The sequence below is a fragment of the Corvus hawaiiensis genome, chromosome 5 (genome assembly GCF_020740725.1).
Source record: "Corvus hawaiiensis isolate bCorHaw1 chromosome 5, bCorHaw1.pri.cur, whole genome shotgun sequence".
In the NCBI taxonomy this organism is placed as follows: domain Eukaryota; kingdom Metazoa; phylum Chordata; class Aves; order Passeriformes; family Corvidae; genus Corvus; species Corvus hawaiiensis.
In genome coordinates, this window is record NC_063217.1 from 69,606,794 (window position 1) to 69,750,972 (window position 144,179).

The 144,179-nt window shown below is 39.1% G+C and overlaps 1 long non-coding RNA gene across 1 annotated transcript; it reads left to right on the forward strand.

The window, feature by feature from the left end:
• Positions 1–14,558: 14,558 nt before the first annotated feature.
• LOC125326535 lies at positions 14,559–101,275 on the forward strand. Its single transcript, XR_007203877.1, has 14 exons — positions 14,559–19,084; positions 20,819–20,917; positions 23,404–23,488; positions 25,097–25,240; positions 53,936–54,134; positions 54,455–54,605; positions 60,559–60,705; positions 78,716–78,883; positions 80,930–81,194; positions 92,790–92,934; positions 93,771–93,886; positions 95,142–95,375; positions 100,330–100,397; positions 101,141–101,275. It is a non-coding gene; the product is annotated as an uncharacterized LOC125326535 (long non-coding RNA).
• Positions 101,276–144,179: the final 42,904 nt, after the last annotated feature.

Here is a 144,179-nt window from a genome sequence, read left to right on the forward strand (position 1 = left end):
CCTGGAGGAGGTTGTCTGCCTCTGCCTTCAGCTGCCTGGCTGATCTCTCCTCAGATGGCTCCATGTGTTACTGAACATCCCAGATATTCCTGCTGTCAGCTGAAGGTAGAACAATGTCTGCATTGTCTGGGTGCAAGCTGAAAAGTTGTTGAGTGAAAGCAAGCTAGAGTCATGGATTTCAGCTGTTTTGAAAATTTGCATGTGAGGTTTCATTTTAGAATATTGCCTGTATTGAGAAGGGACATATTTTCCAGGAACGTTGGTGTCCTAGTAATTTTTTTCTGTTTAATAGTTTAATAGTTAAAGCAAGTTAATAATTAAAGACAAGATTAATTTCCAGATGGGGCTTCTATCCTGTTCAGCATAGCAATGACGCAGGGAGATGATTTGAGAGCTCCAGCTCTCTGAGGTGGTGGAGATAGTTCATGTGTCACAAAGTCCCAAAAGAATCTTCAAAAATAATTATGAACATTTAGTATGACTGGAAATGAGAACTATGTCTGAACCAATGGGAGGTGAGGAGGAAGAAAACCTCACCTGAGCACAGATTTTTTTTTTTTTTTTAGTGGATGACTAAAAAAAAGATTTCTTGAAGCAGGGCCCCGAATTCTAACACTTTTGGGGATTTGAATGGTCCCTTTTAGCTGCTTCTCATAGAATTTATGGATAAAGAAAATTACTGACAACGCAGGAGCACTTTTACAGGAGGTGACAGTGGGTAACTGTGAATAACTTCATGGATCCTTTTTCCTGACATTCTGTGAATAAAAGATTTTCTGAAAGGAGACTGTAATAAAGTATAAACCAATTTCTACTTTCTGCAGAATTCTAACACTTAAATAGTGAAAAAGAAAAGATAATTTAAGGCACAGAAAGAGCTTATTTTTAGCACTTTGAGGCACCTGTCAAAGTCAAACGGAAATTGCACAGAACCTCAAAAAAGCAAACCCAAACTACCCTAAAGTAGCCAATAAAAGCTGAAGGAATTATTAAAATGTTGATCTTAACACTTAATGAGTAAACCCCTTTTTCTCCCCTACTTGCACACAGCTATTTTGAGTACACTCAGCACACACTTTATACTCCAGGCCTTCATTCCCAAATGGGACAGGACACTCTTAGTTGCCTTCCCAGTCAGAGCTTTGGTCTTGAGCTTTTCTGTTTTCACTGGAGTCAGCTTAGGCTGTATTAAGCCAAAGTGCACAGTGTATTGGACAGGTGAAAACTGGCAATTTGAAAGTATTATGCCTTTTCCAGAGACTGGATCTATCCTTATCCTAGGCAATTATTTTGGCAGTGCAGTTTCCATTTTCCAAGCAGCAACACTGCCAAAGATTTCAGTCAGTCAGGTGCAAAAAATTCTGCTTATTTACTTAAAGCTAAACCAGCAGCATGTTTAAATCAATAGGTGGATGTGGAAGAGTAAACACAGAACAGCAGAAATGTATCTGCTACATCTTCCCTTGATTTTGTTCTTTTGGTGCAAATACCTGCTGTGCCTGTGCAGATTCAATAGTGATAGTTTAAAAGGCCAATACCTTGTCTGTGCCTGCAGTTACCTGCAGCCTGATGCACGTGTTGTCATTAAGTAGCCTCTTGTAAAGACCTTTGCAGCTGACCAGCATTTTTCTGAATGAGTTAAAGAACTCATTATGTTGCATATTTACTGAATTTTCTGATACTGAAACTTTTCTCTCAGAGCAAAAATTATTCACTCAAGGAACCTCCTAAACCCAATCTGTGTGTCCAGGCTTCCTTAATGTGGAAACCAGGGTGTGGGAAGGGTGGAAAGGGGGCATGTGAGGCTTCCTGTTTCAAAGTTAGGGCAGTGCCAGGATGTGCATCTGAAGCCAAGGATGCTCCTGGATGCCATAATATGGTTTTAGTTACAATTGACCCTGGTGGGGGTCATGCCCGAGCTATCCGTGCTCTTTCTTCAGGAATAATTTTCACAGTGATTTTATGATTGGTTCACTCTCTGAAACAGCTATTCTAGGCTCTCTGAGGAACAATTTATTTGTGCTTTTATATAAAGAAAATATTTGAAAACCTAGGCACAGCTTGGTCTTGCTTTTCCCCAACTGGAAGAAATATTCCTGCTTTTAAACAATTTTAGCAGCTGCAAGAAAGCCATGGTCATATTTGATCTGTCAGTGAAATTAGTTCTCGTTGTTAATAAAACCTGATCTCTTGGACTAGATGTTTAAGAAATTACTGCGCAGCAAATGTAACCATCAGTGTGGGAACAGGAGTCGGCATTAAACTTCTGTGTTTATCAGAACAGATACAGAACCTAAACACGTGGAGAAAAAGATGACTATATTGGTAGGAATGTGGGCACTTCAAGGATTAGAGATGAGTTTTGTGGATGTCTCTGTGATCCATTTTATTGTCTTGTTTTAGGCTGTACTTCACGGAATTCATGTTTCTCTCTGATGTCCCTGGGACTGTTTACTTGGGTTATTCATGCCCTTAAATGTATTAAGAAGGAGTCCTCAGGGAGGTGTTTCAATAGCAGAGTAAAATAGATTTAAAATAAGACTAATTAATTAAGAATTCTGATTTTCATTACATTGTACTGATGTAAATCAGATACTGGACAGATACAAAGTGATAGAGGTGGTGGCATTTCCTGTAAGACTTCTGGTATGGTGCTTGTTGTCAAACAAGGAGGATCAGAACTTTGGCATGGCTAAGTAGACATTTTAATATTCCAAAGACAATTCCAGAAAAATATGCAGAGGAAAAAAGAGATAACAGCTTAAATAAGGAACCTTCCCAGTACTGCATCCAAAGAGAAAATCTAGCAGAGTGTTGTATTTGGGAAGTAAAAGATCCATTCTGATTTTTCAAAGTTATATAGTACTTAACCTGGTATTTCCAGAAGAATAAGAGTGCTTTTATTTAGACAGTGGAATCTCAGCATGGCAGAATTTGGGTTTGAGTCCTGACTCTTAAATATGTAAAAATTAGGCTCAAGGATGCTCCTAGCATTTTGTTCATTTTACTGGAAAAATAGGATCCTAAAAAATACAAAAAGGCCAAGTATTTAGGTGTTGTGATTAATCTGGGCCAGGGAGCTGTGCTCCATCCAGCCTTCCTGGGAACACGGGTCTCGGAGAAAGAGCCTTAATTGCACGGGAGAAAACAAAACAGAATTAGGAATTTGGCTGGATCATAATTGGGGTAACTAATAATAATAATTCAGATCTACTGAATGCAGGTGTGCTTTTATTTGTCATGGGAAGCTTTGGTGATGCTTGCACCCTTGATCTTGTCTCCTCAGGAGACACCTGTATTAACTTGTTTTCCATGTCCAGTTGGTCTGACTGCAGAGAGGTGAAGCTGGACACGGGCACAATAAGATGGTTTTTTTGAGTCCAGGATAAATCACCTCCAATAAAATAAAGAGGGGAAATGTGGCATGCAGAAAATGCCTACTCTTGGACTGATAAATATAAGAAACTGAGTGTGCATGTTAATTGATGTGTGTTTTTTTTGGAGTTCTTAGTGATGTAATCCTCTTAGTAAAATGACATTACTTTAAAGATCATCTTTGCATTCTTTAATAAATATGTAAGTGTTAAAAGTAGGAGCCTCTACATTGGTAATGACATGACAACGTTCATCCCCCAATAATACTGAAATACAGATCTTTCCTCTATGCTTATGAAGTTTAGGCTAGCATTATATTCTTGGGTTGTTCATACTTGTTTTTTAAAGAAATCCTGACTGTGGTTGTTCATCACACATTTTTAGTTGTCTGCAGTGTGAATTGAAGATGCATTTCTTTGTTGGAAATGCTTTATTTGTCTATTTTCAACTCTTTTTTTTTTTTTTTAAAACAAACACTCATTTACTTCAACTCCACTATTTAAAAACAAAACAAACTACAAAAAACCCCAGCCACCCCACAAACTGTGAAAGGCTGATTAAAAGCTTGTTCACTCTACTTGTCTGTGTGATCTTATCAGACTGGCCTTTTCCTTTCCAGATGTCACAGTTTTATGTGGTGTAAATGACACTCTCATTACCCAGATGGTCTAAGAAGGCAACAGCTTCTGGGAGGTAAATGCTGTTTAATTCTCTACATCCAGGGTCTATAAAAAGAGAAACTGGTCAGTAAAGTGTCTGAATATTGCAGTATTCATTTGGGAACTGAAGCCTTGAACCTACTGACTGCACACTTGACCAGATGTGGCCTCATCTTTACAGACAGCAACCAGACCGCCAATAAAATTATTCAAAATAATACTCAGGAGTGGCAATCACAGGGCTGCTATTCTCATCATAATGAGTTCAGTTGTGCACAAACAGTGAGGGTTTAGTTCTCATGTACACTAAAATATGAAGGGTTTGAAGGGAGGAGGTTTTTTCTATCTTTTTAAAATTTTTTTGTAGGTTTTTGTTTGTTTTGTTTATGTATTTGTTTGTTTGTTTTTCCTAGAGAAGTATCTGACAGTGAATTTGGTCCTAATTTTATGTATGGATATAGCATATTTTTGGGAAGAAGAGAGGTAATTCAGCACAGCTTATGAGAACCAGTAATTGGGCACAAAGGGCTTAATTAATTTTGTTCTTGGATAATGGTGTACAGCATAGGAATCTCACTGAAATTAAAATCACATATCTGAGGGCAGAGCTGACCCATATAAAGTAAGCGTGGCCTCCCTCCTAAATGCCAGAAGCTATTGGACAGCTTTCAGAATGTCTCCTTGGAAATTATTCCAAGCCAGCAAATAACCAGACAGAGAAGTATTTCAAATTACCTTGTTTTTGTAAATGCTGTGTTAGTTTTTCTGGAGACAGATCTGCATGCAACAAAATTTGCTATCCAGCTGAATTAAGTTAAAAATAGACTAAGCTAAGGTAAGCAGGTGCCATCCCAGTGGTATTCTTGAAATAACACCAAAGTATTCTAATTCTGGGGCTTTGACTGCCCCCAGTGTGGGTCCCCAGATCTTTTGGTATAAAGCTCTGCCAGAGTTTGCTGCCTCAAAGGGTTGTAGGTGATGGAAATGTGCTTGTCTGCCCAGGGCAGTCCCCAGTCCCACAAGATCCCCCAGAGTGGGGGATCTGGGGAGAAGATCCCTGTACAGCTGATTGCTTTTTTCCGATTCTCATTTGGGAAAAATACAAAAAAAATCTTTTTAAGGTGAACTATCAAAAAAAAGAAACAAGGTCTTTGGGTTTTGGGGTGGGGCTCTTGAGTATCAAAAATCATTAAAGTTGACATTGAGGCCTTACTGATACTGAATTCTAGTGCTTCTTATGTTTTTGATTTTTCTAGTAATCTACTCTCCAGCTGACCTTTCAAACCTCTAGCCTCTGGAATATTTCCCTGCTCACCATCTCTGGTTTTTTAAGTGTAAAAGTGTGAGAAAAATTGCCAAGAACTGAACCACAGTAACATGAAGCTGAAATTTTATTTGGGTTGCTAATCAGAGCAAGAGGCTTTAATGCTGTTAAGGAAATAGAAACACTAGCAAGGTGTAACTTGAAGATACACACATTTGAAGGAAACAGTTAATGTTACAGCACAATTGAACAAAAATCCTTTAAAAGCTGTGGAAGAGGCTGTTGTTGATGCTGATACAGGTTGATAGCCAAGCCTGAAACTAATAAGAGAGTCTAGCAAGGGAAGGCTTCTAAATTACTGAGGAGACAGAAGATGAACAGAGAGAAGAAAGTACTTTTAAAAATCAGCTGATCTGCTTTAAAGCCAACCTGAGTACAGATGGTAGGAACTGAAAGTAGGAATGTGAAAGTGTTAGCTAAAGTGTTCTGGACAAGTGTAAGTGGGGTTTGGTTGGGTTAGGTCACAACTGAGAGTGGAAGGAGCTGAGTCTCTGATGAAAGGTCAGGGCATTAGCAGACAGTCCAAACTAGGTTTTGTGGTTATCCTGTGCAGAGCCAGGACTCGGACTCAATGATCCTTATGGGTCCCTTCCAACTCAGGATATTCTGTGGTTTTTTGGGTAAAATGTCCATGGGTGGTGAAGGAGCTGGGAATACTTGGAGAGTGCTGGAAGGCCTGAAATTTTGGGAATAGTGTAGTGCACTGGTAGAAGTAATTGTCATTCACCTCACTCTGATTATCTTCTATGAGGCAAGTGAGATGCATAGTCATCTATGCAGCTGTAACTTGTCCAGCAGCTGTGGGCAAAGAGAAAAAGGTACTGCCAGAAAAATAGAAAGCTGCATAGAGAAAGCCTGAAACTCAGATAAATTCACTTCAGAGAGGTTTTTACCTTCAGATTCACTCTCACATTCCCCATCACAGTGCATTTTGTTTTCCCCTGGTTTCTAGTGGTGCAGTGGTGTCCCCATTGCTGGCTAGGAAGATCTCTGAAAAAAACTCAGCTATTGCCCTCCCTCTGGCTGTTTTCAGTGTTCTCTGGTGAAGATCATATTGTACCCAAAGGTTATCTTCCCCCTTGTAATTCAGTGACAGAACTGTAGTCTTCAAGGAAAGATACCACTTTTTCACTATGGCAAACTAGAATATCTGCCTCAAGACCATTGTTTAACTTATTGATGGAGATATTTATGTATTATTTTCATTTATGTACCTGTTTTGCCTTATTGCAGTATTTAAGTATACTTCTTCATAATTACTCAGTATTATTTAACCACTAAAAGTAAAGCACAATGCCTTTATTAACTCTTTTTGTAATTGCATAAGCTTTGGAATGTGATAGACATAACATAGGTTAAAAATTCTAAAATTAAGATTTTTATGTATTACCCTTACTTTTGACTGAATCTGCCTGTTATGATGTTGGGAGCTGGAGATCTCATTGGAACTGATAAGCATGAGAGGTCAGTTAGCAAAATGTCAGAAGCACTTTATCCTGCTATTACTTAGGCAGCCTCTGCCTAGTCTGCAAATGCCCAGAGCACCCATGAATGCTGGATTCTGAAGTTTTCCCTTGGGTCTGAGAACATGCAGGGAATATTTCTAGTGGAGGAGTATGTGTGTACAAGAAAGAGTCAGAAAGTGAGTACAAAAAGAGAACTTCAAGGCAGTGCACAGAGGGGCCCATGTTGCAGCTGAAACCAAGCCAAAAGAATGCTTAGAATTGATTCTTCCTTCAGAGGAGAACTAATACACATGAGAGAGATGATCAGAGACTGAGAGCATGCAGGGGCAGCATTTGGGGTAGAAGATCTGATGCAAAGAGTCTTGGAAATATAAGCAGACACTCCCTATCTCTTCCTGATGGATCTGTGCAGGGCTGAGGGAAGACAGGACTTAGTGCACACTGGTTGTAACTTAAGTGGGATCGCATCAAAGAGGAGCCTGATGCCATTGCCAGCTTCACCTCCTAATGCAAACAGCATGAAACTCTGCAGATATCGTGGCTTGGTCCTGGAGCAGTTTTTCAATTTGTATAGTTCAAAATTAAATACAAGTGAGGAAAGTACGGCTCACATAAGAGCTGTGTATTTTCCTTTGCTGTTGGGGAATCTTGCTGTAGCCCACTGTGTTTTGAATTCCATTCTCAAAAATCTACCAGTTTTCATGCTGCAGAGCTAATATTCCTCTTTTCAGCCTAATGTTCCCTAGCTGCCTTTTTTTTCCCCTTTTCTCCTGATCAACCTACTAAATATAGTGGGCTTTTTTGCTTTAGAGATAATAGTTCTTTAAAATACTAATTTATTTTTCCAACCATAAATACACCACAGTACTAGAAGGTGCCAAGTCATAATAAAAAAGCATATTGCAGCCGGAACTGATATTTCGTGCAATAATTAGATTCTTCCTCTGATCTTATGACTACGTAACTGAACCATAAAAGAAACAACACTGCTTTAGCTCAACTAAATATACATCAGCTACTCATCAAGGAGGGACTTTAAAACTCTTATTTTCAATTCTAGGCTCCAACAATAAAAGTAAATGCAACAGAGAGCTTGGAGTGGTTAGATAGTGCTGTTTATTGCTGGTGGGCTCATGCAGGGGGGGCACTGAACAAGCCTTTAAAATATTAACTTGAGCAACAGTAGAGGCCCTGCTGTCCCCAACAAGCATTTAACAAAGCTGCTTGGGTAAGAGATACGGGAGAGAGATAGAGAAAGAGTTCTCTCCAAGTATGAAGTGAATGAGAAACAATAATACCGACCGAGAAATTGGAGGGATGCAATGGAAGATAAAAAATAAGTGAAACCAATAGCAAACAGTAAATAAAAAGGACAGAAGAGAGGGGTCAGGGCAGATGAAAAGCATTTGGGGAGTGCAAAGCTTGGTTACAACACCATGGTGTAACCCAGCTGTATTTTGTAGGTTTCCTCATGGGCAGCACTTATCATAGCAAGTGGATGTGTCAATGTGCAGCTGATGACTCTGCAGGAAAAGGCAGGAATTGAGATCAAAACCTGTCTCTTGGCAAACACCTGCTTGCCTAGCACCTGATTCAGGAGACCTGTTTAAATTTTAATAATCTATTTAGGAAATAGATATTTTAATTTTAATAGTTTGCTTTTTAGTCTAGTATCTTAAGAAGATAAATCTTTGCTCACTTTGGCTTGGGTTTTTTTTTTTGGTTACTTACTGTCTGTTTGTAGGTCTCCCACAAAAACAAATATGTAAGAATGCTCTCCCTCCTAGACTTTTAAACCAATTATCCACTCTTGGCAGAGAATTAGGGATCTAGAGATATTATTATACAAAACAAAAGATATCTGGGCCCAAATATAGCAAAGATATTGTACTAATGCCCCCCTTGAGGGGAGAAATCGGGAGCCGTTCATCTAGGCATCCCAGAATGAGTGTGAAGGAATAAGCACAAAATGAAATCTTATCCACAGAAAAACTATTTGTGAGCTATGGCCTGTTAGACAGCAGAGAATCCATTCTGGATTCCTTCACGTCTAATGAGCAAACTCAACTTTCCTGCAGTGCAATCACAGAAACAGAGGATTGAAGAACAGACTTCTAAGGAAAACCTGCCAGAAGCCTGCACCCTCTTAGTTACACCTCACTGCATGCATGAGCTTAACTGTGGCACACGTCCCAGTGCCCACTTTGTGTGTGAGGCTGAGCTCCCAAATGGGCTGTTCCTGCAGGTCAGGTCTCTGAAAGGCTCTGATCAGTAAGTACTTTTAATAATACCTCAGGTGTTTTTTCCCTAGAAAATTCAGTTGTATAAATTTCTGTTCGGGTTTTACCACTAAGTCTTGAATTCTCCATCTGAAGACAGAAGAATTAAAGGAATGATCTCCCTACCTATGGAGCCATGGAGAAAGGTACCTTCCTTGTAGAGACAGAAAAAAATAAGAGAATCATCCAAGGGATTAAAGAAGGGATTGGCTCTGTAACCTGTTGTTTAATAAGCTGCCAACTGTTAACATGAGAGTTGCCTGTAGTTGTAGAAGGATTTTCTATTGCTGCTGTTGGAGAGCCAGTAGGAGATGGTATAATCGAAGCATAAGGACCTGATCCCTAAAGTAAAACTTGAAAAAAAGAGTAAGATATGTTTTGTTTGTGTAAGCAGGACCTGGGATCTGTCTTCATCATTAATGCTATGCAGATGGTGCCATCCTAGGAAAGAAGACCCTTGAACCACGTGTGTCCTAATGTATCTTTTAACTCAGTAAAAGCCATCATTACTTACTCTGTGTGCCATACTTCCATATTACTGGCTGCCAAGTCCTGTTATGACTAATTGATTTACTGTGTACAGATGTAGTGAACTGTTTCATGTCATTGGGCCAGATGTTTCTGGACCAGAGGTCAGCTGTGGGACTTGGTGTATCAGTCTGGTTTTGTGTAGCAGTACAATAAATCAGCGTTGCTGAAGTGTGAGGCACCAGGAATTTGAATAAACTCTCTAATGTTGGAGAGGAAGAAAATCTCTACCAGTTGTCCCATTTGTTGTGTTTTTCCTTCAGACAAACTATGCATCAGGACAGGTTGAGGACCTCGAGTTGTTCAGGTGCCTTTGAAATGGAGGAAAAGGTAAACTGGAGTCTGGCATTGCTATCAGCAGCACTTCTCTGAGGACTGACCGCTGAGGAAATTCTCTTGCGCTGGTTTCAGAGGCAAAATGTCCTCAGCCTTGTTGGAATACACTGATCTTGTGAGCAGAAAGAGAGTAGATTCAATGTAAGTGCTCCATTTCTAATGATGCTCATTTCAGGCAGAAAAAAGAATGGAAATCAGTTGTAAGTCCACAGGGTGACATTTTGCATTTGCAAGGTTCAATGGAAATGTGTCTTCAACTTGTCAGTGAAAATCATTTGTTCAAGTCTTCTTGAGGCTGTTTGAACGAGGAGTGTTAATATTCTGAGAATGTTCTGAAGCTTGTCAGTGATATCAAAGGACTGAAGTCTAAAAAGACTTTAAAGATTTAGGATTTAGGAGAAGAAGATAAACTGATATGAATTGGCAGTTTCAGAACCAGGAAAATGCAAAGCTCAAGGTGTACCTTGTGCTGACCATCTCGTTTCAAATCTGGTATTAACAGAAGTCAGCTTATCGCTTTCCTACATGCGATAACTTTAGGAGTAAGTCATTATTGAATGAAGTAAAGTTGGTTCTTTCATAAATCACGTGATCTAGCTAAATTAGAAAATAAAGTCTTGATGAAGAAATCACTTGGTGAGGGTCTGTACAGGAAGTTATGTGTTAATTATTATGCAGGAAATCAGACTAGATAATCAAAATGGTAGTTCTGGCCTCAAAATGTACGAATCTGTCCAAAGAACATTTTTTGGCCATGTTTGAGGTAACTGGTGGCTCCTTTGAGCTCCCTCAGACTGAGTAGGTCCTAGCTGTGTTTAAATCAAATGAGAATCACTCTTTATATATATGACATAAACAAATTTTTGTGTTTAAGAGCAAATAAACACGTATCCATTTACTTTAAATTTTTCAATGCAATATTTACAATCTTTTTTTTAACTTCAGTGAAATATAGTGCTAGAAGAACATGTAACATTTATAGAACATAAAACTTCTTTTTCCCTTTGTGTGCATGTACAGTAATATAGATCAAAAAGGGTTTAGGGATAAAAATGACTATAATTTTTAAAAAAGATTATGGCATCTCCAGATAAATCCTGAAGTGAATAATTATGTCCATTTATGTAATTATTGTTCAGCACAACCAGGCCACTTGTCCAAGATCATAGTCATCATAAACAAGATCATAAGACTTCAGGTACGATTTGACTCATTCATTTTCCTTCTGGGACTGAATCCAGTTAGCCTGAAATAAAGCTACTCAGGAACTGGCCTGCTTTATGTATACACAGGAATCAAATGGAAGCTGGAGCACTACATTTGTGGTCTTGAAATGGTAACTTATTGTTGGTGACCAAAAGAAGGAAAGAAAAATCAGGAGACAATAAAGGTTTTACATTTCTAAAATATTTTATATTAGATATTAAGCAAGATTCTCAGGACTTGAAGCATTTTTGATCTTAGTTATTTTGCTGTTGCAGATACTAACTGAAGCAAAATAATTGTCCTCCTTTAAAAAACGTCTTTTTTTTTCTTGAAATATGTACTTTTGCATTTGATTTAAAGATATGCATATTAGCTTTGTTTAAGGCTTTGAACAGAACAATAAACATTGAAATATATAATTGAATCTTTCTTTGTGATTTGTCCTAAAAAAATATAGATCTGTAGATTTCAGCAAACTTAGCCAAGAGCTAAGCCAGCTGAGAAATGCTGCTATTTTAGAATTGAGGAGCTCACTGGCCACCTTAATCTTTTTTGGGTGAATGTAAACTACCTATAAAAAAAGAGTATGGATAACACACAAATTATTAAATCCACATTCCTTTTATCTAGCTCTTTCCATTTGGGATTAGAGCTCAAAGAGCTGTGGAAATGCTTTCTAATGAGATTTTGAAATTCTTGCAGCAGGGAAATCCTTTTAGCTCCACAGGGAACTCTTCTCTGGGAATTTGCTGGGGTATAACTCTTTTTTGATTTCAAATAATTCTTTAGAAACATTAGGGATCCTAATACCAGTTCAAGAAGTAGTATTCTCAAATCTGGCAGTAAAATTGAACAGTAATTTTATCTGTGGTAGCATGTGTTTCCAAAGTAAAAGTTTTTTTGCAAATATCAGCATTTCTTATGATGTCATTAGGAATTCCATCAGACTGAATTGTGTTATCAACTTTAAGTTTTATGCGCAGAGGTGTAATGTGCTGATAACAAACAGTATTTTTGCCACTGAAGTTAGTACTGACAGTTGTGTGTCAAATCCAGTATTTGTAATTACCTGTAAAATGTTTGAAAACATAACCACCTGGAACACCAGCAGTTTAGAATTTAGAATTTGTGTGCAATTATTTGCTTAATTTACATGTGGATATTACACCTCCTGCAGTACTTCCCGAACTGCTGTGCTTTCTTCAAATTTGGCTCCTCTGACATAAATTCAAGGAGGAGAGGAGGAGGAGTTGCCTCAGCTTCCTGAGCAGAGTCCCCTCCAGCCCTGGGCTTCAGGAAACTTTTACTCTTAGAAATTCAATTAGGAAATTAATTATGAAGGTCACTACACAGAGGTGAATTAGTGATCATCTCCATGCAGTATAAGCTTATGGAAGGTTGTAAGTTTGAAATGGCCACACCATGTAAGTCGTTCACGTTTCAGTAAGTGGCTGTCTTTAGAGGGGAAAGGAAGAGTTGTTCATGGATCATTTGTACTCTGGATTTTTTGGTTCAATAAATAATGGCAATGTGAACCATTTTGTTTACTGCTTTTACAGCAGTTGTGTTGCAATGTAATGTCATAACCTAACAGATTGCACAACTCCCTCCCAAATTTCATCCATCCCTTTTCTCTTGCTGGCTAATGACATGGTTTATGGATGTAATAAAAGGAAAGCTCGCTCCCATCAGACAGACAAGGTGGGGAAGAAAGCCACTCCTCTGTGACTGTGGTATCTGCATTAATCATTCTGTTGATTTTGTCAGACCCTGTGGAAACCCCCACTCTCATTCCACAGCCCCTGTGGGGTGGTGATGGGTTCACGTGTCCTCAGACCTGACGCTGTTCTATCCCAGAGCTGGCTTTCTCAGGTCTCCTAAATATCACCTGCATTTAGGAAAGAGGAAACAGTGCTTCATGATTTCCTGCATGGATTTGATCTTGTCGCATACTATTTGCCACAGGCACATACGTACTATCAATTCTCTTCGGGTTGCCTCTAAAAATCTGCTAAGTAGTGCAATCAAGGGCAATTACTGCATCATTTGCTTGTGTTTATAACATATTAGAGCTTTCTGGGCTTGAGCACTGCAATCCATCCTGATTGCTACCAAGTAATCCTTTGCAGACTTGTAAATCAAAACTGTGGCTGATTTTCAGCAGTACGATTGCCATGTTTTGAAACTTTGCTAATTAAAACTTTATGAGCATGCAATTAAAGAGCACAGAGTTTTCCCTGCCTAACAAACGAAAATAAGCCATAGTAGTCTTGGAAAAAATGAACTTCCTTTATATTTACTTTTCTTAAAAACCTGACATTTGGTGGTTTCAGGCTTTCCAAACCATTTACCACATTTGTCTTTGAAGCTCTCTCTTCTGGTTGACTTAGCAACCTGAACTTAACAAATCAAGACTGCTTAGCTAGACCTTCTGACTGTGCTGCAGCTTCAGGTGCAAACTGTGTCAGTGATTTTGTGTGCTTAGTGAAAGGGTTTTAAATAGAAAACTTAGTGTTCTGAGGTATAAAGTACAGCTTAAAAAAGGTTTCTGGGATCAAAACACCAGCTAACATTACTCAGATTTGTGAAGGCAAGGTTTCTAGAAGTCTGTAATGAAACTCAGGATAAGAAAAATTAAAGTGAATGGAATTAATATGGTTTGTTAACTCTTAGAATATGTCCCCCTGGCAAGTTTCTTTAAACAATATGAAAAGAAAAAAAAAGTAAGGGTTCCTATAGAAGCCATCAGGCTGAGCTTGTATTTTGGGTCACTTGATAAACTCTACAGATAATGACTGCTCTTGATTAACTTTCAGATCAGGTCATTTGTAAAATGCCAACAGTTACTAATTTTTAGTGATGACAAATAATTACTTTCACTTTAATTTCACAAAGAACTCCAAGGCAAAAATTTAATCACTTTGAAGTGCTCCATTCAATGTCAATAAAGATATCAACATAATGCATAGAAAAATAGATTAAGCAGCATAGTTCCTCTTTCACTGCAGTTTTCATTTAAGCAATCATATTTCTGAAAATAGGATCTGGAATGAGAAGAAAATAAAAGGACTTATTGAAGAGGTCTGGTTCTCTGGAATGTGCAGGATTATGTAACAATCTTGTATGTGATGTGATCAGTGTGTAATGCCTACCATAATGAGAGTCCCTGTGCATAGTGGAATACATATTCCTCTAAAAATTCCAAATTGAGTAAAATGAATGAATTTTTTATGACTTTTCCAGATGACTACTGTGGTTGGTATCATGCAGGAAGTGTGTATACGGAAAAATGTAAATTTGATCGCAAAAAAAAGGTGGAAACCAAATCAGAGCAGAAGGTATGCTTTGACATTTATTAACATGCAAATTAAAGATATCATTGCACAGAAGGGATAGTGCCAGAATGCCAAGTGGCAATTTCCCAATATATGTTATGGGATAGCACTAATAATTATCTGCTTGTTCAGTGGGAACCAACCAGTCTGGAACCACACTGATTTGTAGCTCTTTGGGAAATGTGTGTGCATTGCTAAAAAGTGCATTACCCTAGCTATGCCCTTTGGTAGGTATTGAAAGACAGGCTTCATTTCCTAATTTCTCTTGCTTTTGCATATTTAATATCTATGTAATTCTTTCGTTGTAGTTTCAAAGGTTTTTAAAAGGTTACAAAAGAGGGAAGGATGAGGGGTTAAAGCAAGCAGTATGAGCACCCTACGTAAGTCACTGGCAGGCTTTAAAGTTTAGGTTCCTGTGTCACCTTGAATCCCACAGGAGCAAAATGCTAATCGGTGGGTGTTTTTTTTTAAGTGTACCTGCCACTAGAGGGGAATGGAAGCACATGTTTTGCCCCCAGAAAAGTGATGTCCCGATTGTAGCCTTGGGTCTTGGAAGTGCCTGTTCTCCCACAGTTCTCTCTGTTCCTTCTCTTTCCAGCCCATGTATTCTCCCCAGCTTTGGTCTCCACTTCTGTCCCAAAGTCTCTCCTATTCTTCTATTGCTTCTTCCCACAAACTGTCCTGTTAAGTCATCTGTGATACCCTTCCTTTTGTGTCAGTTTGTTTTTCCTTCCATTTCCGCCCTTCTGTCCTCAAAGCCTGGTTCTGCGCTCTTCCCTGCCTTGTGCTCCCAAAGTCATTCTGTACTGCATGACCTTCCCCTTCCCGTTCCCTTACCCTTACCCCTTCCCTTTCCCCTTCCCTTTCCCCTTCCCCTTCCCACATAAGAGGTCTAAAATGGAGAGATATGAAAAAACTCGTAACTTTTTTCAGGGTAATAGATATATGTAATTTTTTTTTAAATTAATGAACTGTGTCTGATATTTCACCATGAGGTGGATAGATATCCAAAACTTTCAGCCCAGTGACCCCATGTTTGCTAAACTGATAAGCAAGACCTTAATTTCTGTAGTTCTGTAAACAGGAGTTAGAATTTTCACAACCTAACACATGCTGTTCACTGTTTGTGGGAAAGAAGTTGCTGGATAATTAATGAAGACAAGTAAGTAAGGCTGAAAAGGTATTTGTTAAAGTTTCCTTTGAGTTAAGAAGTTCAACATTTGTTAAGACAGAAATGATGGTAAAGAGAGTGACAGGATCAGCAGTTATTAATTGCCTAATGCAGGAATGGTGCCACTATTTACAAATATTTAAATGAGTTTTCAGGACACACCTGTCAGGCTGAGATTGCCATCTGGTCAACTTGCATGAACTTAGAAACTGAAACAAGCCTTGTGTTGTATGTGTGTGCTTGATGATTAACAAGTGAGTGATGCTGAGCTGTGTGCTACCCTGAGCATATGCCAGAAAACCCAGGGAAATCAATATTACAATCCAGCCATTCATCTCCTCCATAGAAATTCTCCCAGTGATGCAGTGAGGGATGAGGAATGAAAGACTTTTATTATAATGACTGTCTGCAAAAACATTAATTACCTCTATCATGTATAAATAGACCTGTATTTTTCATTTTTCGTGACCAAAGTGATTGACCTAAAACCACTTGATCCCAATTAAGAGTGACGAGAAGGAAGTGAGTAATATTTTTCTGTGGCTCACATGGTCTACTGTGCTTTATCCTGAAAAAAATGCAACACTCCAAATAAACCTCAGACATTCTCACACCACGGCTACAAAATAGCTGGTTAAGAGTGATTAATCCCACTGATACCCCACAATGATAAAAGAATATATTTTATAGCTGCTGAGACCTTACTGAAGTCATTTCTCTAAAGAATAAAATGATGGACTGTATAGATACATTACAGTTAAAAAGAATAACTTTTGCTAAAATCCTAAGTGAAATGAAAGGAAAAGTATCAGAATGCTTTTGTGCATTTAAAAGGTTGCAAAATATTTCTTAGAGATTAAAATGAAAAAATATTCTAAATGTCTAAGCTGTGTAAATACCTTGAAAAATAAAAATGTGACAAGGACTTTAAGTTAATCAGAGCCATCTTTTAAAGTGGTCTTTAAAGTGGTCTTTAAAGTAGGACAGATATATTTATTTTTTATATGATTGTTTTCTCTTTAACAAGTTAAAATATAAAGAAGGATGAATTCTTCCTAGTACTGTGTCCATAAAAGGTTAGGTAACACACATTAATTAGAAATTGCCATCTGTTCTGTCCAAAATCTGCATTTGCAGGGCTGACATGAGCAGAATTTTGTAACTTAAAACTAGTGAGAAAGGCACCAGGTATGAAATGAGGTTTCAAGTGTTGTATACACGCCTTAATAGATGGGCCATTGTTAAAGCAAATTACGTAGGGCAGCAGGTTCAACGCTTCCATGGACTTTTGTCTGCAAAAAATTCAATTTTACCTGCCCTCAGAAATATGTAATGCTTTTATGTGCCAAAGCTTTCTAGGAAAGTCCCAGCAGTATCTCTGTTTCTGTTCCTAGATGCGTTCTCAGCCACCTAGGTTGAAGGCAGCTGCCTCTAATTCCTGCCTAAGTCGTACAGGCCTCTCAGTTCGGTACTTCACACACCTCACCTTCAGGAGTTCATCTGGCAGCCATGCACAGAGCATGACTGAATTGCATACAAAGTTTGTATTTTGGCATTTTGGAAGAGCTGCATGGAAGGAGGAGACCCCTGTTGCAGCTCCCAGCTGAAACCTGATCTCTCCCCTTCTAGGAGGGTGCTATAACCATTACAGTATGTGTGTTCTAAGATTGCACTCAATTAGAGTCCTCTACCCAAAAAATGAATGTGCAGTGAGAAGCAGTGTGAATTTGCAGCACCCTTGCCACTCCAAGCCAGCTTCCCACATGGGAATTAATTTGCACATTTCATTTTTGGTAAGGTGCCTTTTAGAGAGGCGCTTGCATTGCGCACTCTTGCTACACAGAGCCTCTGCTGGCATCGGATCTTGAGCTGTAATTTACTGACCAACATATTCAACTCTGCCTCCCCTGACATTGCCCTTTGAGCCAGAGGAAAGCCAGCTAGCACTGATGAACTTGTGATTCCTCTGTCCTTCAGGTTAGGCAGTAGTAGATGAAAAAATTGTAAACATACAGAAATACGGGTGTGGAAGTTGGTAATTAAGAGGAAGAGAGGTAATAGCTTGTAAAGCTGCCTTTTTGTTTGAAGTGGTCACCTGTGGTTTAAGCAGACCATTTTGACTTCGCACAGAAAAAGACTGAGAGTTTGCTGAGAGACCTTTTCCAAAGCCAGAACAGTACAGCGGGGATGAAGTGTTTGAGTTCTTCTACCCTCTTTCACTGCAAGGTCAAGTAGCACAATCTGAGTGCATTAAAACATAATATTTGAATCTTGTGGAATGATTTTATTTTTCCTGAGTGAAACTGGAAAAATCAACATTTTGCCATGATATAGCCAATATGGAAATTTCAATAGAAAAAATACATCTTATCTGATCATGTTGTGCAAAATCTAAGGCTTGGTTATTTTGCAAGTCATTCATTTGTGAATGTAGATATAAGAGCCATCTGTTAAGCATTCAGCCTTCTAATACATTTTGACTTTAAAGTGCTGTATGCTGCTGTGAGAAATTAAAATGTTTTAATTATCCCCTTATGCCTAATCATTGTGCTTTCAATGAAGCTCCTAAGAATTTTAGCACCTTTTAGGACAGGTAAGTATGGATCTACACTCCCACTCAGGTATAATCAATATTGTTAACCAATATTGTGAAATTGTAACGAAGATATAGAATATAGTTGCATCACGGTGTGCAGTTTTGGGACCATTGCCATGCATAGTTTTTAATGTTGCTCAGGTAGCTTGCTTGCCTGTTATTCAGCCAGTCACAGTTTTACTGTCTCTTGCCTTTCCTCTCTTTCTTTTCACACACACTCACATTTTTCTTATAAATGCATCTGCAGAAGAATGGATGTGTAGTGTCCCACATGTCTCAGTGGGAGCCCAACACAATTCAAGGAATTAGCAGTTAAGGTTGCCATACTTAACGCAGAAACTACAAGCAGCTTCCTATTTTTACTCAGGCCTGAACACATTAGGCCCACTCTAACATGGCAGAATACCCTGCTGATCTCTGCTATGTGTTCAACAAGGTTAAGTGGTCTAATATCTGTTTAAATCTTATGTTTTATGATAGAGAGGATATGTGCTTGTTTTCTCATCTGTTTTTCATGTTTTTCCCTTGGAGGGGACGGGTAACCATGAAGAAGTCGGAAATCTCTTTCTTAGAACCAATATTGCAGTCACTGGTGAGGCTGCACCTGGAGTGCTGTGCTCAGTTTTGGGCCCCTCACTTCCAAAAGGACACTGAGGTGCTGGAGCCTGTCTCATGAAGGGCAGTGACGGTTGTGAAGAGTTTAGAAAATATGTCTGATGAGCGGCTGAGGGAGCTGCAGGTGTTCATCTGGAGAAAAGGAACCGTGGGGAGACTTTATGGCTCTCTACCTAAAAGGAGGATCTAGCCAGGTGAGACTTGGTCTTGTTTGCCATGTCTCAAGGGAAAGGATGAGTGCTCAGGGCCAGTCCTCAGAAGGAATCCAGAAAGGACCTTGTGGGGTTTGGCAGAAGGTACAGAGACCTGTGAACCCTCCTGAGGAGTTGTCCTTGTGTGCTTAAATTGGACTGAAGGGTTTGGATATTTCCCAGTCTGGGTTACAGAGGAGGGAAAAGGAGTCCTTTATTTGTATTATCTCATAGTCTGTGGAAAATACATGGTTAAGTAAGAACTGTGGCCTTCTGTTCACATTCAACTATTTCAGTGCCCTTGTCATCCTTTCTTCTATTGTCAGAATTAATGTGGGATGTGATGATTTAGGAAATGGCAGCAAATACTGTGGCTAAAATGTTTCTAGACTTCAGTATAGGCTCTGCAACAGATCATAAATATCATGATCGCAAATCGAGTATTCTAAAATAGCAGATTATTTTAGGATATAATATCAGATCATGCATTTGGAGATCAGTGCTTGCCCAGAAGGAAAAAAACCCCACAGTTATGGCTGACCCTCCAAATTTTCAGATGTAAATATCATATGAGTAATGTTCTTCACATGGATAATCTCAAGGATGACTCCTCCATTGTAATTGGCTGCCACACAGTAATGACAAAATTTATAGTTTAAACTGGGACTCTTTTTGCAGTTAAGCTGAGTTAGCCCCTAGCTCTGCATCGCCCCATCTGGCTCCTGATAGGATTTGTGCCTTGACATCCCCCAGAACTGGAGATCTCCAGGGACCCTGGGGAGGAGGCTGGGCCCAGCAGGGTCGCATTGCCCCACACAGGCTCCTGAAACTCTGATGAATGTGGCCAGCAAAGGCAAATTAAGGGAGAGGAGAATTTTGCCCACGGCTATGGAAGAGGAGAATTAGGTCTTGTTGATTTAGCTTTGTGGGAAGCCACAGTGGTACATACAACATGTTAATGGTGTTTTATTGTATCACTCCCTCATGCTGTGTTCATTTGTAGGGACAACATGACTTCCATAACATTTATTTTAGGGTCATTTTATTACTTTAATAATGCAGATTTAGATTGTAATTAAAGCCTGTATGATTTGTTTTAATAGCTTGCAGCTTTGTTCAGCATATGTTAAGATATTATAAAAGTGCTTCAATAGACAATGAATTCATTTGTCCCTTTCCCTTATTAAGATGCATGTGCACTTCATCAGGTTTATTCTTTGTGAATTTTGAGTGTGGAATTTAATCATAAAGTCACATAGAGACACATGCCAAATTTGGGACTTCATGGATTATGACTGCCCTTGTGAAAGAAAGAACTAAAAAACCAAGAAAATGTAATTGTATTTAATATTAAAATAATAAAATTTAGTCTATTTAGCCACATCTTAGCAATTATCCTACTACTCACTTACATGGCATTGTTAAATATGTTTCTGACTAGAATAAATTTATATGTTATTATGGATTTCACGCTTTTTTCTTACTAGTCTAATAGATTAAATTCTTTCCTTTAAAACTGCACCTTTCAATTAAATTTGATTCTTCCTTTTTTTTCTTCATTATTTGGCATTCTTTGTCTTCTGACACAATCCTTAGCACACTTTATACAAAGAAGCAGCTTTGGTTCCCTTTTGTTAATTTCCAGTACTTTCTGACAATGGGCTTATGTTGTCCACATCATCTGCTACAAAGATTATTTTCACTTCCAGTTCCTTGAAACTGTTTCTCTTGTAACAGGACCCAGGCCCATGAGGTGTTGAACATTTCTGATGAGGAATCAGGTACCTTCAACATTATTTGGCAGAGTGTATTCCAAAGCAGCTGGAACAATATTTGGTGAGGATTTAACAGACTTTTTTTGTGACACCTAAATGTCATACACTGACCCAAAGCCCCCTTCATCAGTTTTGTTTTCCATCGATATATTACAGGGAAGAGAACTGGAAAAACATTGAACCAAGGGGTTTTTCTTTTTGTCTTCCTCTCTATTCCTATTTCCCATCTTTTGGGTTGTTGGTTGTTTTTTTTTTTTTGTTTGGGTTTTTTTTTTTTTTTTTTTTGGTGTGGTTTGATTTTTATTTTCATTTTTTTCATCAGAGAAAGAATAAGGGAATCATATCTCATTCTTATTTTGTTTCAGTAATAATCATTCTACCACACTATTTTGTATTCCAATATGAACAGCATGAGAAACATGAACAGCCACCAACTACTTTTCTTGCTCTAGAACATCTTACATGATCTTACATATCAAAATATCTCATGAAATAAACAGGTAATTACCATGACCTTCAAAACTGAGAGTGTAGATATTTGGAAGCAATATCTGCTTATTGGTTGAAAATCCTAGATCAAATTATCTGGAATTTTGGGACTGGTAAAATCAGAATCCTAGTTTGAGTCTTATACAGTCAATACTTTTATCCATTGCTTATGCTGCCCCCTAGATTTCTTTTTATAGTAAGTGTAGCGGGTTGGGTTTGTTCCGGGCAGAACACCAATTTAGTGTAGTGGTTTGGTCCAAAATACTCATTACTGTTTATCTTCTGTGAGATAAGAATTAGGAGAAATGCAAAGCAGGCACCAAACTTGCAAGAATATAAAGAAGCTTATTAACAGACCTAAAAGAGGGAAAAAAATCATACCACACCTTCAGAACTCTCCTTCCCCCCCGACCTTTCTCCCTTCTCCAAGTGACAATGTAAAAAGACAACCCTTAAGATGTTCAGTCTGTTTACCACTTCCATAATAACCTTGTTCAGTCCATTTAGGAAGAGGAGTCTCTCTTGCCCATGCTATGAACACATGATCACAACGAGCCAGCCGCCCACTTCCAAATAACTTTGCTCAGTCCATTTAGGAAGAGGTGTCTCTGCTCACATGTGAGTCCCTTCCCCCAACTTGCAGCTGTTCCCACAACTCCTTTCGAGGGTCCACTCTTGAAGGTTTTTGGGGTACAATTTTAAGGTTGAGCTGTTCAGAAACAAAAGTTTTCTTCACCCGTCTCTGGGAGCATTTCATCTCTAAGAAATCTTTGGGAGCATCTCTAGGAACTGAGGTTTTCTCCTTTCCCATTTGGAGCAAAAGTCCTCATCACTTCCATCTCTCCCTGTTCAAACTTCTCATGAAATTACAGCTGCTTCAGCATCTGCCTATCTCAGCGCAGGTGCTTTTGCTCACAAGTACAAGTTGAATGCTCCACCCCCCATGCCTTCATGAAATTACAACGGGTACTCTGATACATCATAGCTTCACAACAGAATTTCAGCTTTAAGCATCTCCTCTTTCTCTTCCCTCAGGTTTTCAGCTCTTCACAGCAATAAAAGGGTTAATCTCACCTAGGCCTTGCAGGTGGAATGTGGCTTATTGTTGTTGGTCACCTGACCTCTGCTGGACAGCAGTGCCGATTTTACTGAAATCTTGGCCTCACTGGAGAGGGGGGGGAGCCAAGCTGCTCCGGCTGCCCACAGCAGGGCTGTAGGGGGGTTCTGCAGGTGGAACGGGGCCCATCGGCTCCAGGATGGCCGTGGCCCGGCCCGGCCTGGCCCGAGCAGGGTCTGGGTTGAGCCCGCTGGCCCCCACATGGGACCTGGAGCCACCTGTCCCAGCACCAGAAACAAGAGAGAGAGAGTCTGCCTCTGAGTTTCCTAATCTTGAGTGTGGATCACAGAGGTGGTCACAATTTTAAGTGGCTCAAAGAATCGTCCATATTCAAACTGGCCAGCTGATAGGTTCTGTCAGGTCATAGAGGAAGCTGTAAGCACCCCTTTGCAAGAACATCACTTCTGGGACTTAGCTTGCTAACCTATGACAGTAAGAAACTAGGAAACTAAAAAGGCTTTCTATGGCATTTAGTTTTCATGTCATGGTAGAGAAACTGAGACGTTTTAAAATGTGTTTTTACTGAGTATATAAAAAAAAAAGAAGCATACCTCCAAATGTTTCACTGCAGTCTCCTGAGAATAATCAGATACAAACACATTTATTCTTCAAGTTGTTCTCAAAATGGTCTTAAATATACTGTCTTTGTTTGCCAATCCATGCATGTGCTGTTCTAACAATAGGTACCAGGTCTGAAGAACCTTAAAAAAGTTTAAAGTTAATATGTTCATTAGTTAATATGTTCATTATTTTCCTGAGACAGGGCCTAAACTGTTACTTCTCAGAGATTCTCACTGCTGTTCATCTGTATAACTATTTAAATAGCGTAAGAGTTGGATGGAAAAACAAACTCCCAAATCCAGAGGCTTGTGTGGCATAACTAATCAGAAAAAACAGTTAGGAGGTGCAGTGTTTCATAGTTGGTGATCATGAATTTTTAGCCTTCCACAGAGGTCTGGCAATAGAAGTCTTCAATGGAGGAAGTTCTGTGCTCCCTGGGAAGTGTGGGATTCAGTACTGTCGTTGGTAAGGTAACATTTTCCTCCACTTACTTTTAAGATGGATTAGAAATACATTTGTATTGGTTTGGCACGGCCTGGTTTTGGGTAGCAGGGGGGCCAATAAAGACGGATCCTGTGAGGAAGCTGCTGGAAGCTTCCCACCATGTCGGGCAGACCCAGTGGCTGATGGCTCTGAAGATGGACATGCTGCTGGCCAAAACCGGGCCAATGAGAGAGGTTGGTGATGCCTCTGTGATGACATATTTAAGAAGAAAATCAAAACAAAGTCACAAGATTTTGGGATTCTAGTCAGAGGAGGAGGTGAGAACATGTGAGGGAAACAACATGGAGACACCAAGGTCAGTGGAGAAGGAGGGGGAGGAGGTGCTCCAGGTGCTGGAGCCGAGGTTCCTCTGCAGGCCATGGTGCAGCCCATGGTGCAGCAGCTGTGCCCCTGCAGCCCATGGGGATCCATGGGGGATGCAGAGATCCACCCACAGCCCATGGGGGAGGTGCCCACGCCGGAACGGGTGGATGCCTGGAGGAGGCTGTGATCCAGTGGGAGACCCGGTGGGGAGAGAGCGTCCTGCTTCCAGGCTGGAGCAGCCTGTCCTTGGAGGGCTGCACCCTGTGGAAAGAGAGAGCCACGGCGCAGCAGTTTTGGGAGGACTGTGTGCCCGGGGGGGGGGCTCAGGCTGCAGCAGGGGCGGTGTGGCTGCTGCTCCTGAGAGGGGACCCATGCTGGAGAAGTTCACGGAGTACTGTGTCCCGTGGGAGGGACCCCACGGCCTCACAGGGGAATACTCCTCTTCCGGAGCAGTGGAAGGAAATGAACTGACCAAACCCCCATGCCCTGTCTCCCTGTGCTGTCGGTGGGAAGGAGGGAGGGGCTGGGGGGGGAAGGTGTTCTAACGGCTTATTTTACTTCTCATTATCTTCCTCTGTTTCTGTTAGCAATAAATTCACTTCGCAACTTAAGTTGAGCCTGTTTCGCCCTTGAGGTGTTTCTCCCGGTCCTTATCTCACTCATGAAGTGTTGGTTTATTTTTTTTCCTTTTCCCTCCTCTGCCCAGCTGTGGCAGGGGAGGGTGAGCAAGCAGCTCTCGTGGGCACCTGGCGCTGGGCTGGTGTCAAACCACAACAACATTATGGAAAGTATTTTATGACATGGCTGCCTGTGACAACAAGTGGCCGGATTCAGTATTCTCAGAGTCCTTTCTGATGTCTGTGTTTCTGTTGAGGAAATATATTGCAGAGCCAAACATTCTGCATCCTCCTCATGCTGCTCTTCACTAGGTTTCACTAAGAACAACAAAAATAAAAAGAACTGAGAAGGAGTCTTTATTTGTCTTGCCACTGGATTTGTGGAAATCTGGGAAAAGATGGTAGTGTTAAATCTCTAATGGCCTCATTGGAGGTAAATGGCTACTGTTGGAGCATTTCTTTTTAAGGAAAGGGCTTATCTCTGAGGCATTCTTTTCCAAAGTCTGAGTTAGAACCTGTACTTCTGGGTTGGACACATTTCAGCTCTGTAATACTTGTAGATATTTCACTATCTAGAGGTGTCATATTGATATAAAATAAACCTGTCTGGTTGTTTAAAATTTTTTTTCTCTCTTTCTTCTTTTTTCAGAAGGAAGGATGAGGAAACGGTTTGAGCCACTGGATATCAGGCAGCATGGTTGCTGTACTAATGAAAATTTGGAACACCGTTGCAAACTGGAGTGTTTGGCAGAAGCAGGAATTTCTCTGTGCTGTTTATGAGGTATATAAAAAGGTCAGTGTTATTTTATAGATTTTTAGCCTTAGCAGTATTTTTTTTTTTTTATGATTTACTTTTTCTTGTTTTGTAACAGCCATGATTTTTTGTTCTGGATATGGAATGTAACTTTTTTGATTGCCTGGCGTGTTGTGGGAAAGTAAATTGTGTTTCTAAATTCCAGACACACTTTGACAGTATTATTAAGAAAACATTGCTCCTGGAATAATAAATGGTGGGGTTATTTTAAGCAGTTGTGTTACATTTTCTAAATCTGCAAAAGAATCAGAACAATCAAAGAATGATCAAGGCTGGGTTTCTTTTGTTTTAACAGGCAGGTCATCAGTTGGCCTATTGGCAAAACTCCATTCATTTTAATGGACCTACGTGAATTTCCATAAGTTGCAGATTTGAGCAATAGCTTCTTAAGTGTTTCAAAATCACTGTCTTTCATCTGGCACTGCCAACAGTACTAATTACAAGATTATTTTTGTGAAGCTAATCTGCCCCTCCATAGATAAAGGGCAATAAGTGCTCTTTTAGGTCACTGCACAAATGACATTGGCCAATATGAGCCAACATAAGATAGTGAAGTGAGACTCTGAATGTGCTAGAAATACACTGAGCCCTAAAACAAATGGAGGTAGTTTGTTTCTCAACTGAAATACAGATGTTTTAAGTGCAATATTCAGTTGTGAAGGACATGATGTCTTGCATTTGGAAAAAATTGAAGTCTCAGAGTTTGGACTCCTCTATTTCTTCTTCATCTTCTTAGTGATACTTCAGAAGGGAAAAAAATAATTCCTGACATTCCATTTTGCCCTACCAGGAGCTTAGATTTTTGGGAGGCATTGGAACATTCTGAAATGCGGAGGCATATATACACTGTCAGGTATAGATGAAGCGCTGCAAAGTGTTAGTGGTTTCATAAGATTGTATTCTTTTCTGCTCTGATGCCCCCAAAGAAACCTAACTACTCTCCTTTTGCTAGCAACATTTTATTTTTCTAGGTGGAGAACAAATATTAAGCAACACAATTAAAACCTATTGATTTAAGCAACATCTTATTGTTTTAATAGTCGAGCAACTGTGCTCCCCCTGTGTGGCCTGAAGTCCATAGGTATAACACGGTTCTAGCAGCTGTGAAAACACTCTGCCTTCCCCGTGTTTAGATACCTATCTGTGGCTAGGGAGCAACAGAGGAAGTCAAAACTCCAAGAATATAATGAGGGTAGAGAATGTACAGTCGGTGTATTTCTCCCAAATCTTGCTAAGTAAAGCAAGTTTGAAGACTTGTCCTTTTGTCCTGCCAAGTTTACCAATCTGAACTTTCTCAAACACTGTGTGTGCTTAATTTCATTCTGCTAAAGGCAGGCTCCTCCACTCCTGTGAGACTGTGGCTCGAGGTTTAAATCTTCCTCCCACAGAGGCTGGTGTGATTTAGCCCATACAGAGGAATAGGTCACAGGGTTAAATACAAAGAACACTGCTGGTTCCTCAAGAAATATATTGAGTTCTAATATCTGGTTTTGAGTTCACTTGAAATGCACAGTGGGTACAGAAAATAGTTTTCAGACTTAAATTAGGAGTTAGGCTGAAGTGACCCACCTGATTCAGGTAGATGTTAGGGAGTTTCATAGCAGGTGATCAAATTAATCAAGATTTGAGAAAACATAAAATGTAAATTCTCTTTACCGTGATAATGTACCCTTTCTGGAAGAACTGTTCCTGGTAAAAGGCTTTCCTTTTGTTTTCCCTCAATGATATATTTTTGGCTTTTTGAGATAAGTGATCAGTCTGGAAAAACTGCAAAGCTGAGCACAACTATTTAGAGATGTGTTTGAAAGGGCATCCCTTCTTTCTTCTCTGTTTTTGCTGCCTTGTGTAAATCAGGTATTGGAGAAATGCCTTAAAATCATCCTCTGATCTTCAGGCTAAAAAATATGTGGCACAGAAATCCTGGTGGGACTTCAGTCATCTGATATGGATGTCAGCACAATATGCAGCCTCCCCTTTGGAGAGGAGCTGTTGTCAGTACCTGCCTGAGGATGAATGAACAGATCATCCAGACATTTTGGCATCTGTCAACCCCTGGGGCTGTTACAGCATGTGTGCATTTGCCATTCTAGCCTTAGAAAGCAGCTACTGCTGTTCTGTAATTCACAGCCTATTTATTGCTAGGGTACGTTTTTCTTTTCATTTATTTTAATTTGTTTTCTTTATGTCATTAAAAGCAGTAGTGAGGTCTATAAAACAAGCGAAAGCTTAGATAAACACCACAGCAGGCTGGTGAACTCTTTTAGGGACCCAGTTTTCATCCATAAATTATAAGTAGCTACTCAAACTACAGGATTTTGATGTGATCTATATTATTTTCTCTCTGCAGCTGCAGATGGCTTCAAATCACTCTCACCTTTGCAGCTGGACCTATCACATATGCCGTTGGTCATTGTAGGTCCTTTCCTATTGAATTATTCTATTCTGTCTTCTGTCCATGGAGGTAGAATTTCTTCTCTGGACTCTGACTTTTCTACTTTCAAGTCATGGATTTATTGTCAGTCACTTTAATCCTTTTTAGTATCCCTTTACCAAATACTGTCTTGGTCACCTTTTTAACACATTTCCAAATTCTCATTGCAACTTTATATTTTGCAAATATTATTTCACAGATTTTCCAGGCTCTATGGGCTTGATTTAAAAACAAACACAGGCAAAACACATAGAAGATAACCCAAGACCTCTTGCTGCAATAAATAAACCTGCTGAGGGAAGTATTTTTTTCCTATGTCAGCCAGAGAATGAATAGACAGAAGCTTTTCTGTGTTATGTTATTGATGAGCTAATTAAAACAAGTTCTTTTCAAACCATACAGATTGGATTCTTACTGTGCCAGTCTCACCTGAATTTTTTGGTGCTTTTTCACTGACCTGTAGAGTTTAGGTAGTACTTTTCAAAAGCTGTGTATTTCTTGTGTCCTTATCATCATAAGGGGATATGGATGTACTTTAAAGGTGGCCACCTAATATCTTGAGAACACAGATGGATAATCTGATGATATTTGCTTCATGCAGTAAAAATTACAGCAACACAGTGTCTCGGAGAATACAAGCTAAGTAACTGCAGAATGGCCTCAATGTTTAATGGTAGCCTGTGCTGGTACTTGGAGGGGTAGCACAACCCAGAAAGGATCATCTTAGCCTAAAATAACAGGGTTCTTGCACCATTCTAGAAAAGGTGCTAGGGGCTGAAGTCATCATTTTGTCACCAGGTCTTAAAAATCTCTCTGTTTAGGGGTATGGAACGGCCTGAGTTGTTACGGGCATAAATTGTGAAATTGTTTATCTATATAGCAGGAAAGGCTGCTTCAGTTGTGTTGAACACAGAGGTCTGCAAAGGATTGGAAGATTTCCCATCCTTCATCTTGGCTTCAGTGTCCACCTTGTTCTTGTCCTTGTGTGCTACCACGAGTGCTGCTCTGTTAGCACAGAGCACAACAAATGTATGGCACGTAATGCACACGCTCAGCAGATGAAGCAATCAGCAATATCTCTACTCGCTGCAACTCTGCTAGCCAAGGCTCTGCTTGGCTCGTTTTGTCCAAGTCAGTATTCCCTCATCCACTTGGAATTCTTGTTTTAAAAACACAGAAGCTGATTTTAGAAACACTAAAGCCAATGAGAACTGTGAGAGCGCCGCACCTCTGGGAATCCAGCCCACATCCCTTTTGTTTTGAGTGTAGGATCGATCCTAAATGAGAAACCTTTTGTATTTTGGAAACTAAGAAGGAGCTGAAGCAAACGTCTTCATACTTGGCAAAAACAGAATTGCTCTTGATGGAGACCAAGCATGGAAAATTCTGGTCTGAGAGGATTATATTTGTCAAAGTTATGACAAGTCTGAACAGAGTTTTGCATAGAAATCCCTCTCATTTTATGGTCTACAGTGACAGTAGAATATATTTATGCAAAAAAATAAAATATGAGAAGTTAGGTTTATACTCACCAAACAATTACTAGTAAGCAAAAACCAAAACCAGATCAGCATAATGATGTTTTTGTCAAGCGTTACAATTTTGGTTTGGCCCAAATATACAGATACAGATTTGGACTTTCTGTCACAAGTTGCCAAACATTTGTTTTCATTTATGTCTTTGTATTTGTGTGTGTGCATATTGACAAAGGGGACTTGACTCCAAGAAGAACAGAGTTATTATCCAAATCCCAGCACAAATCCTTCTATTGACTTCACTGGGAGTTGGATCAGCACCTTGGTGAGAATGTTCAAAAGAGAGTGTCCAGAGTTAAACTATCAGTTCTTCATCCAACTCTCATTGAAAACAATTAAGTCTTTCCATTAACTTCAATTCCTCTTGGATCTAGCTTTAAAACACAAATTTTGTCTAATAGGACATATGGAGGCTATCCTATTAAGCATGTTTCAATCACAAGAGGGCACAAGAATTTAAGGACAGAGGGCTGAAAGCCTCTATTAGCTGAATACTGGAGGTTAGAAAATTGCAAAATTAGTAACTTTTAAAAGGGCATGGTTGCTGCAGTAAATCAGAAGACTTCATTCTCTTTAAACCATTTTTAGTGTTTAAAGATGACTGAACTGTGGCTGCCTCTTTGTTGGTTCTGATTCAGAAAAGCATTCAGACAGCAGTTAAGCAATGCAACTTAAGTGTGAGCCTAACTCCTCTCTTAAGGAGGGGAGGAATTAAACACATGCTTTAGTGATTTCCTGACCTGGGGCTTTTATTTTCCTTCTGTGAATATTGGTGAAAGTACCTTTTTGTTCATAAGAACACTCATGAAAAGCATATTTTGAGCCCCTGGCTCAGATTTGCTTAATCTAATCAAGGAAGAGAAAGTCACATGATGTATATTAGGTAACCAGTTGCACAATTTGTGGGTGACCATTAAATCATTTCAGATAGTAAAAATTGTAATAACTTGCAGTGTGCTCTCAGATAGTTCATAAACACAGCACAGAGTTGTTCTCTAGTTCTGGATGTTCTCTCAGGGAGGAATACTGGAAGAAAAATACAAACTCCTGAAAGAAGCTTAAGATGGACTGTTTTCTTATAAGGTAAAAACCACCATAATTTCCTCCAAATGTGGAAAGAGCTTCAATTATCTGCATTGCTCAGAAGTTTTTTTGATTGAATACAATTACATCCAGGCTAAACAGACTTCCAAACAGTTGTGCTTAAACTACGCCTGTAGAAATTGCAAAGGTACCAACAACCCTCACTGATACTTTCAGGTACCTTTCAAACAATATTGCGAATTTTATTTATGCAAGTGCAGATGAATAGGGCATTTGTGTGGGAAAAAATGCATATTTGTGAAACACCTTTGAGAACATATGGGAAAGTGGTTTTTTATGTTTTATATGTTTATGTGCGTATTCCATATGTTCTGCTTAGGCATACTTTTAAGCAAAGATTTCTGGGTCAAATGACCTCATTTATCGTTTGTAAACTAAGCTATCTAATCTGGCTCAGTGTCTTTTCATCATATGGTGTGAGTCAAATAAACTCATCTGTTGCTCAGGCTTACAATTACAGGGCGTTTTCAACAGTTAAACACGAGCTCTGGTCAGGACAGGGCCAAAACAGAGCAGAGACCCTATAGAAGAGTGCTTTGGGCCCCCAAACTCATTGCCATGAGATTACTCATTTTTCATTCTTCTAGAGGAAAATCTTAGCACAGTTTACTTCAACTGGCTATAGCTGATGCCAACCTGCCATCCAGAATCCATAAACACCCTGAAAATGGGGTAACTCCAGGAGTTGCTAACTGGCCCAAGCATCTCTGTGCATGTGTCACAGAAAGGTTCTCTTTCTCAGTGCAGAAAAGCACTCTGTGTGGTGCTTGTGTTATGGCAGTAGGTAGAATAGACTGAGGACAGAGAGGAGCATAAAGATACTGATTTCCTTTTTGCTTTTGTTTCTACCTAGAAATACCCAAACTGCTTCAGCCTCCTTCAACCCACATGTGAACAGAGAAAAATACTTCCTTATTCCCTGTTCAGCAGAAGCCAGTACATCCAGTGTTTTGGATAGAGAATTTTGTAGGTTACTTGAATCAACAGGTAGGGTACATCCTTTTACGGTGAGGCAGTCTTGAGTGTATGTAACAAATTTACTTCTTCACCAGTGGGATGGCAGCTCCTGGAACTGGGCTGACTGTGGTTACAGAATCAAGTATGTTTATTGAAGAGCCTGGCTAGATGTAAACCCCATCCTACACAGGACCTACTGAAGAGCATTCTGTAGCTTTTCTTCTACTCAGCTGGGTATTTTTTTTTCCAAGGTCTGCAGTTTCATGTTAGTCTGTTACAGCTACAGGGGATATTATTCAGTATTTCTCTGAAGTTCTGTCTCAGGTCGGAAAGACTAATCTCCAATTAATCCCTGTCAAGTGCGAGGTGTTTTTTGAAGACTTACAGCCAGCCTGTGGAAAATAGCAGGTATTGGATGTAGTGGACTTCAGGTTTCTGATCCCAGGTCTTTCCTTTCAACTGCTGAGAAACCAGAGATTTACATCCTTGCCTGTTTGGGGAACAGAGCTGCATATGGAGGCCACACGTTTTACTTTACATTTCTCTTCGGACCTTTTAACATGTACCCTCTTAAACAGTGTCAATGGGTTTGATACCATAGTCTGTATGGAGTCTGGAATGAGGCACAGCTATGTTTGGCCCTTTGCCACAGAAGTCTAGTACTGCATAAATGCATAAAAATGACTTGCATGCAAGTGTGGCCCTGGGCTAGACTCCCTCAGGAGTGAAGGAGATTGAAAATCCCAGCACACTGTGGATACTATGAGTATTTCTTCAGCCTTCTGCAGCGTGCTTCTCCCTCTGGATGGAGTGTGAGGGAGAGGACCTGCACTGGGACAGCATGGTCACATTCTAGAGGGTGTAGGGAGAGACCATGAGGGACAAAATAGCTAAAAAATTGTAGTGAAATGAGCCCAGTGGTGGGAAATTTCATCTATGTTCATTCTTGAAGAGTTACGATAGGAGCCTGTTGCTTTAAAGCGCAAGAGAGGCAGATCATGATTTGAGACTGGAAACAGGAGCAAACATGGTGTGTTGTGGCATACCTTCACTAAAGTGCCTCAATCTGACCCTAAAAATGCAGAATGGTTTTATCCAGTGGGTAGAATAAGGACTAGGTTGAACTAAATCATTCTAGACTTGAAAACTGAAACAGATTCCATCCAAAAATACTCATTGGGGGCAAAAATAAAAGTTATTCCTGGGAAAGACAGTTTTATGGCAAGAATTATGTGCTTTTTTAGCTAAAGACACAATGTTTCGCAATTATAGTGACTTAGTGAAGGTCATCTACAGTAGACTGCATCATCATCCTCCTAATTACAGAGGATGACTAATCATGTATCATCCCTTTTCAATTCGAAAGTTTGCTTTTGAGCCAGTGCGGGTTCAATGCCAGATTTTCCCGAAGCTGTGGAGTTCAGTGAACCAGCATTTAGCTCATTTCTTTGTACATGTCATGGTGTAACTTCAGTATAATTTAGCAGCAACATCATGATACAGTTGTCCGAAAGAAACTAAAATATGTGACACCTTGTGTGTTTGGTGTAGCAGGCCTTGATAGATTTGACATTCTCTCTCTTTGTTTTATATTATATACAATTAGGTGTAATTGTCTTTATTGAGATCATGAGTTTTGCTAGATTCAGTATGCTAAGTGTGCAGTACTCTGTGCAGAGGAAAATTCTTTTCCTTGAAGCATGAAGGGAGCACTAGAAATTACCTCTGTTCATTTACATGCTTATGAAATAATACAAAGGAAAAGCAAGTTTCTCCTTCATTTAGGAGAGGAAGCTGCAGTTTTGACTCCATCTTCAGTCTTCTGGAGAATTTGTCTTTTTGGGGAATGCACCGTTGCTTGTGATTTGTATTTCCAGTTGTCATTAGTATGCATGAGCATTGCCTTTTCTTTAGTAAAATACAGAGGGGTTTGTATAATTGTTTTATTTTAATCACACATTTGGCCTTGGATTTAAGGAAAACTGAAGAAAAAAGGAAAAACTTTAAAAAATTCTGAAGTTCCAGCTCTATTTATTTTTCTGTCTGTCAACATATTGAAAGCAGGAAAAAGTGAAGCATCAGGAGCTGAAGCTATGCAAAGCAGAGACACTCAGGTCCTTGCAGGTATAGGACAGGTAAATCTCATGGATTTTGTTATGAGCCTGGCTTATCCTCATTTAAACAAGAAAGCTGAAGACAAGGATGGAAGTTATGCAATTCATTTGACATTCTTTTGTATTGCTTTTTTCCGTTCTCTGCATTCCATGGGGTCTAACTAGGGCTGGTATTTTCAGTGGGAAATGTCGCAATTATGACCATGCACACTTTAATTCTTTTGAATGTAGCTACTGTAAATACATGGATTTTCTTCCCCTGCTGACTGTATGTAATGACATTGATTTGAAATCTAAGATTCCATCAACTCCCTAAGATCTGAATGCTGTTAAAGGAAAACACTTCCTTACAGAAGGTCAACAATTATGAGAGTTTTAATGAAGGTGTTAATATTGAACAACAGAAAAAAAAAAGAAAAATAAAAATCTTTGCTTTGCTTTAAGAAGCAAACAATGTAAAATAGAGTTAACGAAACAGAAAGCAGAGTACAATTTTTTTTCTTGGAAGTCTTCATGTAGCCATGCAGATACACATACATGTGACTGGTTATTGAGATTGACATAAATAGCTGATGTGAATGTGGTGATGAAAGCGATGGAGATCAATAACAAGTCACAATCCCATTATGGAAGTAATGCATTCTGCATAATGTTCAAGCACGTCTGTCACCCCAAAGAATGAAAGCTGGTTTAAATCATTAGGCAGAAGCTAGCATCTTGATAATGGCAGCCCTACTTTGCTTCTCAGGATAATTATTAAACTGACCAAAGCGTTTTGTGGATTTGATGGTCTGCTGAAGATATAAACATACAAGGGTTTCTGCAAATCATCAGTGAAGTGTTATCCAGCTTCTGCAGTACTCAGCCACCAACACTGCCAGGAACGCTCATATCAAATTAATTACGAGAATTGTGAAAACACCACCAGCAGGGACCACACGAATGGCTCTCCCTGCAACATGGGACTCCAGTGTGGTGCTTCCACAAAGCTGAACTCAGTGCAATCCTGTGAACAGCACTATGAATTCTTGTGGGTTTCCCTTCTTGTTTCTTATAAAATTGTGTACTGATCAGTGTCAGCTCTCCATGCATTTTCCATAATGAACTTTTGTCCTTAAAGTTATTCTTAGCTTTGAACTTTTCAGATTGCTAAGATGTGCTTGTTGTCCTTCTCTTTGAGGCTTCCTAGAGGCAGCTGATCATTCCTGGAGCTGTTGCACATGACTTCTGTGTATTGCTGTGTTGTCGGTCAAACAGATTTTGCTGGGTAGGGAATACACAGCTCACGGTGAGGGCTGTGTGCATTTTACTTGAACATTGTAACAGTGCTTAAAAGTGTGTGGAGGACAGATAGGCAAACAGCAAAGCTACTCTGTGATCAAGAAGTGCACTGTGAAAGTCCAGCATGCTTCCTTAGGTTGCCCTGCAATGTGAGATCATTGGCAGTGAAGCAATTTTGAACAAATCACTGGTTATGGTGTTAACAGACAGTTTTGCCTTCCCAAAGCAAATGCATGTTTTCTGAGGACAGGAGAGCAAAGAAAGGGGGAAAAGCAACACTTTTAGAACCGTCTCATGTATTCCTTAACTGTATTATAAAGGTCTGTTCAATACATCTCCACTTGCATAAAGAGTCGTGGCATGTGTTGGAGATGGAGCTGAAGAACTGAGGATGCTGGCAAGCCAGGTGCTGATCCTTGGGCAATGTTGTCTATAGTGACAGGTAAAAAAATGCATCTCTCTTTTATTGTGAAATACCACAATGTAGACAGAAGGTTTAAGAAAAACAACTCTCCCTGACAATGAGGACATGGATCTTGACGCCTTTTTCCCCTCAGTGCTCTCTGACCCTGGTTTAGTATTATGAGTCTTTTTCTCCGAAGGTGATAACTCTGTGAGGAAGAAATAACACAAACCACCAGGACTTCTCCTAGCAGGGGGAGAAAAGTGCATAATGGCATGTCTTGCATTGTGGTCTGTCACTGATGGTTTCATTGGAAGTTTTTATTGGAAAAGCTGTGTAGGGGGAATAAACACTCCAGCAAACAGCTTGCCTGATTCTTTAACTCTAAAGCATACAGAGAACAAATCTCTGACCGGTGAAAAATGTTTCTGAACTCTCACAAGATGTGTTTTGTTTGTAATCTTGGGGTCTAGAAATACCAAATCTTCAAGTCTGGTACTTAACACTCTCCACGCCAGCAGAATAGACTTTTAGTCTGGGATGGATTTTGTTATGAACAGTTTATAATCCATATCAAAATAAGGATATATAAACGAAGTGCTGACACAAATTTAGAACAGGCTCCAATAAAAACCTATGACTTTTGGTGTGCAGAAAAGTGCAGAAGGACACAGCCCTTGTCTAAAGCCCCCCACCCCAAAAGAACAAACAAAAAAAATTGTCTTATTTGAATGTACAAAGATTTTTGTGGTGCCAAAGCCAAGTAAAAGACGGAATAATTGAACTTGGCCCCTAATAACAGCAATGCAAATGTGTTCCTCTGTGTGTTTTACAGCCTTTTCGTATGTAATAAGTGACATGATATTACATTCTGGAGTGTAAGAAATGGTTTTTCGATATACAATGTTAAGGAGAGAAATAAGATTTTATGAGTTAAATCAGGGTGAATGACAGATGGGGGAGAAAAAGCAATTTATTTAATGTTATCGGCACTCAAAACCCCCAGAAACTGGGATGTGTTTCCTTGCTGGTTTTTCAACCAAACACAATCTGTAGCAATGGTGCTGTGTGGCAGGAAATTATCTGAAATAATGAACTGGTCAAGTACGCTAGAACTGATACTCTTCTCATCAGTATCCAAAATACAAAACCTGCCAAAAAATTCTAATTGCACTATACTCTGTCCAAATTATTTTATTACTTGCCAAGAAGGGCTTTGAAATATTTGGCAGAGTCTTCTACGAGGAGAAAAATGAAACAAAAGGGAATGAAGTGGAACACAATAATGAAATACCCCTGCCCCCTTGAAAAATAGCAGGTTTGGGGAGTTAGCCCTTTCATGAAGAGCTGATAACTCTACAACCCAAACTAAATAACAAATCAGAAATAATTTATCAGGGATAAACAAATTGGACTCAGCTAAAAGGCCTTCCAAACTTAAAGGTGTTTCTTGTTAGAGCAGCTGCTTTAATACTGTGATAGTCACAAGGTGTGTTGATATTAAACATCAAATAAAGAATCTTGCCATACATTTACCTTGATACACAGCTATGATCCATGAAATAATGTACAGAAACGTCACTGACTAAGCCAAATCTGAATTAAGCAATCATGACGTAACTAAAGAAGAGTTTCAAGAGAGTTCCACAAACTTGCATTGCAGCCCCAGGCAAAAAAGACCACAGTTCTTGTCTCTTTGTAAGAACAGTGAGTTAAATTGTTTTTCATCTGGGACTAGCCCACAAAGAAGTAAAATCCAATTTTTAAATTTTTTTTCTTCATTTCAAGGATTCGAGGCTCTATTTGCTGTAATTGTTCTTTTTGATGTAATAAAGTATGCTGAAGATAATGTTCAGGCTTCCATACTGGTTAAGCCTTTGATGTTGTATTTAGGGGATACCTTTGTAGTGTGACAGGTTGAAGGTGTTCTTTCCATAAGGTGATTTTAACATCATTACTGCTTGTGATTCTTGCTTACCAAACAAAATTCACAGCAGATTTGAGCTGTGCAGATACATTCCAGTCTGTCCTCCAAGGTAATCCCCTGCCTGGGCTCTGGTGCCTTGGCCACAGCCCTACTGTGTCTTCCATTTCCTCCAACACCTCTTCCTCTGTCAGGGCTGACAGTGGGAAGCACAATGTGTTTCTGGATCTGGCACTTGTGCCAGTGAGGGCACTCCTGCAAGAGCAGGGAGCAGTGCTGGCCACAGCCAGCTACCTCCACCTTTGCAGCTCCCAAGGGAGGCAAGAGGGCCAGAAACTGATTAGAGGATCCAGGTCAGAGATTTTGGAACTCTGAATTTGGCAGGCAAATGGAGGAGGAATGGCTTTTGCAGTATTGTGTTTTAAGATGCATTTATTCATAACTACAAAAGCTGCAGACTTATTGTGTTACTGCATCAGGATCTTGAGCAGATGTTTGATTTTTACAGAGAAGGGTGTATGGAGACATTTTCAGTTTTCCTTTAGTTTTAGAAAAGGTCATTGTTACCTTTGGCTTTACATACTAACACCTACAGGGAGACAATCTGCTTCATTATGTTGTATTTGATAAACATGAAGATATCTTTTATTAGGTTTTTTTTTTCCTGAATTGGTTAAGTAAATCGAGGTAAATGTGTTGTCTCCTGCTATGACACTGCTGGAGATAATGTGTGTTGTTTGCAAGGAAGACTGGAAGGAAATGGTAGAGGAAACGGTGTAAGATTTCTCAGACTTTTCCATGATGTGATCATAACTTAACAGGAGGATGATGTAACTGATCAGCTTATTTGTTTCATAGTTGCTTGGCTATCTCTAGTTTCCATATACATTTACACAGCAGGTTTGATGAAGCCAGACAAATTGGTATGTGGAAAAACTGTGTTACAGGGAAGGAATAATGTTGTTTTAGTTTTCTAGTCATATGATTTATTAGTTTTCTTTTAAATCACAAGGCCATATCAATGATGGCATTGTCCCTGTGAAACACTGTGGGTCAGTGATGTCTGCCAGTCTCCACACTGTAAAGCATATGCACAGGGAACATCTACCTGTACGTTTTAGTCCAGCTCAGAACTTTTGAAAAGAATCTACCAGTTGTCCACACTTACCTTGTTTTGATATGCATTGGCAAAAGGTCTTGGAGCAGGTGAACAGAATTCCTTTCTGATGAAACTGTGCTGGAAGATGCACTCCAGCATTGCAGCTAATGCACTCCAGCTGCTAGAGGGCTTTCAGGCCATGGAACCTGACTGGTCCAAAGTTTAACAAATAACCAGCCAAACCAAAAAGTCTGCAAGACCCATAGTCCTGTCCCTCAAGTGCTTAATGTGTGGACTTTGGGTCCTCAACAGCAAATTTTTACCTTGAGAAGTCTTTCTGTTGGTTGTACGTGCTTATCCTTAGTAAAAGTTGCTTTTAGAGAGCTCTAGTTTCAACTTTGAGATTGCATATTTCTACTCAGAGTTTGTGGTATGTGTTGCCTTCTCTTGTGAGTTTGGATGATTAAGAAGCTTGAAGCTGTCTTGAAGAGGAAAATCAATCTTAAGGAAAATCCTTCAGTTTTATCTATCTCTTTTTTGCCCCTGGTTTGTAAGACACAAGAAAGAAACCTGTAGAAAAATATAAAATCAAAGTTACTCTGTTCTCCAGTAAATATTTGATATTTTTTGGTAGAATCTGATCCAAGACATATATGTACACCTAGATTAGATATTGTTCAGAGATAAAAACTCTAGACACTGGAATAGTGTTTCCAAATATTGGAACATTGCAGAGTCCCATTGAACTTAATGAGATGCCACACAGGAACGGGAGTCTGTACAGGCAGATCCTGCTGTAAGGTCTGGTCTTAAAACACTGAAGATGCTGATTCAGAGGGTGTGGGTGAGCACCCAGGCAAAAATATGTGTCTTTCCACCTTGGCCTGTGTCATAGACTGTGAGCTCTGCTACTCATGTCCCAATGCAAAAGAGTCTCTTTTCTGTGGTTGTGATGGTTGTTATTCTTTCTGAAATAAAATATGGTGCCTGTTTCCATGCCTCCATGAGCCTTCTTTTGCTGGAGTCAATTAATGAGAAAATGTTCAGGATTGTAAATTAAATGGCTTGAGAGCTGGGATCCCTTTAAATATTTTTAAAATTTCTCCCCATTCTGGCAAAAGGCAGATGTGTATGTGGGTCCAACAAAAACATGGAATATACAAATATTATTTAACATAAGTCATGTGGGTCCCAAATTCCCAACAAGATGCATCAGACGTAATAGTTAGCACTTTATATCCTTACAGTGGTAAATAGCAAGAGCTCTAAAGCTGAGATTATCCTAAATGATGATTATTCAAGCTCTTTAGATCTCTATCTGCAGAGGAACTTGTAGAGTCTCGTTGCTTTTGAAAGTAAGTATATTGTATTTTTGTAGTATAAACATGGAATTAGGATTCTCACAGCAGGTATCTGAGACTAACAAGTTGTTTTTTTTCTCTAAAATTTGCCGGTTATGATTTTGGAATGGTGCTATGACTTCTTTTGTTCAAACTCTGTTCAACTACATTTGAAAATCTGCACTTCTAGTCATGGGAATAATTTGGTTTTAGCGAGCATTTGGCTTGAGTTGTTACTGATGGAGTTTTATATATGAAAACGTAAAGCATCTAGTTTATTATAAATGTAAAGTCCAAATGATTTATAGCCAGTGTCTAAAACATGATTTAAGACCTTTTGATTCCTTACCAGTTCTGGGATGGTTTGGCAGGTAGTCAAGTCTCTGATTAAAATTTGAGCAATCCGTGTTTTAGGCTATACCTCTCTGTCTATGTCCTAGTGAGAGTGGAAAGACCACTAAAGGTAAGAAACTGTCAGTAGAGGTCTTGTCCTCAGCCCTCCTGAAGGAAGCAAATGTAATAAAAGAAGGCATCTCTGGTTGCTTTTTGCAAGCTTTTTAAGCTGTAAAGTAAGAGCATGGTCTTGACCCAGCTGCTTCTCCTGGGATAGCTCCTGGAATTCCCTGCAACACCTTCTTTGTCCATTTATCTGGGATTCTTAAAGGGAGCTCATCCCAGGATCCCTGGTGCTGTCTCCCTGTGTGGGAGATCAGCTCTCCCAGACAAGAGACTTGAGATTTGTTTCTCAGCAAGAGCATTTGATTCACTGAGCAGGACAAAAGAAATGGGTGTGATGATGAACAGTGAGTACTACAGAACCAAATATCTGGGCCATGGGTTGTAGTTGTATGTATGTTCCACATGGATGTCTTTTAGTATGTATTTCTGTATATACAGCTGTAGCAGTATATATATCTATGTATATACATTTATATTTCTGGTGTATTACAGGCACTTAGCCTGTTCTGTTAGCTTTGTTAATTGACTTTTCTGTGCAGTGGGTTTATTCATACTCGTCTAACACAAGTTTTTTTGCAATTAGTACTGGATATTGTGAGAGACAGCACCTTAACATGGGATTTGGTCCATCATAATACTTTGGATAGACCTGGGAAGCTAAGAAACATTACATGAAAGTAGGTGCCACAAATGTTACTCATGTATTTGGGCGGATAGGGAACTGCTAAGTTTCTTGTTTTCTCTTGTCAAGCTCCCTGTACCAGTGGGAGTTTTAAATGGCAGAATTTTAGGACTCACTTTGTGTATGTGAATCTTTCATATGGTGAAGAGAAGTTTGATGCAGAATTCATCCCTACATCAATGAAAATATGTGGTTTGGGTCTAAAATGGCAGATGAACTTGAATCTAACTTGAGGCAAAACCAAGTAATGTTTCAAGAAAGACAAATGAAAGAGAAAGGATACAATGGACATGCCAGTTTCTTGTGAAACCAATAAAAAAAATTCATTCTTAGATAGCATTTAAAATACTTCTATTAAGTAAATTGGTCCTTGCCTTTATACTGGCTGGGACCAGTCTAGATAGATGCATTTTAACACCCTATGAATCAAATCACCCAATTTTGAGAAGGCAGTATTTATTCTATTTTTAGATTTTTGTTTGCATAACATCTCTGAAGAGATGATCGTGTAATACTGCTTGCACTGTATGCCAGAGCTGTGGAATCACTCCCAGTCCTTTCCTAGACATCTTTTTCTGATGTCTAGATTCCTATTTGGAAGAAAAATATCTCAACATATTATAAAAATGGTTAGTGACTCTATGTAGTCTCCATTTTTATCCTGCAAGGGGTAAGTGGAGATCCTTTGGGTGTGTGTTATGTACATGAATGCTTTGGACTATTGCTTAGCACTTCAGAATAGATCCTTGCTCATTTTCTCTAGCCAACTACTTGTAGATCTTTGCAGATTTTAGAGCTAAAAAAAGCCTGCAAAACTGTAAACATGTTCAGTCATGTGGGAATCTATCAATCTAGTACATCTTGGAAATGCAAACCATATTTTGAAGGAAAATGATAAATGAGAAGACAGTATGAAGCTAAACTTAAGATTGCACTTGAGGTTTGCTTAGTCCTTTCTTGGCAAGCACTTAGATCTTTTCTTCCGCTGTTCCATATCCATGGTGCCAGCTGTGTGAACCCTTCTATTCCATGTTGTATATTCCTCCTGTAGGTTGGCATTCATTATTGAGAAAATCAGTAGAACTAAAAGGGACAAGGGGGAGTTATTGACTTATCTTCTGATGGCAAGATAGAATTTTTATGTGTGTCTGCCCAGTTTGAGAGATGCCTGCTTGGAAATAGAAGGGTGGATAAGAAGTGCTAAAGAAAAGTTCACACGTTGTGGGGAACGTTTTAGGCCATTTCCCCTGGAAAACACAAGTTACACCATCTATCATGTATGTAGTCTCTCCTTCTCACTTACTCTTTCTTTCTTCCTGAATCTCTCCACTTTAGTTTCTTTGCTCATTTTATTATTAGGCACTTTTACAGAAAACAGGATTTATGGTCTCCTTTTGCTAATAAACGTTAAGGAATATGACTTAAACTGGAGAATACACAGCAGGAGATGATGAGCTCTTAATAAACAAATATCCTGTTTTCATGCAAATATTCTTAGTAACGCAAACAAAACAAAGCAGAGGAGGAAAGGCAGCCAAAGTGTTATATAAGCTGTGTTGTAATTAAATAGGAGGGATTTCAGAATTTTCCAGAGGGCAGGAAGAGTTTCAAGTTATCCTTCAGACTTTTCCAACTCATTCCTTCAGATGGTTTCGACCCATAATGTTGGATGGAGGGCTGGAAAAGGAGAATTGGAATATTGACAAAGCAACCTGAGAACTTCACAAAATTCTCAGTGCCTTGTCTTGTTCCACATCTTCTCCTCGGTGAGAGACTCTGACCTTAGAACTTGGCAGACTATATAGCTTGAGGATTTTGTAGTTTTTAAGAAGTTTCTAAGGTCATGTTGTTGTCCTCATTCTGGTGAAAATACTGTCTTCCTCCATAGCCATAAACAGGATCATATCTGCAAAAGGTATTGACTTAACATTGTGTTTAACATTGATCCATATTAACCTGCTGGAATTAAACTTAAAAGGTTTACTGAGGCTGTAATAGTGGCATGAAGTCTGGGGAGTGATTAATGAGAAAGGAAAATCTAGATCATCTGGTCATCTGGGTGCAGCAAATAGTGTGTCTGAATATGGTCAAATACCTCTTACATCCACTAGCCAAGGGGACAGCTCTAATTACAGGAGAAGGGTCTCCAACTTGGAAAGAGTAAATAAAGAATTGGGAATCAAAATGGATAATACCTGATTGCTACCTTCTGGACTACTGCTGTGGCCAAAAGAGCTGATATGATCCATATACAAATAAGCAAAGAAATCCAGGGTCTTGATGCAGTGTCTGTTGGGTTTTAGTGTGCCCCAGCATCACTAATTCAAGTTGGATGGTCAAAAGCTGATCAGAAAACAAATGTCAGGATCAAGGAGGGGTTAGGAAACGTGTGTTTTATATTTATGTTTATACTGTTTTTCCTGACTATGAGAAGCTTAATGTGTATTTCAGTCTGTGCTGATGCACACTTCTAAGGTGAATAAAACTTGAAAACTGGGGTTTCCAGTCTAGCAAAGAAAGCTGTCAGAAGATCCAATGACTGTGGGTTGATACCGGGTAAGTTTAGATTAGAAAGGAAATGCACAGTTTTAGTTACCATTGGAGAAATTTTCTAAAGGCTGTTGTGGAGTCTGCCACACTGCTAATTTTTACATCACAATTGTGCACTTTTACAAAAGAGAACTGAAATATTCACATTCATCCAAAGTATATTTTTTGTTCTTTGGATTAGCTGTACCAAAGACAAAAATTAGTGTTAGTTTTTGCACACTTTGGATCCAGAAAGCTTTGAGCCATACTCTGGGCCCAAATTAATATCTGAATTTTTGTGGCTAGTCCATATCTTGCTCATGGCTTGAACCAAAGCTTAGCTCATGAACATGCTTGAATTTCAGAAACAGCCATTTGTATAGCCAAAATTTCCAGCTGGCTCCAAACTTTCCATTGTGTTGAAACAATATCTGGCTTCAGCTATCTTTAAATTTGGGCAAAGTCTGGATTTGAACTTCACAGTTTCAAAGCTTCTGTTTTTTCTTCCTCATGTGCTACCCTCATGAAATTGCAGGCATATACCATGAATACTGATTTATAAATGCCACATAGTTACTGACTTTGGCAAGGGGGGATAAGGTCTTCTATTTGCTGAAATGATGCAATGCATTTATCAGTTTATTTCCAAAACATCTCTACCATCTTTGGAAAGAGCACAGGACAGATACAACTCACTGAAGTTGTTATATCATTACAACACCATCATATTTCTTTTATTAGCTTTCATGTATACTCAGAGAAGGAACTATTTTTAAAGATATTAATTTCTTGGAAGTTTATGTTCACAACTAAACTAAATTTGTTTCAGTCAATAGTGTGATGAGAACAACACCTAGAAGAGCTTAGTGGTGTGGTCCAGGTAGTTGTGAGCGTAGCAGAGGCTTGAAGCTGAGGTCCAAACTCAGCTAGTCTGGAGCATGGACAGTGGATGAACAGCCATTCTGACAGACACATGCACAGATCCTTTTCCTTCATTTGGGCACCACTTCCTCTGAAATTTGTCATATTTCTAATATTAAGAAAAAAATCATTGCTTGACTATTCTTCATCTCAAGGAAATAGCTGAGACTAATAGAGGCTGGGCCAACAAGTCCGGGTCCCTAAAACTGAGGGCCAAGTAGACATGGAGATGTTTATTTTAGATGGCTCTCAAATACCATCTACTGTGTAGGCCCCTTGGCTGTGGGTGCCATGGCCTCAATGAGCTTCAGACCTCGTGGTAGAAGACAGAATGTCACCACTACTCAGTCTCTTCTGTTTCTCTGGTGTCCTCTTGCATTTAAGTGACACTTAGGCAATGTTTGCCTCTTGATGGGCATTTTAACCTGAGTTCTTGAAGTGAAGATTTATACTTGAAAAAAGGTCTCTTACATCATCAGGTACTAATGGCTACTGAAAATCTTCTTGGAAACATTATTTTGGAAGTTTTGAATTTATCAAAGTACGCTGACCTCTAAAGTTTCAAGACATGGTGACTTGGGAAAAGGTTCCTTTTTGCAATCTAGGCCATAATAATTTGATACATTTTCTTTAAATATCTTCCTTGCTTTCACTTTTTAAAGCTATAAAATCGATTTAATTCCTCTTGTCCCATTTAATTTCTTTTCTTGCAGAAAAGAAATACAAATATATGATACATTTCATTATATAGTCCTGATGATTTTATTTTCTTATGATCTGTTATTGACGTATATTTATTCATATTTTATAATCCTGCTTGAAGGATCAATATTGTTTCCTCTGTGGCATGAGAAAACACTGAATTTTGATTGCCAGATACCCCACCACATCCAGTAGAAAAATGTTGCCATATAGCACATTCAACTTTGCTCTCTTCCCCATTGGACTGGAAAATATTTTAATGACTTCAGTATTTTAAATACTGCCAGGACAACTATGGGCATCGCATGCTTTCAAAAATTCAAATAAAACACATAATTTCCAGTTAACCCAAATTTTAGTCATATAAACATTTGATTAGGAATGAGTAAAACCTTAAACAAGAATGAAAAAATGAATATAAAGCATCTGTTACACAGTTTATGTAACTTGATCTGTGGTAGATTTAAGTTCTACGCTGAGGTTTATATAAAATTGCATGTCTGATTTAAAGGGACATTATGCACTTTAAAACTTCTGTATTAATAGAGTTTGTAAGTGCCAGGGATTGTTACTTTTTCACTTCAGTGTGTTCCCTCAGTTCTCCTGGGCATTAGTATTTAACTTGCTCTTATGGAGGAAGATCTCTGCCTGTGGCTTGTGTGTCCTGCCTTGCACTTTTGTAAGTCATTCCCCAAGCGCTGGCCTTTGCAGTAAAAACATCAGCAGAAATACTACATCCACTTCCTTTCATCTATTTTGCTTTCTAAAAGATTTAAAGTAAGTTTTTTTAAAAAAATTTCAGATCAGTGGCTTAAGTGGACTGAAATTTCCTTAAGCTGAACTCCATGAACCCTTGGATTTTTTTCCACAGATATTTATACCAGTAAAGATGCACTTGGTATTTGTTTTCTGTCCTTTCAAAAATGTATTTCTCTTCTGGTAACTTGGAAATATAGTCCAGAATTCTTTGTCCCAATATAAGATGTTAACTTTGGCCCTCAGAATATGCATTCCAGTGTAATTTTTGTGTGACAGCTTTTGTCATTTGGTTTAGTGGCTTCTGGACCTACTCTTGGAGCCCAAGACTGATCTCCGTGTCAGTGATGGAAAATGTACGTAACTCTCTTGAAAACAGATGAAGATCTAAACTGGTCCTTTGGTGAAAAGCTGCCTGTTTTGGAGATCATTATTTTTTCAGGGTTGTGAGGTATTCTGCTAACATTTAATTTCTGTTTAGGGAATCTGTAATAATCTTGTTGTTTTGCTTGATCTGGTTTCTCTAAGAATTGTTGTACTGACTCCCTGGCGCCCATTCAAATGCTTTTAGCACTACTTTTTCAAGATTTTTCTTGTTAAGATGATGGTCCTGCGTGATTGCAAGGGTGATGTGAGGGCTGGTGTTCAGGAATGCAGAATAGTTTGAGTATGTTTTGATTCAATGTGCCTAATACCTCCCTCTTTCTTCATCTTACTTTTTGAATATGTCAAAAACTCCCCTGTTATTTGATATCTCATTATATGATGTTGCTGTTTGCTGGATGATTTGTTACTCTCAAGGTCACCCCACTGTGCTCTTGCCCCACATCTTGATTGAAGATAAATATGTTTGAAGAAAGAGAAGAAAACACACCTGCAGACACAAATTTCTCGGATTTTTGGAGTCTTATATTCTATTTTTGATCATTAATTCTTGTGCCCTCAAACACACCAAAGCTTTTCTACAATGCACTCTTTATTTATTATCCTGTTAGCTCCTCTGCTATCCCTGACTCCATTTCACCTCCAGAATGAACACAGTTGTTAATCTTTGAGTAATTGTCCTTCCCTCCTCATTGATATTCTCAGTGAGTTTTCTGGAACTAAATTAAAATTTCTTATTCTCCCCTTTGGAGGCTTCATCTGCTTGTTTGTTTCTCTTTTCAAAGCAATCTCTTCCTTTGCTCCCTCACTGTGTGGACCTGGGCAATACATTTAATATCTTCTCTTACTAGAGCAAAAAGGATACTTGTCTTCCCTTCCCTTTTTTGAAAGCTCATCTCTAATACCCATATGAAAACTTTAAATATTGGGCACAGATGACAGCAGCCAACATTTTCTTACTTATCGAGTGTTATTAATAAAAAATAAAAATCTTGGTGTCATATTTGTGCTTTGTATCTGCTTTTATAGAATTGTTTTTTAATATTGATGGATGTTCTTATCTGTTGTGTCTGCTAAAGTGGATGTGGCAGAGAAAGAGAAAGAGGGGAAGGCGATAAGGAGTCATTTTTTGTGTAAGAATGATCAAATGTATACAGCTCTGCAGATGATGCAGGAAACAGAAGGGTGAAGGCCTATAATCTGACAAATGGGATGGAGAAGGGAGGAAAAGAGGCAAAGATTGCTTGTTGTCTCTTCTAATATAAGAAAAAGGGCTTTAAATGCAATGGCCAGCAGCAGGCTCAAAACCATCCACAGAGAGCAGCTTCACATAAAGGAGTACTCTGGCTTGGGACACTGGATGCTTAAAACTGACTTGGCTTTGAAAGGTAGTCAAGTAAACTCATTGAAGAAAAAGAAAGATTACTCTGATTGGATTCTGATCAGGAAGATACTGTTTCTCACTACTGGAAGTTGTGAGTTAATTGGGGAAAATACCACTTCATGCTTACTAGATAACTGCTCATGGCTACAGGAGGACACAAGATGCTGGGTTGGAAGGGAGAATTAGTCTCACCCAATTTATGCATTAGCCAGAGAAGTTTACTTCTCTCGCTGCCTCTGTTGCTGAATTTTAAAATATTCAAGTAGCCTAAGCCAAATTTTGCCAGAAGGCTCTAACTTACCATACGTAATTCCTGTTTTCTGAAAGGTCTTATACCACCTTGTGGTTTATGCTGCTTATATTGGTTGTCCCTGAAGGGCCATATCAACATTTTTTTGCCTTCCCTTCTCTGCTCCCACATGTTTCCATTGGGCAGTTTCTCCTGCCTGTTGTATCTGTTTCCATCCTTGGTATCTGGCCAAGGAGGCCCAGTTGCACTCCTGATTTCTCTTACAAAATGTCTTCACCCCTCAGTCTCTAGCTGATCTCCATCCTCACACTTCCAAACTGTGCATCCAGTCACATCTTTCCTCCTTCAGACTTAAGCCAAAGTGTCATGGAAGATAAAAAGTGTCATTACAAGTTCTCTTCTTTAATTGCAGGAAATGTTTTACTCAGCTGCATGTTCCAGTGAGCTGAGGAGTCTTCAGGGAAATTAGCAGTTCAATTCCAACTTCCAGTTCGTGTTGAACTTGCTTAAATAGACTTTTTTATTTTTTTAAGGATTCTGGGTGGGCCAAATATAGGCAAATTTTTACAGGTGTAGTTGAAAGGCTATCCTTGACACAGAAAAACTTTCCTGTTTAATGCAAACCTTTGTTTCACAACCAATTTAATAAGCAAAGCTTATTAACTTTTTTTCAGCAGGAGCAAAAATCCTGTGTTTTCCCTTCTCTGTTCCTTAGAAACAGGTAAATGTTTTTGGCTAGATCTTTCAGAAGTCTTGTGAAGCAAGCCCTCTGCTTTGGGAATCATCAGTGCTTAAAAGTCACATATGGCAGTCATGTGAGACACGTTGTCATAGGAGGTACTGAGCTTTAACATTCAGCAGAGCTTCAAGTCTCATAAGTGTCAGTAGTAGTGTATTTCCCAGAGCAATGTAATGTCTGGAGCTTTTCTGAAATTCTGGGTGTAGCTTTGAAATTAGAAGACCTCTAGTAAACTGATTCTCTAGAAAACTTTTATTTTTTTGGTAGAGTCTGCCTTGAAAATATTAATGACATGAAGGTGTCAGGCACTTGTATTTCTGGACAGTTTGTCAGCAGGGTGCTTGAAACCCCATGTCCCAACATGGATTGCATGCAGAGATTGTGCAGGAGGGTTAATCAGTAGACCAAAATAAAGTTGCTAGATTTTTTTCTTATATTCTGCTATGAATCATGTCCTTATGTCAATTAAAAACATCTGTGCATGTCCATTTTCAAATGATTTATAGACTTGCATCCTCTTCTCAAACATTCCAAGGAATCTTAACCTGGTATGTAGATGTTCTTTATTTCTCCATAACTGGAAAAAAGTACTGAATTAACTAAGTATGGCACATTCATCCCAAAGATTTTATGTGGTAGAAGATAATGAGAGCCAGTTGTGAAATCATGTGATACTGTGATTTAGAATTATAGATGGAACAGTGGCAAGGCCTTTAGCTGAGGTTGCCTGAGTGTGACACAAGAGTGGTGGGAGCTTATCAGGCCTTCTACAGAAATCCTCTTTTTTTTTTTCTGAAGAACTGATACAAAGCTATTTCCTTGAACATTAGCGTTTGTGAAACAAGAAATTTCTTGAAAAAAAGGGTGCAATCCATCAATGCTTACAGTTTGTTTCTGTTCTGTGTAGAAGGGAACAGATATCCTTGACACAAGGTTGGCAATGGCTTTGAGAATGTGTCTGTTTTGAGCAGGAGAGTGTGTTAGGTTTGCAGGGCAAGGTTTTGGGGTGGCTTCTGTGGGGAGCTGCTGGAGGCTTTCCCTGTATCTGGTGGAGACAATGCCAGCCGGCTCCAAGACAGACCCGCCTCAGGCCTGGGCCAAGCCCAGCAGTGGCGGTGGTAGCACCTCTGGGATAACAGATTTCAAAAAGGGGGAATAAACCTCGCAGCAGCAACTTCAGCCAGGGAGAGGAGTGGGAATACGTGAGAGGAACAGCCCTGCAGACACCATGGTCAGTGCAGAAGGAGGCGCAGGAGGTGCTCCGGGTGCCAGTACTGAGATGCCCCTGCAGCCCGCGGTGCAGCCCGCGGTGAGGCAGCTGTGCCCCCGCAGCCCATGGCAGTCCCACAGCGGCGCAAAGATCCACCTGCAGCCTCTGGAGGATGCCACGCAGGAGCAGGTGGATGCCTGAAAGAGGCTGTGACCCCGTGAGAAGCCCGTGCTGGGGCAGGCTCCTGGCAGGACCTGTGACCCTGTAGAGAAAGAGCCCACACTTTCAGGTTTGCTGGCAGGACTTGTGACCCCATGGGGGACCCACGCTGGAGCAGCCTGTTCCTGAAGGACTGCAGCCCGTGGGAGGGACTCACACTGGAGAAGTTCATGGAGACCTGTCTTCCATGGGAGACACGCTGGAGCGGGTGAAGAGTGTGAGGAGTCCTGCCCCTGAGGAACAAAGAGTGGAGGAGACAACATGTGGTGAACTGACTGCACCATGACAGTAATCAGTCAGTGATCTGCCCCTGCCCTTATCCCGACTCATGAGCCTTTCCTTATATATTCTCTCCCCGTCCTGCTGGGAGTGATCGAGTGGCTTTAGTGGGCACCTGGTGTCCAACCCACCACAGAGAGGAAAGTCAAACTTTTTCATGGGTACACCACCCATTCCTTTTTTTTTTTTTAAATAAAGTATTTGTTGAAGTGTGAAGAATCCAAAAAGAGGGATTTCCTAATGGAAGCTATTTTTACAATTTTGTTCTGGGAAGTTAATTTGTCATAAAATCTCCACCTGTTTTGTTTGGTGGGATTTCTTTGTGATTTTTTTTTTATACATCCTCTGTAACCTGTAGAGACAATAATACATGGTTGACTCATGAATCAGCAGCTGGTATTTCAGTTACTGTCACTGATGCAGTCACAGCTTGTTTCAAGCATGACAAATTCTTCACTAAGTGAGACATAAATAGTAATCAGAGCAGCAATAAGACAGAAGCCTTTTTTTTCCTTCCATCTTCTGCCTTTCACTGTGTTGAAGAGGAAAATCCTGGGTGTCTTTCAACTTTCTGATGATTTATTATCTTTCTGAGGACAGGTTCTGTAGGAATCTGATAATGTAAGAATCCTTTGTTTCAATTTAGAAGAGAGGGAGAGAATGTGACGCTAAGCAGCATCTCTCTTTTTTGGTGCAAGATTTTTACATGTTTCGGTAATTTTTTGGTCACCAGATCAGGACAATCATATAGATCATAAATCAAAAAATAATGTAAAAATGTAGGCTCCGAAGTTTGGCCATTATAGTAATTAATAAGGTTTTCCAGCAGAACTGTGTACCTAAACTTATCCATTTAAGTGGAAGTTTACATGACTCTGAAAAACTTCCTAATTATTGTTAAAACCTTTTTGAGGTCTTTTAAAATATATGTTCATGCATTTTTACTTTTCTAATATTTCACTTATCTTCATTAAGTACCCCCTGGGTGTCTTTTGTCAATATATGCAGTCTGCAACAAGAATTTGTTCCTAGGAATTTGTCCAGATTCACAATCACACCTAAGTCAGTGCTTTTATCCTTAATTTCTTGAGTCATGTGGTAGAGAACCTTATGTTTGACATCATGGAGCTTAGTGAAACTTGGCCATTGAAACACTGGTTCCATTGAAGAACATCTGGAGGGAAACCAATGGCCCGGTATATCCTGTTAGACTACACTCAGCATTATCCAGCCTCCTGGTCTTTCTCTCTGAGTTCTGCCTTGCAAAAACTTGGCCGTGCTTACAGAAATGTACAAACATGAGAACAAAATGGATGCACTCCATGTTCCTAAAAATGTCATATCTTGGCTGTGCTGAAAGTGTGTGTATGTGTTCTCACTTGGCTGTAGCAGTGACAGGTTTTTATGTTGCTCTTTATCATACTGATGCTGAAGTTAAAGACTGAAAAGCCCTACAAAGACATCTGGTTCTTTTGCCATTACCTCTGCATACTTTTTCCATACAGTGTATTTCTCACGTTTTACTTAAATAGTTCAAATGGTCAAGTTTTTTGTAATTTCTTTCGGATCTCACAATTAATGTATGAAATGGCTTTCTTAAAACCAACAAATATTATCAAATTGGAGTTTCCTTTTCCATTCGCCATGTTCCAAGTTAATGATCTGGCAATGTTTACGTTCTTTATTTTAAAACAAATCAAGGAGTTGATTGTGGTTGTAGGGATGGCGTTTTTTTAATTACTTTTAAAGAACAAGAAGAAAATGGGAAATAAAATTGTTCAACAGAGTTGCTGTGTTTAGATTTGTAGCTAGTTAAAAACATTGTTTTATCAGTGGTTCTGAGAAACATATATCTGCCTTTAAAAGTACTGTGTACAGCTTTTGAGTCATACAATATGAAAACAGGGCAGGATGCAAGACTAAACAGCAGTAGTCCATCACTTTTTTATCACTGGAAGCTCTTTGGAGGTAAGTTTCTTTGCTCATTCACAAAAGCTGACAATTACTTAAAGTTCTGTTTTGGGATGGAGAAAACCCCACCAATTTCATGTTTTTCTTTTTCACGTTAAGTTAATATTTATGTTAGCATGTCTCTTATTTATTTGATTACCTGTAAATACCCAACCAGGATTAAAGAGGTTTCCTTATTCTATGCAGACATCTCTGTCTCACAAACGTGGATTTGAGCTCTTCCATTCTCTGTTAACAGCTCTCAGCATATTGGTATCTTCCTTAAGAAAGAAAAAAGAGAGACCTTAACAAAAGTTTTAAAACCATTGATACCGACTTTAGACATTTCCCTTAACTCTACACGATCTACAGTAAAATTAGCTAAAGGCTCCTGATTTATCCATGTGGGACTCAGTCCAGATCCATCAGGTGTCTCTGACAGAAAAAAGGCTAAAACCAGACATCTTGACTTTGAAGCCAAAAGCAGCTGATGTCTTTTCACATGAGCGAGACAAACATTTCTATTCATCAGTGGCACTACAGTCATGCATATGCATGTGCACGTATTTGGGATTACAGGCACTAGTTCTCATGTAGTGAGTGTTGGTGGGGAGCTGGCAGCAGCCAGCTTTCACTTTCCTGTTTTTTGTGGTCCTGCTTCATCTGCTGCTCCTCGGACTTCTCTCCTTTCAACTGGGAATAAATAGAGGGAAAGCACCAACCTGTGTTTAGTTTTTTTAACCAAGCAGCAAAGTCAAAAACATCATGAAGCTCTCAAGAGCAGCTGGAAACATCAGGACAAAATTAAGTGACATGCAATACCAAAACTGAAAAATAACAGTATTTAATAGAAATTTGAAGGAAGAATTGTTGCTCTTCCCACTGAAACAGTGACAGTTGTGTAGGTGCACTGTGGGCCAGAATTTGTCCTCTGTAATTTGTCAAGTTATCAGTTGTGTGTGTTCACAGGTCCAAACATTCAGGCTATTTACTGCTGACTGAAGAGTTCAATCCACAGTAAATTTTGCATACAGTAATATGTTAGCATTGCATCTAACTTAATGTTTTTCAGCTTTATCCAGGATATCCTGTAATTAGTTGTTAATAAGCTGGAGACACGGTTAAAGCAACGTGCACAGAATTGCATCCATTCTCTTCCAAAAGTGACATTAACTCAAAGTGTAGGGGGGCTCCTACTTTTGTCTGTGGTCTGCCTTGAAAAGCCAGGAGAGACAGTGCACAAAACAGAATAGGCAAAAATCTACTGGGGTGGAAATCTGTTAGTTCAATTTATCGATGATCGGAAAGAATGGAGAACTGAGAGAGAGGCAACATGATGAATGCAGCTTTCTCAACGCAAAGTGAGACTTTAATCAAAGATAGTTAAACTATTGTCTGCCCTTCACATTCCTCATCAGTATTCTGCCTTATGCAGTGGGAACATCCATTAATTACAATGGAATCATTACTAGGTAAAAATTGTAACCATGGCTATGGATGATGCACGACAACTTGCAATGCTGCTTGCATGGCAAAACCGCACAAAGAGGACCTACCGCCACTTATGCATGTCATCACTACATTCAGAGCCTGATTCCTGAACTCTGTGATTAAATGCTGCTGAATATCTTCCCCCACTCTTCTTTCTCTCTCTTGCCTGCTTTTATTTCCTGTGAAGATTTGGACCTCTGTTCTTTGCATCTCCTGCCATGGCTCAAAATCCTGCTTCTTGGTTCTTTCAACCTGCCACGTCCAATAATCACGCACAGAAAATGCTTATGCAAGCCAGTTGGCTTAGATTTCTGTCTTAAGGGAAGAGTGCATCTGTTTTTTGGATTAAATCATGCTTATAAAGTTGTGCTTATTCAGTTGACAGAAAAAAAATGCATAATTTAAAGCTTTCATTTGCTCTTGTGCTAAAAGATTTCAGAGCCTCAATTCACCCTCATTTTATCCTTCTAGAGCAATACAAAATTAGAGTTCATTATGGTGATCCAATCTCTCCTTTTGTCTTGATTGCAGACACATTAAACTCTTTGCCAGAGATGTCGACTTTCCTGAACAAGCCTTTCAAGTCTTGCAAACTATCTGTTGTTTTCCCAGTAGGCTAATTAGGGTGGATTAGCGCCCATCAGATATGCCCTAGGGATGAGCCAAAAGCTGAAGAGGAAGGTAAATTGCAGTGTCAAAACTTCCACCTCTGTGCGGCCTGAGACACAAGGTAAGAAGCTGAAGGAGAGCAGGGTACAGTTGCAAAAGAGATTGTGTTCCCTGGCAGGACACCACCCTAAATGTGGAACATGATCTTGTGACTAGAGCTGTTGATTTTTCGCTTGGCTCACTCCAATAGCATTTGTTTTGTGATTAAAATGCTGGCAAATTTCAAAATAAAGTGTGGCTTTGAATACAAAAGGTTTAGTTAGAAAAACATCAAATTGGAAATGTCCTCTTCATAGAATAACAGAAAAAGATTTTGTTTTCCTGACCAAAAGAATTAATAGAAATCAAAATTGTTTTGTGATTGATTGTTTATTTTCACAGACCAGAGTCTGTGATTTCTTTCAGGACAAGTTTGGCTAAAAAAGGTTTCACTCAGCTCTCTTCTTCTCAAGGAGACTAAAAGGAAGACTTAATGAAGAGACCCTCACACAACTCTTGGAAGATGTCTGTAGGGATCCTGTTCTTTTAAATGGTAGGTTAACCATGATTTCTCTGTCATTTTAACAGTCCTTATGGTCAGCACAAGAAAAAAAGAGCATCTAGCCCACAACTAGTTTCTGCTTAAATTAAAATAGATCATATCTGGAAGCATTTACTCCCCTGTTGGCTAAAGGGGCAGTTCTGATGACTGGCTCATAACAGACATATACAGTGACATTTGAAATGATACAAGAAGAATCCTGCTTTTAAATCCTTTGGAGGCTTTCTCAGTTTCAGAAACAAGCAAAGTCATCAAAGGAAAGGTATTAGCATAGATGGGTCCCACATTCAGGAAAAGCCAGTGCTGTTTTTTGGCAAGGGTGTGAGAAATTCCGGTGTTCTGTGAGTAGTAGAGACTGACAAGATCTGCGCTGCATCTCTGTGCATTAGCTCCAGCAACAAGGTTGGTACCCTGATTCTCAGAAATAAGAGTGAAAGCTACATTGTACGTAACTGGAGGAAGTATTCAGGGTCCTAGACTACATTTCAAATAGAATTAGTAGAATTATTCACTAGTTACTGAGAATTGGCCAGAATTACTACATTATGTTCAATAAAGGGCAACTAGAAAAAGAGTTGAAGAAAGTTTTCTGCACGTCTCCCTCAAATGCCCAAGAGAGTAAGGAAGGTTTTGACAGAACAAAAGGAAAATGTTCTCAGCTCTGATAGGTATATTTGTGTTCAGGAAGTAGCTTAAAGATTGACAGCGTCTTGGTTTGTGTATGCTTTTGATAGGTTTGACTGAAACATGGTGACAGGTAGGTGTGCTCTGGGATTTACAAAATAGTTGCATAGATGCATGGAGGTAAATCTTCCAGACAGTTACAGGATCTTGCACACTGAGCCTTTGCCACTGTAGATTCTCTGAACTTTTCCTCTGACAGCCTGGCTCCCACCCCAGTCCCGAGGTCTGTACCTGTCATGGGAAAAGATTCATTAGGCTGTGATGTGCAGTAGCTGTGGGATCCCTTTGTACGGCCTCAGCATCCTGCCTTGAAGTGTGAGCTCTGCAGCAGTTAAAAGTTGTAAGCTGGGCCTCTGCTATTGTGAGTGTTTTATGAAGAGAAGAGTGTCTTATGTTTTTTGGGTTTGTTTTGGAATCTCAAGGACCTCTTAATTTGGAAATTTCCTCAGTGGCTGTATCTTTTTTTTTTCCCCCCTCTCTCCTAGTGATTTTAAATGGTGGTAGTTAAAAGGAAATAAGAAAAGTGTTCATTGTTTATAAGGTGTATAGAGCCAATCATCATGTTAATTACATGTCACAGGGTAATGAATAACCCTGCACTTTTATCATGTGGGGAACAACCTGGGATTCGTCAGATGGGGCTTTGTGCTTTAAATGAACACCCCCAAACAAAACTTTGCGCCACTCCAATTATGTGAGGACAGACTCTGGTTCAATGCGTTCTTAAGTCTTAAAGCTTTACAGCTGTGGGAACAGCAGTTAGACACACACTGTTCTGCAAACACCAGAAGTCTAAGCTAAAATGCAAAGCATACATTTTGAATTGCTGATTGGCTTTGTAGTGCTCATCCATATGTGCTGAGAGCCTAGCAATGGTGAGAAAATAAGTAAAAAAAGTCTTCAGAACTGAAAAACTCTTATGATTATAACACATTATTGTATAATTGCCTAATTTTGCAACTTTGGAGAGTGTTTATATTCTCAAAATTAATTAGTGTGGAGTGTAACTGCTTTAAAAAATGTCATTCCTCTCAAAACTATGTGGTTAGAAATGCATGCCTCAGTGAATGTACACTTCATGATTATTGAATATAAAAGTTTATAGTTCATTACACAGAAAATTGAAGTTAAGGCATTTCACAGCTTCAAGAGCAATTATTATCCCTGATTGAATTATGGAATGATTTTTTTGTGGGTAAATAAATTGAAATAATTTTTATTTGAAATGCATTCAGAGAAATAGTTACGCAAAAGATAAGTGAAGTCAGTGATTTAGGGGGAAAAAACATCAGATGGGAATTTATAGAAAAGCAGCACAAAAAAGAATTTAAAAGTACTTTTCTGGAAAATACTTGCCTCAGTGGGGAAAAAAATGTGTCCCACATACTCTGGACCTGATAAGATTAGTTTTGTATCCTTCTGAGGGGCCTGGTAATAGTGGAGATTGGCGTTTTCCTTTGTGCTAACCTATACAAGTGAGACTGTGATTTCAGCTGCAGATGGGTGGAGGGAAGTGACAGTGCTCTTGCATCATCATGTGAGCAATGGTGTTTAGGATTAAGTGGAGGCCTGTGACTGCTAATGCCTCTCTCCAAATCCAGTAGGGAGTGGAGTCCTTAGTGGCTGGGCTGGTCCACACAGGCTTTTATGCTGATAGCAGCCCCGAGCCAGCTGGTCTGCATGTCCCCACAGCCAGGAGATGGGGACTGGCTTGGACAAGGTGCTCCACATGCAGCTGCCGCATTTGATGCCTGCTTCCAGCTGTCTTCATGCTGCACAAGAGAGATCCCTCCGTTTCTGAATATGTCCTCAGTGGTATCTGAGCTGTTTCCTAGTCTTGCTGTGATAGCTGTTGGCAGCCAGTGGGACTGCTGGCAGGAGCAGGACATTTGTTCCTTCTGGTGATGGATGATTTGTGCGTGCCTCTGTCTCAGGCTGCTCTGTTTTTCCTCTTGGAGGGCTCCTGGACCAGAGGAAGATTTTCACACTGCTGCCTGCCTCACTTCTGAGAGATGTGAAATGTACTGCCAACTCCTCAGTTTAGGTGAAATGGCAACTTCAGCAAAGTACACATGCTTTGGGACTGCAACTCCAGATTCTCGTATTGTCCCCTTTGTAGATAGAGAATCACAGAATCATTTAGGTTAGAAAACACCTCTAAGATCATTAAGTCCAAATGTTCTGTCTCAGTTTGAGGTAATGATAACTCCTGAGGCCTCAGATCAGGTTGTTTTTTCTTCTTTCTTGACCCAACTAAGCTCTCTATGTATCTGCAAATCCCTGGTTCCTCTAAGGTCAGGTCCTGACATCGAAATAATTCATTTTCTTGCTTTTCAGTTAAAAGAAAATGTCAGTAGGTGATGACCGAGGCTTCCTTGGTGCCTTCTTACACTAGATAATGCTAAATACATGGATTATGACCTATAGCATTTTCAGCCGATGATTTATCATTTTGACATGGTTGTGATGATGTGGAGTAGAAATTGCTGGTCTAAACCCATTTTTTGCTACGAAATGCTTGAAATCAGGCTCGGTCATCTAGAGCCCATGCCATCAAATTTAACACCCTTAGGAAGAACTGGTTTTACATAGAGGTGCATGGGGTGGGCAAAGTATTTTTACACCAACCCAAACAAACAAGAATTACAGTCTAGAACTTCTGCCCAAACAACTTCTGCCCAAGGTAAGCTAGTTGGCCAGCTTTGCTCTACTGACTTAACTTTTCCTAGTCCATGAATAGGATCTGGCTTTTGTTTCTGGCATAGGAAAGAAGCTTTGGCAGTTTCTCTGCTATTGCTGCTCATTGGAGACTAAAATGAAGCTAGCCCTCTCTGTCAATTTTCTTCGATCCCTAAATGACTCATAGAATTTGTCTATAATATTTCTCAAGCAGAACAGTTTTCCTAAAAAATGAACAAATGAGTAACTTACTCTGGTACCATTTTGTCAGTCTTTTTCCTGTTACGTTGCTCACTGTGAGAAAACAAAGTAAGTATCAATGGAAATGTGTTTAATTATGATTTTGAATGCGTGGATATGTTTTTGGTTTGCCTCAGTTAATCATGGTTGTTTTATCCAGTCTCAGTTAAATGTTGTATGAACCAGAAATATGTAAATGGGTGAAGTCTGTTTTACATTTGCCACCTAACACAAAGATGGTGTTCACCAAGTAAATAAACGTTTGGACACAAATTTCAGGAGCAAACATATAGTCAGGGCCTTTTTTTGTTTTGTGTTGTTTTTTTATTTACTGTGGTTGATACTTGAAGGTGGCATGGCACATAAAGAGACATTATTAGCTTTTAAATTTAGGGAACTGAATTACATTTCCACTCTGACTCACCTTTTTTAGCAAACCTATGCTATGCAGGAAGCTAGATACCTGGGTCAGTAGGTGTGAATTAATTTTTTCCCATTTTCCCTCATATATATCTAGATAAAAGATGTCTTAAGACCCTTGCTCAAAAAGAAAAAAAAAATTGTAAAAACCGTCTTAAAATTCTTGTTCATGCTGTAATCATCCACAGAAGTCAACAACAAAACTCTGCTGGTCATCGCTGTGCAGTCTGTGGTAAAAGTATGAGACAATTCACTAAACTAATCATCCTGACTCCATCTCTCTGGAAAGTCATCATGTAGTTGAGTCACATTTTTGCATTGTCCCATGGGATGTGTCTCTCATGGGAGCCCAGTGGTAAATTCAGCCTTTTTGAGGCCTCTCAGCAGTTTCTTTTCCCCTTACAAACATCTCGGTGCATTTGCTGGTACCCCACGTTTGGACAGGCACCCTCATGCTTAGTGGTGCACAATTCCTTCCTGCTGTGGCCTTCCTCTTGTGCTTCTTGGATAACCACTGGCTCTGGAACATCCTAAATGGTCAAAAATTTCCAGAACAGCAGCACAGCAAAACATAATTATAACCTTTTTCCTATTTATGCTGGCAAATTGGCAACTTATCATGGTCTGTATCACAGGAGTTTGAGTGGAGACGAGCCTCATAAATTGCATTCTATATTTCTTTTTCCAAAACCCCTTAAAACTTGATTTTATGATACACTTCTATGTTAAGCCTCATGACCTTTCAGCTGCTGCTGCTTGAATATGGCAGCTTTCCAGAACTCACAAACATATTCTAGAAATTTCTTTCAAAATTTGCTAGAGCAAAGTCAGGGGTTTGGGGGCCCAAAAGGAAAGGCTAAATTTAACTGGCATTGATACATCCAGGGAGGAGAGGGTTTTACAATCCAAAGAGTGACAGAGGAAGATATTTCTGCTTGATTCTTATTCTTAAGGAAAATCTATGCCATAACAGATACTGCAATTAAATTAAAGTTTTAAAACCTGTCTTGAGGTTAACTTTTAATATGCAGGTATTTAAAACATAGACAGGATGATTTTCTAGAAAAAGAAATCATTGTTGATGAGAGATACTTGTGATACACCCTGAAGCATTTGGAAACATCTGATAGTTAATGCTGAGGAGTTAGGAGCTTCCATATGGGAGTGCATTGTGCTTTTGTTGGGATGGGGAGAATTGAAATTTTATTTCAAGCCACTGAGGAAGCCCAATTACTCTGCTTGTAGATTAGGGATAATATAAGTAAAGTGTAAATTGGGTGAGATGAGTTCTTCTTAAAAATCAATTGCATAAAATTGTCTCCGTGTTTTGGGCTTCTTTTTCAAAATCAGCAAAATAAGAAGTTACTACAAATTCAGTTGAATACTTTGAGGTCAGGCTTAGGTATTAAGCACACAGTAATGCTGGTGTGTTACCTCTTCCAGGTGCATGCAGGGGGAGTATAGAAATGCCACTGACCCTTTTTGCTGATTTTTGATGCTTATAGGTTTTACTTTACAGCTAACTTGGAAAAGCAGGACTCCATACTAAGAAAAATGTTCTGTCAAAAGCTTCAATGTTGGTTTTTTTTTCCTCACAGAGATTTGCACAGTATTCTTCCCTTCTCTGGCCTTCAATATCTATGAGACATCTATAAGAAGTACGGAAGAAAAAAGGGTTGCTGCATATTGACAGCAACTCTTTCTAAATCTCATTCTGTAAATTGCAAAGGTTATTTATGTCATCTTACGGGTTTCTCAAAGCTTCACTAAAATGAGCATTTCAGTGGAAAGATGCAGGAAAAAAAGCTGAATCCCATTTGAGACTGGATTAATGCTGACCTAGATTAATGCTCTTTGGAAATCCCTTTGGAATATCTCTTTTCTAATTACAGCCTTTTGTCTGAAAAAATTGTTTTTGCAGATATGGCCAAGCCTCAAAAGCGTTTCCTGATTCCAGCTCATCACAAACTGACTGTTTTACTGTTTCTGGCTGAGCACATACCTACATCAGGATAATGCACTTGTACTGAGTGTGAGAATACTGCAATCTTGTGTATGACAAAGCCAGGTATGTACACTGAGCATCTTGACACAAGACAAAATGCAAGGTTTTTTTGTAAGCTACCGCAAAGATCAGGTTTTTTTTAACCACCATTATAAAATCACTCATAAAGTCTTGTCTTTTGGGAAGACTGCCTTCCAGTAATCTCTTTTTCCATTTATTCTTTAGAGAAATAGAGCAGGGCAAATTTTATCCCTGTGCTAGAGGTACTGATTAAAACATTGTGAAATTTGGACTAAAATAAATGTTGGCATGTTAGCATAACATTTGCATACGAAACACAGACCATGGATCTCTAATATATTTAATTGCACTAGTAGGTACAGGAAAATTCTTCCTCTTTTGGATGTACTAGCCCAAGGTCTTTTTTTTAAAATGGTAATATTCAATATTTATTTAATCTGATGTTTTGGCCTAGATGAAACAAAAGACGGCACCTACATGTGTAAAACTGAATATGAAGATATTTATTTTCACATTATTTTCCCACATGGTCTTTATTTTCTTTCAAAAGTCTTGCTATGAAACCTGAATGCTGGAATAAGGGTTGCTCTGCCATGCTCTGCGTCCTTCCTGTGCTGAGGACAGCAAGGGATGAAAGAGAGACAGTGCACACTTGTGGACTAAATTTTGCTTTTAGGAGTCCCGTACCAGTCCAACAAGAGAGTCAGGTGGGGGCTGTCTTGAAACTGGAATTCTGTTCTTGCTAAAGATGTGGTGTCAAAGGACATTGCTTTGACTCAGAAGAAAACAGGTTCACTCATTTCCAGAAGACTGATGTGGATGTTCTTTTCTTCTCTGGTGGCAGAAACATTTCTGTCTGTTTATTCAGGAAAGAAATAGAGTTTGCATTTGTTTCATCTCATGCAAAGTGATAAGAGACTTGTCTATGTGAAAAATTGCTTTTCTTTATGAAGTATGGAAAGGGAAATCTCCACCCATTTCATAACTAAGTGTCAGCCTGGAGCTTGGAAGAGATTTCTAGCTTCAGAGATGCATTATCCTACTCTTTAATATAGAGAGCTAGTAGAGAGAAGCAGATTTTATCTAACTGAGTTTGTTTTAGACCAACAGCTCTCAGATGAATGCATAAAAGCTTTGTTTTTTGGATCACATACTGTATTGCATGATGTATTAACTCTGTATTTTGATTTTCTTTTAAACATTAAAAGTTCTGAAATATTACTGATTCCAAATCCACATGTACCATCATCTCTTTTTTTTTTCTTTTTTTTTTTTTTTCTTTTGCCAACACTTTAGCCTGCTTTACAATGTCAATATGGTAAAGCTGTTTCATCCTGAGCATGGCTACATTAGTTATAGTGGGAGGGATAAAGTTATAGTGTGGACAGAATGTGGGTCTTTGTTAGATGATGCAATGTTAAAATACCCAAACACTCAACTATTGCTCGAATCCAAGTAGCACTTATGGGGCTCTCTTGTGGATGAAATTTATTTTGCTTGTAATTCTACTGCCTTTCACAAATCTAGATGACTGCTTGCTATGAGTTCAGCTGCCTGTCTATGTATCTGTCCTTCCATTTCTGAGTAGCACCTTTTATATTTGTAATTTGTATTCATAAATTGAGTTCGAATTTAGAAATGAGGGACATGTAAAGTCGTACATTTGGGGCTTTTATATGTCGGTTTTATTTATTTAGCCTTCAGACTCATAAAAGTAACTAGGTCTTGGAATATTCCTACTTATAAAAAATGTTTTTTGATATTAGATTACTACATCAAATGAGTGGATAGTAGATGCAGTTCAGTATCTCGGAACTGTTCAGCATAACTGAGTTAGACTTTATAAGTAAAGTCAGTTATGTACTCGATTTGCCTTGGGAATCAAGGCACTGTGAGACCACTTCCCTTTTTTAGTATTTTCTATCAACCTACTACCTGCCTCTCCTTTGTGATCACCATTCAAACACTGGTGGCCTAGGGGATGCAAATGCAAGGAGGGAAGCAAGTTTAAACAACAAAATACTCCCCCAACCCTACATGATTAATCACTGCTCTACTTCAGGGACCATATCTATTGTCATTTTCTGCATATTAAAGCAGTTACTGCAATTGAGGGCATGCTGTCTTTATAATAGAATCCAAAGGAATTTTATGCCATTCATCTATTTGCATATGTTTCGAATTATCCCATGAAGTTTAGCAGAGGGTTGGCAATGTCTTGTTTGAGATTGTGAAGGGCTCTTTTATAGCAGTTGCACACATTGCTCTGGTGTCCCACGGCTGAGGCACAACTGAAGGTTGATTTACCTGGTGAGAGGCACACAAAAGTATATTTGGAAACTCCATTTACAGTGGGATCCCACTGGGTGTTTGGTCATAATCTTTTAATCCGTCAACAGTTGAAGCAAGGACACTTTTTTCTGGATCGAGGGGGAACCAAGTCATTACCTATCAATGGCTACAGCCTGTAACTTTCATAACTGGCTCCACACACAAAGGAGAGTGAGTAAACCCCTAGTTATTTATTCGCCTGTCCATACTTGTAATAACTATACCTCCCATCTTTTTCACATCTGAAGCAATTAATTTTCAACTCAGGGGGTCAGGAAGGGCCAAAACCAAATGAATACCCTGATTCCTTCTGCTGTGCCATCTTGTAGGTATCAGAGAGTTGCTGTTTTAATGTTGAGGGATTTGAGTTTAACCTGGCACAATGTAACAGTCCTCTAATATTTAAAAGTTTCATATGGGCAGAAAATTACTTCTCTCCCAGCTTTTCATTTCTAAATCCTCTCAGGCATAACGGTGACTGCGCACTGCAAATCAGCTGATACGTATCTGTTTCTGCATGTGTTGGTGCAAGTAATGAAATGCTTTCAGATTTGCTTCTCTTCCTCATCTGCTATAAATCACATCATGTAAAGATAAGTCTGGCTGTCATCCACATGAAAAATACTTCAGTCTGCTTTGTAGACTGTAGTGTGTGTGTGTTTATTAAAACATACCTGTGGGTATTTTACGAAGTGTAAATTCTAAATACAAATTCATGTTTCTATTCCAATGTGCCATCTAAGTAATTTTTTTTGGTATTTTTTAAGCAGAGAAATATATACTTCTTTAGATTCCTCTCTGAGTCTGCTCAGAAGCCTCTGCACTTTTGACCCACTCATCCTTTTTTTTCCGCTGCGTTTTGTTAAAATAAAAATTTCAATTTTTAGTTTTAGATTTACATAGTATAGAGATATAGCAGTTTTCTCTTTAGCTTTTCTGACTTTAGAAGAGTATTCTCCCTTATGCTGTCCATGCTGTTGCCAAGGGGATAGGAAACTGATCCTCATTTTTCTGGGCAGAGTATAAGACATGACCTTACCCACCACTTCTTTTGACAGCTATCCACATAGGAGACATGGTACTTGGAAAATTTCCTAGTTTTCACTTAGTTCCCAAAGTTCAAGGGGCTTATTGTTTGAGTCAACTGTGGCATTTGAGTTTGTCAAGATCTACGTAGATTTTAAGCTCTTTTTTTATTAGAAAATAGGGATTATGGTTCTATTTAACTAACAATCATTCAATAATGTAAGATGTTAGTTGCAGACGTAACTTGGGTAAAATTTCAAAACCTATTGTTTTTCCTAGTTACGGAACATAAGAGCAGCAGTGGTGAGAGGACTGAGGACAGTCTCATAATGTGGAAACTCCCAACAGAGCAGAATTGCTTACAAAGGTCTTTAAATATGATCCATTTGGATGAAGATTATATCTGAATTTTAATGTCAATTTTCTCAAATGTGTGAGGACTGAGACAGTCTTTCCTCAGCAAGCCCCAATCAGATTTTTTTTCTTTTCAGAGGCTCTCAGCACCTCTCCAAGCCCCCAGGGGCTGCACATGCCTCATATTTTCTAATGCAGGAGCAAGAACTTCAATGAAGTTCCCAGGCCTTGCTGATCTTTAAATTCTCGTATTTGGGGATTTTGCTTTTATGAAATACCCATCTTGAATTGCATTTTTTGGGAATACTGAGCTTCATTAGGCAGCAAGTGCCCGAAGGTGACACAGTGACAGGTCCTATGACAACTGGAGAAAATGTAGAAAAAGGAACTGTCGCAAGGGGAGAAAATAAATGTTTTGGAGAAGGAAAGTATGTTCTCTACATGTGTAAAAAGTAACTTTTGACCTCTTTTTTGGGTTCAGACAGAGGTTGCAGTGTAGGTAGATTCCTAAATCCTTGTAAGAACTGATTTGCCTAGCTCTGGAGATGCTTACTGCAGGGCTTCAACTCCAAACTGTTTCTAGCCAGATTCCATTTATTATCAGCACATTTTGACATTTCAAGTAATACTGTGCAGGTTCTATATCTCACTTTCTATTAGTGATTTCTGTAGAGTTATGAGCTTTTTCATTCTCAGTTTCCCAACACTTCCAACAGATGTCTTGCCAGCAGTGAAGATGATTAAAGGTTTTTGAAGAAGTAGACTGCTGCAGGAAATCTGAAATGGATCCCACTGTAGTGCCAAAAATCTTTGGAAAATATATGTATATCCCCTTCTTGAAGAAATCTTCCACAATATTGCTATTTCACTGCACTTTTGTGTGGGTTTTTTTTCCTGAACTAGACAGAATAGGTAAGCGAAATTCCTACAGGAAAAGAAGTTGAAGAACAGTGAGCTTGCGGCTTAATCTCGACGAAGTGTTGGATAGCACCTACAGAAATGCTGAAAATATGCATTTAAGCCACTGAATGGATTTCCACAGATCTCGTTCTCTGATGCTGGTTGGTCCCCAGCTATTTTTTTAGAATACTGCTCTTGAGCATTTCCATCTGGCTAGGAGTTTTCAACATTATTTTTTTCATGCAGACTTAATCATGATAATTCATTCCCTTGTCACCTTGAAACTAAATTAATGCAATGCACTCTAGTATCTGGAGCACTGTTTGATTCATATTTGTCATCAGAGTGTCTACTGAGCTGTAATTGAAAAGTTCAAACATTACACTCATATGAATAAGCAAAAGGGTTAGCGTATTTTCAAACAGCATGTTTTGATGTCAAAATATCTGTGCTTTAGTTTATTGAAAGGAATTAGTGTGGTTTTGAAAGGGTTATGTGATGTAGTGGCTGGCATGGGGAGGAACTGGATTTAACCCAGGAGATAGTTTCCTGTGTTGCATTTCTCTCTCAAGTGTTGGGCACCATACAGACAAAACCCCATTTATCTGGCTTGAAATATTCAGAGATGTTCCCTTTGCCTTCTTGCTTAAGGAAACAGAAATGTCTTCAGCAGTATCCCAAAGTTTATAACCTTTCATGACCTCTTTTTCTTGCTCTCTACAAACTGTTTTAGAATTGTGCATTTTTAAAACTTTTTCATATCAGTGGCAGGGCAAGGTAACCACAAGACCATGATCCTCATCCAGGCATTGGGGATGTGGAGCTAGCAAAGCCGAAAAGCCAGATGATGGTTTGCAGATTTTTTCCTTAAAGTTTTTCCCTTGAAGAGCCAATTTTAATTATTATCTAATTCTACTGAAGCTTAGAAGATAACAGGAAAAATAAAAACCATTTTTTTTTTTCTCTTGGATTAAAGTGTGTTTTCAAAGGATGCTACCTGAGCATTGTATAAAAAAAATACATTCAGCATTCTTTTTTCCTTTTTTTTTCATTCTGTGTTCTGTCCTGTTCTTCCTTTCCTCTGTTCTCTTTTCTTCATTCTGTGTTCCTTTACTTAAAGTCTGGTTCTCCTCACATTGAAAATTGAAGACATTACTTGTAAATCTGAGGTGATATCTGTAATTTTTATTGATCTTGAAGTATTTTTCCTTTTAATTTTTCGCTATACTTGAGAATGACCTTTAGGAGTCAGAGTATAAAAAGTTTCTTGCCTTCACTCCTATGGCTGTCTAACCAAATAATTCTCAAAGTATCTTGAAAAGATAAGGAGAGATGGTTCTTCTGTTATCAAGATTTTACTGGCCATCAATCACTACGCTTTAAGGGCATATTTTAGCCAAATTTTCTATTCAATTGGCTTCCAGAACTATGCTGAAATAGTTACAAGATGATGAAGAGGAGTTTAAAAATACTGCAGTGCAAGCCAGGTAAGCAGCTAAATGCTCCTTTTTCTTTCTTTTCCAGATAAGCCAAACTTAAAGGCAGCCTTACTTTACCCCTCGGGAATGTTGTGTTTAAAGCAACCCCCACTAATCCATGAGTCATTATGGAACGATTTACAGTATATTCTTGCCCAGGCTACACTCATTCCATAACACAGTATGGGACTGATATGTGGGGATTAGATATTAGGAAGAAATTCTTTACTGTGAGGGTGGTGAGGCATTGGAACAGGCTGCCCAGAGAAATTGTGGATATCCCATCCCTAGAAATGTTCAAGGCCAGGTTGGAAAGAGCTCTGGGCCCATCTGAGTGGAAGGGGTCCCTGCCCATGGCAGGGGGTTTGGAATTAGATAATCATTAAGGCCTCTTCCAGCACAAACCACTCTGTGATTATAAGAGTCTGTGATATTTGTTTCTTTCAAATTATTATTAAACAGTCCTGGTGACACAGATACAAATTAAATCTTCAGCTAAATCACTCATGTAGTGAACAATCTTTTAGGCTCTCTAGGGGAAAAATTTTTAGTCACAAACAGTTTTCATCCCATGGCTACAGGAAACGTAGGATAGAACATCCAAACCCTACAATTTTCGCTATAATGCTATTTAAATTGAGCTAGTGGCTGTGGAACTCACAGCTGTTGGGAACTTTTGCAATGAGAACTATAGGTTTTTGATTGCATATTGAATCTAGTCTGCCCATATATTTTCAAATCTTTACTTTTTCCAAAATGCAGACATGTACATTACAGTACTTAGTGATGTTTCTGTTGGAATTGAATTTGAAGATCTCTGACTGCCACACATTAATTTTATTTAATTGGAAACAAGTTTATTTCGCCCTGGGCTGGACTTAGACTAAAAAGCTTTGGCCCTTGGTATTTTCTACCAAAACCTCTTGCAGGTAGTTTAATGGCAGCATTGTGATAGAGCCAAGCCTGTCTTTAACACTCCTTCTTGCAATTTTATAAAGTTTGGGCCAGACTTCCAATTGCGGAATTCCAGCAATTGAAGCAATTAGCAGCAGCTGCAGATCTGGCCTGTCAAAAATAAATCCTAGGACTTTTGCCACAGTTTTAGATATCACTTTGCCTACGTTGGAGGAGATCCTCAGTATTGTTGTTGTTGACTTGTTATTGTTGGTATATGAGTTACACACTAAGGGAAAAATGTACTATTGTATTCAGCTTTTATTTTTGGGACTGTCCTTTTGGCTTTATTAGTTTTAAACAGTTTTATTTCCATTTATGATCCTGTGCATTGTTCATCTGTCAGCATAAGATGTAAGAGCAGATGAAAGGCAAGGAGCCATATATGTACATGAAGGGTGGCCTGGGCACATGTGTAAATTCTTTGTCATTGTGTTTGAAAACATTAAAAGGGGAGTGAAGCTGCTGAGGAAGCAGTTGTGCTGAACGTGCATGGCCCATGTGCATCACACACTGTCCCTGGAACAGTGCTTGTGCTTTGTGTATGTGAGCATCCACAGCAGTGCATATAGGGGAGAATGCATACAGTTAATATAATGTATGAACTGCAGTTAGTGTAGATGTTTTCTGGCTATTCTCCCAGTTTTGTGATTGAAAGTCCTGGTCCAAGTCCCGCTGAAATAATTAAAACTTTCTTTCATTTACTTCTTCAGGGTGGGGCCCCATCTATGCATTAATTCAGCTGCACTTTCACTTAGGGCCCAACTTACTACTGAAGGAAGTGACAACCCTCCCTGCCTCTAGCAAAATATGCCTTGGCATTGTGTATATTATGAGATGTTAAATGTTTTAACAACTGAAGCATCTGCGTTGTGTTGAGCTCTGAGGTAGCATCCAAAAGGATCACAAGATACCAATCTGATTACATTCCTCACATTGGTATGACAATGGTCTCTCCACATATTGTTTCCATCATTACTGCAGTCATATCACCAGAGTGTCTTAATGCTCTGCCAGTTTATATTCTTGAGAAATTTTTGTCACAAGAATAGCATTTCCCACACTCTTCAGTATTTTTCCTAAGTTAATAACCCACTTTGGGCCAAATTTGGAAAATTTAGCCCAGGGGTTCTGGTTTGTTTTCTCATTTCCATTTATTTATTTTCTAATTCATGCAAGTGAAAGATGCCAGAGGAATTGGTGAACAGGACAGTCTAAAATAGCACTTTTGCTTTGTATTCCCTTTTGCCTTCAGGAAAGTCATCTTTGCTCCAGTGTTCTCTTGCACTGTAGGATGAGAACAGTAATGCTTTTGTATTTCCCTAACCAAAGTGTTTTTTGGGATCACGTTGAACCAGACATTCCCACTGATGAGCACTTTCATGCACGAATGCCTTTGTTGCGGTCAGTGAAACTGCTGGTTTGAGTGGAGTTTCAAAATCTCTCGCTGAGTCATCTCCAGTTTCTGATGAGCGGAGAGGTGGGCACCTATGAGTGGAAGTAAGAGAATTTAGGCCATGTAGCTCTTCCTGATATCAGCAGAAACAAATACCTAAACCCTCACACTTTAGTATTTGGAGTGCTCTACATTTTGACAGCTTGACAACTTTCTAACATTATCACGTTACAGACCAAATCCCCCAGACCTCTGCTCAGTCTTTTCACAGGCAAATCTCTCTAGCACTTTAATAATGGAATGTTCTTCAGTAAGGTCTGGACAATTACAGAAAAAGGAAAAGAAAGGATTGATTGGCAATTTACTTAATGAAAGGTAAAATCAAGCGTAGCACAGTACACAGCTGAGTTTTACCACAGGCAAATCAAAGTTAGCTTTTGCTGTGAATATTTTAACCATAAACAATGAAACTTTGTTATTGTGAAAATCTAGACATTGCTGTGTGATTGTTGTTTCCCTGGTTTTGACAGGTATTCAAATGAAAGGGCAGGTTAATATGGGGTGGGAGGTGGCTGATTTTCTATAACTGCCGGATGCCAGGCAGTCTACAGGCATATCTTCTGTTATTTGTTTATAGGTGGATCATTTGCTGTGAAATTTACTCAGGAGACCAATTTAAGCATCAGGTTGCATTCTACAGTTCAGCAATTTCACATTGCAAGTATCTGAAGAGCTTTCACAGTAATGCTATCTGGATCTGCAATTTTCTACTATTCGTTCTTTTTTTTTTTCCTAGACCGTCTCTTGCTGTCTCCTCTGTTTGTGATAATTCTGGAGATATCCTCAGAGTGGGGAGCCCTGGCCTGTGTAGTTTTCCCAAGCCCTAATACATGCCTGCTCTTCATGCGTGACGGCTGAAAATCATCCTAAGTGAAAACTGCTCTGTGCTCTTCTTGCTGCAGTATGGGAGATATGTTGACAGTCCAGAGCACTGTGCATGATAGATGTGGAGAAGTGTCTTTAAAGGACTTGAAGGGTGTTTATTGCCTATCCCAAAATATTTTAGTGCTTGCAGGCTGTAGCCATCACTCTGGCATGGCAGCACGGAAAACTGCGGTTCCTGCATCACAATCCTAACTGTGGTGCCAGGTGTTCTGAAGGGATACTGTCCTGTCAGCACCACAGCTGCATAATTACACAGAAAAACTTTGCTTCTGTATTTTTAAAAATAAATTATTGTTCACCTTATGTTAATAATTTCACATGCAGCAAACAGCATTTAATCACTTCTTTCCATTCTGTATCTAGTTGCTGTAATAGTATGTTACATGTTGGAGAATTTGGATGTCATTTGATGCTATTCATTCATTACTAGTATTATTTAATTTATTTATTAAGTGCTGGCAGTGCACTCAATAGGACCAGATTGTCAAATTTTTCTTCTAGTGTCTGCCTGTTGTCTTTCTGAAAATAGTGAATGCTTTTGTAGATGTATTACTGTGGTTGAGGTAGCTGATGACTGACAAGTTTTTTGAGTTAAATCTCCTAACTGTAGAACTGCATAATTAATAATGCATAAGTTAGCAGGCACTTGGTGTAAGGAGTTGGGAGGGGAACCAGAAACCCAAAGGAATTGTTATATTTGAATGAAGCTTAATTCCTACATCGTCACTGATTTTGTCTGTATGTGTCGCGTATCTGAAAGATGCCATAAGGCAAAGGTTGTGTGTTCAATCAGTTCTTCAGTGTTGGCTGCTTTAGCTTCTCTCTCAGATGTGTGCTATCTTTGTTAAAGCTGTGGAAGTGGTGAGCTTACTGCAGCCTTAGAGGCGTTCCTCTGGAAAACAAAACTGCGGGACATCCATTTTTACGTGTATTCCACGCTTCTTTGGAGCAAATTGTGCGGGCGAATTCCACCATTAATGGTGTGTAACATCATTAATGGCTTAGGCTAGAAGCATCTTAAATTGTGCTGGTGTTAGGATAATTTAAAGCACTCATACAAGTTGTTGCTATTTAAATATGTCCCTAAAATGTGTGATAAATGCATTAACAGATTTTGGACCCAAAGACTTCACATAAAAGGCGGATAGAGAAGGGTCATGGGGCAAAAACAACAACTTCTAAACCATGAAGTGATAATGAAAAGTAGACTGGCCAACATACTGATATTTCCTTTAGGACACTCAGGAAGCTGGTTTTTGGCTCTTGTATTTTATAAAGCTCTACCTCTAATCTCCTAGCTGGTTTTATTACTGCAATGTAATATTCCAGTTCTGTTTCTCCCCACTGCTCTGGGGAGCTTTATTCCTACTCGTATATGTTGTCTAAAGGAAAGACTGTTCTCTTGTTCAATAGATGAAGTCTGAACTAGAAAAAGAAATGTGTTGGTTCTTTCTTCTACAGGAGACAACATCTGGAAGACAATCTTTAAACAGCATTAATTACGTCCCTTGATTTTCCCTTTCTTGGGAGGAATGTGAGGGTTATACAAAGCTATATTTATTGTTGCTAGAACAAACAATGATGAGGTGAGCTTCTAGTTTGTATCAGTTTCTTTCTAGCATTTATATTCCAAATTGTTGTTCATACTTTCCAACCATTTCTTTCCTGGAAAAAAGCTTAAATGTCTTTTTCTTTGTTCATATTTGAACTATATGTGTTGAGACAGAATAAGCAGCAGAGGAGTAACAGAATAATTCTGCCACTGATCTCGTCTTTGAACTACATTGGTTAGGATAAATTGTGGAATAAATCCCAAATTATGGACTAGTGAAAATGCAAGTGGATTCTGGATGAACGTAGTAATGTTGTGCCAGTATAACAGAGATGAACAGGATCTTTAGGAAGTGCTCAAAAGCAATTTGGTTCTAGCCCCTGAAACCCAGTCTGGAAGAAAAATCTGGTTTAACTTGCGCTTTTCACAGTTCTATTAAAAAAAAGAAAAGTAGATTATTAAGGCCTGAAAGACTCCTCAGCCTGACACATCACAGTGAAAATTCTTTCACTGAAAATATATTTTTTTCTCAGAAAAGGTGTCAGAAATGTTTTTTAAAAGTCACAAAACCCCCTTTCTTTCAGAAATAAAGCTCCAAGGCTCCAAAACATTTGAGCACTTCCATTTCTCTAGGCGCAGGGGAGTTCTACCTTATATATAAAAATACATAAGCACATGCTTAACTTTTAGCAGATATTAAGTCCCATTCATTACTTTAGGACTTAAGCATATACTCACATCTCTGAGAAGCGGGTCCTGCCTCGTGTTAACTTCCAAGCTGAAAGTTTCATAAGGTGTTGAAGGTGGTCCAGCACTCACTGACCAACAGGCCCAAAGGCTGCCAGTGCAGCAAGCCAGAGAGAGGCTTGGTTTAATCGGATTCTGAGTTACAATAAATAAATTATAACAAACTCGACAGAAGCCTCTGGGCTGCGTCCAGCTCTGAGGCCAGACTGAAATTTCTCATGTAGCAGGTAATCAGTAAGATGAGAAACCAGCTGCAGGGGAAGGGCCTCTCTATGAAACAAGGAGGTACTCTGAGAGCCAAGTCTTGTCCCAGTAATCTTTCCAGTAACACTACAGCGATCTGTGCTCTTCATTATCTGGTCTTCAAAGGAACCGAATCAATTGGAAAGGAAGCTGATGGTATTATTGGAGCAGGCCACCCAAGTTAGTTGGTTGTGTGCATGAAGAATGGGTCATGGGATTTGTCCCTTACTTTTCTAAACATTTCAGTATAAGCAAAGCTCCTAGGTAATTTCAAATGAAGGTTATTTGGTTTGGGGGGAAAAGGATTATCAGAGTGGCATTATCCTCTTCAGAGCATTTAAACTGAGCAATGTGATGACATTTCAAAACCATCTGGGACTATTTTTATTCATTATAGTCTCAAAAATGACCCATTTTACTTAAAAACAATGAGGCTGGTGTTTCCTTGTCCTTTGTGATAATGTTTTTCAAGCAGTTTTCTCTAGGGTTTGGTGCAGGCTTTGGCTAATAGGTCAAAATACCCAGTCACTGGATTGATTGATGCACATAGCTGATCATATCTGTCAGTCTGCCATTTACCCTTTATTTTACAGACTTCTTTCCAAAAATCCTTTTAGAAGTGCCTGAGTGCTGTAGAAGGGTTTAGAACAGTTTGAGTGCAACTTGAGTAGATCTTGTGAAATACATGATGACTTGTACTGTATATGTGGATTGATGTTTCCAATTAGTTTTCCCAGTGACAGGTCTGGGGAGATCCATTGTATCTCTGAGAGTAGCCAGCCTAAGTCAGTCAGTAAGAGAAAGATACTCCACTGGAGAGCAATTCTTCTACCCTGCCTGCATCCCTAGTGTTCTCTATCTACTGAACCAAATTATAAGGTTAGATGACTTTATGCCTACTTTTTCATCCTCTAGAGTTTGCTGAGGTAGATTTTATTTTTGCAGAATCTTCCCCAGTGGATGCACAGGAAGGTTATTTGTAGATTTTTTTTTAAGCTTTGAAGTTTGGATTTTGCAAGTGAAACACTTCTTTTCATGAATATTTTTTAGAAATTAGTTCCTAGCTTTTAGCAATAACTAAATAATAACATTTAGTTATGTTTGCTTCATAAGCAAAAAATCACCAACTTGCTGAAAATTAGCTGAATTCTCTTCTGTTTTGTAAATTTTTTGCTTTTGGTCTTTGTAGTAAATATGGTGTTCTATAAAGAACTGCAGAGGAGAGGTTGTAGTCCAAAAAAGTGGACCCTTTTGGGCAGCACGTAACGGTTGGGGACCGGAAATTCTGGTTTGCATTCTGGGACTAGAGGAGAACAGTGATCTCTACAGAGCCTATATAGATCTATATGGAATCATAAAGGTTGGAAAAGACCAACTTGGTCATCAAGTCCAACCTTTGACCCAATGCCACCATGTCAACTAAACCATGGCACTGAGTGCCATGTCCAGTTGTTTCTTGAACACTCCCACCGTCTCCCTGGGTGGCCTATTCCAATGCCTAATAGCCTTTTCCATGAAGAAGTTCTTCCTGATATCCAACCTGAACCTCCCCTGGAAGCAGTTTGAGGCCATTTCCTCCTGTCCAGTCACTTGTTTCCTGGGAGAAGGATAGGGAGAAGATGGTATTTCCAGCTCACCAGGAGAACAGATGCTTAAAAGAAGCACGGCAGTCACTGGTCATATTAGAGAGATGGGTTCAGCTTACAGTCCTGCTGTTTTCTCCTGTGCAACCTTTCAGTTTATTCTTTAATAAAGCTGAGCAGTTGCTATTTATCTATTTCTAGAAAAGGGGAGTAAGTAGAGTTGGTTGAAATTGCTTCCTTTACAGTTGGCTGTGTGAGAGAAAATTGATTTTCTTGACCAAATGGAATTTCCACTGAAAGTCTACCTTCTGTGAAAATGTTTGATCTTTTTGCTTTAGTTGAGTGCCCCATCCCACAGTCTTTCCCTTGGGTTTCTAACTGGAAAGTCATAATTTTCTGGGCTTGCAGAACTGAAGACAAGTAAGAATAAGAATAAAAATGCTGGTTAGATCTTTTCATGAGAGCTTTCTTCATAGTACTGAAAGTATATTTACTGGATAGAGCTGGATTACAGCTCAAGGTCATCTCCTACTCCCAGTTTGATGCCCTGTTCTGAGATGAGAGTGAGTAGTAGCACCTTCTGTTGTTCTTCTTTGTAGAAAGTTGTGCGGTACAGCCCAGGTCAGCTCCTGTATTTTTTAGCATACTGGTGGCTACTGGCAGCTGCAGCTTGCTCTTAGCAAATTGTCTGTGAAAAATTGCTCATAGCTAGTCCCTAAGAAGCTCTCCTGAGTGTGTCTTAAGCCTGAACTGATGTATTCAATTCAGGTGGATTGTCAGGCAGAAACCTAAGAGTACACTATGCAGCTTGGTCTATAGATTCAATTTCTTCTTCACGGGGTAATAGCACTACAGCTTTTCAAAAAGGAGTTGGGATAGAGAATAAAGATAACTCTGGACAAGATATATCTCAAGAATTTCACCAGTTATCCGGAATATCTGAGTCTAAGCAAAATAACTGGCATGGAACATATCAAGCTAAAATATCCATTTTGAAAAAAACTCATGAGCAACTGAAAACAGATAAAAAGAATTCTTTGGCAGCCATAATGGTAGATACAGCTACCACTTAAAACACAAATGTTTCCAAACTGTAAGTGCCTATATCACAGAGATTACCATATCATCACAGGCTGTCATTTGTCCTCTTATCAATGCAGTGTGAAATCCCAGTGAACGTAAATAGAGATTAATCTTGTAGATACTTGGCATACCAGCCCTGTAGTGTCCGTCTGCAGCACTGTCAGAAAACGTGCTCGGCACAGCCACCACATGGTCTCACTGAGGCTTTTAGATGGCTGTGGGGTCAGCTCCAACGCCTGGCCTTCTCCAGTCACAAACATTTCAGCACTCACCGAGCACTGGATTTGTCTCCATTCCGCTTTGAGTAAGACTCCCTTGCACAGGAAGCAATAATCCAAGAGTAATTTTCTATTGCTATTACTAACCTTCTAATAGGAGCTCATGCGTGATAATTAGGCCTCTCAAATACATTTCTGAGAGTGTATTTTTTTTTCTAGCCAGTTTTCTTTTCTTTCTATTTTATTTGGTAACTTCTGAAAATATCTTATTGCTTAAAAGAACAGTTTTTAAACCAAATCCTTTGTGATTAGTAATGCACAGCTAAAGACATTTGGAGCATTAAACACCCCTGTATCTGAAATCCCTGGAGTTTTGCTAAAGTATGGCTTAAAATTACAATGAAATTACAGAGCTGGAAGAAGAATCGTAGCTGCATAGAAGAAAGCTAATACAATTTTTTTCATGTCTGTTTAATAAGAAATCTTTCAGTTCTCAGTTTAAAAAATAGAAGTAAATGTTCATTAAATTAGGTGCCATAATGTTTGCTACATTTACTGAAGAAAAACATGAAGTCAATACCGAAGGCTGAAGCATGTTCAGAAAACAAAATAATTAAATTGATATTGTTTCCTTTTTGACAGGGTCTCCCATGGGAAGGGATATTACTTGGCTGTAGCAGTAATGGTTCTCTATCTAGGCAAAGGACTATTACGTTAAATTAAAACCTCTCTCTATTTATCAAACAGCCAAAACTAATAAACACAAATATGGCATTAAGAGTAAAGTGCTACTAGACTATTGCTTCCTTCACCAGAGTATAATTTATAATTCAATTTAGACAGTGTCTGCTCCTCAGGGATGCAGAGATGTGGTATTGACACAAGAGGCCTTTACTATTTGGGCACAGGAATCAAATTGTTTCATAGTTACTGTGGTTGGAAACAGTTTCTACTGGAAGAACAACCCCACAAAATCATTTCAGAAGTTTTTAAGAAATAGATTATTAAAAAGAACATGTAAAGTATTGTTTATAGCAAGTAATGCTAACTGGAAGACATATCCATGAAATAAAGGAGTTTTAAAATGAAAAAAACAAGGAAAACATGAACCTGAGCAACTCTTGCTCTTGGGGTCTTTGGTTTTTTTTTTCATTTTACTACCAATCAAATTTTTTTTTTTTTTGGTAGCTAGGGATTTAGCACTAGAAGCTTGGTGTGTCCTTCAGTGTAGTATTTTGCTTAATGCAGACCAGGTTCTTCAATTTTAAATTCATAAGGAAATCCCTCAAACTGATGTACTCTGTGGAGCAGCGTACAAGTACACCTATCTGCCTACTCATGGCAGGCAGATAGAAGTACAAGGTACCATTCAAAGTTCATGCAACAGGTTGCATGATAGAAAGACTTAAAAAGGCAGACCAAAATTTGAATTTGCAGCCATTTTGAAACACCCAATAGCATATTTTTAAAAAATCCTGCCGTGAATTTAAGGCAGTTTCTTTGGAAGACTGCCAGACACCCCAGTAATGTCTATATATAATATACCCATGCATAAGAAAAACAAGGAATAGAAAATCTGATACATCAAGCACTGCCAGCCAGTAATGACCAGTGGAATTCAGCTAACATAGACAATTTAATTTCAATGCCTAGTGGGAATTTGATTAAAGCAATTAGAGAAAATTCTGAACATAGTCCAAATCATGCGTGTCTCTATTTCATTTTATTTTCTTTAAGAGCCGTCAGCATTCTTGGCCTCTGAAAATATAGGTAGTAAGTCTCCTGAAAACTTTTAAGCAGGGTTATAACTTTGTTCACATAATGGTGACATTGAAGTGAGTGAGACTACTTGCAAAAGGGAAATTATATATGTGTTTAAGCATTTGCAGGATCTCATGCTAAGTGCTTGGAACAGAAATTTCTTCCATAGCCTGCCCAAACCCTAACCCTAAAGGCAGCTGTTCCTTTCCAGCAAAGTGTGGAGGCAAAGACTGATCAGCCTTGAGGCACAGAGGAATTCAGGGGCACAGTTGCAGACCCCAGGTTCAGGGTGAAGTAGATAGGGCTGAGAGACTCCAGTCAGCAGGGAAGTTTAGTGATTTCTTAGGAACAGTCTGCTTTTGAATGTCTGATTGTTATTATGCTATAGGTGGAAATTAAGGGGAATAAACCTCTCATAAACATATATGGGGCTGCAGCCATGGCTATGACATCACAGGCAGCCAATAGAGTAACTAACTCCATTTTGGTCCATCAACTTCTACAGCCATCTAAAAATTTTTATTATTCTACCACATGAATCTGGACTGCAGCCACTCACTGTAAGACAGACTGGACTAATAAATCTTTGGCACATAGAACCACCATGTTTAATATAAAACAACCCCTACACTTTTTTTAATATGATTTATAAAACAGAACACGAAGCTACCTATACAGTCTTTTCTAGCTACAGCAGATACTGTTATTTATCGCACATTTAATTACTAACAGCAGTTCAGTCATGCTACCTGACCTTAAGGCCTTTTGATTACCTGATCCAACATATTTCACATGATAAAAATGTCAGGCTCGGAGAAACCCACCAGTCTGGTTTTCTGTGAAATCTAATTATAAACAGCAATGTTAGGAAAAGGTTACCAGTTTAAATAGTCAAGGCAGTTATTCATTTGGTAAGAGTTTGTTTTGACTGAAATGATAGCCGAGAGGGCACCGTGCAACCTGGTAGGACACTATGAATAGTGCAGCCTCATCTCACCCACACTCGTTTTGGCTGCTCAGCTCGAGTTCGGGAAGCTCAGCCGGGCCTCTGGGAGCAACTTGGTGCCATGGGATAAGTACATCCCTCTCCCTGTACAGCCTCCATCTCCAGCCTTTGCAGAGCCAGGAGTTGGACTCGATGATCCTCGTGGGTCCATTCCAGCTCAGGATATTCTGATTATGGGAAAGAGGAGCCAGTGAATCCACTCATGGGAATGGGCTCAGCCCTTCCCTTGACTCCTAAGACAGGTGATGGTGCCTTAAGCGCTCTGTTAAACTGTAGATATTGACATGGAAGCTGGCATGACCTGTGTTAAAACAGACCATGTAAATGGCTGGGAAAACTGACAGGGTGCAATCCTGGCCTGTTGCAGGTAAAGTTCTCATTGATACCATAAGTTTAGGAATTTGTTTCAGTCTAAGAATTTTAGAATGCTTTCCTGTGCCTCGCGCCCTTGTCTTGCCTCATTTTTTTATTTCAGGCTCATAAGCACAGCAGATGAAAGGGAGGAGCATCTGCTTGTGGGAAACTCTCCTACACTGCCAATGACAATAATAATAACAATGGCAGTAGAAATGACAATTTCTCCAATCTTTATGGTGACTAAGAGCTTTAGTAGGAAACACGGATGATACTCTGTCTGTACAAGGTAGGTCTTGCATAAACAAAATTAAAAGATAAAGAATCTTAAAAAAAGATAAATAATTTCCTGAGAGTGTTGTTTTAAGATATGTGACATCATGCCTTAGAATAAAGATGAGAGATGCATTTTAGTATATTCATTGTATGACTTTTCATCTGAACAGAATTTGATTTTGCTGCATTTTATGGTGTATAAAACTGGAAAGAATAATCACATAATATGATGGGTATTAATTTTGTAGTTATAAATCAGTGCATTATAATTTTTCTTCTAGGAAATGAGTGAACACGTTTTTTAGTATATTATAATATGCCTCACATTATGTGTCTAAGTATGCTCTGACCTACACCAATACCTTCTGTAGTACACTAGCTCTTCCCAGTCTTTCTTTTTTGTGGGATAGCAGATGAACCAAGATGACCTCATGCTACAGCTTTGCTTCTCTGAAAAAATGAAGCTGTCAACAACATAGGAAAAGTCTTGTAACCGCAGGAAACAAAATGTTCACAGGACCTGCACTAAGACTATGGAACTTGCTGCCAGACAAAATAAGAATGACCAGCACATGTGCCACTCTAAACACTCAATGCAAGAACCCAATTATTCAGAGTAGCTTTCCCTTGACAGTCCTTTCAAGCATCCTTAGACTAAGTGCTCTTTTGGTTATAAGATGATGAAAAGCTCAAAAATGTCCAGAGGTTAAAAAAAATGGCATGCTCACACATAATTTCCCTGGAAAATGGCTAGACATTACAGCAACAGTCTGATACAATCCTGGATAAATAGATGGTTACTAAAAAAATAAATAGAGCAGATAATTTTTTCCTGTCTGTAGGAGTGGCAGGCAGCACTTTGAAACATTTTTAAAGCCATATATGATCTCTCAAGCCCATTATAATCCATTTATACATATTATTATTCTTTATTAACCCTCCAGAAAACATGAATCAAATGTGCATTGGGCAGTAAACAGTGTGTCTGTAGTAATTTCATGTCATATGTTTCTGCTAAAAAATACCATATAATGGCATGCACAGAAATGGAGTACACACCTGCAGTTGATGATCTCCTATACCTTTAATTTTTCATGCTTCTTGTACGGTTGTGTGCAAAACCCCAAAGTGCCAATTAAGTTTAAACTAGAACAACTTAATTGAATTTAATGACCAACAGGGATATTTCCATGTATTTATATTTTATGCTTCATGCTAATCTTCAGTAATGTTCAGTGAGGCTCTGACTTGCGGGGAAGATGGTCCCTCAAAAAACTTGTTGAAACAAACAATCAGTTTAAAAGATGCTTTTCCATTTCCCAAACTGTCTTGTGGAAACAGCTGCTAAAAGTATTCAGATAAAGATTGCTGTCGTGATCACTGTGTGCTTGGTATTAGAGACTGGAGGAGGGCTAAATCTTCCCAAGAGATGCTTTTGCTTGAAATAATCTAAACACAGGAATATCTGATTTCACTCATTCCATCGAGTGTGGAAGACATATGCTGCAAGATGTGCCTGGTATTTGGACATTATTGTGGGGTTAGCCTAACTCTCCTTATTCCTGAGTCACATAACAAAATCTTTGTGTGATCAGAAGCCACAGAAGATGCAGACTCTCTGTGGAGGGGAATGGGAGGTCCTGGAGTGATTCATGGACAGTAGCTGACAAAGCTCCCAGAGGACTCATTAATTTATGGTGGAGCAGGTCTAGCTCATGCCAGCTGTGTTGCTGGATCCCTGAGCAGCCCATTGATTTTGGCTTTAGCAGCTGCTGCTGGCTCTTTTCCTTCCATGGCCAGACATTTGAATTCCTCCTCCTTTTTTTGCCAGCACAGTCTTCTGACTGGCCGTGTGATTCGGCTGTTGACTTGGGCCAATGCTTACCCATTTCTGCAGGGCCATGCTTGGTGTGTCTGCAGGTCAAGAAGGCTGTAGACTACTCCTGTGCAGCTGATGAACCTGTTAGGTTTATGTCTATTTAAATCTATTTTTATTATTATAATTTATTGTCTATTCCATATTATATACTATAGAATTATTATATGTTATCTCTTATAGATACCTATTTGTTTCTCTTCTGAGGCAGAGAGGAATCCAGCCAACAGAATGGTCATGTAGTTCAGCCTGTGAGGAAAAAATAAGTATATTCCTTTCCTATAAACAAACTAATTGGGCTTTTTGTTGTGACCAACGAGAATATAACTGGAGCTGCACAAATCAATTTTCTTAAGACCAAAGGAAGCTGGCAGGGAACCCTGGAAAGCCACTTCTGATCTGTACAAAGCTGAACAAACCCCAGCACTGAAGAACTTGAAGGCGAATGGTACATAATTCTGTGTTAGTGTAGATCTGGAAAGAAAGAATGAATTGAACTTAAATAAAATCAAATCTGACATAAACAGTGTAAAAGCATAACTTCTAAATAAGTAGTGTCTCAGTTTATTTGCTTATGCACATTTTCATATAGCTATTTATATATTTTTTCCATATGCACAGACACACACACACATATATATATATATATAGAGAGAGAGAGAGAGAGAGAGGGAGTTATCTAAAATACCTTTGAGGACTAAAAGCTTGCTCAGTGGTGGTAGAACCAGACAGGCAGTCTCCAACTGCTGGCTCTACTTAAAATAAGAAATCTTCAAAAGATACAGTGATCTGAGGCAGTACAAAATATCAAGGGAAAAACATAAGTAGACATGATATGTTTTCCAATTTGCTGGCCAACAGACTACCTGAGGAGAGATCCCTAATGAAAGGATCCTTAAATATTTTGTGCTCCTCCTCCTTTCAGGAGGGAGGCACAGGGACCTGAGGCCAAGCGGAGTTTTTAAGAGACTCACCTTCATCCTGACCTGCCTTTTCCCTGCCTTCAAGCAATAAAACAGAAGAGTACAAGTGAGCCAGAGTTTGAAATCTGGAGACCCTTAGGGCACTGCATAAGCATGGGATAAACGACTGCTAATGGCACAATTATCACTCCCAGTCACAGGAGATAATCCTTTGTTTAACTTTTAAAAGCCGATGCTTTGTGTTGCTCCCTCCAAAAAGGGAAAAAAAATTGATAACTCATCCATTCAGGCCTGTATTGTAAAAACTCCAGTGTGGTTAAGCAATGAGTACAGAATAAAAATGGTGAACTAAAGAAAGAAGGGTTATTTGATAGCCAGGTACAAAGTTTCTGCTCCTAAGACTCCCTGTGGTAATACCAAGCCTAGAGGAGAGAAATCGGTTTTTGACAACAGCAGAGAAACATATAAAGAGAATTTAAGATAGAGAGAATAAAGACATCACACAGCTGCACACACACACACATACACATGAAAAAGTATTTCCAGCTATTTCAGACTTGGAAATGAAGTGTTCTGTCTCTAAAGGTGTTAAAATGCAGTGTGAAGCAAAAAGGTAATGTGAGGCAAAATTAAATGAAATGGAGAGGCTTTTCTAAGCATTGGCTATAAAAACTGAACACTAAAAATACTCTGTTTATCTTTTCCAAATCTTTCATAATTATAAGAATGCAAGCAGCTAATTTCAAAGTTAACTTAATGAAGTTAACTTGAATAACCACACTTAAGGAATCAAATCTCAGTATTATCTATCAGTGTTTGAAGTACAGACTCTTTATTTAAATGGTGGTTTAGATTAATGGGCCTCTGATGAATTGAAGGGGTAACAATGGCAGATCTGTAGAACTGTGGTAGTGGTAAGGGATTATTTGTAAGAACAAGGTGATAAAGATTTCCAGTCAGTTTCATGCAGACTAAACTGGTGTGACAATTTAACATTAAAACTTTTCACTTTGTATGTTCTAGGTCTTATCCGCTCTACTTTGAAAGGTGTAATAGCAGAAAAGAGACGTAAAGCACTGGGTTAGCTAATGGGCAGTGTGGGAATACTAGCAAAGCTCCTGCAGCTAGTACTGGAATCGAAAGGCACACTTTACCACAGGATGGCTTTTAAATGGACAAATTTGTACTGGTTTTACTGTTACTGTCACCCATGCTAGCTGGGTTAAAACTCAGCTATGTTGGTTCTATCCACAGGTGTTAGAATGACGCCTTTGCTGGCTGCACAGTAATATATTTGAGATGAGGACAAGCCCTTTCTCTCTGCTGTGCATGCACGTACAGGCAAGAATTAGCATCTGTTTCTGTAGTGCACAGCAGGTATGGTTGTGGCACTGTTTCTTTATCAGATATCTGTTTGTAAATAGGATTCCTTGCATTATAACAATTTTGAATGTATTGAAAAAACCCAACCCCACAAACAAAAAAATCACCCAAAAAATCACAGCCCAAACCCAAACAAACTACCAAAAAATAGGATAGTTACAGAAGCTGATAGAAGTGATGAATGTGCTACTCAATGTTTATCTGCTTACTGTATAGTCATTGATTTTTTGGTGAGGACAATTATCCACTACAGTGGAGCTTTATTTAAAGACTTTTAACTAAGGTTTCTGGAGTGATGTTTAAAGCTTGGAATCCTTCTCAATGATTTATTGTAATGCAACATTTGCTGCAATAAACTATGCCCTCAATTAGACCTGAGCAACTCCATTAACTTTAATTATATCATGGTTGTAACTGAGAGTATAATTTAGCCCTCTGGGAATAGAATATACAATTAAAGCTCCACAGGGCAGAACAGGCAGAAGAAATTTGCCCTTCAGCTGGAGCTGTCAGGGAAATTATATGTTGTTTTGGTTATTCTCTCCAACCTTAACAAATCCTATTAATGACATAGTCGCAGTGTGTAGTTTGCAGTGTGTGGTGGTTGGTAGAACAAGTACTGGTTATGCTTTCTCTCTTGGTATCGAGCAGTGAACAGCGATCAGGAATTTAGGCTCTTGGGCACCAACTTTTTGCTCAGGAAATAGGAGAGCAGGAGCTGAGTGAAAAAGATGAGTGCCTTTGCAGCTCTACAGAAATTGTCAGTCGTGGTTCAGGACCTAGCCCAGCCAGAGGATGTGGAGGGCTTGGAATCGAGGGACTAAGAAGTAATGTGTGCTTATTTGACATAACCCCGTAGTAACAAGCTGTTTTGTTGCAGAGGGGAAAGCAAACAAAAAGCTGTAGGCAGATCTCTGTGATAAGAACGAACCAGTTTTTCCTCCCAACTGCTGCAGCAGAAAGCAAAGAGTTGACAGTGTTATTAAGCTATATTGATAGCCTGTTCAACTCCTTTCAATGTGACTGAGAAAAATTAGCTTAGCTTGTAAGAATAAGAAAGAAGAATTTTGGTCTTGCATTTCTTATTTCCAAAGAGAGATGCCAGAGGGAACTTTTAGCCAATATGCAGGGTTATTTTCATGTTTGCTTTTGGTTTGTCTTCCCAAGATAAATGGGTTTGTTTCTCAGTATTCACATCTGGTGGATTTTGAGGGCTTGAAATCAGTGCAAGATAAACCATGAGGGCATTGGAAGTTGAAGTCCCCCTGGAAAGGCTACAGAACAGTTGGGGGCCATCTCAAAAAGCAAGCCAAAAGCACTCGGGCTATGTTAAACCCTAAATGACTATGCCAGGAAACATCAAAGCCCATGGTGCTCCTGCAGGCTGGGCACTTGAGTTTCATAGTGCTTTCCATGGTAACCTCAGCTCAGCCTCAGTCCATGTGCCCTTAAGTTCTTGCAAACTTCATGTCAGAAAATTCCTCAGGGAAGGCTCTTTGTGTCTAATTTTTGACAACTGGCACTGTCAGCTCAGGCAGGTCGACACAGTTTCCCCCATTGCTTAATCTACCCTCTCTACACCCAGATCCCACTGACATGCATTTACAAAGGAGCATGATAAAGAATTTCCTTCCGTGCCCCAACATAGCAGCCTGGCTACTTCAGGAGCAAAATGTTTTCAGTGTTGGCACCCAACTCCTGTAGTGGAAGTATTTTCTACTTTCTTTGTCAAGAAAGGAACTACTTTCCGCACCAGTGGAGTTTGTGTGTACCTACCACATTTGAGTTTAAGGCTCTCTTCAAGTAAGTTCCAAGTTTAGCTGAAGTCCTGCTAAAATGATTAACAAAATTCAGCTTCTTGTGCTGTCTGTTTTCAGTCTTCTATGACTCAGCCAAATGTACTTCACTACTTGCATCTGAGACTCAGAGAGTTCTGAAGAGTCGGGTTGGCTTATAAGTGTATTTAGATCTGAGCCCGAGACATGAGAGGAAGCCTAAAATGATGAGAAGGCTGAAGAAAGTAACATCTAAGTTAGAGAAAAACCTCACAAACCCATCTAAAATGTGAGTAGCTCAACTATATAGAAAATGTATGTGGTATTGGGAGTAATAGGGGAAAAAGATTTATTTAGGAGTGGAACTTCCACCCACTGGTTTAAATTACGTGATGGAAAGGAAATAAGGGGAAAAGAGAAAATTTTGATGAGGAAAAGAAAAACTTCTTAAGATTTGTCAGTCTATGGAAACTTTTCAGTTATTATATTTAACAGAATTGGCCTGAAAATTTGTAATGAAAAAGACCATTTGTAAAATTTGAAATGAGCTGTGAAAATAGCGCTGTGCTAAATAAACACTTAGGAAATCCAGGCTGCGTTTTTTTTTTTTGCTGGAATAAGACCTAATTTATTTCTCTTTTCATTCCATTCTTCTTCCAATTTTAAAAAACTTTTAATTAGTGCATAAAGAAAAAGTACAACAGGCATATTCAATACCCTTGCCAATTAAACTGATTAATAATTTCCTGCAACATGGGCATTTTTTTATATTCTTAATAGAATATCCAAATGAGGAACTTGTCATTACTACCTTCTCTTGCTTCCTTTCACAGCACTGCGTCTCTTGGTGAGGACCAACATAGAATAACTGTGCACTGGTACAGAACAAGAGAAATAGAGAATGGTTTGAGTATGCCTTTTAATTGCAATTTATACCCTCTAGTTCATGTGTTGAAAGGGACAGAGGTTTCTTTATGCTACTTGTCATAGTGTGAGGCTGACTACTCCAAACTGAAGTGGAAAACTGAAAGAAACCCCACAAACTTTGTAATTAGGGTAAGAATGGCTAACAGCATTTTGTGGATGGGGTTCTTCACTGTCTTGCTCTTGCTGACTGTGTGAAATGCTGTGAAAGTGTAAGGGGTTGTGTCCCCTCTGTATAAATGACTGTCCAAGCTGAAAGCACTGGCTGTTTGCATGTTGTAACCTCACTGGCATCATGAGGTAACCTGGAGCCGGGGGTGTTTGGGTACACAGGAGGCTTTCCCCAGCCTTAGAGCAGACAGGCAAACCATGGTGAAAATGAGCAAATGCTGAATGCTGCTTGCACAGCACTCTTTGTGAAAGAGCAGTGGTTAAAGACAAGACTGGACACAGCCTTGCAGAGCCAGGTCAAGGAATATTTTACAGAATAAATGTCCCTAGCAGTGTTGTGTGGCCTTGTGATTCCTGTTGTCTTTATTGTGGCCTTTGCTGATTTGAAAGTCCCGTGCTAGATGTTCGATAGCCACTGCTAGACTGATTATCATGGGATATTTTGGCTTGGAAGGAACCTTAAATATCATCTGATTCTAGCCCCTCCTGCCATGGACACCTTTCACAAGACCAGGTTGCCCAGAGTTCCTTTAACAATTTAACCTGGCTTTAACACTTCCAGTGGTGGGTCAACTTCTCTGGGCAATCTATGCCAGTGCCTCACCACCCTCACAGTAAACAACTTCTGTATATCTAACCTACATTTCCCCTCTTTCAGTTTGTACCCATTCTCCTTTGTCCCATCACTAAAGTTCCTGATGAAGAGTCCCTCTCCCACTTTCCTTTAGGCTCCGTTCAGATACTGGAAAGTTGCTCCAAGGTCTCCACTCAACCTTCTCCAGGCTGAACAGTTCCAGCTTTCTCATCCTGTCCTCACAGGGCAGGTGCTCCAGTCCTCATCAACCTTGTGGCCCTCCTCTGGACTTGCTCCAACAGTTCCATGTTCTTCTTATGTTGGAGACACCAGACCTGTACTCAATGCTCCAAGTGGGGTCTAACCAGAGCAATATGTAAGACTTTTAGGAAAGAGATTCATTACTGTAGATATACTCTAGATATGTTTAAAAACCCAAACAAAATCCAGAAAACAAAGCCCAAACCCTTCCTAAAATAAAGTGTTTAAAGTGATCCTTCAAACAGCGTTAGAAATATTTTCTCCTTCTAAATGTTCAAAACTTTGCCTATTCTAAAATCTATAATGAGAGATAAGATCCTGTGAAAGTGAATACTATTTCTTTTCCTTGGAAATTTATCTTTGTTCTTTTTTCATGACATTTTGTCCAGGTTGATGGTATCCTTGCAAGAGAGCAGTGTGCATGTTCCTCAACATGGGTGGGGAGTCAGATTGCCAATTATTTAAAGGAAACGACGGTTGAATTAGTAGGTTAGATGAAAACCAGATTATCATAATACATAAATTACATGACCACTTCAAAGTGCGTGAGGCTGAATAGCTGTTTGGATCTGCTATCAGGTTCTGAGACGTTTTGTGTAAAATGCTGATTTGTGCTTGGCTGCTGACTGCAATGCTTGCACATGGGGCAAGGAGAGGAACACCGAGTACTCCCCTGCTCAGAGCACTGTACTTCTAATTCTGTGGTCTTTTCTTGGATGTGACACCTAGAGTGGGGCAGATTATGTTTCCAGTTAATGATCTGCAGAATGATATGCAGTGCTTTTTTGGCCAGTCTCCTTTCTGATGCTTAACAACTCTATACACAAAACTGGGACAAGAATTTAACCTACTCTTTGCCATCCATCAAAAGAACATGAATTGCATCTATTGAGGGTAGGAAGATTTGACAGGGGGAAAAAGGAAATGGTAGAAATTGTAGACCAGCCAGGTGAGAGCTAGCTGCCTAAATGAATGCGACTCATGCCTAAGTGGGCATAAGAGTTTCTCTACAGACATATTGGGTGGTCAGACCCTCACCTGAATTATATGGCTCAGAATCAGAAGTATCTCCACTTTCTTCCCTGAATTTAATCCAGATTCGTGCAAGTGCAACTGAGATAAAATATTAATTATAGACTCTCAGGATCTTTCTTATTTCAGGGCAGCCAGGAGCTGGGACATGGGGTTGGCTCATGTTGGAAAATGAGCCTGTGCTAGTAGTCTGGGATGGTTAACAGCAATGAAAGGGCTCTGTGCTGATTTAATTAACTGGCTCATTACTAAGAGAACTTAAAGGCTCTGTCTAGGTGGAGCGACAGACATGATCTGTATGAAGTCTTGAGGCAAGGTTTTTAAATTATTTTTCCCACGGAAATCATGTTAGCTGGCAGGTGGCTTGTGCTCCGCTCTTATCCTGACATGGATCCTGGGCAGAGTAAAGTCAGGATACATCTGGGATCAGGAGATGGTGAGTGATTCCAGGTCCTATACTTCAGACACAGTCTTAGACCTTCAGGAACTTCATATTCTAATACCAGGCTTGTGATGTTGCTTTTGGCCTCCAAAAGTCTGTTTTTGGCTTTGTCATGTTTAGCAGCTCTCCTCTGCCCTGTGCATATGCTGTAATTCTTTTGACTTGCTAATTCAGACCAGCTGATAAAGAGGAATTTTTTGAGCACAGCCTTGTTGCTAGGGGTGGAAGCTACTATTCACATATTCAGCTTTATCTCTATGGATACTCATTTGATTTTAATTCTCTTAAAACATGCAAAAATGTAAGAAGGGCATTGTTGGATCACATAAGTGGAGAAAGAAATTCTGTTTAGGATGGTCATGTGAGCACCTGAAGAACATCCCTCTCCTGTCAGCATTCACAGTTGTTGGACTAGGAATGCTGGGGGATACATCCATGCCATCTGTTCAATTATAGTGATATTCCTTCTTGTATTTGGTAGCACAAAATATTTCAATTATACTTTGAATTTTGACTAGATGTATCACAGTAAATATAGGTGGTGTTTGGGGTATGCCCTTTCATTCTTAAATTCTATGCAGATTTCTTAATTTTGTGTTACAACTGTGTATTTCAACACTTTATTTGGACTCTGAGCACTCACCAAATATCTCATACTTGATTATAGTCCTCTGTTAGCAAAATGCAACTGAGCTGCATTGTTAGCATTGTTAGGCAACTGTGTCTTTCCCATCTCTTCCTTTTTCTCCTGTGTAACAATGCAAAGGCTTTCCTTTAGGTTTAGCAGCTGTGCTTCTCATGGCTATCTCTCTCTACAGGGTCAAACGTTGCCTCCACTGAAAGATTTGGGAAGAGGGAAAAGAGGTTGGCAGTTTAGAGTCCCTGAAGTGTTGAGAGCCCAGAGCCTGTATAAAGTTTCACTCATGGTGCTTTGTTTGTTTATTGATGACAATTTTGTCTTTTCCCATAAGTATCTCCAAATGGGTGTCTGCAGTGTGTTTTGTACATCAGGCTTTGTTGGTCTGTAGTACTGACTTGTTGTTTCTCTTTTAAACTGAGAGGGAAACTTCAGGAAGACTTATTGCCATATGTACACAGGCTGATTTTTGCAAGCTTTCTGATTCTTCAGCCCTGCAGCTTTCTACTCCTCTCTCTAAGTAATGATGTGCTTGATTATTTAGTTAGTTGAGGCATTTGCTTTGTTATGATTTCATCTTTTGGACCAGAGGCAGCCTGAAGCAGCAAGGCAAAACAGTTTGTTATAATTTGACTGTTTTATCTCCCAGAGAAAGATAGTGCTGTCCATCATCAAAAATAACAGTACTGGACTTCTTCCAATCAAAAATATATCACTACTCCTGAATTAGTGTTGAAAATTAATAACACAAACATTTTTTGCAGGAACACTTCTAGTGTCACAAGCAAAATTTGGTACCAGGGACATGAGGTAGATTAAAACCTGGAGTGTTTCAAAATAGTTTGCAGGGGCAATTAATGCAACAGTTAATTAAGCTTGTTTAATGAATAGTTCACAGGGCACACAGTATTGCAAGAAAAGAAAAGAAATGCTATTGTGTTAAACTGTCTCAGGTGGTAGATCTTGATAAAGAACCTCTAGCTCTGGCACAGAAATAAAGGCTGAGGAATAAAAACAAAGCCAATGGAAGGGAGGGAGGGAGGAAGGAAGGAAGGAAGGAAGGAAGGAAGGAAGGATCTGTCCCAGAAGAACTGGGATTCAACACTAAAACTGGCAGTCTCTCTAAAGAAGGAAAAAAGAAAGAAGAAATTATTAAGAGAGAACATTTGTGAAAAAGGAATAAAACCCAGGATTGTTGTAAAGGGGATTGATAAGTATTTGAAAGTCTGCATGAATGCAAGATGAATGATAAAAGGAACAAAGATTAGGGATACATGAAAAGTATTGGCATCATTAATGTAACTGGAACTGAGAAGGGAAGCAAAAAAATGTGCTAGGGATAAATTGTATAAGATAACATATAGATCATGCAGAAGGGAAGAGATGGGAGAGAAGTTTTGGAAATAAATAAAACTGAGGATTATGGAAGACCACGTAAATTTGTTGGAAAAACGTATGCGTGCTTAGAAACTCTGCTTAGCTTTAGTTCTTACTGTCTGTAAGGGTGGTTTTCCATTATTTTAATGTGTCTGGGACATCTAAATAGGATGGCTCAGAGAATGCTTTTCTCTATAAAAGAGATATCTCAGAAAAACTACAGCCGTCCTCACAAGTGCAGTGGTATTTGTGATCCAACATCCCTGTCCTCTGTGTCTGCTGAACTTCCCACGGGGTTGTGGCATCCCCAGTTTATCAGAGGGCAGGTGAGTGACTCATAAAGTAGATCACTGACTGCTGAACTTTTTGGTGAAGAACACACAAATGGGAAAAACCTGGGGGCCATCATGCATTGTGAGAGCTGAAGTCCAGCTGGGGCCTTTAACAGGATAAAAAGGACAAGGGTTTCTATCAGGGTGCTTCTGTGGTGTTGTTTCAGTATCCTGGTACTGTACTTCTGTGATAATATTTCAGAATGAAAGTGATTTCTTCTCAAGTAGTTAGTTTTTAGAAAATACTGAAGCAAGTATTCAAAATGACAGTAAAAGTTGCTTGGAACAAAATACAGATAAATCTATGAGGATGCAGTCACATCTAATTGTAAGGGACTGCTTCTTTTAGAAAGGATGTTGAAAGTTGGTTAAGCATAACTGACAGCTGAGCTATGTTGAATCCTCCCCATTTCAATGTAAAGTAACTCAGTTTGAAAGCTTTTAATTGAATCTGATTTTAAAGCAGAAAGGGGTGAAAGTTCCAGATGACATTCAAAGAGCTGGACCTGAGTTGTCACTTGAGGATATATTAGTTTGGGTGGAACACCATGCAAATGCATTTGGTGACATCGTTTTAAGTCTAAACTCTCCATCTAGTCCTTAGCTTCCTGTTCCAGCTGAAACTCCCCTCATCCTGTCCCTTAGCCATGTCTTCAGACTTGGAGGAATTGCCCTGTACTGTGCTCTGAGTATTTACCTTCTGGGTCATCAGTGGTGCACAGACTTTCCCACTCCTTATTCCCCCTCTCTCTGCCCCCAGCCCCTGATGTGGCCTTGTCTCACTTTGTAACGTTTGCAGTTCTGCTGTTTCTGTTTGAGTAACTGAAATTTGGCTTTGTGGGGTTTTTAAATTTGTGTTCATATTCCATGCCTGTGGCCTTGCACCCTCAGCTAGGCAGTGCAGTCTCCTCTTTGTCTGCAGTTGCAAAGGCTTCCACCAGGTCAGAGGTTAGTGGAATACTTGGTATTCATGTGGTATTTTTCTCAGTGTACTGAGGAATATGTAACATGCATCTTAAAAAAATCCAAAATTCTCTGATTGCTAAGGCTGCAACAATCATTATAATACTTGCCACTTTTTATTTTTAACAGTGAAATAGGCATAATTGTGGTAGATGCTATGTCCTTTTGCCAAGACAAATGGCAAACAATGTTCTCATCTTTTTCTCTCTCTCTCTTATTTTTTTTCCCTTCTGAGAAGCCATATTTAGTAAATTTTTTGAGCATTACATCTCAAATAAGGCTTTTACCTTTTATAGGTTTTAGCTTTTTTAGTTAAGCAGACTGTTTTCTGGGGGATTTCAGCTGCTAGAGAGTGTTTCAGGTTTTAAGCATAACAAAACAAAGACATATTTTCTATATCTTGAGAATACTGTAACTCTCCAACAATCTTAAAATAATTGTTGCACCTCATATTTTCAAGTAACTGGCAGGAACAATAATCTTCTACAGCTTAGTACACTCTATTAAAAATGAGTAATATACATATTGATCATAATGCTTCTCTTAGCTGATGAGGCATCTCTTGGGGAAGAAACCACAGCACCATATGGCTTTAATGTACTCAATATAGTTCTCCAAATAACCACTATAAATTATATTTCAGAATTATGCTGGGCAGCAATAGACTTAGTCTTCCAAACCGTCAATAATACATCATGACAGTAGGTAAGAAATTAATTATGCACAGGATGCAGTATTTAAATAATTAACAGCTAACCAATCTGTTTTGTAGCTGTGGTTTGTGACACTTGGAATTACACTGACTTTAACATTCTATGATAAAAATGGGTGCATAATGCACCCAGATAATTGAAACTGATACAGGAAGCAGAAAGCATTTCTCTAGCAATGTAGCTAATGTAATGCAATACAGTTTCCTCAAAAAGAATGAGATCCAGCATCTTATTGCAATTTTAAATGTAAATTTTAAATGGAAACATTCTTCTGAATATGAAAGTAGTTTATTGCCCAATTCTGGCAAAGGGTGATGTAATAAATAGCTGAATTCAAATTTAAGGCAAAGCTAAAGGCACAGTGTGGTTTGCCAGGATTATATTATACATTTTTTGTCATATGTTTATTTGTCAACAAGTTAAATCATTAAAACAAATAAATTTCAATCCCTATCTGGAACAAAACCCACTCCATGAAATAAGCAGTATTACCTGTTAAACAGTAACAGCAATATTGTTGTTTCTGACATTACCAGCTGGCAGAGACCACAGTGGCCTTTTAAAATCTAAATCCAGAGGGAATAATTCAGAGACCAAGTCATCAAATTTGGAATATATGCCATATCTGGACTCAAAGATCAGTTCCTGGCAACACTAACTCTGCTCTTCCTTGTTCAGAAGGTAAGGAAACTGGGTAAGGAAACATGCACACATCTGCCTCGTGATAAGAGATCCCATGGCATTTTCTTAGAGTAGAAGTTCAGCATTTTGATGAGCAGACTGCTGGCCAAAATCTGCTCTCCTCCCACCTTTTTATCAGTCCTTTTTGTGCACATTTTCAGTATGGCTGGAGCTGATCCTGCAGATGCTGCATGCCAGGGCTGGCCTGAAAACAAAAATTCAGGGGATTGTCCTGGTTTAGGGTGGGATAGAGTCAGTTTTATTCCTAGTTCTGTGTTTTGGATTTAGCACGAGAATGGCATTGGTAACACGTTGGTGTTTTGGTTGTTGGTAAGTCAAGGACTTTTCCCATGCTCTGCCTGCCAGCAGCTACACAAGGGCTTGGGAGGAAGCACAGCCAGGACAGATGACCTGAGCTGGTCAAAGGGCTATTCTGTAGGCTCTCCCATACCATAGATCATCACACTCTCTATGTAAACTGGGGAAGTTTGGTGGAAGTTGCTGATCAGTGCTTGGGGATGGGCTGGGCGTCAGTCGGCAGGTGGTGAGCGATTGAATTGTGAATTCCTGTCTGCCTTGGGTTTTGTTCCTCTCTTTCTTTTTGTTATCTCCCTTTTCACTACTATTATTATGATTATTATTAACTCTCTTGCAATTATTTAACTTTGCTTTTCTCAGTGGCTTTTGTTTTTTTCTGATTGCCCTCAGGGGAGGGGTGGGAGTGAGCAGGTGGCTGCATGGTACTTAGTTGCCAGCTGGGCTTAAACCACAACAGGGATAAAAATAAATGAAGAGAAAAGATGAAACTCATGCAGAAAGTTTTTTTTTTCTTTCAGGAATGTCACAGAGGCCTTTGCAGTTTTTCACAGGAAATGCAAGAGTCACTGTGTTAGTATAATCACTAGCCCAGATAACCAGTATAATGATGCATTTGGAGCTGGGTTTTCACAAGGTGGGTAGCATCTGCAGTAGGCAGTCAGCTGTGCTTGGATTTTCTCTTCAGATCTTTTTAAAAATTTTATTTGAATAACTATTTGGGGGCCTCAGAGAGAGAAAGTGCAACCAGTAGAGTTATGTTTCAGACATTACATAGGTTGTCAATCATCATTTTCTCGTAGGTGTAAGATTCAACTGTGGCTGCTCTCAGGAACGTGAGACTCGAAAATTTGCTGAACTCATCCAAATAACAAGGTCTCCAAGGTCTTAGTAACTTGAATAGAAAATCTAATTGCATATAGATTTAAGAAGCAGAACAAGACACAGTCAATTTGGATTAAAACATGCTATGGTTGCCTTCACAGGATTTTAGTTGGATCTGTACATGATGGATGAGAAGGACTATGAGTCTCTGTCATAAAGGTTTAAGCACAAGATGATTGTGGGATTTCCTTTCCCAGTAGGCCCCTTCTCTTAGTGGAATTACAAAGATGCAAGCAAATGCAGGAATTTAAAGATGAATGTCGCACTTCTGCTTTTCAAATATTTCACAAATACAGTACACAACCCTTGCACAAGGCCTTTGTATCAGTGAAGAACTATAAAATAACATGTGACTAAGCTCAGGTGTAAAGGGAAAGTTGTCTTTTTCCCTTCTCATTGCCATCTTTGTTGTAACTTTTTTTCCTCAGACTATTCAGAGCCATAGCAGCAAAGAGTGGAAGCCCTCTGATGGTAGTGGCAATGATTTAATTGTTTCTTTCTGAAGGCTGCCAATTTCTGCAATATTGAAATAGAGGTATTGGCCGCCCATCATTATTATGGAATAAATTTTGGAATTCCACCTTGAGGTGGAGAGGAAAACATGAATCCATGTGAATCAATGAAGAGAATATAAGTTCCCCCCCACCCAGTGAATTTTATACCTCTAACATGATGTAAACCAAACCTGCACCTATTAATTTTCTGGCTCTTGCTTATGACAGCTTTTTAAAATATAAGATAATGTTTTAGAAATCCATATGCATGTGTATTGGGTGGTAGAATTGCATTAGAACAGAAATACAATGCTAAAAATAAATTATTCTTGTTCTACACATGGTCACAATCAGTATTCTCCAACTTTACCCTCTCTAATGTTACAGTACTTGTTGTAGATGGGTATTTAAAGTAAGTTTATAGTGTATAAATTTCATGCGTTTGATGCTATGATCTGCACTAGCTACCCTCATGGATAGTTTACTGTCTCTCCCTCCTGATATATCAAACAGATTGTGGAAGATTTGAGACATTCAAGACTTGCTTGGCAAACCCCTGGAAAATTGCAAGTTTTACTAGTTTAATGGTGTACAGACCTCTGTCTCCTCACCAACAAAACAATATTTTACAACATCCAGGATTCATGAGATCACACATATTTTCCCCAAAGCTGATGAATTACAGGTTACCTCTTTGAGTTGGAGACCAGAAGTGAAGAAGAGAACCAGATCCAAATGGCACAAAAGGTAAGAAGTAGTAAGCATTGGCAGTCATCACTTGGCAGGCCTAATGGTCAGCTGTGGCTGCTGTCAGGAAGGTGTGCCTCAAAGATTTGCTGAGCTCATGCAAATAACACTTCAAGGATTCAGCAAGTTGAAGCAGAGGTCTAGTTACACAGGTGTGAGGAAGTTGAGATAGAATCAGAGATGTTCACTTGAGTAAGTTTGGATTCAGGCACGCTTCGGTCACTGCTGCATTATTTGTTATCTGTGTTAGTGGGAAGAGCTGGACTACCTGAGTGTCTGTGCCACGGGCTGGTTGTAACTTACTTTTACTGATTTCTGTTCATTTTTCATGTTAGGCTGCATGGTCAGAAAGGCTGTCAGTGCCCCAGTCCTCATAAACTCTGTGTATGGGCTAGTGCTGTTTGTAGCATGCCATCCCCTCCTTGTCTCCCGTCATCCACACCTTCTGGCCTACATTTCTCCCTTTCTTTCCATGGCAGCCAGGACAGGAAGGTCAGGGAGGTGATGCACCCTAGGTTTTCCCCTAGTACGAAGTCAGGAAATGGTTCTGGCTAGGTATTAATGATCATACATTAGTCATAGCCAAAGGAATCATCCTTTGCTCACTCAAAGTGCTCCTTAAAAAGTTCCTTTTGTCCCATGGTGACAGCAATCTGAAGAACTATTAAGCAGCAAATGCACGCAACCATGCACAAAACCAGGCTGAATGATCCCATCCCACAGACTCCTGGTGCGTTCTGGCTCCTCAGAGTCTGGCTGATAGAACTTACAGCCCAGACTGTCTCTGTGCTTTTACAGTGAGGAGAACACTTTAAGGACTAATAAAGGATGAGCAAATGAATAATCCATGTATTGCAGTTACATAGAGGACAAGTGTACCGAATAGAAGTCATTTCGGTAGTGTTTGGTATACAAATTCAAAATTCTCTCCCACCTTTTTCTCTTTATAGCTCTTCTTTTTTTTTTTTGCCTGAGGTACTGTTAATTGCCTCTTCTATGCAGGAACATCTACTGATTTAATTCAATCTACTGATAACTGGCATTACACTTGGCACCAGAAATATGAATTTACTTAACAGCTATGTCATGGGAATCAATTACCAGCAGTTTTCAGAAGAATGTCAAAAACTTATTTGCTATTCTTGACAATATGACCATGCCTCAAAGTTTTAGGGTATTTTCTATGTTTTCTTTATCTCTCTCTCCTTAATTTATCTGTATATTTCACAGACTCATGCCAGTGAACATTCAGAGCTGCTGGTATTAATGATAACTATCATCACACTGAATTAGGCTGCGAATGCACAAAAACTTTCAAGTGTGAACAAAATGGGGCAATGTTTGAATAGGAATTTGTGGAATGCTATGGCACAGGGTTTTCCCAAAACAAGTAAAGAACAAAACTTTCTCCCTAGCTATTTTTTTTCTTTTTTTACATGACATATGAAATTGGGGGAGTAGGATTTGTGCTTGTAAATTACAACAAGGCCCTGGGCACTCAGATCTAACTTCGATATTGGCTCTAGTTTGAGCAGGTGATTAGACTACATGAATTCCTGAGGACCCTTCCAGATTAAACTGCTCTAAGAATCACGAGTTACTCAGTTAGCTTCATGCATTACAATGTCCTCCAAAGAGATTTGCTTACTATGCTCTTTGTAAGAAACAAATCAAAAAGAAGTAACACAGGGTTTAAAAAAATAATTAATGTGATTCCAGCACAATATGCTATAATCTTTTTATTTAACACTAGAACATGAGTGAAATCACCTCTTGAGTAGAACTTTGTAATTCCTTATTTCATGAGCTACTTCATGAAACTTAATGGAGAGGAAATGAAAGAAAATGCTGCATCCACTTCAAACTGCTAGGATATTTGTTGTATTATAATTATCTACTATGAAATTTGGCTACATGGACATCATTAGTTTTCAAAATACCGTCGAGGGACTTTTAATAACCTCTAGGAGCTAGGATTCAAAGATTTGAGTTCCTTCTACAGCCTCAGTCCTGTTGTTGGCATCATGCAAGTGGCTTAGTTCAGTAGTAACTCAGACAGACAAGGACTACCAGCATGATTTCCTTCGGCACATGCACTCAGTTTTCCTTGGAGGATCTCCTATTTAAATTCAGACTTGGCTCAGCACTGCTTAATTTGGGAGGTCTGACTGGCTCGTGAGGCAAAATGATGTGGCCACAAGCCGCTATATTTATTTGGGGTCCCTATATTTGGAGTCACCTTCTGTTAATCACATATTATGGTTCATTGGGCACTTCAAGAACATCAGCTGGCAGAGAAGTCATTTGAGGGCCTTCTTTATTAATTTGTTGCCTGTGAACTTCCACCTCCTCCCAAAAGTCCCAGGTCTTCTTGAGAGTGTTCTAAGTGATTTCTGGGAGCCAGACTGTCTATAGAAGGGGTGGATATGCATAGTTTTTGGAGACTGTGATGGAATCGTGCCTGCTGCAGTGGTCCCCAAACAATTCTTTTGGTGACATTGCTCTGTATGTGTTCTGACATATCTAAGTGTCAGTTTCTTGTATTAACCAGTGAAGCAGGCAGTGTGCTATAAATTGTTGCTCATTGCTGTCAAGCATACAAGTAATTTGGCTGCTTGAAGTGAGATTTTTGCCCAGAAAGAAAGGTATTTAAAATTTGTCATTCTGTGATTAATTTCATGAGGATTCACCTTCTGAAAGTTTCTGCTGAAGAGAAGCCTTTTAGGCCATTGAATATGTGTGCTCAGTTAATGTCTACACATGCAGAACTGGTTAAGTACACAAAGAATTTCCTGGGCAAGTGTCAAATAAGTCTTTAAATGTAGAGATTAGTGTGAATTTAGGTTTTGGACACTTAAAATTAGAAAGAACACTTGGATATTTGGCTGTGAGCAAAAGACAAAAGTGAACTGGGAGGTCTCTAGGATCTACAGGAGACTGGGTTGCTAGCCTTGTTTTTTTGTGATTCTCTTTTTTCCCTAAAGTCCACTTCCATTTATTACATGAAGTACAAAGATGACAGTGATCATCTTTTTTGTGGCAAGCTTAAAAGAGAGGGCTTCAGGTGCTCTGGGGCAGATGCTGCAGCATTTGCAGGAAGAGAAGCTTTTCCGGGAAATGCGTGGGAAAGTTCACTGCTCTGAATGAAGGAAAGCTGTTCTGACATATGTTTCCTGAACCTTTAGGAGGAGTTACCAAGAAAATGTGATAGGAACAATCTTTCTCTTTCTCAAAAGGAGCTCATGGCTGAAGACCATGCTCACACATGTTGCATAATTTCTGGTTGGCTTTTCTTTGTGTGGTTATGTGCAAAACTGCTATGGGTGTGGGAGAAGTCTCTTGATTCTGAAAATCCACTCTGACAGTAATGATGAATAGTAAAGACCGCTGTGTTGCACTTTGCACGCTAATCAGTCTTTATGTTCCTTTATATCTTGCACCATATGTACACTGTGACTTGGCTGGGATGGAAAACTCTAACTGGCAACACTTACCCTGATTGTTCTTAACATGATCAAACAGTAACATGGTTTGACAGAAATTTTATAAACCATCATGTCGTAAAACAAAACCAGCAGAAACTAGCTTGAGCAAAGAAGGTGTGTTTAAAAAGAAAAAAGTTAATGAAAACCACATGAAACTGCCCATCTGTGCAATTGTTGTACATTTTCAGTGTATGAAGGCAAATAAATACCAAAAACCTTTTGTACAGTCAATTTGAGTGTCTCAAAAGTAGTTTCTTTGAAAGTTAAGAAGCAAACTACAGCAAGTGCTCTATAATTCCCACTGTGAATCCACTGGTGGTAGTCAGGGGAGGATTTGTCAGGCAATATTTACCTTGCCCTTTCTCCTTTTATATCTCTAAGAGCTGTCTCTTACACATCCTTGGCCTCTGCTTGTTTGGTCTTTTATATCAGCACATGTGAGTTACAACACGAAAAAAGGAAAGCTCTAAAAACTCAAGGGACCAGGTGGTGAGATACGTGTCACCATTTTGTACTAAAGAGGACAGGATGTCATACTGGAAATGTTTTATTTGCAAAATGAATACCCACCCCCATCCTTAATAAATATTTAACCCCATCATAAAAAATATAAATCATCAGAACCAGACAGTTCAGAGATTCAAGAAAACCTATTTTAGCAAAATCAGGCTTGCTATGTTCCAGGTCTATGGAAGGAAAATAAGGAAAAGAAATGAGGAGAAAACACAAACATTCTGGCAAGCAAACCTGAATCATAAAAGGGACAAGATGAGGAAGTGTCTGTAATAAATCATGGTCCTGATAATCCAAAAGGAATCATGAAAAAGTATAAGTGCAGGTTTATAGGAATAAAATCAGATGCCCTAGCATAAGTCAGTTAATCAGGAAAACATACAGAAAAGGCATAAAGCACTGGTTCTATAAATATAGCAGAAGTTAGTTGGAGGTAGTGGAAGTAACAAAAAAACAAGTCAGATCTAATATTTCTTGCAGATACTTATTGAAGGAATAAAATGGGATACAGAGTAGGGTAATAAGACCTTTTCCTTGACTTTATCAGCAAAGATCAGTGTGTCCCTACGGTTAATGCAGTGATATTAATGAGGAACAAGAGAGGAAGAGCCAAAATGTCAGCCACATGTATGGATGATAACAAATGATGCAAAATATCTCCCACCTGGATTTCTCTGGATGGCTATGCATATAATTAAGCTTTTGAATAAGCCATAATGAGAGACTATAGGATTTTACCCACTGGAGATTTTTCAGAGGATCATTTTTTTCAGAGGATGAGCAAAATATACCTCATAGTATTCCTGAGCAAAGGAAAGGGCTGGTTGAGTCCTTGACATTTCTGTGAGTCCATGACAGTGAAAGATCATTTGGCACTTTTATGCTTATGTTTGCCAAATTATACATGCAGTTCATGTCGTGCCTGTGTTGTTTATTCTTCCTGCTAATGTCTGCAGCAAATGTAGGCTGAGCTGTGATCTCCGTGACGTTTGGACTGCAGGGTCACAGGTGCACTGGCCTGCAGGTAACCACTGACAGTGCTCTGAGCAGAACTAGCAGCTGTCATTCATTCCTGTCTCCTAAATTACTGTGCCATGAAAGTCAGATAAAAGCTGCAGGAAGTCTGCTTTGAAAACTGACATCTTACGAATGCTTTAAAATGAGTAGAATATTCATTCTCTGTTGGCTTTCATTTGTACCTCTGTTGTTCTTGATAACGTGTCAAGTTTGCATTTTTAATTTAAGTAGGCCAGCGGCTACATCTGGTGACATTAATTCACACTTTCTGACTCACATTTTCACTGAGTTACAAAGTCCAAAATCAACTGCTTACATGCTTTATTTATAAACACAAGCAAAATGAATTCTCTTTTCATGTGCAAGTGTTTTATTTGTGTCTTTCCACTGGGCTTGGGCACTAACTTCTTGCTTACATTCATGTAATGAAATCAATTAATTAATTTCTAACTATTTCCCAAATAATTCCCTCTTTGTCCTCTCAAAGCAATTAAGAAGCAATCGAAGATTTGCCATCAGTGTCTTTTGATATTTTTGATTGACTTATCTGGTCAAACTTATTGCTGTTTATTTCCTTCAGGATAATTGTTGAAGTTCCTATGTTAAATGATTTATTTTCTGGCTAAATGCACTGAGTCCAGAATATGGAACTCTCATGTGGAAAGCTAAGCACAAGGTATAATTTCAAAACTGCAAATAAGGAGATCAGAATAATTCTTAAACAGTTTTATCTGATTTGTCTTGTGGTAGGAGAGAGTCACTGATGCTGGAGAGGGCAGAGATGCTGCAAGAAACTTATTTAAGCCAACCTTCAAATCTGTGTGACTGAAGATCCTGAGTCATGAGGAGGAGCAGGTGAAAGGGGGAGATGGCAGCAGGAAGGATTGTAAGGCAAGTACAGATCTAACAAGCTATGGTCAGTGTTTACTTTAACTGGCATTCTTAGCCTTGAATTATTATGATTTGGTTGAGCACTACTCCCCAAATCAGTTGGGTGGTACGTGCATGCATAATTTAAGAGCTTGGAAAACAATTTTTCACAGCATTTGTTTTGAATGACAATCCGTAAAGACAAACTCAATGTAGTGTTGGCAAGACAGAAGGGATTTATGGGAACAGAAATGATTTAAGGGAATGTAGATGCAAATAGCAACAGGAAGGTCAAAACTAATAAAAGCTAACAGGGCTAGATAAAGAGAAAAGCTGATATATTTGAATTGCTGTTATATGTATGTATACCCCACCAGTTTTAAATTTTGTTAACTCAAATTGGCCTTGGTGCTGCCCACCTTGAGTTTCTGTGTGGAATTTACAAATACAAGCACCATGTTCCTTTGTCATGGTCCTTGAAGCACATGACAGCACAAATGGCATGGCAATTCTTTATCAGTTTTATGGCTTTTGTTTGTGGCTGCAAGCATGCAGCACATACAGTAAAAACAGACACATCAAAACAAAGCTGCAAAAAAAAAAAAAAAAGCCCTGTTGAAATCCATGTGAACTTTGGGGAGAAACATGAATTCAAGCTAAACCAAATGTTTCAGTTTGCTCTGCTTCAAATAAATAAAATAACCCAGTGGGACTACATCCCTGTAGTGAGACACAAACTTTACCTGCCAGTGATTTGAGGCAGATGTAGGCTCAGCTGGCTTGGCTGCAGTATAATGTGAAAGAAACACAAGCTTTTCAGGGTTTTATAGCTGGAGTTTTGCTGAGTGCAGCTGCTCCCTCAGCATATTATTAACTCAAAAACATGTTCATTAAAAAAAAAACAAAAAAAAAAAAAAGAAGAAGAAAAAGATTCCTGGCTCTTCTTTATCATGCAGGGGATCTCTTGGGCTATTCTGAGGGGATGTGTTTGAAAATTGCTGTGGAGGATGTGATGCACTAAGATTAGTATAAACAAAATGGAATCTAAGTGATCGTAGTGAGCGTAAAAAAGAAGACAAAATGGGAAATATTAGACTTGTATCCATCTGGAGGTTTCCTTAATAGGCACCCAGGAGCCTATCAGGGACTCACATCCATCACAAGAAACTTATTAAAAAAACTCATCACCCCTCTTCTCCCTTTATTTTATTCCTGTAGTGGCTGCATAGTTTCTAAAGAGATGAATAATACTGTGATGGAAATAGTTTTGTAGAATCACAGGATAATTGAATGTAAGGCTGGAAAGTGCCTGCTGAGGTCTCTCCTGCCCCAGTGGGAGAATCAAGTACGTCTGTGTCTCTTAACACATTTGTCTTCAGGGCTTCCAGTGATGGAGGGCCCATGCTTTCCCTGGGCCTGCCTGATAGCTTTATTAGCCTCCCCCCAGTGAATAACTTATCTTTGCTGTTGAAGTTTAATTCCATACCTTTATGTCTGTTTACTCCTGGACCTCCAAACGGTTTAAGAGCTGTTCTTGTTTCTGTTATTTGAACACCACTGTCACCTTCGTCCTGTTTTCTCTTAATTAAGGACCTTCAGGCTTTCATTTCGCCCTCCCGTGTCTTCTCATCTCCTTCCCCTTGTTGTATCACTTATTCTCATCCTCACCACCCCTTTTCAGACTGTCTAAATGGTGAACTTTGTTCCCAGTTTGGTGTTTCCAGGGCAGGCATCCAGAAGCCTCCTGGCACCGTCACAGGAAGGGCTCCATCTCCAGTCTTTCACAGGCAATATTGTAAAACACATCCCGATGTGATGCCTGCCTCTCTCCACAGAGCACAACTTTGATTTATGTTCAGTTTGTGATCCATGGCTCTTCTTAAAACTTTTCAACAGCTGCTGCTTAATCATTCTTCATTCTGGCTTTGTGCATACAGTTTTCCTGATCTAAGTGAAGCATTTTGCACCTGACTTTATTTGATGCTAAGCAATTTCTGTAATTGTCTAGGTTCATATTGGATTTTTATCACATCCCAACAGACTAACAGTTCCTTCCAATTTAATATTTTCTGAATGCTTAGGAAGATTTACTGGAAGTACAGGTTTCCTTCTGCCGAGGTTATACTAAATGCTTTACTAGACACTGACTGTTATGGACTGGAAAACATTTGGAAAATGCTATTTCAGGATGATTATTTGATTCAGCTCAAAAGTGTACTGTCTGGGACAAATTTGTAGGGAAGAAGGTGCTATACTGATAATATCAGTGGGTATGGGTTTGGAATTGGCTTTACCTCAAGAATCATATTCCAGACTGCTGTTACAAAGTTTTCTAGGGGCAAGGGGGCATACATGTGTACTCTGTCTTAAGAGATCTGTGATGTGAAAAAGAAGTTTATATGCTGCCTACTTGTTCTGTGTTTATTTATTTGACAGAGAATAGAATAAGGCTCTGGCCTTATTCCACTCTAATACATGAGCATGTAATGAAAAGAGTTGGAAAAAGTGTGATTTTACTGTACAATCATTCTTCTGAGAGAACACTCTGAACATTGTGGTACGCTACAGCACATTGTACCATGCAGTGCCTTTCAAATTCAGATAAACTAAAGTATTATATGTTGTCAGACAAAAAGCCTATTTTCTCTACTATTTCTACCATTTAAAAAAAAAAAAACCCCAGTCTGGCATAATTTACTAATTAAAAGACCCTAAACTGACAAAAACATCTTAAAATATTCCAAAATAGGTATTCTGGTAGCCTTTTACACGTCACTCTTTTTGATGAAGACCATTGATTTCCCGATGGACTAATGAAGCACTCTTGGCATAATGCGTCTGTCTCTTGCAGCATTTTCTGTGGTAGTTTTCTCTACATCTGCTGGTAAGCTGAATATCACTTGGAAAAAGCAGTTGTCTCTGGAGTGCCCTTATTCTATGCCATAGGCAGGATAGGAAAGATGAGGCTTAGGGCTTCACTTTCTTTTAATTTTCCCAAGCAAGCTTGTCCTCCCTGTCCATCATTTTTCTTCTAGGACTGTTCAGTGATATATTTTTCTGTCTCAGATGAGAAAATATCCTAAACCTGAGCACTAAGCAGTCTTTGGTGTTTCCTGGCAGCCCTTGACTGTTCTACCTTTATAAACACTCATGCATTTATCTGTTACTAGTGTACTGCATTACAACTTACCAAATGTTACATGCATGTTGTGTTGACACATTTTGTGCAAGCTACACATCCAAGGGTGTTTTACTGTGTTCTTACAAGAAGGGATAATAAAGTTAGAACAAATGTCATCCTGCTTTGGGGCTTTACAGGATACAGTTCAGCTGATTTCATTCAGTCTAACATAACCCACACTGTTCTCTCACATGAAACACCTATTTAGTACCAGAATCCACACACCTGCTTTCTAAACCAGCTTCATTCGCTGTTTGATTTATTGATCCATTAAGTGGGTTTTCAGACCTAACAAATAGCCTCAGATAATCATTTCACTCCCTCTTTTCCTCTGGGACAGCAAAGGTCAGTTTCTGTTGTAAGCTCTTAACTCCAATCTGGAATTAGCTGGAGATCATTAGCACTCAATATAAATTCAGCAGCAAGCTTGGAATGAGCTGGTAGTCCAGCTGGGCTTAAACAGGACTGCCGTCCTGAAAATGGAGGTACCTCCACCTCAGCTTTTTTTGTGTCAGAATTATCTAATGCTGTTTTTGCTGCTGTAACTTAGAGGTATCCACATAAAGTTGAGACTGCTGGTTACTTTTAGGGTTAAAAAAAAAAATAAGTGCCACTGCCTCATGAAAGTCACCCATGGTGTAGTTTCACTTTCTTATATGCCCATACAGACATCAGTGGTACCTGTGTTTTGGAGGTGACTGATGAAATGAGAGCCTCATCTTATCTTTCATGCTCTGAGGTTTGTTAGCATGAGAAACCACTAAATCAAAGGATAGAGTGGCAGATCCTCAGAAATCTACAATTCGTCTTAGTGACTCAGAAAAGGTTCTTGGCTTTTCCTGGCTAGCCATCTGAATTTTTCAGATAACAGCATTCCCTTCTGGTTAATTTTTTTCTTCCTGTTAACAAGCAATAGATATTAATCTAATGTTGCTTTCTAGGTATTCTGTTTACTTCATATAGTCCTATTTTCTGGGGAATACCCTCTGCTTATTGATCATCAGTGCTTTAAAATGCATTATTAAAATAAATTATTATTATTATCTTTATTAAAATAAAAATTATTTAAATGTAAGAAAAAAAACAAACCAAAATCAGACTCTATAGCTCTAAATTTCCCTAAAACCTAAATTAATTAGTGGATCAATGCAATTTTAGGGCCCTAAAGGAAATGAAACAGTTGTCAAGCTGTTGCTGCCACCCAAGAGGGTGACATGCAGTCACCCATACAGGGTCTTCTCACAGGACACAAGAAAGGCTCACTGAAGGCAATTGGACAAGAACAGTTCTCCCAGCCTCTGTTTTTTGATTGCTTGCCTGTCTGTGAGAGAGATAAGAAAAAGATGAAATAAAAAAGAACCTGATGTAGGAGTTGGTAAAGGGACAGGAGACAGCTCTTGGTCTAACATGGAGAAGGTATCCCTGAGGAAACAGCCATTGGGAGTGTGTTTGGACTAACAGAGGTTTGAAAAAGTGAGCAGAAAACTGTCTCTTTTTTGTTGATTTTACTTGTGCTCAAGGAAAGAACACCTTATACATTTCTGTAAATGAATTAGGCAGCATCAGAGAACACCTACCACTTTCCCTCTGGAATGGAAACAGCCTGTTTCAAAATGTTGTTCAGCTTTTCTGACAAGTTTTGTGTACAATACCTGGAACGTGTTCTCTCCTTCACTTTCCCTGTAGTGTAAGTGATTGCTACCATAAACTCAGGGCTGCTGCAAAAGTAAATCCTACTCCAGGCAGACATTTCCTGTTGAAAGATGAAACCTTACATTTTAGCAGTGCTTTTACTTTGCTGACCCAAAAATAAGTGGCTCAGAGAACAGCTTAACCTTTTTTGATTATAGGGAGGGGAAAAAGACAGCATGTACTTTGGGACAAAAATTTGTATTGTTCCTCAGAACTTCTAAAGACTTATGGAATTATCTGTATACCATTTGTAATGCCCAATGGTAGCTTATTTTTTGTAAAAATTCCGGGTTTTTTTAATGCAAGTCAGCTTTTTCAGAATGCTGGCATCTGAATGAGGTATAGAACTAGTAAATGGTTATTTGTTGTTTGCCATCATAATATTACAAGTTTTTGAGGATTTTAAAATTTCTTCTTGGATTTGAAAATGGCTTGGAAAAAACGGAATGGAAAGGACTGAATTTTGAACTCAGAGGTGGTCTTGAACTGCAGTTTGTGTCAATTTAATTCCAAGATTTACCTGTAGATGGTATCTGCTGACTATTCCTCAAGTGTAATGAAATAAGAATCAATAAGAATAATCTCCTTTTTGATTGCTCTGTCTTTCCCTGCTGGTCAGTACAGAAGGCTCAATGTGAGTATTTTATTTTATGGAAATTCTATTCTGCTTAATAGGAAAATGGAAGCTATTTAAAAATAGGTATTTTTTCCCAGTATAAGAAATGTTTCCTCTATATTGTCTGTTGATTTAGAGGCAATCCAAATACTGAAAAGTTTTGGCTACAATCTCTTTTTTGGCTGCAGTTTCTGTGAGGATTACTTGAGAGAATTGTCTGTGCTACATGTGCTGGCATAAGTGTACTGCCATTTTTTGGCCTTCAGAGAAGAATGGTGGCCCTCTCATGAAGGTTCTCAGTAACATATACTTTGTAGTCTAGGTGAGAACCTAATCCTTGGGAATACAAACCAACCAGGAAAACACTGAGTACTAATATTCTTTTTATGTGAAACTCCTGTTTTTATTAATAAATAATGGGAAATAGAAGTGCTTGGCAATGTTGGTCCTCAGAAGTAACTCTATGAAACTTCATAACTTGTTTCAGAGCATGAAGGTTAGCCGTGACTTTAGAGAGAAGTGGTGATAGGAGTAGGAATACAATGTCCAAACCAATAACTTTAATGGTGCATTTTTTCGAGTCCTGCATGGTAGATGGATCACACTGAAAAGCACTGTGAGATGTGTCCTCAGAAGTGATTGGGTAGACTTCTTCAAAGACAGCTTCACAGATACATCCCAATTTAGAAATGGTGACAATTTTACAGGTCAAAACACGTATTTAGTGATATAAACCAGTGGTATTTATGTGTGTCTATGACAACCATAGGAACTGGTTAATTGGGGAGCATGCTCATACATGAAAACAATGTTTTATTCCTTCAGCAAGTATGAATTTTCCATCTTGGTGTTCCAGTAAGAAAGAATAAGAAAGGGAAATTGTTTCACTGGCTGAGATCCTAAATATGGACAATTTCTTTGTAATCCTCCTTGAGAAGCAACATGGCCCAAACTATTGATTTCATCATAGATGAACCTGAAAGAAGAGCAGTCCAAAAAGTCATAGTCCTCTAAAGTCTGTTCTCTCACAGCTTGAATGAGAGCACTGAGCTTTCATGAATCCTAACAAGCATAACTGGGATTAGAATAAAGTAAAATATAATGGATGTTCTTTGTGTATGGGAAAGTTTCCACAACAGAGAACATAATTTGAAAGATATCCTTATAAAAATGAATGTAATTTATGTATGGATTGCAATATTCTGTACAAAGCAGTCACATTGGGAAAAAGCCTGAGATGATGCCTGTAAGTCTTTTTGACTGAAGATATATTTTAAATCTGTTTAACTTGGTTAACTTAAGTTTAATTTGTCCCTGCCATGGGCAGGGACACATTCTACTTTAGCAAACCTGATGTAGAGGAAGGTGTCGCTGCCCATGGCAGGGAGCCTGGAACTGGCTGATCTTTAAGGTCCCTTCCAACCCAAACTATTCTGTGATTCATCCTATGATTCAATATGAATTATAGTAAAATCATTTTCAGATATTATGACTCATTAAGAAAACTGATTTTGAAACTTAATCACTGTGAAACTTGGAAGCAGAAAATAGAGTAAGGCTGCAGGATTGCAACTCTGAAAATATATTTTAAGTTTCCTGTACATAAATATATTTCATAGGGTCTCAAATATGTCCTGAAAATGTTCAAGACACTAAGATAAGTGTAATTTTAGGAAAGTCACATGAGAAGGGTCCTTCAGCATTAATTAACACAACTTGTCATAATTACATGAATAAACACTTCCAAAACACTTTTCAAGGGTGTCAAAAGTCTTCCCCTTTGTCACTACTTATTGTAGATGCCAAAATATTAGCATGACACTGTAACAGTCCTGCAGTCTGCTTGGCCACGCTGCTGATACATGAGAAATAACCTGAGGGGGATTTAGCGAGAGCAAATGGAATGACTGGTGCTCCCATGTGTTTATTTGATTTACTTTTAATAACATAGCACATAAATCATTCAGACCCAGCTACTCAGATTTAATACTGAGCAACAGTAGCAACTCTAAAGTTTTTTTTTTTTTACTAAGCGAATGTTGCTGAACACATATTCTGAGTTTGCATTCTTTCTTCACTCAGGGATTGCTCACTTCAGAAATACTTTAAATTATAAATACAAATTAGACTAGCTAGTACTATTTACTCTGCATAGTCATGATTTAAAATGTGATTGTATTCCAAAGGGCAACCTGGTATAAATATGGAAGATCTATATTTTTGAACTTGTTTTAATTTTGGTTTAGTTTTTGTTAGTAAAAGGATTGTTTCAAGTTGTTTTTTGCCACCTCTCAAAAAGGTGCATCTCCTTTTCCACTTCTCCCTTCCTCTTTCTCTCTTTGCTCCTTCCCTTTCCCTTCCCCTTCCTCCTCATGCTTAACATTGTGATTTTGTTTGGTTGGTTGGTGTGGTGGGTTGATCCTGAGCTGGACACCGGGTGCCAGCCAAATCTGCTCTGTCACTCCCCTCCTCAGCTGGTCAGGGGAGAGAAAATAAAAGGAAAAGCTCAGACTGAGCTGAAAGAAGGAAAATTGCCTTGTTTAAGTAGAAAAATTACAAGTAGCTGATTAGAAGAAACCCAAAATCTGGTGTATTCCTCTATTTTAGAAAGAGTAGATCTATGCTTTAAATAGAAGGTCTGTTATTTTTGCACTGTACCAAACAGTATCCACAATCGAACCTGGAATTTTGTGAAATTTCCTTGATCTCATGACATACCTGTTAAAGAGAGGGACAGAGAAGTAATACTGGGACTTGGTCATATCAGAATATAAACAAATTAAACTTGCATCAGATTTTCTGACATCCCATAAGGGCACAGGGCGAGGCAGTTTCCTAAAAGCCTTTCTTGTCTCTTGAAAACATTACCAAGCCTTGGACAAATCCATTCAGTTGTATTTCTATCATTAAGCACAAACCAAGCAAGAGCTTCTAGACCCAGAGTCATGGAGCAGCCTGTCCTTGAATCCAGGTTGTTTTAGGATTAAAATTCTTCGTTTCACATTCATCTTGAAGAGAGCTGGCTGGAAGACTCCACAGTGGAGCCAGGGAATGATCTAAAAATTATGTGGACAACCAGAAGGTTCAATACTCAACAGAGACTTCTGGTCCTCTTTTCCTAAGCAGTAAAGGTAAAGATAATGATTTGTTAAGCAGCAAAGGTATGCCTTTGATTCCTGTCCCAAGCTGCCAAGGAAAATGTGGATCCCTCTAAATATATACCTGACACTCCCTACAAAGGGAGGCTCAAGTTCAGCTTCCTCCACTTGTGTATTATTTTTAGCTTAAGTGAAATTAGTCCATCTGCTTGTTTTACTAGGAATTTTTAAAAAGAGCCTTTCTTAAAAAAAAAAAAAAGTGCTCTTTTCTCTTTTATAGTGAGCATACATTCATCCAGTCTCCATTTTTCCTTATTTTAAAGTAAAACTAATTACATACCTTTTCCATATTTAAAAGAAACATATGCATTTTATTATATTTTCATATGGTTGAAACAGTCTTTTTTCACAACACTAAGGGATGAAAAAAGAGAGCAGTGGATGCTCTTCAGAGCTGCAGCCATCTTTTTGAACCCCTATTTATTAATTTCCTTTCTTCCTTTTCTCCGGGGAGCCTTGAAGGTGGCCAGGGTCATCACAGCAGACTAAAAACTGATTTGAAGCCTCAGAGGAGGTAATACTTTCTCATTCCCCCCTTGTTTAATACTGACAAACTAGCTGTAACTCTCTGCAGATTAGTAACATGCAATATGGCATGGTAAGACAGACCAGGTTTCAGTGTGTCCTTAAACTTCATTAAGGATCTTCCATTCCCATCTGATTAGAAGGATTTTTGTTTGGGTCTGAGCTGCAGTAAAATCTGGGTCAGTGGGTTAATGGACAATAAGAAACAATTAATTTATAAATCCATCAAGTGATGATAATGATGTGGAATAGAGTTTTAAGTGTATAAGGATTTAGAGGATGCTGTTTTCCCTTTTTGTCTCTTGCTAAGGTAGAACACACTTTGCTCATTCCAGTTTTGGAGACATTTTAACTCCCTAAATAACCAGCCATACTGTCACTTGCCCACATTTTGCATTTTCTTAGCTGACTGTGTAAATCCTTTGGCTGCACGGTGAGTATTTGTGAGCATAAGCAGTAAACCTCCCTCTGAAAGTGAGGGGCCGATTTTATGTGTTGAATGCGTAACCAAAACAATAATGTTTCTCTTCCACTTCACAAGAGGGAACAGAGGGTTTTCATTCAAGCTATTTTAATCACATCACTATCATACTGTGGCCTTTATCTAGAACTAAATATCAGCCAAAGTTTACTTGAAAACGAGCCTGGGTTTTGCTCAAATAAGCTAATGAACCTTTGTGAACTTTCAAAACTGGGCTGAATTTTAACTTTGGAACAATACTTGAAGCCAGGTGAGTTTTACTGTAAATATTTCCACCATGGTTCCAGCAGCAATCTGAATTTGTTTAACTAGTTTAACTTAATGCTTGTGTAACAGTGAGGACTGGATGACAGACTTTTTATTATGAAAAGACCTGAAAAGTAAAAGCAGTGATAATATGCTACTGGTGAAACTATGTGCTACATTTCTAAAAGTGCAAATTGAAATGTTAAATATAAATGTTCTGTTTCTTCGTCTATACATATTCATATATAGGTACCAATAGAAAGAAAATGTCCTCAAAGTTAGTTGCAAAAATACCCACAAAAATACTGAATGTGCTCTCTGTAGGTATTTAGATTTATAAAATATAAGACAAACTGAATCTTAGTAGTTACACCATCTGAAACATCTCTATAAACCCCTTCTCATCTCTATAAACCCCTTCTTAAAGGGTTTGAACTTAACTATAACTCCTTACAGAAAGGAAAGAGAGTAAATGGGGGGGATTCAGTGCAAGAACTAAATATCACCTCAGAAGAAGCAGCAAACTGTGCATACTTCTGGTAAATAGACAAGAGCATAGAAATCTGTGCCCATCCATAAATCCCCCTCTGTCTCTACCCTCCTGCCCCAAAACCCAGTCCAAAACATTTCTTGCTTTCATAAGCAGATGGAGCTAGCATGGAGATGCCTTCACAGAGCAATGCAATTGCTTCAAGATGGACCACAGTGCTTGATAAAAATAAATAATGAATAAATAACAGTATATGCTGGGCTCTTGACTAGCCTGAAACATAGGGATTTATAGAGTGATCACCCACCATTTTTCTGAAAAGCATTTGAAGTTTGTTCCAAATAGTCAAAATGCAGTAAATACACATAACCAATTCCCTAATTTAAGGTCTGTGATTATGGAGGCAAAGGACTGGATCAGTACTGGGATAAGTACACTCACACTGGTGTGACTTAATGAAGAAACAGGGAACTAACAGACTAACATCCACCTGGAGCTCTTACTAGGTGGTGGTGTTGTAGTGCTCAAAGGGTTAATGTTTTGTAAGCTTCTTTTAATTGTTGAGTAAAGATTGTGTAAAAGTTTTCTTTTTATAGCATTAATCTGTAGATTAATGTTTCCTGTGTTTTAATGACATGTTCCCCAGCCGCAGATGAGTGGTATAAAAAATGTTTAATTAGAGTCAGTCATAGCCTGCTGGCAAGCAATGACCTTACCTTCAACCCAACACACTGGATAAAGAACTTGCAGTCTTTTTCATTTTCTAATGTAAGTTTTAAGCCTAAAAGGCATAAAGTTGTTGGGTTGTTTTTTTTTTTTTTTTGCATATTCTGGTGAATGTTGACCATAATAACAAAACAGTAATATCTGTGTTTTCCAAGCATTTTTTTGTTATTTCCTGGTTGGAATTTACGCAGAGGGTTGTGTGTTTGTGGAAAGGGAGACAAAGAGGGCTGAAAGTTCAGCACATTTTTCTGAGTTTTGGACTTCAGCTTCTGTTTTGTTGCCTGTACCTAAAAGCAAAACATTAGCTAGTCTAGCCTGATTTTAATGTAACCACTGCACTTAAGGCTTCCTCTCTGTTCCCTGAGGCATTTATTAGTTCAGGCATGTATTCCATAAATTACACAGAGGGCACGATGCTGTGTTTCAGTTTATCATCTAGATGTGCCTGCGTTTTTAATCTCTGTTGGATGATGCAAGCAAGGGGTTTACTTCCCTTACCATGCACTCTGCTGTTTCCTAGGAAAGCTTCTCGTGCTGCAGCACAGAAAGGAAGAAAATCTGTCTGCCATTATATGCTGATACAATTAAATACATGAGCTGGCTTGCATTGACATGGCTTGGCTGCAAGTCAAGAAGGTACCCATAAAAAACCCTAAACTCTGTGTGTGCATGCATTCATGTGTGCCTGTGTCTAAAAAATAACTGGGACATGCCAATTATTTTTCTCCTGGTTTTAAAATGGATTCCACACTCTCATCACTGCCAAAATAAAATAAAATAAACCAAGTGTTTCTTTCGATCCGTCTTGCAGTCTTTATCATCTTGGTAAACATACGCTGGGAAACCAAAGAGAAACTATTGGTGTTCTTTAGCAGAAAGAGGGAAACAAAACCAGACTTTCTGAGAGTTTATGAGAGCATGTAAAAAGATCATTTCCTGCCAAAGTCCCTAGCTATAACTGGAAGATCAAAATGTCCTGATTGGGAGATTGTGTTAGTCACAAAATATGATATACACGTTGCATTTTGGAGCTATCATCTCCTTAACACTTACTGTTGCTGGACTGGGAAAAAACAGCGCACATGTTGCTACCTTATTGAGTGTAGCAGTAATAATGAAAAGGGCAGAGGAGGTGGAGGGGAGAAGAAAGTAACTGCTGGTAGTAGCCAGCATTGTGCTGAGAGGACAATGCTGGAGTGTGAGTGAAATTCCCTCCAGTTACCTCTGGATCGACTCAGCCCCACCTACCTCTGAACTTCTGGCTCACTGACAGAAAAATAAGCCATGCACCATTCTACTTATGAAGAGACTAAAACCAGCTCAGCCTGCCAGTACACACTGTTTTGCTCTGCTGCCCTGGTCCCTCAGATGATTTTATTTTCCAGTTGCTAAGCTCGGGAACAGGGTCTGGTGCTGCTCCTAGGTTATTTGCCAGCCTGTCAGAACTCTCTGGCAGATGCCGAAGGTGCAGTTATGTATTTCAGTGCATGTATGATTAACCCAGGTATAATATCATCTCCTCAGCACACATGGAAATACTAAGTGTATAATAATGAGTAGGACAGGTTGAAAATTATATATCAAAGCTGTTTTTTAATGCAACACTGTTCATTTTATGTTTTACTTGGAAATTCAATTATCTATGGAAAGAAACCTGAAGGTGCCCCAATGAAAAATGTGTCTGGAAGTGTGGATATGATGACTAGTGAAAACTACACTGGATTTTTTATGCACCCCTGTTCCCCTGTGGGCTAGGGCTCAGCCACCTCTCATGAAGCACCAGGTTCAACAAGAGAAGGGATTGTAAAGCATCAAAAATGAAGTTACTTGTTCGAGGACCCTTTTCAAGAGAGGATAATACAGTGACAAAAGGCATTTGTACCATGACTGTGGTAATATTTTCTCAATGCACTTTTTTTTAAACAAATGTCATACTTTTAAATTTTAATGCAGTCAGTTTTTAATAAAATCAAGAGTTTGGCTAAGAAGCATGGATGAAAACATCTTACTTTTACAAAAAAAAATTCTCATGAAAAGAATGTATTTCCTGACTTAATAGTAACCAACAAAGCAGAGCTTAATTTGTGTTAAAGTTTTAACTAGAAATACTGTTATTTCTGCTCTGATGCATATAAATGTGATGGATTCCTGCTGTGAGGAAGAGAGAAACTAGAGGGAGTAAGGGAGCTGCTACATTAAATCAGCCCCATCTCTATCTTTACAGCTGCTGTTTGGTGGTAGTCCACAAAGAAGTGTGTAATACTAAGGAAGCAAAAGAATCATGAGCTACATTGAGTGTGATGCTGATAAAAGCCAAACATTTTTAACATTACTTTCAAATCTATATTTATTTATGTTCATGTATCCTGCAATAACTTGTTCTCAGGATTTGTCTCCACATCTTCCCATGGCACTAATGTCTACAGTTGCATCTTGATGGCAGAAATGGATTTTAGTTCGTTTTCACTTTTTTTTAAATTTCAGTTCCTGTCTCAAGTTTATCATACTTGTATTGTTGCTGATCTCATCCATCAGTGATTTGTGACTGTTTCTCAGGGTCCACCTTGGATGTCATTTCCTATATCTTCCTCTGCATGTGTTTGCAAGTAGGGTGGTAAAATCCTCCCTTCTTTAGAAAGAAAAGAGAGAAAGTAGAGGCTGAGAGGAGAGTGCAGCTCTGTCTCTATCTGCTTGGCATGTAAAGGGCAGCTTAAAAGATTGCCAGCCCTGCAGCAAGATGTGGCTGACTGGCAAAGGCTGTGGAAGACTTTCTCAGCCAACATACCTTGTTCTGCTTTCAGGCTGGGTTCAGCTTCCCATTTTACTTGGAAGACAGAAGTGTGCTAAACTACAGGAGCCTTGAAAATCATTTTGTCAGAGATTCATGCATGCAGACTGCTCTTTTTGCTTGTAATATTAAGAGGACAATAGAAATGCTGACACTGTAGAATCAGAGAAGCATTTAGGTTGGAAAAGACCTTTAAGACCATCCAGTCCAATCGTTGTATCTGGTTTACTGTTTTGACTGTTTAACCATTTTATCCTTGTGTAATCTCAGTCTTATATTTAAGGAGGACCCCAGCATTAAGCAGAAGAACACAGGTTACAAAAGATTTGTTTCAATGTAAAAAACATCTTGAGAAATGTTCTTTGTGACCTGTTGGTCACTCACAGTTACTCAAAGTGCAATTCTAAATAGCAGAGTATATCTTCTTTATCTGTATTCAGTACTGTACATTTTCACTTTCATCCCTTGTTTCCATTAATCCAACTGAGATGCCTATTAATCTGGTATTCCTATTATCACTGTGCTTGAAACAGACCAGATTTCCACCAGAAATCATGACATATGTAAGTTTCCTCCCAGTTAGGAAAAGAAAAAACCCAAAATGCTTTAGTATCTGTGGGTCAACCATGTGTTCTATAAAAAAAGATTTTGTGTAGTTGAGACAAGTGCAAAACATTTTCATAAAAAGAGAGTGGCTTTTTTATTCAACATCCTTTTGATTCAAACCTATGACTTAATGTCTTTCTGGACATTTTAGAGCTAAGGAAGACAGAATATCTCTGTGTGACCTAAGGAGTGGCTGCAGACTGTATCGGATCATTTGGCTTCATCACTGAAACGTCCACCTCTGCTTGCAGCAGAGGAGCAGGGTAGGGAAAGCTACTTAATACTGGATCTTCTGCTCCTGTAGCATTTCCTCATCACAGAAGGTGCAGATTAAGAGTTTTGTTTGTGTGGCTCTGCGAAGACACTACAGATACGCTCTGTGCTTCCCAGTTATCCTCCAGAGCCCCTACTGCTCCCTCTGCTAGCACCTGTGGGACCATGGGGACCCTGGGGTCAAGGTGGCTGTGGTGATGGCATTGCCACAGAGCACCTATGTATTTCCTCCTGAGAGTAAGCTGCTCCCCAGGTTCTGGTGGTAGAGTCTTGGGTGCTGGATTTGCTTGAATAGACTGCCAAAGATAGAATTATTTGGCTTGGAAGGGACCTTAAAGATCATCTTGTTCCAACCTCCTTGCCATGACCAGGGATACTTTTCACTAGACCAGGTTGTTTAGATCCCTATCTGGTCTGGTCTGGAATGCTTCCAGGGATGGTACATCCACAACTTCTTTGGGGAACCTGTTCCAGTGTCTCACCACCCTCACAGTAAAGAATTTCTTCCTGATATCTAAGATAAGTCTACTCTGTTTCATCTTGAAGCCATTCCCTCTTGTCCTGTTACTCTAGGCCCCTGTAAATAGTGTCTCTCCATCTTTCTTGTAGGTTCCCTGGTCCTGGAAGGCTGCAATTAGGTCACACCACAGCCTTCACTTTTCCAGACCGAACAACCCCAATTCTCCCAGCCTTTCCTCACAGGAGAGGTGCTCCATCCCTCTAATCACCTTGGTTGCCTCCTTGGACTTTCTCCAACAGGTCAGCAAAGATAGGGTTTGATATGCTTTGCTATGAGTAATTTTGTAAAAGCTTTGTAATGATTTAACTATAGCAGGAATTTTTTTAAGCAGCAAAACATGGGACTAAATTCAGTGCAGGGTCTTCACATCTCTGTGTGGGAAATGGTTTTCCATGTCACATAAAAATGCTGCTGGCTGACAAAAGAAGAGTGTAGGAGCTTGGGGTGTGGGTTCAGTCTGGACAGGGCGTAGATGGTCGGTTGAGGCGGCGACGAGAGATCTCTGAAGTCAGATCTTGGAACATGCGGTTTATTGCAAAGGGCGTGGGTATAGGGGCACTGCTCAGAGCTGCAGCTGGCAGCTCTGAGCAGGCCTAAGAGAGCAAGAGAGTAAGTGGGTAAGAGAGAGCGAGAGGAATGAGAGTGAAGAAGAAGTGATGAGAATAGGATGGAATGGAATCGTGAAGTCCTGGTTACAATACAATAAATCATCTTCTGTACTGAATATTCTAATTGTCACTAACCAATCTAATACAAGATACAAATCCTATAGCATTTACATACAGCCTATAAGAGTTCTTATATTACCATAGAGTGTTACATCTTAACTTCTAAAAACTACTCTTTGGACCCCTTCTGCTGAGCTAGTAGGGTCTGCTCTGACCCTTGGACCTGTTTGCAAGCAGAGGGTATTGTTCCATCAAGAGGGGATTACCTTCAGTCGGCCATACCATTGTTTTCCAGTTGTTCAGTAACTAAGACCTGGTATTTCAAAAGTGGCTTTCATTTCGATGTCGCCTGTAGTTTTCATATTCCCAAAATCTTTTGTCAGGCAATCATATTTATAAGGCTTTCCTGTTTCATCTTCCCCAACAGAAGAGTAATTCTCCAAACAACCTGACACATAAATTTGCAAGATGGCTTTTTGGTAGAGGAAGGGTGGCCTCGTCTCAGCAGGATGTTGCTGAGATATTGCAATAGTGTTAGTGTCTGACAGTTGTGGCATTTTTGGTAGAATCTGTGTTTAGAATTTAGGGCCTGCAATATTGAGGTATTGTGGAAAGAATAATGTTGTGATTCTTTGAAAAATAGCCACTATTTTCAGCAAATATTGAATATTCCTTTATATTTTCAAATGTCAAAAGTAATTTTTAAAATACATTGTGGTAGTCAATATTTTGGTGAGGCTTTTCCAAGTAACTGTGCATTTCATTATTTTTGAATTGAGGGGGTTTGCAAAACAATTCCTAAATTTATTGAAACTTGTTTTTTGATTGCTTATTACTGTCTTTGTTCAGAGTGTAGCACACTGACAATTAACATCTGGCATTGCAGAGTGCATCCATCCACGATTATAGCTTTGGTACACTTATCCTGTAAATAAGGACACAATCGGGGTGTTCCTATTCAAAATTTCTTCCAGGCAGTATGTGTTTCAGGTAGGTAATTCCAAAAGAAAATTATGCCATCATACTAGAAGGTCATTAAAATATTGTCATTCACTCTCAACAAAGAATGTGTTCAATCCAGATGCTTTAACTACTAGAGGAAGGTCTTTTGAAAATGAAGATGTTTGGGATGGCGCTGTTTCTTTTTGAGGGAAACTTCTCATTTTCCATTAGGTGATTGGAAACGAAGGGCTATTGTCATTATTGCTTTTATTTTATTCCCCAGCCATGACTGGGAACCAGGAACCACACCTGCAGCAATGTGAGTGCTGAAATGGCAAGTGATGTTTATGGCCAAAGCTTCCTTCATTAGACCCCTTCAGCCCAAGGAGCAGCCAGTCTGGTTGGCTGACAGAATGAACATCATCAAAACTATTAAAATTCCTCTTCAGCCAGCCAAGTGGATGTGTATTCCCACTTCACCCACACCCCAAATTTCCCTGTCTTTTTCCCGGACATCAGAAACCGGTCTGTCAGCAGCACGGCCCAGCCACATCTGCACATAACAACGATTCAAATTAATAATAAAGCACACCTCAGTTGAGGTTTTCTTCCCTAGTACCGGATTTTCTAGCGCAGTGTTTCTCTTTAGCAGCTCATTTGACACTGGACGCCTGACCTCTGCTACCATAATAGCTGTTAATGGAAACTTCACCTCATGCAACGATAAGATGTATTTTTGGCAGCTGTGAGAGATTATGAAGAGTAAGAACAATCTTAGCTGGAATCAGAAGAAAAGAAAGCATCTGTACCTTGAGAAACACTCAGCTGGTTTTCATTACACACCAAGCCTATATTTATTACAAAGACTAGCCAAGAGACAGAAAATGATTGGTCTCTGCACTTGGAGCAGGGAGACAGTGTCGGCTTGATAAATTCTTCCTTTCTTCTCGCTTGTATGACTACAAGTGACCAGAGCTGTTCAAAACTACTGGCTTTCTCTCTCACAGACCATCTTCTGAGAGCACTCTTCATCATGTTTTTCTTTCAGTGTTGCCTCCTTGTCTCCAGCTGACTTTCCCTTCTAAAATGGAAAGCAAAGGAGGTGAGGAAAAACAAGGGGGAAAAAAGTTATTTCTTTCTTTATACAGGAATTTTACTACTTCATACATCAAATAAATTAATAATTTCTTTAAAGTCTTTGTCAGTAGAAACCTCGTTTCCTAAGCATGAGTAAATGGTGAGGAATATGTCAGAGAAGATCAATTAAAATTCAGAATTTGAAAGCTCAGTCATTAAAACTGAAAAGCAGAAAGCCCCTGTTGAAGAGAGCCTTTAAAAAAAAAAAAAAAAAAAAAGAGGAAGAAAAAGAAAAGAGGAAAAATGTCAGTGAGTGCAATGAAAAAAGTTATTTATTTTTCTGTCATCTATCCAAGCCTGGAAAACCAGAGATTGAGCTGAGCTGTCACTAAAGATTAGGAGACAACAGCTACCAACCAAAAAATCTTTGGATGCGTCACTAAAGGAACTGTGAAGGGAGCCAAGTGAGTCGAGTAAACAGAATGCTGTGGCAGAAAACTTTGATTTAGTTATAACTGAGTAAACATGGGGCTTAACTTCTGTAAACAACTGTGGAGTTTTGCCACACATCCTTTACATCTGAAGTGAGAATTAAATTATACAAGGCAGAGGTGAAGGCCCTTCAGAATCTTTTTTTTCTGCTGACATTAATTTGTAAATTACAAGGGTGGGAGACAGGAGTTGTCTTTTTAGCTCTTCCAAAAGGGATGGGAGTCAGAGGCTTCCACTACTTGTTTGATCTGTTGCAGCTGCTCCTAGAGAAGCTTGTTCCCTTGAGGTGGTAGGAGATGTTGTAGTAGTATTTTCTACATTTTTCTGCAAAAACCTGGAAAGAAAGCACAACGTGCAATGTGCCTGCCACCATCACAACCCCTCTACTTTTTTTTTTTTAACTGTCTGCTGAGATTTTTGCACAAGGACTCTCTAATATAATGAAATTTAGATTGTGTAGAAATCAGTATTGTTGTTGTTGTTGCTGGAAGCGCAAAAATTCAGTTCAGAACTTCAGGGATGATTTAAAACCAGCCTGTTCTTCAAGTGCCTGATGATGGTGTTTTAGAAGTGGGACCTCATCCCTAGAAAATGATGCAGTTAATATGTAGGGTAGATATAAAGTGGTGACAGGCAGGAACAGAATTTTCTCTTGTACAACTGCAGTTGAGTTCCTCTCTCCTCTCTAGGCATATTTATGGATAGGAACTATTAACTCCTGAGATTAATTAATTCTACCTGTCTTCTGCCTGCTAAATATCTTGACCAGCTACCAAAGTTGAGAAATTTAGCCTTCTGCTCATGTACAAGAATTTAAACCTTAAACACTTTATCTGATTAATGGTTCCATGCTAAAAACGTTGCAAATCACCAAACCTGATTTTAATATACTGTTTTAGTCATGCTTCACAAAGGTTTTTTGTAACATGAGCATTGAATGATGTAAAAGGTGACTTGAAATCAGAATTATAGAATGATTAGGAATGGAAGGGACCTTAAAAGTCACCTAGTTCCAAGTCCCCTGCCCTGGGCAGGGATGCCACTCACTAGATCAGGTTACTGAGGGCCCCCTCCAACCTGGCTTTGAACACTTCCAGAGATGGGACATCCACAGACCCTCTGGACAAATAGTTTTCAAATCAGTGAAAAAGTCTTTGATGTTTTCACAGGAAGTGGTTGCTATAAACAATAAACAGTTTAGACACAGATCTGTAAAAACACCCAATTTCTGTTAAGATGTCTTACTCCCTCTTATCCACCTATGCAGATCTGGACGCTTGGTTGTTGAGGTTTTCTGCTGACAGCCTTGTTGGATTTTCCAGGCAGAGATATATGGAGGAAGTTACATCTACTGGAACTGGAGCTACTTCAGAGAAGTAGCTGTGCAAGAGATGAGTGCTGGCACTGTGCTCGAAATTGCTAAAATGAAGGAAATTCTTCACAGACTTCAAAGATATGTGTTTATTTAAAATGGGACTGCATTTTGCTCTTTTGCACCCTTCTAAATTGTGGTTGGAATTTGAAGGGAGTACTTTTTGTTGTCCAGTCTATGAAAGCAGTCAGTGTATTTTTAGACTACAAGATAAAAAGCTTTACTGGGGTTTCTAAAGGACTATGTCCCATTGGATCAGGTGTGGGGTAAAAGTGTTTCCTTGCAATGAGTCTGAAATAATTTATGGAATAGTGATTACTCTGTTGGTAAAATGTATGTCAAAGTATCTCTCTGTTATATAAATTCTCCTGGAACTGTTGGATGGTTATTTGCATATCACAGGATAAGGTGTGGTGTAGTGTGATGTTATAGCATAAGAAAGTAATCACACAGGAAATTCTGAAATGTTTGTGTGTAAATGGATTTTAAGAACTATATTTGCTTCATAAGGATGAATTTTATCTCACACATAAAGAGCCAAATTACTGTTTTAATTTGCGTTACATTTCACATATTTTTACCCACCTAAATGACTATTTCATTTAGGGTGTATATCAAATCTTGCTTTTTACTAGAAGGCAAGCAACAGGCACCTTTTAGAGACTACCTTGTCTTCATTCAGAAACCATTTTAAGAAGGGATGAACAGCCATTGGAGGTACCTCTTTCAATCTTGCATTCCCCGCAGCCTTGCCTGAAAAAGTCTAGACCTAGAAGCACTCAGAAAGATAAACACATCCTTGGACACAGAGGCAGCAAGGCTCACTTCCAGGCTTTCTTGTGTGCATGAGAATGAATGGAGCAAAATAAAAAACCCCACCCATCCATTTGCATGATGAATTCTTTGTCTCTTGATAAAATTTTAAGAAGCCTTTATAGACACCCAAGGATCTCTTGTGGCCTATGAGTCTAATTTTTGCTCTGACTTGAATAGTCAGGGTGTGAGACCAGACATAATGAAAGCTTTGGAGTGGTCCAGTATTTGTTATTTTTGGCTGCTAGTGATGAAAATGTCTCTGAGCAGGTGTGTCATGATATGGCAATCCATGTGTCAATGTCTCGAACAGAATTTAGGAACAAGACCAAACTCCTCTATACCACAATTATTCCAGCATATATTGGTTTTTATTTTTAGTTTCAAATGCAGCTGCAAGTTTTTGTCCCAGCTAAGATCTGGCAAAAGCAAGATATATTAAATTTAAAAAACAACAGGATACTTTCCAAGGAGCAGAAGCAGTTGGATTATACAAACGAGACCATCCACTAAATGAAAGCAGGAGAAGTTTAAAATCAAACTTTCCATTTAGGAAGAGCAGTGTAATTGTAGACATGATAAAAGAAATCCATTAAGTAACTTTGGAAATGGCTAAAACCAGCTTTTGGAAAGGGGTGGTGGTGGGGGGAGAGGACTGTCATTTGGCATGGACAGTCCTGCTAATAAGAGAATTTCTAAAGTCTGTGTAAATTTTCCTGCTCCTGTCTTCCTCTTTCCTGTTTTACTGTATTTCATACTTGGGCAGTAGAACTTGCAAGAAGAGTACAATTCTTCTTGAGCTTGAAGCTTTTATTTTGCTGCAGCTGGAGCTTATCACTGGAAGGGAAAGGTGTAAGGAAAGGTGAGAAGTTGTGACAGGATAAATAAGTTCTCAATAATTCCTTCTGTGTTGTATGAACACAATGAGTAAGAAACCTTTGTGTTACAGCGGTGAAGAAGCAGTGACAGCAACTCTGACATTACTTGTGGGGTTATGCTCGTGCCCCGTGCTACACAAATGCAGGAATTTGTACTAACGTGTCTGCATCATCCTCCTTATATATCTAATCTATAGTAAATATTTGTAGCTGCAGTTCAAAGTTTACATTCTTTGACTATACAGCATGCTGCGTACTGTAAATATTAGATGCTAAGAGAAGAGCTCTGTAAACCTTAGAATATCACTTTGTATTTGAAGTTTTCTCAACTAGAAGCAAGCACAGTTCACCTTATGTATGATTTCCAAGATTTCTTGGGCATCAAATGAGTTCTTTGTACTCGGGTTTTTCATGCCTGTATTTGATCTGACATAGGTCCATTATTTAATGCTAAATAACATAAACCACCATTCACTTTGTGAAAGAGTTACATTCTAAACCAGCTGTTCAGCAGTTACATGAACATTAGAATTATAAAGTTATTATGAATTTATAAAGTGGTAAGGGTTTGTTTTTTTTTCTGATTGTTGTGGTGAGTCAAAGGGGAACAAATTGATTGAAGAACTGGTTATCAACCAGCACTTACCAGGGATTGTAAGGATAAAACCCCTACAACCTTTTTTTTTTTGCTAAGAATGCCTCTGTGTTGAAACAGTAGAAGAAAATGTATCCACAATGCAAATAAAACAAACCTAGATTAGATTACTACTTTAGTAATCTTACCTAATAAAAATATAGTATCAGAAGAAGAGTTAAGAAAGACCACAGTAATAAATGCAAGAAACTGTGAAACATGAATTAATGATGCAAAATCAACTGCTCACAGAGAATAAATATCTGTTTGGGAAGCAGAAAGCCACACAGATTTCTGATAACCAATGCCTTTTGCAATATCCACCAAAATGTCTGTCTAACAAGGTTGTCTAAAGGTAAAATAATAATTGAGCTAAATCTAGAGTACAATTTTAAATGTGCCAAGTCAAAGAACAATTTCTTTTTATGAGACTTGAAATGCTTTCAAAATTTAAGTGACAGAGAACATGCTGGGGAGAGAGGAGCCACAAAGAAGGCACAGCTTCAGATGTGTAAGGAGACATGGCTCCCTGATGCTTCAGCAGATCTGCTTTCATTCATACCAGCTGAAAACCTGACCCCTGGCACTTTCAGACTTCCTTGCAGAGATTATTTGATTAGAAAACAGAATTAATGACTGTGAAGTGTTTGAAGAGAACGAGGGCAAAATCGTATTGCTAATAAATCTTGTGCATAATGCAGGGTTAGAGCAGCCCTGTTGTGACAGTGCTGCACATCAAGGATGATTCCCCCAGCCTCAGTGGAACTGAGTTACCTCAGGGTAAAAGAAAAAAGAAATACTGATACATTATGGATTTGAATTTTATTCAGCTATGTAAACAACACTAGTCCACTGGGCCATGGTATACTCATCCTTTTGGTTTCTATTTTCTTTCTTCTTAAATAGAATAAGAAAATTCTTCTCCAAGTTGAGTAATTAATTGCTTTGTGGAAGACAGATCCTTTACGGATGCCTCCACCACAATGTTGTGGTCAAAAAGATTTCTGAGGGTTGAAAACTTGTAAGCAGCTTTCAAAAATAGATACAAATAGTGATTTAGAAGAGTGGCAACCAAGTAAAAGTTTGAAGTATTATCTTTGAACATACAATGATTATTAGAATATATGCAAGATGGGGAAAAAACATCTTCCAATTTAAAACACAAGTGAACCTAATATACTGAGTGGTCTACTTGCAATACCTGTAATTCTGCATTTTTTTAAAGAAATTATTTTCTTCATAAGAGTGCAGATTAAAATAGCTTGCAACATAATGAGTTTTGGCTAGTGGAAAAAATAATCTGAGATTTTATTTACACTTTTGCTTTCACAAAAGGACTTGTACAGTATTATTTCTAGTGTAAGTCTCCAATTTCTGTTCTTTGGTGACCTGCTGGAGAGAGCACTACAGAGAGTGTGCTGCATGTGTGTGGCTCTGAATGCAGTCTTTTCCCTCAAAAGGCTAGTATAGATTTAACCGAAAAATAAAGCTCTGTTTTGTCTACTTTGGGGACATAATAGTGCAATTACCTGAGCCTTGCAGCTGGCAGACTTTTCCCATGCAAATCTGGAGAACTCTTACAGGCCTTAATGAAGATTTTGTGCTCTGATCAATTGTCTTCAGGAAATAGCCATGCCGTAATTGGCAGCCTAAAAGGGAGTCAATTAGCAAGATCTTTGTGTGACAGCAACCCTCCTTGTTGGGCAAAGTTAAGACAATAGCATGTTTTCTTTGGAAAACGCCATTACAGGTTTGATCTAGCCTTGTACTGTCTTTATGATGAGGGAAAAAATGTAGGTACACCCATGGAAAAGAGCAAACTACCTATAACCACGTTCCTAGTCTGAAAAATGCCTAATGATTCCATGATGTGAGGAGCAGACAGACCTAATCCATGGCAGAGTACGCACAGAGCTGGATGTGACAGTGATAGAGATTACAAAAGATAAGATCAAAAAGGGAGTGATGCAGTAGATCACCAGTAGATTTTAGGTTCCTTGTAGTTTATTGGCTTCTGGAGTATCTCCCATGCAATTCTTCACTGAATGTAGCATTTTACAAGGAGGTTTGATTTGTATCTGTATTGAAAGCCACTGTTTAAAAGTTTCAGTAATCTGTCTTTGACCATTTCATAGCTTTGGATGATTGCTTGTTGCATATGTGGTGAAATGAAACAAAACAGGAAAATAGTGCCAAAATGTGGCCTGTATTCAGCTTAAACAAGTTATATTGAGAAATAAATAGGATTTAGTATTGAAAGGCTGTTGCGGGTTTAATTTTCAGATTTCACGAGGGGTAAGTATTTGTATAAGTCTTTTTGCTTTTGTAGTGAAGTATCAAATTGGCAGTATTCCAGGCTGCCCTCCATAACACACAAGGCTGATTGTGCTGCTAAAGCACTTACTCTAATTTGTAGAAAAGAGCAGCAATAAAAACTCCACCTAAAAGTCAAAATGGGGGTGGGTGGTGGGAAGATATTTGTAATATAAATAAAATAACAAGCATTTTTTTTGCCTTTTCATTTTGGGTGATGAAAAGATGCCCATTTTCTAGAAATCCACCAGGAAATGTTAAATTACTTTCTTTTAATATGCTTTTGAGAAGTAAAACCAGAAGAAGGGAGATTACTTAGAGTAGAAAAATATAACACTGATCTTTAAAAGTAAATAGATAAAGAATCAGCTAAAGAGTCTGGATAGCTGCTGCTTGTTATGTTAAAATCATAATTAGGTTAAATTAATGCAACAACATCAAGTAGAAAATGTTTAATCACTAAACCATAAATAAATATAAAAAAATATCAGAAAGCCACATGTAAGGAAATATCCCTGGGGATCTGTAAGAGAGCTGATCCTTGTGGGCAGCACTGTGTAAATGCACATGTAGTACAGTAAATAAGAAACATTTTGCCTGTGATGTGAAATGCAGTTCTGACACATTCTGGGGAGCTCTGACATGAAGTTTCTTTGAAAGAAATGTTCACTGTTTTGAAAAGTAGCTTGGATCTTACTGGATGGCAGAGGGTACCTTATTTATTTCTCTCCCAGGTGAATAACAGACCTGGCATCTGAAGAGAAAGCAAAGGTGGCTGGGGATTGATAAGCCCCACTGCAGATATTCACCAGGAAAAGCAACTGGTTGGGTGCCCCAGTGCAGTAATTACGAGCTGCCTGTGCCAAAGGAGCCTGCAGCTCTGTAAAGAGGTGCTTGGTGTGCAGGGTGTCATTGCAGGGAGAGGTCTCAGTGCAGTGCTCAGCAGAGCAGGGTACCTGAGAGTGTTCTCTAGAGACAGCACACCCAGACCTGAGGGCTGTGTCACTCCATCACGCTGGTGGGATGCTGCAGAATTAGGCATGGATCCCTGTGGTTTTTTCTTTGGATGATGTGAAGATATTTCCATTCACCTATGAAGACCTTGAACCCTTCCCTTCAGGCTCAGACACCTAGAACTCTGTCAAAAGTTAGAATTCTGTTGAATGTGCTTTTAGGTATTGATGTAACTTTTAAAGAGTGGAATCCCTGTTAGTCCCTTTGTTTTTATTTGAGCAGAGAAGGGAATGCACCTCTGTGCAAGTGCATCCAGTGGGGATCATAGCTCTGTATCTTGGTGGTTGTGGCATCCAGTTTGGGATGGGAAGGTTATGTCCCTGCTGTACTGAAGTCTGCTTCTGGGTTTAGCATCCAGCTGGTTTTAGAGAGGGTATAAAAAAAGTCCTTGAGCTGATGCTCCCCATCACAGCTCTACTCTTTCCTTTTCCCAGTGATTTGCTGCAACAGGGTAAATCATCAACAAGGGTACTCAGAGATACCCCTTTGCATCATTCTCCCTCATCCTTTCACTCCCTCATCCTTTCACTCCCTCCTTTCCATCCTGAGCTTCCAATTGCACTGAAACTGTGAAACATCCACCTCCCCAGGTCCTGGCATTACAACTTTGGTGTGGCAGCATCAGCAAGAAATTTTCCTTGTGGATGCTTGTATCTTGTCTTTATACTATGAAAAATATCTTTTGGGTGCCTTGAGCAGATGTCAAGCTTTTTTTTAGTGCTTTCTGGTCAAATGTGTCTGAGAGTGGAGAGTTTGGACATTTTCAGTGCTAGATGGCAACCAAAGCAGTTTTGGTTTGCTGTTGATCTCAGTGTTTGCATGCAGGTGGCCCAATTTTGCTGTAATGACTTGATTATTTTGCTGAGCATAACTGTAAATAATTCAGTCCATCTTCCCATAAAAGACTGGAAAGAGCCAGAAATTGTTATCTCTTACTCTGGGCTATAATTAAAGACAATTGAACTGCAGATGAGCAATCTCTTTTGAAAATCCTTCTTTTAGAATTCTAGAAGGTTATTTTAAATATAAGCTCACTTCCAATTTGGATTGCAAGGATAAAAATATTGTTTAAGAAATCTACTGGAACACAAAGATACAGTTGCCCAAAATTCCTAAAAACTTATAGAAATTTGGAAAAAAAAAAAAAAAAAGAATATTTCCTTCTCTCATATGTTTTTCTTCTTCCTTCTACCCTCTTACTGAAAAGTACGAGATGGGAAAATGAATGTATTCCATTTAAGCTCAGAAGATTCCCTTTCAAAATTGCTAAAACAACTTAAAATCAAAGGCCTGCATGATTTTCAGATTTGGTAAATAGATTTTTTTCTGTGGGGAAAAAAAAAAGAAAGCACAAAAAACCTGACTTAAAAGTTTTTGTAGCACTATCCTGCTTAATGTAAGACGCGGTCTTGCCGAAACCAGATAATTGAAAGTGGCTGTTCCATCTGTCACTGAATTATTTTGTTAAAAGATGCTACATCCTAAAGCAAGAGATAAGTATTTGCATCCTAAGGAAGTCTTGGAACTCTAAGGATTTTAAATGGGCAGTCTCTTTTTTTTCTGTCAAAGCAGTGCAAAACCTCCTGTGCACTGGTTTATCCAACAGTATTTTGGTGGGAGCTGCCAAAGGCTGAAAGGGGAAAATGTCATTTGCTTGGTAAGCACTGCCTTCAAAGAGAAGTCCATTGGTTTAGAGAGTGAAAACCAATTACAAGAAAGGCAATAATGTGTAGTGTTCTATTAGCCCAAGGCCAGGTCTGTAGTAATTGATTAATAGTCTGCAGATTGATAGGAAGAATAGAATTACTGACAGTATATTGGGGAGCTGGAACCCACTCAGTAAGTGACTTTCATGTCAAAATCTAGCCAGATTTCTCTCCTCATACACTGCTAAGTCAATCTTCAGTAGTTAAAATGTTTACAAATCTCTTCTTAAATTCAGTTCACTGATTCAACTGCCAAAGCTAGACTTAATTTTTTTTTATCTATTCCCACCTCTTGCTTTTATAAAGCATAGTACACCCTGCATAAAAATATATTAGGAAAATCTTCTAATGCCCTTTGACTCATTTCATGAGCTCTAAAGTTTAATAATACATATCCTACAGCTGTAGTAAAACTTCAGAAATAGACTTTGGTGCTGCATCAAATAAGGATGAGCTAAATCAGCATAAAGACCAAAGCACATGCCAATTTTTTTTGGGTTTGGTTTGGGGTTTTTTAGAAATCTAAATTAATCTAAAAGATTAATCTAAAGACTAAAGACAATCTAAAGATTATAAGGAAAAAAGAGAAAACAGAAAGTATTTTTGCACTGGGCATAAACTGAGGGCTCAGGGAAACAAAGTTCATGTTATGATGCTATTGGGCTCTCTATCTTCTTCTGTCTATGACCTGGTTGGCAATTTCAGGTCAATTTTCGAGTGTAATAAAATTCTCATTCATTTTTTAATTAATAGAGAGAAAAATATGTGTATATGGAAAGGATAAAATTAGGGGAGAAAACCTAAAAATGCTGTGAAAAAAATGAGCTGAGATTGGGGTCAAGGGCTGAAGACTATTACACACAAATGCACAGTAAACCATTTTTGGATTTACTTTATCATGGAAATGTGAACTTACATTTTACATGAAATTCCAATATTTATAGACATTTACTTTTATAAATTAACTTGGTCACACACGCCTATGTACTTAACATACTTAGGAATTACTCTGCTGCACAATACCAAGGAATTTTTTTAAATTCCAGTTTCCTTTTGTATGCCAACCTGACCCCAGCAAGGAGAGTGAGCTGTCAAGCCATAAAAATAAAAGTTAGTGTGATTTTTCCTACATGTCATGCGTTGCCCTATAAGGAAAAGCCTTTTCCCTTTCCTTTGGGTCTTGCTGTCCCAGTTGATGTTTGGTGCTGCCTCCCCTCGTGTTCTCCTGGACCCTCCTCCCTCTTCCTGTGCTCCTGACTCCCTTGTGCCTCCAGCAGCCATCAGGACTCTGTGTGCTGAGCTGATTTATGGACCTGTAAGTGGTGGGAGTGAAGGGGAAAGGGGAGAGTGTGTGGGAGTGGGGTGGAGGGTGGAGAAGAGGGTCCTGTGGAGAAGGCTGAGAGGGAGGGAATCTGCCATAGCTCTTGCCCACTGCCTGGAGCCAGATGCTCTCTGCTTTGTTATCTGGAGGTTATCTCCCTACTTTTCTTCCAGGGGATGCTGGTTTATCCGAGGGTGGATGATATATGGAAAACTGGGTAATTCTTCTTCTAGCAGTTACAAGCAGTCCAAATACTTACTGCAGAAGATCAGACTAGAAGATAGTCATACTTCAGGTCATTCCAGTGTTAAAATCTATTATGTGTTGGGTTCAGTGCCTTTTTTAGCTGCAAGATGATAATTTATAACATTTAGAAAACTCTCTTATGTTTTGCCATTTGCTGTCTGTGTCCTTCAGCATATGTCAAGCATATGGTGAATTTCTGAATGTTTAAATTGTATCAGCAAGGTGCTATATTCCAATGTAATTGTTTTTAACTGCCAGCTGTGGCATGAGAACACTGTAGATGGGTTACTTGCTACTCCTTTAGCATATTAAGAAAAATAAATCTTCCCTTGTTGTTTTGTTGATGTATTCACTTTGTTTCTGGAGCAGCAGGAATAGATCTGGTAATAGGAAAATAGCTGAAAAAAGGAAAAATTGCTTTCTACTCAAACAAAGGACAACTGGTTTTTTTCACATTTCTAAGTAATCTAGGTAATCTGATATAACAATGCTTGTAAAATACTTAGTTTACATATAGAATTGTTGCAAGGCAAAAGTTTCATTTTTTTTTTTTTTTTCACACAGTGGGCTGTACTTAGACTGTTATTTCCCAGTGTTTCCTCTAACACTGCGTAACATGCATTGGGTGACTGCTTGAGGTGTATCAAACCTGAGGCTGTGACATGGCACTTTGTTTGGAACTGTAAGTATTCAGCTCTGAGAGCAGGGTCTGAGAGACCCAAGCATTCAGCAATGGGATGTAGGAAAAAAAAAAGTAAAATTAAAAGAAAAACAAATTGACTTAATAGTTTCATGAGGATCAAACAAACAGTGTCCCTTTTGTCTTTTTCTTTTTTACATATACTTTTCCATTGATTCACCTAACCTAACTCTCCCTCATTAACTTTCTCCTTATGTTCTGTGGCTGCAGAGAAGTTGATGACCTGCTAATTTAATCCTTGTGTTCTTTATGAATTTCGTAGCTTGCCAAAAATTGCCCTCAAACGAGGGTAGTCAAACGAGAGAGTTTTCACATCTCTCTTAAGCACCCTGCATCTGTTGAGCTTTAAAAAAAAAAAAAAAAGGTTTTATTTTATGAGGTTTTTTTCTAAACCCACGGACCTGTGAAGCTTACCATAATTTGCAGAAAGCTTTATGATTGGGGGTGGGTGGGAGGAGAAAGGGAAAAAAATAAGCCAAGGGAAGGTGAGGAGGTCTTTGAATGAAATAAATATAATGACACTGTGCCAACTCTTTCCAGATAATGCTAGGAATTAGAGACAGAGGAGTGCTAACAACATATTTCCCAGGTTTCACCAAAGTAAAATTAGAAACAATCTTGGCAGTGGGTAACCAGAGAAATTGCCGTGTCGGTTCCCTTAAAGTTGAATATTCATCTCTATAAATGGAATTCACACCTTTCGTTTAATTAAGACATGAAAGTCAAAAATAAGTTTTTGTCACACATTTACTGATAAAATCTCGAATAGAAAAAAAAAATTAAAGGGATGTTAATTAGACTAAGAAATGTGTCTGGTGCAGAGAAATATGTGAAGATTTTCTTGAAACTCACATAGATAAAGAAGTGTGAATAAATGGTGGCCTTGGTTTTGAGATGGCTGTATGATGAGTTGTACTGGTTGTGCGTGGTTTGTGACAGTAAGATACCAGACCAGTATATTGTTATAATTTTAATGCTAATACTACTGTGAGAGAATGTAACCTGGCAGCTATCCTCTCAAATAAATGCAGCAATTACTTTTGAAAGGAGTGGAAAGCTTAATAATCAGAACTAACACAGATTTACAGAAAATACTCTTTTTCTCTAAGGAAAATGTTAGGGACTTTTAAAAAAATCCTCCAACTTTGAAGTAATTTTTGTCGCACTGCACTTATAAATGTGACTCACCCTCATCACTATGGGACCCAATGTATTGTCTGAGAGGGAAGGAAAATATGCAAGTTGTTTTCAGCAGATTTTCATTTGTAATAAAGTTTTGCATCAATATTGATCACCTTATGCCTGCTAGCAGGAGCTAAAAACTTCAGCGACCTTGTACCTTGCAATCTGCCATGAGGCGTCTCAACATTAAATTGAGTTTCAGTGGAGTGAAATGGGGATCTACAGCAACTCCAAAAGCTGGTGCCCTACTCAAGGACGTAGAAGTCTAAGGTATGGGGTGTGGGTTTGCATGTTGCTGCCAAATGTGCCCCTAGATCAGGAGAATTCTTACCACCCTTTCTGGTGGCTAACAGGTTTTGAAGTAATTACAGCTTTTTCTTCTGGAGGCACGAGAGGGATTTTAGTGACTCCAGTGCAATCATTCCAGATGTGGTGGAAATGAGATCATGTACTGGGTCTCCTTTTACAGCTCTAGTGAGATACAACATTGCAAAACTTACACAAGAGACTGTGCCACCTCAAAAATCTGATTTTTGGTTTGGTTTGGTTTGGTTTTTTTTTGTTTTTTGGTTGGTTGGTTGGTTGGTTTGGTTTGGTTTGGTTTATTTTTTGGTGTTTTTTTTTTTTTTCAACAAGAAGGTGTCCACCTAGGTTTGCTCATGCCAGGCCATCATCACGACAGGTGACCCAGCATGCTCAGAGGTCAGGTGGGGTTGTTTTGGCTGTAGGCGCAGCAGTGGAGCATCCATGTGCTAGGGACACAAAGAATGAAAGTAAAAATCCAGGATTTCTTTGGAGGCACCAAGAGGAGCTTGATCTACTCGTTGCTGGTTCTCCACCAGTCTGTGAACAGCCACGGCTGTTTTCTTTCCCAGTGTGACACACCTTCTGTCTATGGAGGTCTATATGTACTTTTCATGATTGGTAGAACATACTTAAAATTAATTTTGCACATTTTTGGACTAAAATGACATTTTAAAGGTATGTAATAAAACTGAAGTGGGCTGGAGCTTTAGTTTATGGGGAAAGGAATTGCACTGTGGGATGAAAATAGGGAAAACCTATGGGTGTTAAGTTCTGAAGCCACAAGCAAGGACGTTATTATTCATTGGGGGTCATTTTTTCAACCCAGAAAGCACTAGTTTTCCTTATGAACTGAAAACGAGGGTGCATGGAATTTTACTATTTTCTTAAAAAGGGCTTTTCAGAGAAGTGCAGCACCTCTACATATCCACTCTGAGAACTTTTCTGTTAGATCAAAAGGGCCTGATTCTGTCCCTTTGGAAGGGTAGGTAATGAAATCAGTGGGACTACTCATGGGGTAAGTTACTCACGGCGTAGAGACAGAGCTGGTCTCTGAGGTATGTGGCCACCAATAGCAGCAGTCGTGGGACAGTTCCAGGAATAATAGTGGGAGCCATTTAAATAAGTGGAAAATTGTCCTCCATTTTTACAATTTCTGTCCCTCAGATGTCTGCATTTAATAATCACATTCTAGTATTCTCATTATTACTCAAGAAAATAGTACAACTTTCTGGTCTACTGAGAATGCAAGTGGGGCAATTACTTAGGTAAAGACATCTTGACATTTTTGCTGGGACAAACTGCCTTTTGATGGAACAGAAAATGCAGGAAATTCTCACTTCTGAAAAATCCAAGAACCGCCACCCCCCAATTATATATATATATATATATAATTTTTTTTTTCTTCAGCCCTGCTGTAATTGACACCAAATGTTCCTGGCAGTGACTGCCTTCCAACTGGTTTCTGCATTTTTACCATGCAAATTGAACACTACACCTCTCTTGAACTCTGTTTTAGTATGAGGGAAGCAGTTTTGAAAACTTTTTTTCTTAAAGGCTCTTGATGCATATCATTCTTACTTGCAGTAACTTTATGAAGGCAAGGTATAGTTACAAAACAGAATACATTTTCAAAGATGACTGAGGGAAAAAACCTCCTATTTTTAATAAATTATACATTACTAGAGCTCTTAACAATTCTTATTGCAAGAAAGAGTAGCCCACAATGGAAAACCTTATAAATACATAATCCCACCTTAGAAATACAATTGCCTCTGGGAATTAAAATCTTGACCTCTGCAATGAAACCACAGGGAATGTACCTCAGTGAAAATTTAAGGACCTTGACATTTGTCTGGTGTATAACCACATAATCTCCCAGAAATACTGAGCAGGCATGCTAGTGTCAGATCGTATATATCATAGTAGGGCACATTAATATGGCTAGTCCAGGCCTTGAAAAGAAATAAATAAATAGGTTAAAGATGAAAAATTTCAGTTATGCTTTTTTACTTTGTTTTTGTTCATTGCAATTCTTTTTAGAGGTTGGGGTAGCATACTTTAAAAGGGAAAGAAGTATTTCTCAAAGCTGATTAGCACCTTAATTTAGTGTAAAAAAGCAAGTAATTCACACTGAGGGAAAAGTTGGTGCCTTATCTACTGGGTAAATCAGTGAAAGCTAAGTGTGCTCTGCTGTCTGCACTTACTGATCACTGGCTGATGGCTGGCTTTGGATATTTTTGTTATTTTGTTTGCTTCTCTTCATGTGAGAAAAATTGATACAATACTGATAAACTGAAAAACAAAATCTGTTTCTCTTTTGCTGTCGATTATCATGTACTTAGCTAGAATTTAAGGATATGGTACCTGAGATTCCTGTGGCAGCTTCTTAGATTAACCTGTACCTGTCCATACCTTCATTTCAGGGAAGTCATTGTGAGAAACTGGAAAGATTGATGTCTTGAAACACTTTGGGTACATGTGCGAGGGGAGCGGGTGGGTCAGGCCTTGCCCTGGTGAGGCAGTGCCCTGCTCCATGCCGCCCTTCCCTAAAGCCTGTATCCCAGCCTGTTGCCAATCCCTGGCACACTGCAGGCAATGCTCTACACCCACCTCTGGAGCCCTAAGCCAGCTCCTGAAATGACCAGAAGTCCTACCTGGGAGAAGGGCTCAGGAAAGCCAAGGGATATTTAAGGCCGAACATGAGGCAAGCACGTCTTGACCCTGCCTCCTCTTGGAATTTCTATTAACAGAACACTGCTGGAAAACAGGAGTTGGTAGCTGTATGTGTGCTTCTGTCTCCCTCTCATCTCATTTTTCTTCTCCTAATTTCCTTTTCTCAGAATTTTTGAGTAACATAAAATCGAACAGATTTAGAATTTGTCAAGCTGAATGGGCTAAATTAATGCTTTCAGAAGCATTTTAGGTGGATAGAATGTTGCACTAAACCTTTTGCCAAAGCTCTGATTTTATAAAGTTGCCAGTAAAGTACTTATTTTTTGTTTGTTTTGACCTCTTGGGAATATCTTGTCGATATTTCTCCTGTGCATCTAACTCAGAGTATGTGAACAATCATAAGCCCTTTTAAAAGCCTAATCGAGTGAGTTTTGGGGGCCTTGCAGTCATCCTTAGCTATATCTTAACTGTGGGACTGGATACTTATCACAGAATCATAGAATACTTTGGGTTGGAAGGGGCCTTGAAGACCATCTTCATGAAGACCATGTTCCAAGCCCCTGCCATGGGCAGGAACACCTTCCACTAGACCAGGTTGCTCAGAGCTCCATCCAACCTGGCCTTGAACACTTCCAGGGATGGGGCTGCCACAGCTTCTCTGGGCAGCCTGTGCCAGTGCCTCAGCACCCTCACAATAAAGAATTTCTTCCTAATATCCAATCTAAACCTACCCCTTTTGAGTTTAAAGCCATTGCCCCACGTCCTTTCCTATGACATCATCTTGTCCCCTTATAACCACAGAGGGGAACAAAGCAATGTTAGCTTTCTTCATACTTCTCCATGCAAAGCAGAACACTCCTCAAAGCAGTAGAGTAGGCTTGGAACATGTTGGAAATTTGTGATATCAGGACCTTAACACCCTCTGTGTGCAGATTAGACAGATTAGGCGTAGCCTCGGTGTCGAGTTTTCCTTAGGAGGTAAGACTCTTTATCCTTTCTGAGAGTTTCTTGCTGTTCCTCATCTGACAATATTTTGCATTAGCAGATGTCTTCAGCAACATGGTACTTTCAAGCATACAGAAGTACTGTGATTGACAGAAAACAGCTGGAAGACTTTTGAAATAACAAGGAATTCTGTGATCCAGATTTTCTTAAATCTGCTTAGCCCACATGCAGAATTCCTTGCCAGGGAGAGTTCCTCTGATAATTGCCAAGACTGCCTGTACCAGGTTGAGGAACTATTTTGGAGGATGTGCCCAGCAAATGGGCATGAGGCACACATAGCAAATCCACTCTTAGCTGAAGGATCATTAGAGCCACGTGTCCCCATTGTCCTTCCCACCTAACTGCTGCACCAAGTACTCATCAGTGTGTTAAAACATCCAGTCTTTCACTTCTGAACAAAATTCTCTTTCCTGCGAACATTCTGTGAGACAACTCTGGACTTTTTCTCACTACTGGTTTGATTGAAACAGATACCTAACATCCTGCAGGAATTTTAGAGCTATGGGATTAGTGGTTAGACCATGTGTTGGTTAATTTTCTGCTTGGCTGAGTCCATTACTGAACTAGATGCATCCCAGATTTTATTCATGTCCTGTGATACTGTAGGAAGTTGTTTTCCACAAGGAACCCTATAGTCTCTACAGTAATTGTGGACAATGTGACCTAGTTATTGGATATTAATGTCACTGTTGAACGAGGCTGGCTTTTGTTTCTTAACTAATTTATAGTTAAACTAATTAGGAATAATTTCTCCTGTCACTATTTAGCTAGTGATAAGCAAAAATATAGGAAAAGAAGTCCTCAACATAGACTTTGAAGGCACCATTTTCCTTGATCTCAATCTTTGCTCCCGCTGGCAAAGCACTCAAGCACAACCCACTCTTCTACTATGTCATGGAAAGCTCCTGAAGATGGATACAGCTATTATGGCGACTTCTTCTATTGTGACATTGAATTGTAAAGTGACATTGCAACAAGGAGAATGAAAGGATTACTTGTATCAAATCAGACAGTCAAGTATATATTTTGCCTTTAATTTTTTTTTAAACCTTGAAGCTTCAATTAGTTTTTCAACCAAATGCATTACAAATGTATGCTATTTGCACATATTACTTTCACTTCCTTTGGAAAATGTTGATCCTTCTTTTTCCCATCACCTCTGGGCACAAACCACAGCAGCTCTTTTAAATGGCCTTCTGAAACAAGAAACTATGTTTTTTTAATCTAAGTTAGTGTCTCAGTTATGTCAAGTAAAGGCAACACACCGGGCAGAGGCCTCGAGGTCCTCGGACGCCTGTTTAGATTTTAAAACCTGCATTTATAAATTTGATCTTCAGTTTTATAGTTTCTGTAACAAACAAACAAAACAAAACAAAATTTATGGCTACCTTTCCGTTATAAATGTTAAGATATTCTTTCTACCCCACCCCAGTGAAGATACTTGCAGCAAACTGTTTATCAGGCATTAGCAATGACACATCTAAAGTGTTAATACAAATATTGATTTCAGTTATGCAACTCCCCCATAGTTACTGATGTTTTTATTCATCAAGAAGTATCTTTAAATTCATCACTCTAAAAAAATTACACTGACCTTTCCCCACCCCCCATGCATAAAATTGTCTTTATCAGGGGTCCTCAAAAACTGGAGGAGATGTCCCATTTATCAAATTTTCTGAACTTTTTTGTGTTTTATTCTTAACAGCTCTTTTGAACATTGTGAGCTTCTCCAACTATTAAAGCTTCTCAAAACCATCTCATCAACATTTTCCCATTTCTTTTTCCACAATAGCTATAAAAAAATGAGTGAGTAAATAGCAACGGTTTTATGGCTGCAATTACTACCTACCAAGCTGTTTATAATAATTTTGTTGCTTTTATTGCTCCCTTCTTGGGCTTATTGAAGCCACCTTTTCTCCTGCTGTAAGTTCACTTTCTGGCAGATGACAGGAGCTTTCCTGGCACACATTTAGAAGGCCAGAACTTTCTCATTCCAATGAAAAAATAAATATTTTTTGGGTTTCTGGGAGTACAGATTTAGGATTAATTTCTTAGAGGTTTAGTTTAGGGGTTTTTCTCCTGTGGAGGAAAGGTGATCTTGGGTTTTGGCGGGTTTTGGGATTTTTCAGGCAGGGAGTAGATGCCTCATCCCTAAAACCATTCAAGGTCAGGTTGGACAGGGTTCTAAACTACCTGATCTAGGTGAAGATGTCCCTGGTCATGACAGGGGGTTGGACTAGATGGCCTTTAAAGTTACATTCCAACCCAAACCATTCTTTATTCTATACTGTTTCTAACTAGTTCTTCTCTATGGTATTTCAGTTGATGCCAAGGCATCAACTTGGGTGCTAAAAATTCTGTATGTATTTAAGTGTTTTGTTGGATTAGAACCCTCAGTTAACTGCTAGAAATAAATTCTTCTGCCTTTGTGAGAAAAATTAGCAGAGCACATAAACTCATGAATTTATTAGGATGAAAATCGTGTAAGTACATTAACAAGCATGGTTTGGTTCTTTCCTTTCTGCTGGACTATTGTTATGGGCAGAGGAGAAGGAGAAATGGTCAAGTTTGCAATCTGGACAATAATGCATTTTAAATACAATGGCTGAACTCTCCAAACTCCAGGCTGATTTTATTAAAGGACTGTAGCAGGATGTAAAAATCAACACATTAAACTATTCTAGTTTCTGGTGGAAAAAATTATATTTTGTGGATATACAGCCAGAGTTTTATTCTGGTTTGCATTATCCTATTTTACTGAAAGCAAGAGCATATCATTAGATCCAGGTAACACTTTCTTAGTTAATCTGTAGGCAGAGCTCTGCCTTGTTAACCCCCTACCCATAAAAAATTCAGAGCAGCCTTTCAGTATTGTGTACTTTGTGGTAAGTGCACGCTGACATGATCTCCCAGCTGCAGGGAGATTCTCCTGAACAGGCTGAATATAAATAGACTCTTACGCTGTTCAGCGTTGCACAGATCAGAAAAAGAGACCAAGAGAGTTCAAGAATGCAGAGATATTTCAGCATATTTATTCCCATTGTATATTATTTTTGTTCGGTTGGTTTTTTGGGTTCTTTTAACTGTTACAGTGATCAAAGTCAATTCACCTACTAAATGGTTCAAGTACAAATTAAGTGTTGGCATGTCTTGTCAGGGTTGGTATTTCCAGATGTAGAACAGCAGTGGTCCTTCAAGGGCAACTTTCAGGGCCAATTACTGCAAGCATACCAGTTCCCTAGTCAGAGCACAGTGTTAGACAGATATAACAAGTACACAATTACAGCGAGTGGGACTAAGGAAGAAGGAATTCTATCAAGAAGAAAACCTGAGGTTTACATCCTAAGCACTGAAAGAGTTGATTATGCACAAACTGGATGGAAGAAACTGCAAGGAGAAGTCAGAAGAGAGAGTTGGTAAGCCAGGAGAATAAGTGTGTGGGTTGTAGTTTCCTACAGTCAGCCAAGTCCTTGCTATGTGAGAGCTGCTGGTCCGTGGAGCTGGCAGGCTGTTTCCTCTCCATCCAGCAGAAAGCCCAGGAATGATGCTGCACATCATTTACTGTTTGTTTTTGGTTGTTGTTGTTGTACAGGAAGCTGAGGTAAATTGATGTACCTGCATATAAGATACGGTGATACAAAAGTCTTAAAAAAATGACTTTTATCTGAAACTGGTGCCATCTATGTAAAAATAGCCATTACAGCTCCCCTTGGTCATCATGTGTTTATGACAGTGAGTTTAAAAAGCTGCATCCATTTGCACCATGGTTTTGCTGGGTTGAGACCACTGAACATTTTCAAGACAGGCTTTGGGAGCTGGAGGGAAAGGGAAGCAAGAGAGGTGGTTTTCCTGGTTGCTTGTTCTGCAAACTGAACTCGAATGTGAACTTTCATGTTTCATGGCTTGCACAGTAGTAAGAGTTGCAAGGATTCAGTAAAAAGAGCTCAGTTAATAAGTGTACAATCCTGACATTGGTTTTGACTGACAAATGACACTGTTAAGGTGAAATTCGATGTAGGTAAGTGAAATTCACCCATCCCTGCTTTTTGACTCCTATTACAATAGCAAGGAAAAGGAATAATTTTCGATTTTACTTCATAGAACTGTAAATTCAAAGCCTTCATTTCAGAAAGGTCATTTTTCTTGAATGAAAAATTTCAGCTGTTTTCACTTTTCAGCTTAAAAATCTGATCTGACTTGTCCCATGCTTCCTTTGGAATAGATGTAATATGTTATTTTTAGAGAAAACTGAAAATTCACATCTCAAGGCATTTAAAAATATTTTAGAGGTGGATCCACACTTGGTGTGCTTAATCAGAATATTTATTAGACAATGAGAATAACTTTACTCAGGATAACTTTATTCAGATGCAGTTTTCTTTAACTATGTTGGCGCTAAGGGAAAAAATGTGCGAAAGTATGAAGATCTGCTCATGACTAAAAGTCAATTTTAATAGAAGTGTATCTGAATACATACTCAGTAGAGCCTGTTCAGCTAATAATGTTACAGAAAACTTCAGGGGAAACCCCAGGCTGACTGTCTCTGACCTGCAAATGAGATTATCCAAAGATGTTTCTTTGGGGAAATCTGTATTTTGGGGCAGATGAAATTGAAATCCTGCCAAGTGTGTGGATTGGCCACAAGCATTTCTTGAGCAGGACAATCCAGGGATGTCATCTATTTACAGATGTTACATGAAGGGAGCTGAGAATTCAGAGACACCTTTTAAGGTTCCAGGCAGGAGGAATGGGGATGTTTCATGCTGGAAAATTTGGCTTGGGCTTGTATTTGGGAGTTTGGTAATGCTGTGTTATACCTATGTGAGCAAACCACAATCTAGGTGACGGAGTGAATCAGTTCTCACATGAAATAAGAACTCATTTGAGCTTCCAACAAAACGGGCCTTTTTCTAACCTTAATGCTTTATAAAACTGGCTGTTTTTCTTTTTTTTCTTCACGGGTCTGTTATTTCTGTTTCTGAAAAGAAAATATCAGAAATCTAAATGCTACTGTAGCATCAGAAAAGAAAATTTTTGGACATACTTCTGAAGCATAGACACGCAGATAAAGGAAGCAGTGGAAAGCTTACAAGGAAGGCCACTCCTGAGATTCAGTCCAGTTTTTCGTTCTCAGGGTGATTACGTACTTTGGACAAGGTTAACATAAACATCCAGTCACTTGAGTTGTTATTCAAGCCGAAACTCTGAACGTTTGTGTTTTTTTCATCAGCAGATCTGTTCTTCTTGAAGTTTCCAACCCCATTAATTACAGCCAGACATGTTTTTTGCATAGCACTTGATATAATGAGACATAATCCCCATCTGGGCACTTGCAAAGAGTAATTGCACCATTTGCAAGATACTGCAAGATTTATGGTAGCATCTCCTAATATCTCGCAATATGAATAGCTCTGTCTTACTGTGAGAGGTAAATTGGCACAATTACACAATACAACAAAGTTTTGCAAAATATCGTATGTTATCTCACATGAAAACTATGAAATTATTGCCTGTCACTTTTATATGTTTATTACTGATTATTGTTCAAGGCTGTATTTCAAATCTATTGCTTGTGAACATGAACAAATCCAGACTTAACAGAGTACAGTTAGAAATGAAATACTGTGTTTGCTGAGATATCAGCATAGAGATCTCAGCAATTTTTTAAATGGGGAAATTGAATTATAGGTGCCAAGGGCTGAGAAACCAGAAGTAACTGTAGTAATATAACCTGCATCTTAAGAGGGGAAAATGGTCTCACTGAAGATAATGATCCCTCAGAATCTGAAAATTATGCACCTTTCTGCAAATATGAGACGAGTTTTCCTGTCCATTCTCATTTATGTCTTTGCCAGATGCTGAGGCTGCATGTAGCTTCCAGGAATCCAATATGTCCAGAAATGTCTTTCTGTTGGTTACAGCAGACTGCTACCATCTGTGTCCAAAGAGAGGACCATTGCCCCTTGACCCTTCAGCCGTTTGACGTAGCTGGTGAGCCCGGAAAACCAATGCAATAGCATCTGGCTACAGCACCAACACCACTGCCAGAAGTCTGTGGCAAGGTTAAACTATATTATATATGCACTGCTCTGGTTTACTGGGACAAGAGAACTTGTCTGGTTATCCATAATACTCCACAGCCAAGAAACTTACATCTAGCCCATGCAGAAGAGGGCTATATGACTTTATCTTCAACTAGCCTTGATGCCTGTTGTTTTTTACTCCACCTTCATGTTCAGTAGTTGGGCCCAGTCTATCTTCATTTAAGACTGCATTTGTCCTATTTTCTTCAGAAAACTCAGTGCAAGAAGGAAGGGTTGGTCTCATTGCATGTCTCATCCCCTTCCACATGTGGGCCACAGCTCTTCTTCCAGCACCTCTTGCCTCCTGGCTGGCTGCACGCACCAAGGATGCAGCCCGCACCCTGCAGACATGGCTTTAGGAGGATCTGCTGCCCTTTCCCCACCACTTCCCCCCAGAAATGCCACGCTACTTGAGAAGGATTTTGAAGCTTTCACAGCTTGCTTATTAGGGAAAAAAAGTCATCTGGTAGAATGAGAAAACTCACGCTCTCAGTGATATGACTCTAAATAACCACACTTAAAATGAAATCAAAGCCCGTACCTTGGGACAAGTATGCCAGCTTCCAGGAGATGATGGAATTTTTTTCATGGCAGACTTATCACTGGTTTCCTAAATGAAGCAAGATAAACGGAATAAACCCTTTCATGTGGTTTCTGTGATTAAAGCAAGGTCCTCAAGTTGGCAGCCTATCATGGGTGGGTTCAAAGTGGAAATGGGAGCTGGCTTTTTTCTTTCTTTCAGAGGATCCCACTGCTGTTTGTACATAGTCCATCTTGGTGACTGGCATAGGATGGAATACATGCCGTCTGTGGGCTTGGAAATCTCATGGCAGTAATCAGGAGCTCTCTGGTCCTTATGGCAGGCATCAAATGGGCTACTGCCAGGTCTTTGAACTACAAAAATAAACAGGGAATAGAACTGCATTGTTTTGGCGAGGCCCAGTCGTCTGTCTTGGAGCATGCTCTGGTGAGAGTGTTTAACTTGGATTTTGTCCATCACATGTGGTAGCTGCAAGAGTGGAAGAATAGAACAATGTTAGTACATTTAATGGTGTGCTGGCTTAGAGGTCCTCAGGAAACTGTTACTCCCATTTTCTCTCCTAGGACTCTGAGCTCTTCCCTCTCTGCTGAGCTTCTGTGTAAGTGGATGGGTAGTGAAGCAACATTGCAACTTTTATGTATGACTGTCTTATTTCTTCAGTTTTGGATTTTTTTTTTTGGTGGATTAGTTATTTGATATAGAGAAGTAAGAAGAGTACTTTAGAAAGGATGAATTCCCTGGTACAACCCATTTGTTTTATGTCACTTTGGGAATGTGAAACAGCCATGAACTCAGTTCCTGATTATTCCAAGTTATCAGAATGGCACAAATCACTGGAAAGGCTGCTTTGTATTCTGAATCTTTGGTAAGTCATTCAGAGTAACTATGTTCAAATTGAAGGTACAGCTCCCACTTTTTTTTTTTAATCATCAGGCTATGTTCTGAAATGGAAAGATCGGAATGAAAATTGAGTTCTCAAGCAAACCCTTGACCAAATTAAAACTATTTTATTTAGCTTTAAAGCAGTGAAATTTCCTTCATCATGAAAATTCCTTTGTTGAGGACTTGCTGGCTCTGCTGCTGCACAGAAGCAGTGTGGGAAATGCACGGTGTAGGACGTGAATATGAGACAAAGCGCTTCTCTTTGCCTAATCTGCAGTGGTGGCCAAGCCAGTGGCCAGCTTTAGAATAAAGGCTGAGGCAGTGACTGCTGCTGCCAGGGTCTTCCACACCTTCCTCCCAAGGAAGGACATAGTACTGTGCACATCCTTTCAGAACATCAATTATAAAATAAAAAGGAGGATACTGTAGGCTTTGTTGAAACAAATTAGGGTGGAGAGGGATAGCTCATTATGTTGCTTGTTTGGCATAGTGTCTGATTCCTCTGAAGAATAAACGATCCATATTGTGGTAAAAACCATTTAATTAACTTAGCAAAATGCAGATCAATGCCAGAGATTGTGCCATTTAGTTAGTTGTATCAGAGAGCTTTAAATAGAAGTTATAACTCTGTCTTTACTCAGCTCCATGGCATTAGAAAGAGCTTCTGACAGAGCTGATGCTATTTCCCATTTGCAATAACTGTTCACTGGGCTGGGGTTTTGCATTTAGCATTAAAAAAAAGCACGTTGATCACATCTGATTAAAGTTA